This window comes from Cryptomeria japonica, chromosome 8 (assembly GCF_030272615.1).
Source record: "Cryptomeria japonica chromosome 8, Sugi_1.0, whole genome shotgun sequence".
In the NCBI taxonomy this organism is placed as follows: domain Eukaryota; kingdom Viridiplantae; phylum Streptophyta; class Pinopsida; order Cupressales; family Cupressaceae; genus Cryptomeria; species Cryptomeria japonica.
Genome location: NC_081412.1, coordinates 26,513,318 through 26,657,496, shown reverse-complemented (window position 1 = coordinate 26,657,496; position 144,179 = coordinate 26,513,318). Strand labels below are relative to the sequence as shown.

General features: G+C 36.6%; 2 protein-coding genes across 2 annotated transcripts; both read left to right on the top strand.

The window, feature by feature from the left end:
- The first annotated feature begins 29,743 nt into the window (after positions 1 to 29,743).
- LOC131078537 (LRR receptor-like serine/threonine-protein kinase FLS2) lies at positions 29,744 to 89,078 on the top strand. Its single transcript, XM_059210130.1, has 14 exons — positions 29,744 to 29,900; positions 34,160 to 34,343; positions 34,442 to 34,854; positions 34,962 to 35,105; positions 35,223 to 35,351; positions 35,438 to 35,581; positions 35,666 to 36,441; positions 40,586 to 40,744; positions 75,784 to 76,065; positions 81,263 to 81,398; positions 87,682 to 88,098; positions 88,169 to 88,387; positions 88,705 to 88,848; positions 88,939 to 89,078. The coding sequence occupies exons 1-14, from the start codon at positions 29,744 to 29,746 to the stop codon at positions 89,076 to 89,078; spliced, it is 3,444 nt and encodes a 1,147-aa protein (XP_059066113.1).
- Positions 89,079 to 89,909: 831 nt separating this feature from the next.
- On the top strand, positions 89,910 to 112,451 carry LOC131857482 (probable leucine-rich repeat receptor-like protein kinase At5g63930). Its single transcript, XM_059210129.1, has 3 exons — positions 89,910 to 90,336; positions 101,994 to 102,997; positions 111,828 to 112,451. The coding sequence occupies exons 1-3, from the start codon at positions 89,910 to 89,912 to the stop codon at positions 112,449 to 112,451; spliced, it is 2,055 nt and encodes a 684-aa protein (XP_059066112.1).
- Positions 112,452 to 144,179: the final 31,728 nt, after the last annotated feature.

The following is a 144,179-nucleotide window of genomic DNA, read 5'->3' as shown; positions in this document are numbered from 1 at the left end:
ATTTGCAAAGTTGGATGTAATTCACAAAATTTTTTGTACAACATTGTTTGGCTTAATTCCAAGAAATGTTTGGGATGCGATGTGCGGTCTTGGTTGCTGATTCTTAATTTCAAAACGTCCTTTACATTGGGTGAGACTATATAATTAGAGTGCCAAAATTGTTGAATCTCTTCCTTCACATTGTTAGTCAAATTTCTATCAACACGTGGAAGCCTCCCACCAAATGCCCATGTATCTTGTTGAAGTGGATTGTCAAGTCTTTGTCTTCGTGCAAGTGCTCTATCCAAAGATTTATGCTTTATGTTAAAATCAACACAAGTTTGTCTCATTTGACGAGCCTTCCTCAATTGATGGCTTACTAAGGAGGTTGTAATCACTCTTCGAGCGGATCTCTTATCTCTTTCTTTGGTATTCTTTCCAATAGAATTGAGAGCGTCAAATACATTTTTTGCAATAATAGAATTTCTCTCCGTCTTCTTGTTCATACGAATCTTCAATTTGTTTAGCAATGGTCTCATCTTTATCATCTTTAGCAATTAAACAAAGAGTTGGCATTGCTCGGTCAATGTCTTATTGCTAAAATTTTGGTTGAAAAGTTATGTAGCCCACAACCAAATGGTTCTTGTTGACCTCTTGCCTTCAAGATTCACAATAATGTTCTCATCGATTTCAAATAACCATTTTGGGGTTCTTGAAGGTCTTGGATTTGGAATTTGTCTTTCATCCATGAGAGGGTCTTAATTTCTCAAGTAATTAGGTGTTACATATGGTTCACTTAGTGAGGCAATTCCACCTTCAATGTTAAAGTTTTCCACATTTTCACCTCCTATGTCAAAATTTTCCACATGTTGAGCATTTTCATTATCACTTTCAACATTTTCAAAATTTTCAATATTTTCACTTTCAAAATTTACATTTTCATTTTCAATAACTTGTGCCACATTTTCAATTTCAATTTCCTCTTCAGTTGAAGTAACATTAGCAATATTTAACATACCTTGTCTTCTCCTCCTATGACATTCTCTATCTCTTTCTCTATACACTTCAACTTGGTCATTTGAAATTTTTCTTTTGCATTTAGACTTCCGGCGACTACTACTCCCCATTTCCCTCCACACATATGCTCCTTCATGATTGAAAATGTAAGTTTTCACTTTAAGAATCTCCCAAAAGCTCAAATTTGTCTCTAGTTGTCTGAAACCCCGTGATCCTCGACAAAAAACATAGGACCCATACTGTCGGCAATTGGAATCTACAGAATGGCCCACAAACCCTTTTTTTCTTGGTTTTTAGTACTAAAATCGAATATCGGATTTTATTCGATATCCGATTTTTGTACCAAAATATGTGGTCCCTAAAAAAAATTCCCGTTGTTGCCATTTATGAATTGTTGCCGCCATTTATGAACTAAATTGCCACATCGCAGAAATCCAATATCCAATTAAATCAGATTTTATTGGTCATATTTTAGAGAGAGAGAGGGATAGGAGAGGGAGAGAGGGAGAAAGAGAGAGAGAGAGAGAGAGAGAGAGAGAGAGAGAGAGAGAGAGAGAGAGAGAGAGATGAGGAGAGGGAGAGAGGGAGAAAGAGAGAGAGAGAGGGAGAGAGAGAGAGAGAGAGAGAGAGAGAGAGAGAGAGAGAGAGGGAGAAAGAGAAAGAGAGAGGAGGAGAGGGAGAGAGAGAGAGAGAGAGAGAAGGAGAGGGAGAGAGAGAGAGGAGGAGAGGGAGAGAGGGAGAGAGAGAGAAGGAGAGGGAGAGAGAGAGAGGGGGAGAGAGAGACACACACACAATATGACCCCTGATGTTATGATTTGGTGTCTTAAGGGGTCCTATGGTGTCGTTAGGGGTCATACGGTGTCTTGTGATACCATCAAACCCCTTAAGACACCAAATCATGTCATTAGGGGTCATATTGTGTCTTACGGGGTCGTAAGACACAATATGACCCCTAATGACATGATTTGGTGTCTTAAGGGGTCTAATGGTGTTGTTAGGGGTCATATGGTGTCCATAGGGGTCATATGGTGTCCCATGAAACCTTATGACCTCTTAGGACACCATATGACCCTTAATGACACCATATTGGGTCGCTTTGGGTCATATTGTGTCATAAGGGGTCATATTGTGTCTTAAGGGCTCCTATGGTGTCCCAAGACACCATATGACCCCTATGGAGACCATATGACCCCTAATGACACCATATAACCCCTTAAGACATCAAATCATGTCATTAGGGGTCATATTGCGTCTTACGGGGTTGTAGGACACAATATGACCCCTAACAACATGATTTGGTGTCTTAAGGGGTCCGATGGTGTTGTTAGGGGTCATATGGTGTCCCATGAACCCTTATGACCTCTTAGGACACCATATGACCCCTAATGACACCATATTGGGTCTCTTTGGGTCATATTGTGTCCTAATAGGTCATATTGTGTCTTAAGGGGTCCTTTGGTGTCCCAAGACACCATATGACCCCTATGGACACCATATGACCCCTAACAACACCATAGGATCCCTTAAGACACCAAATCATAACATTAGGGGTCATATTGTGTCTTACGGGGTCCTATGGTGTAAATATGACCCCTAACGACATGATTTGGTGCCTTAAGGGGTCATATGGTGTCACAAGACACCATATGACCCCTAACGACACCATAAAACCCCTTAAGACACTAAATCATGTCATTAGGGGTCATATTGTGTCTTACGGGGTCATAGGACACAATATGACCCCTAACGACATGATTTGGTGTCCTTAGGGGTCATATGGTGTACATAGGGGTCATATGGTGTCTTGGGACACCATAGGACCCCTTAAGACACAATATGACCCCTTAGGATACAATATGACCCAAAGTGACCCAATATGGTATCACTAGGAGTCATATGGTGTCCTAAGAGGTCATAAGGGTTCATGAGACACCATATGACACCATAGTACCCCTTAAGACACCAAATCATGTCGTTAGGGGTCATATTGTGTCTTATGGGGTCGTAGGACATGATATGACCCCTAATGACACAATTTGGTGTCTTAAGGCCTTAAGACACCAAATCATGTCGTTAGGGGTCATATTGTGTCTTACGGGGTCATAGGACACAATATGACCCCTAATGACACAATTTGGTGTCTTAAGGGGTCTTATGGTGTCACAAGACACCATATGACCCTTAACGACACCATAGGACCCCTTAAGACACCAAATCATAACATTAGTGGTCAGATTGTGCCTTACAGGGTCGTAGGACACAATATGACCCCTAACAACATGATTTGGTGTCTTAAGGGGTCCAATGGTGTCGTTAGGGGTCATATGGTGTCCCATGAACCCTTATGACCTCTTAGGACACCATATGACCCCTAATGACACCATATTGGGTCACTTTGGGTCATATTGTGTCCTAAGGGGTCATATTGTGTCTTAAGGGGTCCTATGGTGTAAATATGACCCCTAATGACATGATTTGGTGTCTTAAGGGCTCCTATGGTGTCACAAGACAACATATGATCCATAACAACACCATAGGACCCCTTAAAACACCAAATCATGTCATTAGGGGTCATATTGCATCTTAGGGGGTCGTAGGACACAATATGACCTCTAACGACATGATATGGTGTCGTTAGGGGTCATATGGTGTCTTAGGACACCATAGGACCCCTTAAGACACAATATGACCCCTTAGGACACAATATGACCCAAAGCGACCCAATATGGTGTCACTAGGGGTCATATGGTGTCCTAAGAGGTCATAAGGGTTCATGGGACACCATATGACACCATAGGACCCCTTAAGACACCAAATCATGTCGTTAGGGGTCATATTGTGTCTTACGGGCTCATAAGACACAATATGACCCCTAACGACACAAATTAGTGTCTTAAGGGGTCTTATGGTGTCACAAGACACCATATGACCCCTAACAACACCATAAGACCCCTTAAGACACCAAATCATAACATTAGGGGTCATATTGTGTCTTACAGGGTTGTAGGACACAATATGACCCTTAACGACATGATTTGGTGTCTTAAGGGGTCTGATGGTGTCGTTAGGGGTCCTATGGTGTCCATAGGGGTCATATGGTGTCCCATGAACCCTTATGACCTATTAGGACACCATATGACCCCTAATGACACTATATTGGGTTGCTTTGGGTCATATTGTGTCCTAAGGGGTCATATTGTGTCCTAAGGGATCCTATGGTGTCCCAAGACACCATATGACCCCTACAGACACCATATGACCCCTAACGACACCATAGGACCCCTTAAGACACCAAATCATGTCGTTAGGGGTCATATGGTGTCCTAAGGGGTCATAGACCACAATATGACCCCTTAGGACACAATATGACCCAAAGCGACCCAATATGGTGTCATTAGGGGTCATATGGTGTCCTGAGAGGTCATAAGGGTTCATGGGACACCATATCACATAACTATCATTAGGGGTCATAGTTATGGGTCGTAAGACACAATATGACCCCTAACGACATGATTTGGTGTCTTAAGGGGTCCTATGGTGTCCCAAGACACCATATGACCCCTAACAACACCATAGGACCCCTTAGGACACCAAATTGTGTCATCAGGGGTCATATGGTCTCTCTCTCTCTCCCTCTCCTTCCTTCTCTTTCTCTCTCTCCCTCCCTCTTTCTCTCTCTCTCTCTCCCTCTCCTTCCTTCTCTTTCTCTCTCTCTCCCTCCCTCTTTCTCTCTCTCCCTCCCTCTCTCTCTCTCTCTCCTTCCTTCTCTCTCTCTCTCTCCCTCTCTCCCTCTCCTCCTCTCTCTCCCTCTCTCCCTCTCCTCCTCCCCTCTCTCTCTCTTCATCTCTCTCTCTCTCTCCCTCTCTCCCTATCTCTTTATCTCTCCCCCTCTCTCTCTCTTTCTCCCTCTCTCCCTCTCCTCCCTCTACCTCTCTCCCTCCCTCTCTCTCTCTCTCTCCCTCTCTCCCTCTCCTCCTCCTCTCTCTCTCTCTCTCTCTCCTCCTCTCTCTCTCTCTCTCTCTCTCTCACCTTCTCTCTCTCTAAAATATGACCAATAAAATCCGATATCCGATTTAATCGGATATCAGATTTTTGCCATGTGGCAGTTTACTTATAAATGGCGACAAAAGGAAATTCTTTGGAGACCGCAAATTTTTGTACAAAAATCGGATATCGGATTTTATTGGATATCCGATTTTTGCACTCAAATTTTCAAGTTTCAAATTCTGGCTTGGGAATGCTTTGGTATTAGGAAGTGACAAACCTGGAAAGTCAACTAAAAAAACGTGTTTTTCAGTATTCCTTGATTTTCCAGACTTTACACTGGTGGCTGATGACTTTTTTTGTAGCCAAAATTGATAAAACGAAAAGGGTTTTTAAAGGACGTTCCCAACTTTCCAACAATATAAGGCTTGTCTTATTTCGACTTTAGTAAATAATTATTATTATTTATTTTCTAATTGAATTTTGACAATAGTCCTGATTGATATACTGATTGAAAAACACTCATAACTTTCAAACAGTATAACATTTTTTGAAACCAAAACATGCGTCACATCCTATGCTTCGTCTACTATAGGGAAATATTAAAAAAAAAAAAATTCATAAGGTTTTGACCAAGTTAAGGTGGTCAGACATAGGAGTTTCTAAATTTCTAAAAAGCTGTAGTAAAAAAATCATAAATAATTATTTAATTCATAAAACATTAAAAAAAAATGTGTCACATCCAGACATGAGTCTAATACTCATATTATAAATATTGTAAAAAAATATTAAGATTTGATTGTGATTAGGGTGGTCAGACATACGTCTACTTCTTATTTTTTTCCTGAAATTTTAGTACCACTGCATTGAAATTTGAAATTTTCATCAAATAGGATTTTTTTTTTCCAAAAAAAAACTAGTAGCTTAGAAACTGCATTCAATTTTCTATATATTCTCTTCTTACATATTTTAAAAATAATGTTCACAACTTATTCAAATTTTCATGTCAAGTTGCATAACTCTGATTTTTCTGAAATTTCATTGCCACTTAAGGGCCTATTTTGGCACACCATGATCCTACACATACCCTAAGGATGATAGGCCAAAACTCATTATTACAATCAAACCCTAGGGGTTTGAGGGTTTTAGGCTACCCGGTAGAGATTTTCTTGTAGAATGGGAGAGAGATTACTTCAAGGCTTCATACCAAATGCAAAACAAAGGTAAAAAAAACTAGTTCCATGATCTATGTGATGATCATTCTTGCCAACCCACCTTCAGTATGCAATCAACAAAAAATAGATGATTTCCTGTGTTTCTAATAGTTTTGATGCTTCAATTTTCCTTCTCAAAACAATCAAATCAACAAACACTTACATCTTTTAGGGTTTTGGGTCCTTAAAGGTGTCACCCCAAATGAACACAACCCCCTCTAACCATTTTTCAAACTGAATTGACCATTGGAGAATCACAACTTACAAAAAGTGCAAAATTTTCATGACAACAAACTGACAATATGAGCATTACTCATACAACTTTGACTCCAAACTATCATAGTCCCCCAAAATGATTGGGTTAATTTCAACATTTTGCTAAACCATGACCTTAAACACATTGAAATAGGTCCAAATAGACATGAAAGGATCGTTGGAACCACCTTTTATATTATTACATCAATTTGACACAATTTGACTTATTCGCACAATATTGGCCAAATCAGGACCTTCCTAGGACCATCTAGACAACTTGATTACATGAATGGTCAAATGACCTTATTACAATCCTCTTGGTCTCATTAGACCTTATTTGACACAAGAAACCATCTAGAACTCAAAATGTTCATATTTGACCCCATAAAGGTCATTAGAATTAGGAGGTACACTTGCTTCACTCGGTGCTCCTGCACCATACTCCCCTCGTTAAAAAAACCTCATGTCCCATGATGGAACATCAACTCCAGCCTTCTGAAAACCTACAAGAAATTGATAAAAACCATAATACAAAAACCAATTACTCCACAAAGGAACTCCAACCACCATAGGACTAGGTGGATACCAATAATCTTCAATGGGTGGTTGCCCTTGCACCTTCGTCTCCACTTCCTCAACCTCTGTTTACTGTACCTACTCCTTACCTACAACATCATATTTATCCTTCACCATGTCTTGTACAAAGGGACATAAAATTGAACCAATCATTATACCTTCACACAAATTATCATTTCCAACCCTTTTTATCCGTCACTTGGCTACCAACTCTTCATCCTCAAGCAATGTCTTCTTCCGAAACATGACTATTTGGTTCTTATCCTTGACATGATCATTCATTGGCCATAAAGTGTACTTAACCCCATCCTTTTCAATAGTATAAAATTTTCTCCTACCATCATAACTAGTATGGTTGTCATATTTCCAAGGTCTACAAAGTAAAATATGGCTACATTCCATGGGTAAAATGTCACATATAACACTATCCTTATATTGACTAATATAAAAATCAACGCTTGCTTGTTCCTTAACCAATAGACTAACATCATCATTGACCCAAGAAACTCTATAAGGATTATTATGAGGCAATCTTTCCAAATGTAACTTGTCAACCATTTCAATAGAAAACATGTTATCAGTGGAACCGGAATTAACAACAAGAGTACACACTTTACCTTTACATTGACACCTTGTTCTAAAGAGGTTCCTTCTTTGGATGGGTTCAGATTCCTACAAGGTCTTGAAGATATGATGCTTGATCATCAAACACTCACCAACTTCTGAATTGCATACAACCTCCCTTGGACTACTATCAAATTCCTCCTCCTCTTGAGAAAATGCAACCCTCTTGTCAACCTTAGATGATGATGATGTTGTCTTTTCAAGACACTTAAAAGAAGGATGACCAAATTAATTACAATTATAACATCTTCCTAAAAATTGATTAGAAGTAAATTTTCCTCTATTATTACCAAATCCACTTCTAAAATCAGAAAATGATTGTTCTTACCTTTGCTTGTATCACCTTGATCCTCATGGGTCTATTTCTGTGAAGGAAATGCATTTCCACCACTGTTATTGTTGCCGCCTCTTCCTCTTGTGGATTTCTCTTGCCTTCTTTTGACTTTCTCCTTAGTCCTAAGTGCCAATTGGAAACATTCTTCCACACTTTTGGGGTTAGAAATCACCAACTCATATTGAATATTGAATCTAAGACCACCAAGCTACCTGTCCACCTTTTCAACTTCATCTTCATCCCTTCCTACTCTTATACTCAACTTATAAAACTCATCAGTATATGCCTTCACATATAAATCCCTTTGTTTTAAACATTGCAATTTCTTAAACATTTGAACTTCATAGTGTCTAGGAATAGATTTACCTTTAAGTTTTACAACCATCCTCTCCCAAGATAGGATCTTGGCTTTTCCTTTCTTTCTTCTTTCTTCCTGTTCATAATCCGACCATAGGAGAGCATGTCATTTCAACTTTGTCTTTTCCACTTTGACGCTCTAATCCTTTGACACCTCTTCACTGTCAAAATAAGTATCCATTACTGCTACCCAATCAAGCAACTCTTATTCATTTAGATTACCACCATACATAGGTAGGTGAATTCTTTCCTTGTACTCATCACCTTTCACTTCCTTTAACAATCTGAGTGTATGCTACTCCTTAGGATCTAGTTGTTCCTCCTCCTGTGCTTCTTGGAACTCCTCTTCTTCTTCCTCTTCATCACTCACATCTCCTATATCAACATTCCTTCTTTGATTGGACTCTAAGGCTTCAAGCCTTGCCATCACCGCATTATAGAATTCTTGCAACCCCATTTTCTTCTCCTTCAACTCTTGTAACTCTCTAGCAGTACCCACACTCTTAGGAGGCATCTTGACTTCAACCTATTAATTACCCTTCTCTCAAAACTCAACTATCTTCTTTAGGGACCTACTTCCTTTCTTTGATACCAATATGATGAGGAGGCAACAAACTGGAAGGAAAACCTTGAACCAACCAACCTCTAAGGTTCGCAAACTCAACCAAAACCCTACTAGCAAAGGGTCCTCACACAACACCAAGTGAATTAATGGTTAAATGACACTAAAAAATTCATTGCGAGACTCAAGGGATCCAATATGTCCACTTACAAACAACTAACACTCTCAAGTCTTGTGTGACTACACACACCCTTGTGTACATGAGTGGGCTACTACTAGGCTTTAGGGGTTTGAATGAAAAACTTCACCAATTCAATACAACAACCCTTGGAGGGGTGTTCTCACAACACCTTAACATAAATGAAACAAGATTTCATGGTTTATACCCAATGGAACATCAATTTTGATTCTCTTGCCCACAAACAAAACCGGTTGCAATTAGGCCTCCATTTGAAGGAATTCGGTGATAACTTTTGACACCCTAAGGATCTAGGCAAACAAATTATATTTTTAGATACTCTTTTGGGAGCTCTCAACAATATCTTAGTTTCCAATACTCGACCAACTTGCAGATATCCCAACCAATATTGCACTGACAAACCTAATAGGGCTATTAGGCCTATTTGATTGAACACCTATCACAAATTTTCTTGGTCCTCCTAAAAGATGACTATCCCTAACTATGAAATGTTGTGTAAACCTCCAAAATACTTCTCTATCACATTCAAACCCCTTTCTAGTGCTCTACCACTTAATTCTCTCGCTTTGCACTCATCAAACCAGTCTGTCACATAGAGATGCCAGACCTAGGGTTAGTTCTCCAAAGTCTTCGCCCTACTGTGTCCTCTTAATGGCTCTTGGAATTGACATATGATACAGTGTCCTATCATTTCCTATAATGAAAAATTATTCAGTTAAGGATTGATAGGCCAAAACTCATTATTACAATCAAACCCTAGGGGTTTGAGGGTTTTAGGCTACCCAGTAGAGATTTTCTTGTAGAATGGGGCAGAGATTACTTCAAGGCTTCACACCAAATGAAAAACAAAGGTAAAAAAATATAGTTCCAAGATCTATGTGATGATCATTCTTGCCAACCCACCTTCAGTATGCAATCAACAAAAAATAGATGATTTCTTGTGTTTCCAACAGTTTTGATGCTTCAACTTTCCTTCTCAAAACAATCAAATCAACACACACTTACATCTTTTGGGGTTTTGGGTCCTTAAAGGTGTCACCCCAAATGAACACAACCCCGTCTAACCATTTTTCAAACTGAATTAACCATTGGAGAATCACAACTTACAAAAGGTGCAAAATTTTCATTACAACAAACTGACAATATGACAATTTTTGCATTACTTATCCAACTTTGACTCCAGACTATCATAGTCCCCCAAAATGATTGGGTTAATTTCAACATTTTGCTAAACCATGACCTTAAACACATTGAAATAGGTCCAAATAGACATGAAAGGACTGTTGGAACCAACTTTTACATTATTACATCAATTTGACCCATTTTGACTCATTTGCACAATATTGGCCAAATAAGGACCTTCCTAGGACCATCTAGACAACTTGATTACATGAATGGTCAAATGACCTTATTACAATCCTCTTGGTCTCATTAGACCTTATTTGACACAAGAAACCATCTAGAACTCAAAATGTTCATATTTGACCCCATAAAGGTCATTAGAATCAGGAGGTACACTTGGTTCACTCGGTGCTCCTGCACCATACTCGCCTCCTAGGCAAAACCTCATGTCCCATGATGGAACATCAACTCCAACATTATGAAAACCTGCAAGAAATTGATAAAAACCATAATACAAAAACCAATTACTCCACAAAGGAACTCCAACCACCATAGGACTTGGTGGATACCAAGAATCTTCAATGGGTGGTTGCCCTTGCACCTTCTTCTCCACTTCCTCAACCTCTATTTATTGTACTTGCTCCTTCTTACCTACAACATCAGATTTATCCTTCACCATATCCTATACAAAGGGACATAAAATTGAACCAATCATTATACCTTCACACAAATTATCATTTCCAACCCTTTTTATTCATGACTTGGCTACCGACTCTTCATCCTCAAGCAATGTTTTCTTCCCAAACATGACTATTTGGTTCTTACCCTTAACATGATCATTCATTGGCCATAAAGTGTACTTAACCCCATCCTTTTTAGTAGTATAAGTGTTTCTCCTACCATCATAACTAGTATGGTTGTCATATTTCCAAGGTCTACCAGATAAAATATGGCTACATTCCATGGGTAAAATGTCACATTTAACACTCTCCTTATATTGACTAATACAAAAATCAACCCTTGCTTGTTCCTTAACCAATAGACTAAAATCATAATTGACCCAAGAAACTCTATAAGGATTATTATGAGGCAATCTTTCCAAATGTAACTTGTCAACCATTTCAATAGAAACCATGTTATCAGTGGAACCGGAATTAACAACAAGAGTACACACTTTACCTTTACATTGACACCTTGTTCTAAAGAGGCTCCTTCTTTGGATGGGTTCAGATTACTGTGAGGTTTTCAAGATATGATGCTTGATCATCAAACACTCACCAACTTCTAAATTGCATACAACCTCCCTTGGACTACTATCAACTTTCTCCTCCTCTTGAGAAAATGCAACCCTCTTGTCAAACTTAGATGATGATGATGTTTTCTTTTCAAGACACTTAAAAGAAGGATGACCATATTCATTACAATTATAACATCTTCTTGAAAATTGATTAGAAGTAAATCTGCCTCTATTTTTACCAAATCCACTTCTAAAATCAGAAAATGATTGTTCTTACCTTTGCTTGTATCACCTTGATCCTCATGGGTCTATTTCTGTGAAGGAAATAGACTTCTACCTCTGTTATTGTTGCCACCTCTTCCTCTTGTGGATTTCTCTTGCCTTCTTTTGACTTTCTCCTCAGTCCTGAGTGCCAATTGGAAACATTCTTCCACACTTTTGGGGTTATCATCCACCAACTCATCTTGAATATTGAATCTAAGACCACCAAGGTACCTAGCCACCTTTTCAACTTTATCTTCATCCCTTCCTACTCTTATACTCAACTTATAAAACTCATCAGTATATGCCTTCACATATAAATCCCTTTGTTTTAAAGTTTGCAATTTCTTAAACATTTGAACTTCATAGTCTCTAGGAATAAATTTACCTTTAAGTTTTACAACCATCCTATCCCAAGATAGGATCTTGGATTTTCCTTTCTTTCTTCTTTTCGTCTGTTCATAATCCCACCATAGGAGAGCATATCCTTTCAACTTTGTCTTTTCCACTTTGACCCTCTGATCCTCTGACACCTCTTCACTCTCAAAATAAGTATCCATGATTGCTACCCAATCAAGCAACTCTTCCTCATTTAGATTCCCACCATACATAGGTAGGTGAACTCATACCTTGTACTCATCACCTTTCACTTCCTTTAACAATCTGAGTGTATGCTACTCCTTAGGATCTACTTGTTCCTTGTCATGTGCTTCTTGGAACTCCTCTTCTTCTTCCTCTTCATCACTCACATCTCCTATATCAACATTCCTTCTTTGATTGGACTCTAAGGCTTCAAGCCTTGCCATCACCGCATTATAGGATTCTTGCAACCCCACATTCTTCTTCTTCAGCTCTTGTAACTCTCTAGCAATACCCACACTCTTAGGAGGCATCTTGACTTCAACCTATTAATTACCCTTCTCTCAAAACTCAACTATCTTCTTCAAGGATCTACTTCCTTTCTTTGATACCAATATGAAGAGGAGGCAACAAACTAGAAGGATAACCTTGAACCAACCAACCTCTAAGGTTCGCAGACTCAACCAAAACCCTACTAGCAAAGGGTCCTCACACAACACCAATTGAAGTAATGGTTAAATGACACTAAAAAATTCCTTGGGAGACTCAAGGCATCCAATATGTCCACTTACAAACAACTAACACTCTCAAGTCTTGTGTGACTACACACACCCTTGTGTATATGAGTGAGCTACTACTAGGTTTTAGGGGTTTGAATGACCCACTTGACCAATTCAATACAACAACCCTTGGAGGGGTGTTCTCAAAACACCTTAACACAAATAAAATAGGATTTCATGGTTTAGACCCACCGGAACATCAACTTTGACTCTCTTGCCCACAAAGAGAACCAGATGCTATTAGGCCTCCATTTGAAGGAATCAAGTGATAGCGTTTGACACCCTGAGGATATAGGAAAACAAATTATATTTTTAGATACCCTTTTGGGAGTTCTCAACAATATCTCACTTTTCAGTACCAGACCAACTTGTAGATATCCCAACCAATACCGCACTAATAGACCTAATAGGGCTATTAGGCCTATTTAACTGAACACCTGCCACAAACTTGCTTGGTTCTCCTAAAAGATGACTATCGCTGACAATGAAATGTTGTTTCAACCTCAAAAATACTCCTCTATCACATTCAAACCCCTTTCCAGTGCACTACCACTCAATTCTCTGATACTACACTCATCAAACCGGTCTATCACATAGAGATGCCAGACCTAGGGTTTGTTGTCCATCCTCTTTGTCCTCTTATGTCCTTTTAATGGCTCTTGGAATTGACATATGATATAGTGGCCTATCATTTCCTATAATGACAAAGTGTTCAGTAAAGGATTGATAGGCCAAAACTTATTATTACAATAAAACCCTAGGGGTTTGAGGGTTTTAGGCTACCCAATAGAGATTTTCTTGTAGAATGGGGCAGCGATAACTTCAAGGCTTCACACCAAATGCAAAAAAAGGTAAAAAAATCTAGTTTCAGGATCTATGTGATGATCATTCTTTCCAATCCACTTTCAGTATGCAATCAACATAACTTAGATGATTTCCTGCATTTCCAACAGTTTTGATGCTTCAATTTCCTTCTCAAAACAATCAAATCAACACACACTTACATCTTTCAAGGTTTGGGGTCCTTAATGGTGTCACCCCAAATGAACACAACCTCCTCCAACCATTTTTCAAACTGAACTGGCTGTTGGAGAATCACAACTTACAAAATGTGCAAAATTGTCATGACAACAAATTGATAATATGGCAATTTTTGTATTACTCAACCAACTTAGACTCCAAACAATCATAGTCCCCCAAAATGATTGGGTTACTTTCAACATTTTGCTAAACCACGACCTTAAAAACATTGAAATAGGTCCAAATAGACATGAAAGAACCATTGGAACCAACTTTTACATTATTACATCAATTTGACCCATTTTGACCCATTTGCACAATATTGGCCAAATCAGGATCTTGCTAGGACCATCTACACATCTTGATTACATGAATGGTCAAATGACCTTATTACAATTCTATTGGTCTCATTAGACCTTATTTGACACAAGAAACCATCTATAACTCAAAATATTCATATTTGACCCCATATAGGTCATTGGAATCAAGACGTACACTTGGTTCACTCGGTGCTCCTTCACCACCATGACACTTTCCCTTCTCAAGAACAAGTGTCTCATTTTCATACCTCTTCTTCTCCCACCTTGGCCTATTTAATCCTCTCATTTTCCTACACAATCCATCCCCTTTCATTTTCATACCATTGTAATGCAGAATTCACTACTCATCTCACTTTGATTTGTAACCACATATCACATCCATTTGCACTCGTTTTAATCTATCATTCATACTCATAATCATGGAGCACATCTAGTACACTTCGAAGCATGAAATCAAGCACACATCAAATCAAAGGAGAAAAATGGAGTTTGCATTTCTATTTGATTTTATCAATTATGCTTGATTTATTCCCTTTTAGCGTCCTAATCTCGAGTGTTTGAATAATTTGTGTGTTAGGTTGTTATCTTTTTTATTCAAATCATCTTTATTTTGCACTCACATTTGTACTCATATAGGATGCAAGTGGGTAGTTAAGAAGATGTTAAGTGCAACATTCCTTTTGGTGACAATATGAAGTGATTTGCATGAACTTGCAATTAGCAATTGAAGTGACAATATGAACTTGATTTTCAAGAACTCTACTTGGCAATTTTGGGATTTTGAAAAGAAATGAAATTAGCAAATTATAATTTTACTAATATGAGATCTAAAGAAGAATTGCAACATACATTTTATACACAAAATATATGATGTAGTGCTTCAGTTCAACATAGAGATTAGGGGAGAGGATCTTCTAGTTGTGCATCTTAATTTTGAGATTTTGAAAATCATACCTATCAATGTTGAACTATTTAAAAACATTATAGCAGTTGTTCTAGTTTGTTGGTTGCTTAAATATAATATTTGATGTTATCATCACTAGTGTCCTCATAAAGATAAAGCACCACTTTTTGAACCTTCTTAGAGTAGTCAACTAGCAAACCTGATCCTTATTTCACGTGCATCAATAATTGAACATATTATCACAAAAATAATTCACCTAAACATTAAAATAGAAGCATCCAATAGTATTAAGCTAGTATACCTATATTTAGAAAAATCTTTGTAAAAGACTTTGAGATATATCAATATTAAGACACCTAAGATATATTTCTGAAATGAATGTCAAAACACATTCAAAATGTAACATAAAATTTAAAGAATATATAATTATGTACATTACGATAATTTTTTTATTTTTTGTTAAATTCATATGAAAGAATTTTTTTAATAAAACAAACAAAGAAAATTAAAATTAGAGATATAATTTGATGGGAAAGGATGATTTAAAATTAAAAAATTCTCATCTCATGAACAATTGGTCATAATCATAGAGATAGAAGCATTGCAAAATGTAAAACATTGAGATGGAAGATAGTTTTAAGATTTCAAAATAATGGTAAACTTTAATTCTAATTTTCCTAGATGAGAAGAATCTATAGCCTAAATTATTTGAATTCGAATAATTCAGAATTTCAAATGCAAAACCAGGGTTGAAGAGAAGTTCATAAATATTAGAACTACATATAGTCACTACGACGTACTTTTATCTTCATTCTACCTAAGGATGCTAAAAAATTATTCATTAACGAAGTCCAAATTTAGCCACATTATATATCATTAACACTACATATTGTAATACAACCTACTTTCATAAGAAAATTACTAAGGCGTGTCCTTATATTGAATATGAGGTAATTTCATGTTGGCTATGAGGCTAAACCAATCTTCAATAATTATACTACTGAAAATAGGTCACAGTTTCATATTATCAGACCTAAAATGACATTCTACAACTGCAAAATCAATGCATTTAGAAGCTCCTCTACCAAAACCTTCTATAGTAGAAAAGAGGGAAGAAATAATTGAAGAGGCAAAGGAAACACCTATTTTCTCTTCATCAAACTAATACATATCTTGTGCCCTCAGAAATTTTATTGTTCCTCATGGTGGAAAAATGTTGAAATCACGTCATGGTAGTTGGGATTAGTTTGTAATACTCTTCTTTAATCATTACTATTCTAATATGGTTAATGAAAGAAGAGAAGCGCAGGAGATAAAATATCACACGAGTAAAAAAGAAGATGAGATTGGGCCATTGGGAAGAGAGATTCTATGGAGGCCTAATAATGAGAGTAGTTGGGATTAACTTTTGTAACGTTGGTTACTATTAGAAGCATTATTACTTAATTATTCTGTAATTACACCTTTCTATGTAATAGCATAGCTTTGCATCGATTTCATTCATCAAATGTATAATGTTTTAATCAAACTATGAAGTTACATTTCAGCCATCAATATGTTCCATTAAATCCTTTCATGATTAAACACTTTCAAATTTAATTTGCCCTATCTATTTGATATAGATAAGATTTTTGTGTTAAATATTTCACATTAAATAGTTTCAATAGCTAAACAATATCCAAGGCCTATGATTAGCCATTGGAACAATTTTGGCTAGTTTTGACTATGAGGGTCCCTCAATTTTTCTCTTGTTTGTATATTTCAATATTTTTTTTTCATAAGGAAATTATCAAGGTGAGTGTTTGTTCTGAACAAGAGCTGCAAAAGAGTGAAGTTCCTGCCAAAGAATGCAAGGATTGTGTATGCAGAAGGATTTGCTAAAGCTTCCAGTAGTCTTGTTTTATTATTATAGAGAATGCAAGGATTGTGTATCTAGAAGGATCTCTAAGGCTTTCAACAGTCCTCTTTTATTGTTTTTCATAAGATAAGAACAGTTTTCAAATGACCGTGAATCCTTGTACAACAAAGGAATAAGCATTCAGCCCAGCAGATCAGAACACGGCACTCAGAACAAAAGGAGCACAAACCAAGGTAAACATAAGGCACCCAAAACTAACAAGGGTTTTAACAAGGATCCCAAAACCTTCGTGGGTTTCCAAAATGAACCCAAAACCATCACATTTAGAAGCTAACATCTGAAAAGACAAAACCAAGATGGCAACCAGGCCATCCAACACAAAAAGACCCAGGCCATCCAACACAAAAAGACCTAGGCAGTCAGGTGCGAACAAATGAGGGGTTTTACCAAGGATCCCAAAACTTGAACCAACCATCTACATCGAGCATGAAACACCCACCAATGAAGCAAATCCTCTCCACCTCCATAGGAGAGGAACCCACCTCTATAAGAGCTATAGAGAAGAAGAGCTATAGAGAAGAAGATCGATAGAAGGGTGAGCCAAATAGGCCTCAACCCTATTTTTGAGCAACCACAGTCGAGAAAATACCACATCAAGCAACCACAATCCTCTCTCCATAAGTAGATCCCCATCTTTATAGGAGATTCCCCCACCTCAATAAGGAGTAGGAAATAAAAAACAAGAAAACAATGTACCATCCCCACTACATAGTCACCAACATAAACCCCACTTCCATAGGGGCAGGCTTCACCTCCTCCCCCAAACAAAACGAAGCAGAGGAGTATGATGCAACCATAGAGAGTACCACTGGAAGAACAGTCTTCAAAGGTCCTAAAATAGAACATGACCCAGAGAGGATCATCCCCACTCAAGCTAAACGAACAAAGCCATAGTGTTTTTCAAGTAACTCAGTATAGGAAAATCAACACCACTCATAAACAAGCAACATCTACCCAGCAAAAGGGAGCACCGCCACATTGATAGGGCCTCAACAGTCCACAAACACCAACAATAAACTGGGCCCATCACCAAAAGGTACTCAAACTAGGGCCAAATGATGGATCCACAACACAAAGCGGCCCACTAGAATAGAGGTCTCATAGGGGAACAAAAGTCCCCAACAATGCCAAGAGTAGAGGAACCAGAAAGAGCAAAGCACAGGAAAGCTTGAACAAGAAGCATTACAACCAAACACAGCCAACAAGGACTCTCTAGCAAGAAATGTAGCAAACAGGAAAGCCTAACCTGGAATACTTCCTAAAATGGCCCTGCACTAGGCACCATAGAGAATGATGCCACCAAGTGGCCATGATCAAGGAATTGTAGTGGCAGCATCAAACAGTATCCACCTCCCATTCTCAATCATTGATATCCTCTTCCGCTTCCCCTGCATCCTCCACAACACATGAAACCCTAAAGACCACGATGCATCTGCTCCCGTGAGCACAACTTTGAGAAAAGGCACTGTCAAGGAAGGGGAAATGAACATAAATCTCGTCTCCATCCCACGAAGGTATACACTATATTACTATGGGGAGGGTTTTAACTATTATACACTATTAGGCACTTCCCATTGCTGACGTTCATTTCAATCAATAAAATCTGTTTCAGCTGTGTTTCTAAAGTTTCAAAGAATGAAGTCGTTAAAAGTTCCAGTCAGAGGCCTTTTTAAAGTTCATGTCACAGAGCTATCCAGTTTGTATGGAGAAGGTTTCTCGGGTAATTGTTTTTAACTAATCTGTGACAAAGATCACTTTACCTGCATACTAGTGGCAAATAAATGAATTTCTTTTGAAGGTTTCTCGGGTATTGAGAAAAGTAAATTAATTGTTTTTAACTAATCTGTGACAAAGATCACTTTACTAGTGGCAAATAAACTAATTGCTTTTTATTTCATCTTTCACTTTACCTGCAAACTAGTAAAGATTTTGAAAATGAATTAATTGACTATAATTTATCTCAACCAATAAAGATTGTGAAAGTAAATTAATTGATTATAACTTATCTTTCACTTTAATTCAGTGGAGATTCAGTGGAGATTGTGACGGTAAATTGATTGTTTTTTTTTTATCTTTTTTTTTTTTCAATAAAAATGAATTATTCCATTAAATTTTTTTATTAATATTTTTTTTTTTTTCTCTTGATTTTATTGTTTTGTATTTTAGAAATTTTATTTTCTTATATTTTTATTTAGGTGAAATAAATGTTTTAATGAAGCTATATATATATAGATAAAACTTGCATACTTTTTAATTTATGTAAAGTAAAATTTTATAATAGAAACCTATATATATCCCATCTCCATCCCCTTCGTCTCTGTCCTCCTCTCCTGCAGCCTTCTGTTGCCAGAAACCTGACGGGAGAAGCCCGTTTCGCATTTCAACGACAGAAACGGCGTTTCCCGTTGCCGACGTCCGTTTCAACTGCGTTTTTAAAGTTTCAAAGAATGAAGTCGTTTAAGTTCTAGTCAGGGGCCTTTTTAAAGTTCGTGTCATAGAGCTATCCACTTTGTGTAGAGAACGTTTCTCGAGTATTGAGCAAAGTAAGTTATTATTTTTTAATTGATCTTTGACAAAGATCACTTTACCTGCATACTAGTGGCAAATAAACTAATTGTTTTTTATTTCAACTCTTACCTGCATACTAGTGGTAAATAAACTAATTGTTTTTTATTTCAACTCTTACTTTACTTGCCAACCAGTAAAGATTTTGAAAATGAATTAACTATAACTTATCTCAACTATTAAAGATTGTGAAAGTAAATTAATTGATGTAAAACTTGCATACTTTATAATTTATTTAAAATAAAAATTTTATAATAGAAAAACATATATATGTGTATGTATATGTATATGTATATGAATATATATATGTGTATATGTATATACATATATATATTTATTCATAAATATATATGTGTATATATATATATATATATTTATGTATATATATATACACATACATGTTTCTTATACGCAACCTCTAAATATTTCATTTCTCGTTTCTCCTTTCTCCTTTCTCGTTTCTTGTAACATAGCTCCAGCCCAGTTCCTCCAGTCTTCCCCTCCCGCACTCCATTATATTATAGTCCTTTTTAATTGCAACAGGCTAAATACAATCGAGAATCACACCAAACTACAATTGCACAGAAAATTTACAGGAAAAAAGCATGAGCTTGTCAAAAAAATATATCAATAAAAGTTGCTGAAAAGATGACAGGTCGGGATTAATCGTATTATAATATATGTCTCTCAGTACAAGGGTTTGTACCCCTTAATAAATAAAAGTTGTGGAATGTCTTTAGCTTTGAGTGCAAAAGCCAAATCAATTTCTATCTTGACATCGACTTTCACGGTAATGGTATTTGCAAAAATAGAAATCAGCAGCTATTGATGCAAGGAGGAAATTTTATGGTGGAATGGGCAAGAGAAAAAAAAAACCATTGTGCACCCAACAAGATTAAGACATCAAAATTATTATTTCACACTATTATTTCACACAAGAAAAATACATCTAAATACAAGCGATTAGAATAACTTCCTGCTTCAGCAAAGTTCCTAATTATTATCTTCTTCTTTACAAATTGACTATGGTATCTGACATAAATGCCTTCTAAATATATTTTAGAATAAAATCCTCATTAGATATTATTCACAAAATTAATAAATAGTTTAACTTTTAAATCTCACCAATGTATGTGAATTGTTGCATCAAAAAGTCGAATGGCTGAAAGAGTGGCAAATTACATTATATAATGATTCAGATGTGCCACAGGACATACTTCAAGCCTATAATTATTATATAATGTAATTTGCCACTCTTTCAGCCATTGAAGAAAAGCTTGTAGCAAACAGCTGTAGGCGTGTTTCCATGAGGAACATGGGGAAGAAAGGAGTTAAATCTGACAATATCACTATGAGAGAGAAAATAAAAGAAAAGTTTGAAACAAGTTTAGCTGTCGGGAGATATATGCCTTCGGTAAGAGGAAAACTGATTGCATGGTAAAAAACTTTATGAGTTATTATTAATGATATACCTAGGACAGTTCCACTGATAGGCTGTAAGATATAGATTGATTTGTATTCAGTTCTTAGGATAGATATTCTATTCCTAATTCACTAAAAAAATTAACATATTCTAAGTTTGATATGCATGGAGTCTGAGCTGATTTATGTTGCTATTCCTTTGTTTGTTTTGAAACATTGAGTAGAAATAGAATTGTGAAGCAATCTAAGTGCTGAAGTTTATGACAACAAATGTGTAGATGAAATTAAGCAGTAAAAAGATTAAACCAATTAGATTGAGGAAGAAAAATCACAAGACTTTACCTTGAAGAAACCTAATGTGAGCAAATTCCAGCGATTTGGAGCTGGTCCTGCTTATCTTAACCACAACCAGCAAGAATCACAAGTCAATTGTTCTCTTGGAGACCTAAAGAAAACTGTAGGAGTTTTGCAACATTGACAAGAAACAAAAATGATCCAATTTCTATTCAGGCGCATGCTATTAGGCTTTTTGGGTGAACAAGTTTTTAAAAATCAAGAAAAGTGGCGATAATCAGCAGAAACGCTCAACATAATCTGATGCCCTAAAAACTGAAAGATAAAAATTAAAAATCCAGAAAGAGGTCTGGCACACACCGTGACTTTCTATTCCAAAGAGTTTGTCATGGCAATTTAACATTTTTCTTTATGTTTCTAGCTTGGAGGAAGTGCACTGGCTGTCTACTCGAGGAATGTTGCCATTCCTTTGGATGATAAGGATAATTTCAAGGAGTAACTGCAGTTTTCGATTGATTTTTTTCTTAAATTTTTTATTTTGAATTGATGTTACTTGAACTTCTGTCGTCATCTCTTCTATTGGACCGTAAACCTTTTGAATAGTACCAGTCAATAGCAGTTTAGTTCAACCGAGAAATCTTCTGTCATTAAGTTATAAATATCTTGATGAAGTGCATCAATTCTTCAGAAGTTTTTCAGCCTAAAAATGGGCCACACATGATGTGAACTGATATTGTGATTCAGAGTTATTGCTCTAATTCAACATTCTACTCAGGGAAATCTTCTAAGTGAACTGGATTTAGCAACAGGAAATAAAAATTCATAGAACATGATGGTTGATATTTTTATTTAGGAACCTCGTCATCAAATTGCATTGGATCGAAATGTAATAGAAGTAGACAGGTTTTATCTAGAAACTGACCTATGTTAATATGATATACCAACTTCAATCCATTAACTTGACAATTAAAGTTTTCACTTAAGAAAGCTGCAAGTGCTATTTTCCTTGTACTCATCCGTATCTTTGAAGTATGTCAATGTCTCTAGAGCTAATACAGGGATAACAATGGCAGGCTTTTAGTGTTTTCTCTTGAAATCAAAATTAAAAGCAGCTTGTGTCCCATAATGAAGTGGAACATGATACGCATTGTAACCTTTCAACTTTCGCTTAGTTTCTGGAAGTCACAATGAGCTACAAGTTTTTTAGTCCAGCTGGATTAATATTGACATCAGAAGCCAGTTTTGATGGCAAACATTAACATATTCTGCATTAATGTTAATTGGACTCTAGCATAAAAATTAATTGGTCCTTCTTTGTAGCACTTTGCCTAAAGACTTGTTAGCGGTTGAGATATTGTAACTGTAATTAAGACTACTGCATTCACAATCTAGCATTTCAATACCATCTAATATTCAATTTTTGTGTTCAGTATGCATGGAATAGTGATGACACAAATTTTCTTTATTATATGCATGAGAGTTACTTTTGTTCCAAAAAAAATTGGGTAACATGACCTACCAAGAAGACGAGCTCTGATATCACAGTTAATAGAAATCAAGATTTTAATTTCTTCTTTAGAAGGCATTGGTGATCTATTCTATTAGGCTCAGGAAAAATCTTATTTGATGTCAATGGCATGATGTTTTAGCCTAGAGAATTCTATTATACTGATAAGCTAGCCACATTCAATACACCTAACTTTGTCCAGACGGTTATTTGGTATAATTTTGTCATAAAAAGGTTTATGAATTATCTAGAACTTTTTGATGCAATTGTCAATTTTTAGTGTTGTTTTTATGGACTGAAGAGTCTGAGCAAGCATTAATGGTGTTGTCTCTTCTAATCTAATATATATATATATAACAGATATAAAGATATTGAATGGAACTTAAACCCAGGCCATCATTGTGACAATATTTGTTATTTTATGGTGCAGGTGGTCCTTAATTGCAGGGAAACTGCCAAAAAAAAATTGAGAATGAGATAAAGAACTACTGGTACCATTCTCAGAGGACTGCAATTCATATATATCTTTGTTAGGTTCGTATTTATCTTGTGTTAAATTTTGGGTCTCTCTAGGGTTTACCATTGTGTTACCTTGGAGTTAAATGATATGATTCTTGGGTTGATTTATTAATTAGGTTAATACAAGGATCTTAATGTGGAAAAACCAAAGGTGATTTTTTTTGACTAAGAGATTAATTTCATCCTATAGGGCGAACTCGACTGTGGTAGAATTTTGTGACTTTTGACTATATCCTAATATCTGTAAATTTTCTCTAGCTAGTAGAACAAGTTGCTTTTACCATGTGTTTATGACAGACCTGTGTTTCCTTGGTAATTGAGTGCATATCAAAAAAATCTGATTGTCAAATCCATCCATATTTATTTATTTGCTTTGTTTGTTGTAAATAATTTTTCTTTCTTCACTTCTATAATCAAATATCATAATAGCTGTTTTTCCATATTCTGTTAATCTTTTACCAAAATTAAAATCAAAATCAAAATCAAAATCAAACCCTTCTATAGGTCAAGGCTTACAAAATCACAAAAAAATCAAATGACCCCAACAAAAACAGAAAACCTCACAAGAAAATACTCACCAAATATTTTATCATATAAAGAAATGTAAGAATGTAGCATCATGTATTGTTATGCATCATATATTCACATGGTTTTTAGTAGTCATTTTGGCCCTTATGATTGATCGTATAAAAATATTCATATCTTTGGACTAGATTGGCAAACTTGATGACATCCTATAGTTCCTAGCCCTTTGAATTGTCAAATTGGGCTAGACATTAGAGCTAGGCACTTGTGCCCACTCAATTTTGTACCCTTGAACTACCAAAAAAGGCTAGGATAGTGCCAAACACTAGCGTCCTCCCTATTTGGCCCAAAATTCAAAATTTTAGATGTTAAATTTGAGCCCTTAATAGATATAATCTTTGGGTTGGTCTCTCTCAAAATGATGATTGTGAAAAGGTGTTAGTTACATATAAAAGAAAATCCCTTTCATATTTGCATCTCTCTCTCTCTCTCTCTCTCTCTCTCTCTCTCTCTCTCTCTCTCCAACATTAGCAATTTAATATCAATCAAGTGAAGAAGTATAAGTTAACTATCAAGCATACATCAATCTCCTATTAAGTATCATTCATTGTTTATGATTCATAATTATTATCATGTTTTTAATTAAGCTAAGTTGGGAAGGACCCCCCATTAGAAATAAAAAACTAACCATCAAAAGATAGGCTTGTGAAGCAAGCCAACAACTACTAAGGATGAACAATAAAAATAGAGTTTTGAAATGGCCCAGAACCTTATACAAAAGAACATTAAGCATAGCAAGATATCAAGGAACATATCAAAGAAGAGACAACAAAAGTGCACCAAATAGAAGAAAAACTTTGCACACAACAATGAGATTACAAAAAATAGAGCATAAACAAAATATACAAATAGGTAGCCACCCATTAGCGGGGCTTAAAAAGTGATTCAAAATAGTTTATTCTTTTAAGTACCAAAACTAGGATCCCCTAAGCTAACTTTCTTAAGACCAAGGGAGATCATAATGGTATTTACATCTTTTTGCCTTACAAAATTGGATGAGACATCCATCTTCACGCACTCGATAGAGTACTTCTTACTATTTCCTTGTTCACACCTTTTTTTCTTGAAACAAGAGGAGCTACTGGTAGCACCATCATCAAACCTCCTAGTATTGAGTGAGACATCCATTTTTTAGTCATCATTAGTGGAATTAATATTTTCATTGTTCCAAATCTTTTTAATGGACAAGGAAGAGGGAACCTTTGGGGTAGACTCTTTTCCCTTCCAAATTTTCTAAATTTTCATACTTCTCCAACAAGTAGTAGATTTATGCCCTAATTTTCCACCAAAAATGACAAATTATTGTAGAGTCTTTGTAGCTAATCTACTATATCCAAACTCCAAATTTAGAGGCTAAGGAAATATTGGTAAGGAGCACTTTCCCATTTTTAACAAACACACAAATTATAGCATAAGCCAACCATTTCTTGGATTTAGTAATTTTATCTTATATAAAACCAAAATATCCTAACAAGTTGGTTGTAACCACTAGGATCTTTTCACTCCAAAATTCCAAGGATAGGCTAGGTAGATGAACCCAAAATAGAATATTGCAAGGGACATACTTAGGGATAACTTTAAGAAACACTACGTAAAAAAAGATATAAAATCCTGGAAAATCTTTCATTTTTTGGAAAAAAATAATAATTTCTATTGGTAAAACTTTCCCTTTTTTCAAAATAAATATTGGTTTTATTGAAAAAAAAATTATGACAATTCTTTCAAAAAAAGTCTTGGTTAATCTTAGAAATAATTGAAAAATTCCTTAATTGCCATGGTGAATCCTTCCTTTAAAATAAATTATTATAAAAGATTAGAGGCCTCAAAGTGGAAATGATTAATGGATTTAAAGGATTGACTTTATGATATTTATTTGCTACAATTAAATTAAAATATAATATAACAACCCTCATTGTATTTTGTGAGATAAAATGTACCAATTTGTAATACTCGTGGGCCCCGAAATTGCTTGTAGACCATTGATTTCTATTGATATAAACAATCCAAAATAAATTTTATCCCCCATGAGCACTACAAGTTATAGGTACAATTTACCTCATGGAATACAATGAGGGTTGTTAGTTAACATTTTAAATCAATGGTGGCAACTAAAGATTGGTGATATGATTGTAAAGTAACTTAGAAGTATGATATATTATTGGTGAAAATTTAGATTTCTACAATAACTCATAAAATTTAGGCGAATATGATCTAATCCTGTATTGAATATTGTGGGATTTTTTTGAGTTAAGAAGTTTAATAAAATAAATGCACTCATGATTTAAATAAAAATAAAATAAAATCTTGTTAAAATATGGTGATTTAGGTCACCTTAAATTATAGCGATTTAGGTTACCATAGAATCTTCCAAAAAGAGACTTTAAAAACGAGCAGGAACATCTTCATAAACAAAATCAAGGATGCCAACTGCTTTTAGGATTTTAGACCTATCAACTTATGTAACTCTATCTACAAAATCTTCATTAAAATTCTTGTTTATAGAGTGAAAAAAGTTCTTCCACTTTTGATCTCGAAGCATCAGAATGGTTTTGTTACAAGGAGACAAATTCTAGATTCTATCATTGTGGTCCATGAGAACATTCACTCACTCTCGGTCAATAAGAGACTTAGTTTTTTGCTAAAGTTGGACTTGCTTAAAGCTTATGACATGATTAACTAGGATTTTCTGATCAAAATTCTTTAGGATTTTGGTTTTTGTAATCATTTTCTTCAATTGGTGAATCAACGCATCTCCACGCTGAAGTTCTCAATTTTAATCAATGGATCTCCTTCAGGTTTCTTCTCAACATCTAGAGGTATCAGACAGGGTGATCCCCTCTCTCCATTTATTTTCATATTGATGGTTGAAGCTCTTAGTAAAATTATTTAGAGAGAGGCCAATTTTGGAAGATTCAAAGGGCTCCGCTCTCCTTCTCAATCACAATTGGTGGATGATACTCCGTTGATGGGGGAAAGTTCTGTGGCGGAACCTAAAAGTTTGAAGTCTATTCTTAATCTTTATGAAAGAGGATCTGGGAAGAGGATTAGCTTGCCAAAGAGTTATGTTTTCTTCCTCAATACGCTTGCGCATAGACAAACCAAGATAGCTGATATTTTGAGGTGTAAATTAGCTTCTTTACTAGATATCTACTTGGGATTACCACTATGTTTGGGGCCTTCTCCTAATTACTTTTGGTCTAGTTCTGATTGAACGTTTCCAGAATAAGATGGCTGGTTGGAAAGGTTCCCTTTTGAGCCTAGGTAGTAAGCTCTAGTTAATTAAGGCCTCCTTGCAAAATATTCCAGTCTATGCCATGAGTTTGTTTAAAGTTCCTTCAAAATTTGTTGAGCGGATGGAAAAAATCCAAAAGAATTTTCTATGGATAGGTGCTGATTCTAAAAACTACATTCATCTTGTGTCCTAGGATCAAGTGTGTCTCTCAAAGAGACTTGGAGGCCTTTCCATTAGGCACATTCTTGATTTCAACAAATCCATCATGGCCAAGCAATTGGGAGAACATAGCATGTTAATGGTATCTCTACCCAAAGTATCTTAGAAGATTACAATCTGCCTATGGTGGCCTCTGATCTTTGGACTAATTTCCACAATTCCAAAGATATTATTCTTAAAGGATCAAGATGGGTCCTTGGTAATGTGAGAAAAATTCATTTTTGGGATGACTGGTGGGTTGGTGATGGGCCTTTGATAGACTTTCATTGGGTTGCTCGGCTTAAAGAGAGATGTGTGGGACGGTTTGGCTATTGGGTCATTGATTATATCAGAGAGGTTAAATGGATCAATCTTATCATTGTGGATCCCATCTTGAAGCCTCTTCAATTATGGCTAACAAATATTCACATTCCCTCTTTTCATGCTAAAGACTCTTTGGTGTGGAGTGGTTGCTCCTCATGAGGTTTTTTCTATTTCCCATGCTTTCAACCTGTTGACAAGATCTTTTGTTTCAGCCCCTTTTTGGGCTATTACTTGGAATAAGTTGTTGATTCCTAAAATTAATATCTTCTTTTGGTTCTTTATGCAAAATAAGATCCTCTTCATTGATAACTTGTGCAAAAGGGATATGGCTATCCCTAATAGATATTTTTTGTGCAAAGAATATGTTGAAGATGTTTCACATTTTCTTCTCCACTGCTCCTTCTCTAGATAGGTTTGGGCCCATTTTTTGATCTCTCAAGAATTGTGTGGTGCCTTCTTGGGAGCCTATTGGGCTGTTGGCTCCAGCGGTGTTGCCCTTTGGATAGTCCTTCTCTCAGAGTGCTTTGCTACCTTATGTTACCCCATTTGGCTTGGGGGATTTGGAAAGAAAGAAAAAACTGAACCTTCAGGGACAAAGAGTCATCTGCTCTTTTTGTTGCTCGGAGAATCCATAATTCCATTAAGGAGAACTTCATCTCTTCTTGCCTTTCTCACAAGCTTGATCCCCTTATTCCTACTTCACCTCAGGACTGAGATTTTATCAATAGATGGCATATCAGCTGGGATATTTCTAAACCTACTGTCAAGTTAAAGCACATGAGAAATAATATTATTTGGGTTCCTCCCACAAGTGGGTGGATCAAAATCAATGTTGACAGGGTGGTTAAAGGTAATCGTGGGTCGGCTAGCTGTGGGGATGTTTCTCGTGACCACAATGGTAAGCTTGTTTCGGTGGTGGCACTCCCATTGGGAACCCAGACAAACTACTATTCCGAAGTGAAAGATTCTTAAATTGGGTTACATATGGAGATCAGAGAAGGGTTCAAAAAATTCTAGCTCGAGAGTGATTCTCTAAATGTCATCAGGTGTGTGAGTAAGAAAACTGAGCCTTGCTGGACCATCAAACATTTAATTCAGGAGTGCCATATCATGATTACTAAAGTGGATGATTTCAGGATCTCCCATGTTTATCAGAAAGGTAATACGCCAGCGGCCCACCTGGCAAACATAGGTGTGAATTATGTGGACATACGACAATGGACGAGAAAGGAAACTTTCCTGATACAATTGTGCAAACTGATGATAAAGGATGTTGAATGCATTGGCCATTCGTATCACATTAATGATGATAGACTGCCAAATGAATTATAATATTTCATGGGATTTTTGTTTGAATTCCAAAACCAAGTTTTCAAAAGCCTTTTTTTGTATTTGGTTTGGTTTTCATTGTTGCAGAGGTAAATTTCTCATGGGAGGTGACAAGCAAAAAATGGAACCTACCTCCTATGAGAAATGGGAAAATAATAGAGATCTATGGACAAAGATTACTGATGGGGGCCTTGTGTTGTATCTTGAGAGGCTTCATGGCAATGATCTGAAACTGACAAAGGATTTTGTGAATGGTTGGGAGAAAGGAATCCTCACAGTGTTTGGAGTGGAGTTTAGAATTGATGAAACCTTCATTGTAAAGATATTTGGTTTGCAGATGGAGGGCAAGAAGTTTTTACAGAGAAAGGAAGGCAGCAGAAGAAGCCATTGGGGCTTTCTTCAACAAAGATATCGAGAGGAAAAGGGTGCGAAAGATGAAGGACGATGGATATAACAGGAAGGACTTGCAATCACTTGGGGCAGAGATGGCCGAAGTGATTATGAGGTACATTACTCTTGATGGACGCTATGATATTAAACCATTTTAGGCACAACAAAAGAATTTCTCTTCCGTTTTATCTATTATCTTCTCTTGAAAATAGCCTGGCAAATAATGCCAATAATAGTGATAGCCTTGTTCTATATGAGGGGTTAATCATGCTAATCATGGAATATGCTAAGGATCATGGGTTAAACCCCCCAACTCTCTGACCAACACTGATCCTCATTATGTGTCAGATATAGAGATGGACAAAGAAGAGTTTGGTAGGGCTATGGACTGGCGGTACCTCAATGTTTCAAATGATTCAAAATACCATCCCTCTCAGGAGGAGGGCCAACAAAAAAATATTACACCAGGCACTGGAAGAAGCAGAAGAAACAAACACCCAAGATGGCCTGCCAGTAAGTATAAAACCCCCAACCCCAAATTATAGGATTTGGGGCCATCGAATACAAAGAAGTCTAAAATTGGGAAAAATGGGGAAACTAAGGAAAAGGAGAAGGAAATAAAGCAGGAAATCCCCATTAACGTTGAATAGGGGAAAACACTGTCAAAACTCAAGTGAATTGCTTTTATTGGTTCAGTAAGGAGATTAATTTGTTAAAGGATGGAATTAAAGATGTAATTAATACTTTCACTGAGATGCCCATGCCAAGAAAGATGGCTAAACTTCTCCAAATGAGATAGGAACTAACAGAAGATGTAAAGACCATGAAAATAGATCATGAATCAAGGATTGACGAGTTGGAGATTAACTTGGAAGAAATTAAAGGTAATTTGAAGAACATGGTGGATATCAGTAGGGAAACCATGAATAACAACACTCAGGGTCTCAAAAAGGTAAATGCGATGATAGCAGATCAAAGAGCTCACTCCACCACCAGTATTCCCTCCTCTAACATCAAACATAAGACAAAAATCTAGGAATTAAGCTTGCAGGGTACGAGACGTCAAACCACCATAGGCTCCTATACGAGGACTAGAAGAAGGAACCAAGAGAAGAATACCTCCAGGTTCTTCATGGATGAGTTTGAGGACATCAACAAGAGGGTGATTCAAAAGAATTCAGAGATGATGCAATCTCTAGTCTAGTGAGTTTTAGGTTTTTTCTTGTTCTGTTTTGTTTTTTGCTACATGGGCTTGGCCCCTGTTTCTATGGCTATTATGTCGTTGGTTATGGATTGGTTTACGACTGCTGATTTTTGTTGTGCTCTTTAAATTTGGGTTTCGGGTCCTTGTAAAACCCGTTTGTCTAAATAAAAAACAAAATCAAGGATGTGAACTTTGATATTACCTTCCAGCACTTTCTTAGAGGGAACTCTACGAATATCCATATGTATAGTAGGAAGAGAAGGGGAAACTACCTCTTCCACCAACATAGACCCTAACAAATTTATATTGAATTCCTCTTTACCTCCAAAACTAAATCAAGTTTTCTTTATTTCTCCAGCCATGACCTATGCATTTAATCCCTTTTGATTCTTCAATCTCATCAATCTATGTGCCAATTTAATGTTCTACCTTATTTCTAATTTTCTCATCCATCGATCTTTCTAGTTATTTTCTACCATTGATGAAATGTTAAGTGGAGTATACAAATAAAATCCCCTATTTCACACTATCCCTTAGAAGACATATCTGATATGATTATCAAGAGCATGTCATTGCGATAATTATCAAGTGACCATAATTATTATCATGAGAATCATTATGTAGAGATCTAGCATCAAGCTATCTTCAGATCTATTATCTATAAGAAAGAGTATTATTATTATTATCAAGCTATCTATCTACAAAAGCAATAAAGTTGTCCCATCTAAAATATATCAAGTATCATGCTATCATCTTATCTTTGTGCTATCATCGTTATACTACTTTGAAGAGAAAACTACACATTAAAGAATTCAATCAAATATCAGAGAAATAGTGGAGTAATCTACCATATTTTCTATGACATCATTATTTATCATTTAATTTTATACATAGATCTTTAGCTTTATTAAAAGAGTGTGGATATGCATTTCGTACTTTCATTGTGTTATTCCACTTTGTGTGATTTACATTTTCAATCCTTCAAATTACTTAACATTTTCAATATTATTATTTAATATGTAAGATTTTTGGGAAGCCAGAAAGCCAACCTTAAGGCTTAAGCTAAATACAATTTACTTACAACCACAGAAATACTTAACCTTTCTCTTCTTAGTTATAGTCTATCATTGAAGACGAGATATTCAACATGTCTAGTAGCCTATTGATATTTTTCCTTCTTGTTCATCCAGGTATTTCTATAAAAAATAAATCATATTGGATTAGTTTAAATTATTATTATTTTATTTATTCACGACTAGTGATCTACTTGTTTCTTTCTAGTTTTATTTTTGTACAAACAAGTCACATTCTCTATGGTAAATTTAGACTTCATTACTTTCTAACATATAAGACTAGAGCATGTTGAACATATATTTTAATACTCTTATAAAATACAACAGTGATGGAAGAGAAAAACACTAGTGTATTACTTATTCTTAATATTAAAGTTAAACATTGCTATCATGGAAGAGAGAAAGCTAGAGTATTGCTTGGGATAAAGAATTGAAGTGCAATGACATCTGATTTTCATTGTCACTTCAAACTCTTCCTTAAATAGCATGGTTGTTACAAAGGATACTATAAAAATGAGCATGCTAAGTAACATGGTCCTTTGTCTTGGCCATTACTATTGTAGTTCACATAGTCATCTAACTACACCATAACCCTGAGCAAATTATTATTATGTGCATTTAATAATTAATTAATAATAAATTATCAAATTTAACACACTTTCCAAACACATAAATACCTTGAATTGTTGTTGCTCTCTTTAAAGAAAAATACTTTTCTACTTTTATCATTTAGAGAACAACATCATACCTTATATAATTTAATTGTTTTGATTTATACTTTTGATTATACATGAGCATGGCATCTTGTTATTACAAATACAATATTGAGCTAGTATGAACTAATTCAAAGTCTAAATATGATGGTATGAGCAGATTTATATATTTTTATTATAGAATATAATTAAATTTTATAAAAGATCATATCATGTGAAAGGGAATATTTAAAATAGACTTTCAAATTTTGAATAAATTTATATATATATATATATATATATATATATATATATATATATATATGATAAAAGTGGATGACCCACTAAAAATTATGTTAATATTTTATTTTTTACATGGTGTCTAGTTCAATGAGCACTGAGGGGAAAGAACTAGTAAGAAAACCCCTCAGTATTGCTAAAAAACATAAGCCTATCTACCCATTACAATTGCCCATAGGCAATCCAAAATACCCCGATTACATTATCAATTACATTAGATAGAAAGGAAGTTTTAAAAAGCTTGTATGAACTAGTGATTCGGTAGAGAAGGTATCAACCCAAAAATGCACCCACCATATTTGAAAAAAGAATAGTGCCAACAATAAAACATCAATCAAACTTATGCACCTCATGAGTCTAAGGTCCTGCAGAGAACAAAAAACACAGCCAAAAGGGAACCCAGGAAGAGTAAACCTGACAACATGAAAATGGTTAGCATACATAGGCCTATCCATATAAGAAGAAGAGAAATAAAATTATAATTATGTATATTTGATTTTATTATTATTTGTCTCATTTTGAAAAAAATAAATAAAGTATTAAAATATTATAGTTTAAAAAATTTAATATTGATAATCTCATTATTGAACAAATTAAAAATTATCATAAGTAAGAATATAATTAGACAATTAATTTTTTTAATGATTTTCCTTTCAAACTTTCCTCCAAATATATTTATAATATTGTTCTAATTTGTTCTATTTTCCAGTAAGTTTGACCAACAACACTAGAATGTGTTAGTGACCTTCTTTCATTCTATCATAAATAAGAATATGATTAGAAAATATTGTTTTAAATGATTTTTCTTTCAAACTTTCTTCCAAATATATTTATAATAATGTTCGAATTTGCTCTATTTTTCAGTAACTTTTGACAAAAAACATTACGAATTTGTTAGTGGCCTTCTTTCATTCTATCATAAATAAAAATATGAATAGATAATTATTTTTTAAATGATTTTTCTTTCTAACTTTCTTCTAATTATATTTATAATAATGTTCTAATTTGCTCTAACTTTTAATAATGCTTGACCAACAACACTACAGAATGTGTTAGTGGCCTTCATTCATTCTATAATAAATAAGAATATGATTAGAAAATTATTTTTTAAAAGATTTTTCTTTCCAACTTTCCTCCAAATATATTTATAATAATGTTCTTCTAGAAATCTTTGTTAGTGGCCTTCTTTCATTCGTCACCGACAATCTAGCCGAATGTATCATCATAGAAATTTCCAAACGAGAAGGATTCCATACGGTAAATTGACGTCCCTTGTTTTGAGTGTCTCAGACAACAATATGAAATTGGGATGAAATTTCCCAAGGCAATAAGAACATGGCTCATTAATTTTTTTTTGCGATACCCGGGACTTTTTTCTTCAATTTTTCTGTCTGGTAATGACCTTTCATTTATATGACACTGCCTCCAATACCTCCATTACTTGTGTTAGAAGGTTTGTTTTAGAAATGAAAGGAGGTAAGATTATCGCAATGTTGTGATTAGGCTTGGCTCTGGCATTCACATTAACCACCGCCACTGCAATACAGAATGCGAACACTTCCTCCTCTCCTTATGATATCTTTGCCTTACATCACCCCAACATACAAGGAAGGTTTTCTGTTATGAAAGATCGTATGTTGCGAGAGAAAGTTGATGATGAGAAGAGGGATGTTGAGGTTCTGCTATCGTTCAGACGTGGCATTACAACCGACCCCATGGATCACTCTCCAACTGGACTTCCACTACTTCACAACATGTCTGCTTCTGGAGTGGTGTTTGGTGCAGAAAAGATACAAAGAGAGTGTTGGCCATAATTCTCCCTCAATTGGGATTGAAAGGTATCATTTCTCCATCTATAGGAGATCTCTCCTTCTTACGCACTTTGAATCTCTCCAACAATTCTTTCAGCGGAAGAATTCCACCTCAGCTTGGCCAGCTGAAAGCGTTGAGAATACTTGACCTTACATATAATCGACTAGTGGGTTCCATCCCCAAATCTCTAGCCAATTGCTCGCAGCTTCAGTGGATTAGAGTATCGTACAATAACTTGACTGGGAGCATACCAGGGGAATTCGGTGGTTTGGGGAAGTTAGAGCATCTCCCCTTGCCCCACAATAGTCTGAGTGGAGGCATTCCAAATTCTCTGCGAAACTGCACGTCTCTACTTGATTTGAGCCTTAGCTTTAACCATCTCACAGGTGCGCTACTCTTATAATGTCTTTACCTTGAAAGCAACATGCTACCTAACTGCTTCAATCCATCCTCTTAATAATTGCTCCGAATTATACCTCATTGAATTTGGCAGGGACAATTCCAAAAGCCATAGGAGAGCTTAAATCTTTGGAAGGCTTGTATCTGAATGAAAACAATTTAATTGGATCTATACCACCTGAGCTAGGAAACTGCACGTCTCTCCTTGAGTTAAACCTTGGCGCAGCCTATCTCACAGGTGCACTTCTATCATGCCTTTAGTTTGCAGGCAACATACTAACTATTGCTTCCATCCGTCGTGCTATTTAATACTTTTGAATTATGCTTTATCGAATGTGACGGGCAATTCCGAAAGCCATAGGAGAACTCAAAGATTTGATATATTTGTTTCTGGAACAAAGCAATTTAACTGGACATATACCACCTGAAATAGGAAACTGCACGTTTCTCAATTTTTTGGATCTTAAATATAACCTTCTCACAGGTGCGCAACACTCGTGTCTTTTATTTCAGGGCAACTTACTAACTACTACTTTCATCCGTCTATAGTAATGGTTTTGAATTTGACAGGAACAATTCCAAAGACCATAGGAAAGCTCAAAAAGATGGAAATTTTGCATCTGAGTGCAAACAATTTAACTGGACCTATACCACCTGAACTAGGAGATTGCACTTCGCTCATTCACCTGGTCCTTGGCAATAACTCTCTATCAGGTGCGCTACTCTCATACTATTCACTGCTTACATCCGTCATCCTCTCAGTAAGAGATCTGAATTGTATTTTATTGAATTTGGCAGGGACAATTCCAAAGGCCATAGGACAGCTCAAATCTCTGGAAGTTTTGTATCTATATACAAACAATTTAACTGGATCGATACCACATGGTATTGGTGAACTCAAGAGTCTTTCTGAGCTTATCATCTACAACAATAATCTTGCAGAGGGTATTCCTGAAAGCTTTGGCGGGTTAATTTCTCTAGAAAAATTAGATGCATCTAATAATCGGCTAACAGGAAAGATTCCGCCATCCATAGGGAAGTGCAAGCGTTTAACTGATTTAGTATTGGCAGACAACTTTTTGTCTGGAAGAATTCCAGCAACATTGAGTAACTGTACAACCTTAAAGCGGCTAAAGCTGTCCAACAACTTATTTAATGGAGATCCAGAAATCCATTTTCCTTCTTCTATTGAAATTTTTTCTGCTTATTCTAATAATTTTTCTGGGACCCTGCCTGCATCATTGGTCAATTGTTCACAGCTGACGCTTCTTGATTTCAGTAAGAATAGATTGACAGGCGAGCTTTCTACACACCCTCTTTCAAAATGCCTACAGTTGAGGGTTGTAAGTCTTAGCTCTAATAAGCTTAAGGGTGATATTCCTCTATGGATTAGAAATCTCACTAGATTGCAGGTGTTAGATTTATCAAATAATAACTTTGGCGGAAGAATTGCCTCTGCTCTTGAAGGACTGGAAGGATTAAAAAATCCCAGAGTTTCGCAATTGAGTAGCAATACACTCTATGAAGATATACCAGCTATTAATATAAAAGGAAATAAGTTTAGACTAGAATGTGTATTGTGAAGGATGAGGTAGAGGACATGAAAAGAAAAAACAGAGCAGTAAAAGGAAACTTAAACACAGAATTTGCCCATGTATGCGGGAAAAGTGGGCGAATAAAACTGAATATGTGAAAATATTGTAAATACTAGTCGACACACACACAGGACTTCTTGATGCAAGCTATGGAGTAACGTAGTGTTACTCAGCTTCCCAAGGAGGGTCCCATGGTTCTCTATCTCACAATGTCCCTCAAACCAATGTTTTTGCTCTCAGATTACTGAGCAAAATGGTTTAGGGATGGCAAATATGAGAACGAGAGATGCTTTTGATTGATTTTAGTATGAGATGTATTGTAAGCTATGTATGATGCTAAAATGCAATAAACTAAATGATAAGATGACGATATTAGTATGAATACTATCCTAGCATACTATATTTCTTCTATGATTGAACTTAAGATGATAAATAAATTACTCTAGCATGCATATTCATGATTAATTCTGATCTAAAGAGAGGCTAAATGATGAGCATAAAATGATATGAAAGCTTGAAACAATTTGAGCATAAGTGTGATGCTTCAAATTTGAAAGATGATTGTTTTTGAATGGAGGAATGAGAGCTCTATTTATAGCACAAACAGGGCAATGGATGGTCAAGATTGAAAGGTTTAATCAAGGGCCAGGTTTGAAAGTTGGGGATCCATGTGCACAATTTGTACCAATGAAATGGTGACAAGTGTCAACATAGGATTGGGTTGAGAGAAGAGGTTGGAGGCATTAAAGGCCTGAGAAGACCTCATGGTTATCTAAGGGCTAAGGGTCAAGTCTAGATTAGGTTTACCCACTGGATTAAGAGTTAATCCAAGGATAAACCTTTGTGCAAATGATTAAGAGATAATCATGGTCAAAGCATTAATGGCCTGATGAGACCCTTGGGTTGGATAGAGGTTGAGTCAAAACAAATGTTTTAACCATGTGGGAAGGTTTGAATTAACCATTAATGGTTATTGGAGACTTTGGGGATTAAGTGGTTGAAGATTGGAAGCCTTTAATGGTTTTCAAAGACTTTAAGGGTTTTAGTGGTTGAAGGTTGAAAACCTTCAATGGTTATCAAAGACTTTAAGGTTTTTGAGAAGTGACTTCCCTTTGCTTAGGGATGTGACAAAATTTAGAGGAGGGTTAGGTTAATTAGAAGCGATTAGAAGATTCTAGAAGGGATTAGGAAGGGGTTTGGGATTTTGCAAGTGGATGGAGGGATAATAGGATTTAATTGAAATAAAGTAACTTTCATTCAATTTGGTTGCAATTTGGAGAAATTAAATAAATTAGATTTATTCAATTTGGGATAACTTATTTAATTAAATTTGAATTTAATTAAAAGTGGCTAGGGGGATTTAATTGAATAAAATGATTTATTCATTAAATGGTATAGTGAATTTTATTTAAATAAATTGAATAATTTATTTAATAAAATAGAAGAATGTGGATAATTTAATTAAATTAGATTTAATCAAATAGAAAAATGAACATAAAATATTCATTTAGGAATGTGGTCATTTTTATACGTCTACATTTTGCCCCTCTTTGAAGTGACGTGTGTGCACATGTTATTTTAAAGAAAAATGATTTTTTTGTGTTTTTATGATCAAATGCAATTTTTGTGTCGTTCTCTTAATTTGCCAGTGATGCCCCAGATTTGATGTGATGCCCCAGATTCGATATTTGATGTGATGCCCCCTCGGGAGATGAATCAATATTTTTTGGAAAATTTTTTATTTAAATTGATGAAGTTGGTATGATGTATAGGATTCCATGCTTGTAGAAAGTGTGTAAATTGATTCATCTCCCGATAAATTACAAATGTTTTGGTATAGGGGAGACCGCGACCATATTACAGGTCCAGTTGGGTAACCCTAATCTCATTTTCCTCCTATAAAAGAGGAAAAGAGCTTGATTTAAAGTCATTTGTGCTTGTTGACTTTGAAAGAAAAGAGAATTTGCTCTAGAGAGAAAATGCCTATTCCCTATCACAAACACCGTTTTGAGCACGTTCGGAGGTACCGGAGACTAGTAGCGCGTGGTCCACCAGTAAGTCAACATCTTTGACCCCTTTTGGATTTTTTGTTTTGTCATTTTTAGCTATTTTTTTATTTTTAAAGTTCGAACAAATCATTTTAGCGCGTCTAAGCTCTAATGTAGCGCATACGAAGTATAGAGTAGCGCATAGATGTCAATTTTAGGGGTTGCGTCCGAAATTGTTTTGCTAGCGCATAGGTCATTTAGGTTAGCGCGTGCACGTGGAATAGCGTAGGTGTTGTGTCTAGTAGCACGTAGGACTAACAGGGTAGCGCATAGGACTAACAAGGTAGCGCGTAGGACTAACCTAGCGCATAGGAGTCGCAGAAGTTCGCATGGAGCAAGGGGTTTAGCGCGTAGGTATAACCTAGCGCATAGGGCTGAAAGGGTAGCGCTTAGGAAGAGTAGATTAGCGCGTAGGACTAACCTAGCGCATAGGATGAAAAGGGGAGCGCTTAGGGAGGGTAGATTAGCACGTAGACAGAGTCTAGCGCATAGATTAGATTGGGTAGCGCAATGGAAGAAAAGAGTAGCGCGTAGACATAATCTAGCGCATAGGGCAAATTAGATAGCGTAGAGGAAGAAAAGAATAGCGCTTAGATATAATCTAGCGCATAGGGCAGATAAGCTAGCGCGTAGGACAAGCAGTCTAGCGCGTGGGATTGTTTTGGCGTTTTGGAAGTCTGTTTTAGCGCATCCATGAAAAATTTGTAGTTTTGGCCGATTTTGAAAAGTTGTGTTTTCGCGTACCTGTCGTGTTTTTGATGCATTTATCCAAGATGAGTATTTGTATAACTTGTTTTGATGTGCAATTTTCCAAGTGATGTATAGATATCAAGCTGTTTGTGTTGATCAGAACATGATTATTTGCATTATCTGTTTCGAGTTCAATGTGTGTAAAAGCCTGAGTTGTTTTACAAGCCGATATGGGTTGGAAACTTGAGTTGTTTTACAAGTTTTGATATGGGTGGGAAACTTGAGTTGTTTTACAAGTTTATGTGATTGTGGTACTTGAGTTGTTTTACAAGTTTTGATATGGTTTTTGAGAACTTGAGTTGTTTTACAAGTTGATATGAAATGATAGGATTTTGAACTTTGATTGTAGATGAGCAAATTTGTTTCATGTTTTTGATGTAAGTTTGATTTTGATATCTTTGTGTTGATATGAAAACTGATATTGGATATGTTTTATTTGTTGACAGGAGCGTTTGGGTATTGTGCAGTCGAGGGAGAGATTCCCGAGACCATGGACGTTGATACCACGTCTGTTACAGGCAGACTTGGATATTATTGAGAGATGCGGATTGACCTCGCTTCTGGATATGCCTCGGTTCACTGTGAACCGGGGACTGTTGACAGCATTGGCAGAGAGGTGGCATAGCGACACGAACACCTTCCATTTTGCCACTGGAGAGATGACCGTGACACCAGAGGACTGCTATCGCATTTTGCGCATTCCTGTGGTAGGGGCACTGCTACCCTACGAGCAGATAGAGGAGGGCGGCACAGAGGCACTGCACCGTATATTTCATGATGAGAGTGTCTCTGGCTATGAGATCCCTTGGCAGGAGTTTTTGGATTTAGACTATGCACCACTGCCATCAGTACTGGCAGGATTTATTGGGGGATTCCTTTGTCCTGATCGCAGGTCAAAGGGATTTTTAGTAGGATGGGGGCTGGTTCTGGAGCAGATGGTCACACAGGGCCGGAGATTTGCATGGGGGTCAGCGATGTTGGCCCACCTTTACAGGAGCCTGCATGAGGTAGTATACCTCGGTTATGGGAGTTTATCAGCAGGTGTTACCCTATTACAGGTATGGTGCTGGGAGCACATCCCAGTAGCGAGGCCATTGGCAGACAGAGATAGGCCCGTAGGCGCAGCATACGCCTATGGATATAGAGGCCTAGTTGTCCAGCGTAAGCTGGGCAAACTAGAGCACTGGAGGAGAGTTTTTGATGACATAGATACGGTCATTTGGAGACCGTATACAGGTTGTGAGGTGTGGGTAGAGGATGGGATAGAGATGCCATTCATTTTTATGATGAGGTATCTGATTGGGAGGACTCCGTTCGTTATTGAGCGGTTTGTGGTTACCCGAGTTTTACGGCAATTCGGGAGGCAGCAGGGGATTCCACAGGGGGCATGCTTGTATGCACGGTGGCAGCAGGATGTGGCCGATTGGGGGCCGACTATTGACAGTGTCGTGGCCATAGAGGAGTTTACAAGGTTAGCTGGACAGGTCTGGGACTATGCCCCAGAGATACAGGATGCCAGGATGACAGAGGAGTTCGCTCGTTTGTTTACTGCACGGGCAGTGGCGAGGATCTCAGATCCCGAGGAGATGAGGCCAGCATTTGATTCGGATGGAGAGGAGGGGGGAGATGATGGAGACGATGGAGATGATGGAGGAGGTAGAGGAGCCAGGGGGAGGCAGGGTGGCAGAGGTGTGCAGCGGGCGGTACAGCAGGGTAGGATTGAGAGGGGGAGAGGAGGTTTGGCCATTGGAGCCGGGAGAGAGGGGAGAGTGACAGAGGTTTTGGCGGCGGTGGGGGGTGAGGAGGAGATGTTGAGACCAGCTCAGAGGAGGAGGATAGATATACTCCCACCTCCAGTACCGAGGACAGGGCAAGTGGGAGGGGTTCCTCCAGCACAGGGACCATTGCGGGTTCGAGTGTCGGGTCATGTAGAGGACGCACAGATTTGGACCCTACAGATTACTGTGCAGCAGCTGCAGGCACAGATTTTGACCTATCAGCGGCAGATTTCGTAGTTGACCGTTTGAGAGAGATACGGAGATAGAGCGGCGGGGTCAAGCGGAGGAGGCCTTGGCGAGTGTACAGAGAGCAGCGGCGGGTGGTCCATTGAGAGACACCCTGAGAGAGCTGACATGGAGAGTACAGGAGGTCGAGTATTATAGGCGGCATTATGAGGATGCAATACCTAGAGAGCGACTTGTAGCGAGTTTTGCATAGTCGAGATCGAATCGATCTCGAACTGTTGGGACACGATCTGAGAGCCGAGGAGTGAGAGGGCCAGCGAGACAGGACCCTCCTGCAGATCCAGGGGCGAGTGTATCTGGAGCTAGGCAGGATCCTCCTGGAGATCCAGGGGCAGGTGCATCCAGAGCTAGACCATCTCCATCAGGGGATAGTCACACTTGAGAGACATAGTCTCTATTGTATTTTGAGCAGTGTATTCTTTGTACTGGACACAGTTTTGACACATTTTGTAGATTTTGATCATTTTTTGAGAGATATATATACAGAGCACCATTTTTTATCGATGTGATGTGTTTTATGGATGAATTTTTATGTGTACCACTTCCTTTTATATGATGATGTAATGTTTTCATATATGATGCAATGTGTGATGCAGGATGTATGTTTTTATATGCTGTGAGATGTATCTTGAAAATGAGATGTATGATTTAATAAGCTGCTATATGTAAAATGATGTAAAAATGATATGATGTGCGACTAATTTATAAAATGATATGCAACTAATGGTAAAATGATATGCAACTACATGTAAAATGATATGCAACTACATGTAAAATGATATGCAACTAATTATTTTTTGGAGTATCTCTCATTCTGTATTTGCCATCCGATATAACCATTTATTTGCTTTCTTTGTAAATATCATCATGGAGCATTTATTGATTTTTGGATATGTTGAAAATTTATACAAGCATAATGGTATAATTAAACCATAATGACCTGAGTAAAATTTACATGATAGTTAATTTTGCAAGATAGCACAAGCGTCAAGGTATAATTGAACCAGGACGACCTGAGTGCGTATTGCGTAAACATACAAGATTAAATCATTTATATGCGTGAACTGGAATCAGGCCTTCAATGATATGGATCACGTCTCGAGGCAAATATTCACACAGTACAAGTGATCGCCTCCCAAACAGAAGACTAAGAAAATTTTGGAAGTTCCTTATGATCTCTGGCTTTTGAAGCTTTTGATGAGATAAGGAGAAGATTCCAATTTATTTAAAAAGTTCAAAATGCAAAATAATCAAGACTTTAATGTGATAATGCAACATTGAGTACTTCAGAAAATCATCCATCCTTGAGATTTTTGTGTATTGTTTGTGTTTTGGTTGTTTGTGATGAAGCGTAGTTGTGTTTGTTGGATGTCCTGTGTCTGAGTTTTGCAATAGTTGGAATATCTTGAATGTTTGCAAGTGTTTGAACAGTTTAATGCCCCTAGATGAGTGTTCTTCTGGATATGATTATGTACAGTGATTTCCAAGCCATGGTGGAATGTGGTAGATGAATAACTCAGGATAGTAACTACGCTAAGTATGTCATGGATAGATATATGCTAAGTGTCGGGCGATGGCCGAGAGTGTTTTGACGGATAAAATGGCATGGATATAGATAAAGGAGCCGGTCTTTCACAAGGGCGCCTATTTACCAGGTTTTCACCATTTGTTTTTATTGTACATTGTATTTTTGCTTTTTCTAGATTTTTTTGATTTTTTTGTTTGTTTTTGGCTTTTTCCGTGCACTAGGCTACCTTAAGTATAGTACTTCTTCAGATGAATGTTGTTAGTTGGATCATCGAGCACATCTCCTTCAGAATTTGTTAGCTGATAGGCACCTGATCCATAGACTGAAATGATGACATAGGGACCCAACCAGTTAGGTTCAAATTTCCCTTTCTTTTCTCTATCTTGCTGGTTTCTTGGATTTTCTTTTAGGACTAGATCACCAACCTTGAAGTTACGAGGAATGACCTTATGATTGTAGCTCCTGCACATGCGTTGCTGATATGCTTTGAGATGAGTATAAGCATGTTGGCGTCTTTCATCTAATAGTTCCAGTTCTTGCAGTCGGTTAACTCGATACTCCTCACCTGGGATCAAACCTTTCAAAGAGACTCTAAGAGATGGAATTTCTACCTTCAAGGGTAAAATAGTCTCTGATCCATATACCAATGAATATGGTGTTGCCCCTATAGGTGTGCGAATGCTGGTCCTATAGGCCCAAAGTGCTGGATTGAGTTGTACGTGCCAATCTTTGCCTGCATCATTCACTATTTTCTTGAGGATTTTTAGGATTGTTTTGTTAGATGCTTCTGCTTGACCATTTCCTTGTGGATAGTATGGTGTAGAAAACCGATGTTGGATTTTGAATTTTTCACATAGTTCCTGTACATCTTGGTTTTTGAAAGGTCGTCCATTATCTGTGACGATTGAACTTGGAATACCATATCTGCAGATCATATAATTTAGGATAAAAGAGGCAATTTGTTTCCCAGTCACTGTGGTCATGGGAACTGCTTCAATCCATTTGGTAAAGTATTCTGTTGCAGTTATAATGAACTTGTGTCCATTTGAAGATGAAGGATGTATTTTGCCTACCAGGTCCAATCCCCACTGACAAAAGGGCCATGATGTTGTAAAGGGCTGCAGTTCCTATGCTGGTGCATGTATCAGATTGCCATGGATCTGGCATTTAGGACATTTCTTGGCAAAGTGATATGAATCTTTCTCCATTGTAGGCTAGTAGTATCCCATCCGTAGAATCTTTTTAGCAAGAGTAGTGCCACTTGAATGTGTGCCACAAATACCTTCGTGAAGCTCGTGTAAAGCGGAATCGGAATCATTACGATCAAGGCAACGAAGAAGAGTACCATCGAGACCTCGACGATATAGAGTATCAGCGGTAAGGGTGTAACGGGCAGCTTGTCGAATAAAGTTATGTTTTTGGTTACCGGATTGGTCAATGGGTAAGATATTATGCTTGAGATAGTCGTATATCGGTCCATATAGTGGAGAATCGGAACTAGTCAAGGCATAGATAACATGGGATTCAGAGTGGTCATAGGCGGGGGAGAACAGTTGCTCTACCAGAAACTCGTAACGACTCTGTTGCTCAGGAATTTGTAGTAGCGAAGCGATTGTAGCCATTGCATTGGCTGCTTTGTTGTTCAACCTTGGTATTTTCTCAAAGGTGATGTGCACAAAATACTGTTTGAAGTCATCCACCATTCGTTTGTAAGGTAGTAGCTTGTCGTCCTTTGTCTGATAGTTGTTATTAATTTGATTAATGACCAGTTGTGAGTCTCCATAGACTTTTAACTCTGTGATTTTCCATTTGACAGCCATTTTGATGCCGATGACCAGTGCTTCATATTCAGCCACATTATTTGTGCATGGAAACATAAGTCTGTATGATTTTGGCATAGTGTGTCCTTCAGAAGTGATGAACAGAATGCCGACACCTGAACCATGTTGAGTATAGGATCCGTCAAAGTATAGGGTCCATTGTTTAGTAGAAAGAGCGAGTACATCCCTGTCTGGAAATTCAACCTCCATGGTTTGTTTGCCTGGTAGCGGTGCTTCAGCCAATTGATCTGCAATTGCTTGTCCTTTGATGGCTCGTCTTTCTGTGTATTGGATGTCGAATTCACTGAGAATCATGACCCATTTAGCCAATCGGCCTGTAAGAGTGGCTTTGCTGAGTAGATATTTGAGAGGATCAATTTTTGCAACTAGCTTTATGGTGTGTGCTAGCATGTAATGTCGGAATTTCTGAGATGCAAAGACTACTGTTAGGCAAGCCTTTTCAATAAATGTATAGTTAAGCTCATAGCCATTCAATGTTCTACTGATGTAGTATATGGCATGTTCCTTTCCTTGTTGGTCTTCTTGTGCCAATAGTGCCCCCAGTGAAATATCTGTTGTTGAGATATATAGAATAAGTGGCTTTCTAGCAACTGGTGGTACTAGAACTGGTGGATTCATCAGATACTGTTTAATTTGGTAAAAAGATTCTTCACACTTAGCCTCCCATTTGAAGGGTACATTTTTGTGTAGCAAATGGTTAAATGGTAGACTTTTATCTGCTAGCTGAGCACTGAATCGCCTAATTGATTGAAGCCGTCCTTGGAGAGATCAAAGTTGACTGATATTCTTTGGTGGTGGCATATCCATGATGGCTTGTACCTTTGCTGGATCAACTTCAATACCTTTAGCTGAGACGATATAACCTAGTAGCTTGCCTGATGTAACCCCGAAGACACACTTCTTAGGGTTGAGTCGGACTTGGAATTTTTGCAACCGATCAAAGATCTTTGTTAGGATGCCAAGATGTTCAGCTCTTTTGAAAGATTTTGCTAGTAAATCATCTACATAGTCTTCCATAAATGTGTGCATCATATCATGGAATATGGTTGTCATTGCTCTTTGATAAGTGGCCCCTGCATTCTTTAAGCCAAAAGGCATGACATTCCAACAGTACGTCCCCCAAGGACAGGTGAATGCTGTTTTGTCTTGATCTTCAGGAGCTATTTTGATTTGATTATAGCCTGAGAAACCGTCCATTAAGGAGAGCATTGCATGGCCTGCTGTGAGATCTACAATTATATCAATACTTGGCAGAGGAAAGTCATCCTTTGGGCAAGCTTTATTGACATCTCTGAAGTCAGTACATATTCTGATACTACCATCTAGTTTTGATACTGGAACAATGTTAGAAATCCATTCTGCATAGTCAATAGGTCGGATGAATCCGACATCTAATAATTTCTTTAATTCCGTTTTGACCATAAGTGCGACCTGCGGATTCATCTTTCGTAGCTTTTGCTTGACTGGCTTGACTCCTGCAGAGATGGACAAGTGATGCATGATTAGGTGTGGATCTACTCCGAGCATGTCAGCATATGACCAGGCAAAGTTAATTTGCTGTCCTTTAAAGAAGATGATGAATGCCGATCTTTCCTCCTCTGTCAAAGATTCTGCAAGGTGAATGTGTCTGGCTGCTTCTATGGTACCAATGTTGATTGATTGAGTGGGCTCAATCAATATGGGTGATTGCTCATGAAAATGCTCAGGAAGAGTGTCAAGTCTCCCATCGTTAGGTGCCTTAAAAAGGTTTTCACCCTCAGATGCGTCCTTTATTTTTACTTTTTTGTGATCTATAGCTGCCATTGACTGGTTTTCAGCATTAGATTCATTATTTGATTTATTTTTGCGACTGAGAGACTTGGCATTCCCTGATTGATAGATATCATTATTCCGTTCACTGGTAGAGCCTGTTTCCGGATTTACGGTACATAGGTAATGGACAATAGATGCATCATCTGGGAAAATAGGTATATCACTTGTTTCAGGTTCGTCCCAGTCGATTAGGTCAGGAAAGACAAGTGGTAAAGAATCGTTGGGTGGATCAAGTTTGGCTACTGTAAGTGTTAGGATAGAGTTTTCATCGTGTTGGGTTTTTGGTTTAAAGAAATTTAGGATTGCGTCGAGGTCCTCGATGGTATCATCTTCCACATAGATTTGTTCATAATGTTTCTGTTCACTTTTCGGAGCGTCATAGATATGTTGTGGTCCAAATTCAAGAGGTCTATCCTCTGCGTTATGTTCTTCCTGAGAAAGGGATATAGAATCAGTATCATCCAGGATATCAGTAGTAGCATTGGAGTAGGTACCCCATTCATATTCATTGGAATCTGTTTCATAGGCATCATCCCAGATTCTATCTGTGCTGTAAACAGGGGTGTTGTACGGTGAAAACAAATCTTTGATGATGGATACTATTTTGATATTTTGTGTTGATTCTGTATCGGATCCATCTTCTACTTGCTGGATTTGTTCATAGACTGTGCTTCTTCGGGGAGTAATAACAGTATTTGAAGATGTCCTGATTTGTTCTTGAGATATTGGTGTTTGAATATGAGCTACTGCTGCAGATAGGGCCTTCTTATGACTTAGAAGTTTTTCCTGATGTAACTTCTGATCTTGACGTTCTCGTGCCTTACGAATTGTTTCTGCTGATTCAAAGAGAGCTTCCTGCCAGGATTCTTCCTTGTATTTCTTCTTTTCCTTCCATTGAGGTTTTGCATTTGTGTGTGGTGGCCTTTTCAATAGGAAAGTGAATTTAGAACCTAATCCTACTTTATTTCTATTAGGTTGTGAAGGAAGATCTATAGGTTCAGTGACTCCTTCTTGGCGTTTCCCAATAGGTCCTTTACCGTCATATCCCATTTGTTTCATGATCAAGTAGCCTTTTCCATACATGTGTGTTGGTAGCACAATGTCTAGAGCGGCCACTCTATTAGCTTCTTCTTCATCTTTGTATAGCCAGTTAAGAACATCCTTATCTTCTGATTCATGTGCTAGAGTCCCTAATTGGATGAAGGTACCATCAAATTTAGTTATGGGTTGAGTTGCCAGATGTGTTGATACAGTAGGTAAACCATGCGATCTAGGTGACGTTGGCAATCTGGTCAAACATAAAGGCTCCATAGAGTATTCGCCCATGCCTTGGTCTTTGATTTGCATTTTCTGTTTGAAGTCTCCCCATAAGGAGTTGGATTTTGCTGTTGGTGGATCAGATGTTGAAGACCGTTGCTTTTCTCTGTTATAAGGAACCAAACTGTCTTGGGCTGCCCCCATTGCATTGCAATGTTGAAATGGATTGTGATCAGCTGACATGGAGATTTCCTGTCCATCATAAGGAAACTTGACACACTGGTGGTATGTAGAAGGTACTGCTTGCATTTCATGTATCCAGGGTCGGCCTAATAAGATATTGTAGGTGAGATCAATATCTAAAACTTGACATATAGTATCTTTTTGCACTGGTCCTACTTGAATAGGCAATATCACTGTTCCTTTAGAGGACCTTTCCTCATCATCATATGCTTTTATGGTAATCTTTTTACAAGGATCAATAGATTCTTCTGAGAAGCCTAGTGCACGGATAAGCTTTAAAGTACATATATTAAGTCCGGCTCCTCCATCTATTAAGACTCTTTTGACACGGTGTTTGCAAACAATGACTTCAATATGTAGAGGAGTATTATGCGGATGACTCAATGAAGTATTATCATGCTCTGAGAAGGTGAGGTTATGAGATTCTGTCATGTGGGCAACCATAGCTTGGAATCTGTCTGTATCCAGATTTTGAGGTACATTTGTTTCTAATAGTGCTTGCTCCAATATGTCTTTGTGTTTTGGAGATAGTTTCAACAATTCCAAGATAGATATCTGAGCCGGAGTCTTGCGTAATTGGTTAACCAAGTCGTATTGGATCTTTGGTGTGGTAGTTGGAGGTGCAGTGTGTCCCTTCAAGACATATTTCTGAGTCCGAGTTGTTACATTGACAGATTCATGATCACGTTTATCTCGAATAGTTATAACATTGATTTGATGGTCTTCGGCTGATATGTGATTGATTGTGTTGTTGTAGATGTGATTAATACGAGCTCCGCGTGTATCATTTGAAGTTGATGCTCCATCTTTGTTGTAATTTGGGAGAGGATCTTTGAAGGCTTTGTGATCATGATTTGTTTTGAGACCGTCCACCGTTAAGTCACCTCGATCAATCATGTCTTGGATTATGTGTTTCAATCTCATGCACTCGTTTGTTTTATGACCTTTGTTGCGATGAAAATCACACTAGTGTGAATCATTTCACCAAGGTGGTTTGATTGGGGGTTCATAATTGTTGATTGGAGGCAAAGAAAGAATCTTGTTTGCCAATAGTTCTCTGAATGCGGACTCTAATGATTGGCCCAATGGTGTGAAGATACGTTTCTGGAAATTGTGGGTGTTGGTGCGTGAATTGTTGTTAGGCTCTGGATTCAGGTTTTTGTTTTGATTATCGTTAGCGTTATTGGTATTGAGTTGTCCTTGAGCATTGTTTGGTGCATATGTGTTAGCACTAGGAGTAGCATTTTTAGGATTTTGAGTATTTTGAGTATTTCCTGATAAGGCAAGCACTGGCTGTTTAGATTTGGGATCATATGATTCATTGTTGCCCTTGTTTTTGTTTCATGTCCAAAATCGAGTTTTGTCTAGATTGGTGTTGTTTTGGTTATTGTAGTTTGATGAGTTTGTGCCTTCTTTGTAGAACTTGAGTGTTCCCCTTTTGACACAAGCTTCCTCTACTTGGATGCCATTTTCAATCAATTTGTGAAAGGATGGGATGCATTGGAGTTTGAGTCTATAACTCATTTCACCATTCAAGTTATCAATGAAGATTTCCATTTTCTCTTTTTCAGGAATATCTCGAGGATATCTTGATACCATGCGTTGCCAACGTTGAAGGAATAACATGAATGTTTCATTGTTCTTTTGTTTGGTGTTGCAAATATCTAGCATGGTTATGGCATGTTGGATGTTGTAAGAATAATGGGTGATAAATTTGTTAACCAATTCGTCAAATGATCTAATAGGTGGTGTAATCTTGGATAACCATTCCATTGTTTGTCCTCCCAGGCTTCTTGGGAACAACCTCATTAGATAGGTGTCATCATGAGCAAATTCAAGACTCATGGTGCAAAATTCCCGAACATGATCCCGAGGATCACCTTTCCCATCATATTTATCAAATTTGGGAATGTCTGAGTTTGGAGGAAAAGGTATCATGTTTAAGCTTCGGTCAAATGGATAAGGACAGATTTCATTTATAGAGTACCGCACTGTTGTCCCTTGTTGCATATCGTGCATTTGTCTTTGCAACATTTGCATTTGTTGAGTAAGAGCAACCAAGGGCGCATTATCTTGCCGAGGGAAGAGTTCTTCCCTCGTATTTGTTCTTAACTGAAAAGGTGTAGTAAATGGTATGTGTTGTTCTGGGGTTTCGAACGCGGGTACTCACATTTCTGGTATATGTTGCTTTGGAATATGTTGTTCAGGTATGCGAGTTTCTTCTTCTCGTTGTCATTCTTGATATGTATATTGTTGAGACCCAGTTTGAAAGACATTTGCGTTGAAATCTTCAGGAAGTTTGACGCCTTTGCTTGTAAGCATGAGTAGATATTTTTCTTTGTCATTTTCCATGAGCTTTTCGACAAGTTTTTGGAAGGAAGGATTTTCTTGACATTCCCGGAGAAGTGCGTCAGTAATTTCAGGTTCTTCTACGGGTGGAATTTCAAAAGGATTTGATAATCTGCGATTCATACTTGATTCTGCGGGTGTCTCGCTTTGTTTGTTTCGTTAAGAGCGAGTGATAGGCATTTCAATAGAAGCTTTCAATGACGAAAGGTACAAAGTCCTCGTTGATGTTTTGGTCTGGCGTTGGTGGTTCTGGTCGAGATGTGTTATATGTGATGCACTCGTCGGGTAGGAATGCTGGATTGATCTTTCCTCCGCGGTTTATCTTTTGATTAAAAGCAGACTTTTGACAGTATGCTCTTGTTTTCAGGGGTTCTTTGTCAAATTCACTGGATTTGTTTTGGATATAACGTTTGATGTGATGAAGAAATACCCGATGAGATTTGAAGAGTTGACGATTGATGTATAAAAACTTGTTTCGCTTTGATGAATTTGGAAAAGCTAGGTTGTTGTTTCTTCAACGTGATGTTACGATAGAGGTTCTTTCTTCTCTGAATAATGGGATTAGTCATGTGATCAATGATTTCCTTTTATTTGTTTGGATTTAATTGATTCTTGTTTTTGAAAATTTCAAATCTTACTTTATCAGAATGAAGGTTTAGATATCCCTTCACGATAAAGCGTGTCAAATGATATGGATAAAAGTTTCCCTATTTGGAAACTGGATTTGACAATTTGGAAATTTTTAGACAAGTGTTTTTTTTGGAGATAAAATCCGTAAGATGTTTCAAGGATTTGATTGATACTTAATGATGAAAATGTTCCGGATTATGATAGGAAAAACGTCCTATATTGCTCGATTCGTTTTCGGATGCTGACAATTTTGCTTGACACAAATTTGACTTTGAGAAATAGTTTTAATGACTTGTTTTTGTCACTCTGGTTTGATAAAAGATGTGTTTTGATGAAAAACTATTTTTAAAATATTTTTGAAATTTTCAAAATTTTCGGTTTTTCCAACTCTCTGTTTTTTTTTTCCTTTTTTCACGCGCTAAAACAGATGTTTAATGCGCTACTGAATTTTTCTGATGCGCTAAAATGATTTCCACACGCGCTAATCTGCCCTCGGTTACGCGCTAACAGATTGATTTCTGGAAAATTTTGTTTTGTGACTGTGAAAGATGTACGCGCTAGACTGGGCTTCACACGCGCTGACTGCTTTGGCTAATGCGCTAAAATAGGATTTCTACGCACTAAGCTGATTGTTTCACGCGCTAAAACAGGCTGTTTGAAATTTGCTGTGAAGTTTTTTGGGAAAACGACGCGCTACACTGTGCCTTCTAAGCGCTATCTGTTTCTGTTAATGCGCTAACTTTGGATACCTACGCGCTAATATTTTCCTGAGACGCGCTAGAGTATGTTTTGCACGCGCTAAAAGATTGCTCTCTGTTTTGCTTTGCAGTTGAAACGCTACTGTCTTTGTTGTACGCGCTATTTTGTTCTGTGGATGCGCTAAAATAACTGTTTTACGTGCTAAGATGTTGCTCTTACGCGCTAAACTGCCCTGATTTTTCCTTTTTGGTGTTTTTGTGAGGATTTTGATTTTTGTTGAGAGAATTTTTAAGTGTGATGGATGATTTTCTGAAATACAAAATGTAAGCACGGCACACAAAGTACAATCATTTCACTTAATCTAACATAAAGTGTATGTTCTGTCGAGGATGTGTTCAAATCCTCAATGTTTTAACAGATTGGATACAAGATAAACACTTCAGAAAGACTCTTTATTCAAGGGTCATAAGTAACATCATAGCCCACTAGTCTTGATACTCCGTCAGCTCAAATAGCCGTGTCACCCTCTAGAGGGCGCCCGTTTTTTTGCCTTTTGTCAGAAGTTAACCCAAAGTGAATTGCTTCACAGTTGAGCAGTTATCTTGGGAGATATATGGTGAGTAATCTTGGGGGCGGATTCTTCCCCACCCTTGCACTATGATGTTACAAATGTTTGGATACTGACTCAGCTCAAAGTTTCTAATGCTAAGGTTCTTAATCAGGCTTCCCGTTCGGCTGTCAGTGATAAACTCCCTCAAGAGGCTTCCCAACCTTTAGAACAAAGGCTTTACGTATCTCGAGGATACTGGGGGAAGGCTAATCACTGCGCGCAACCGTTGAAAAGGACTTTTGTCATTTTCCACATTTGATTATAGTGGGTTGGAATTCTTGGCGTCAAAGTCATTCCCTTCACACCGGCCATAAACGACTTTAAGAGTTGATTGCAACTCCTCGGGAAGGCAGGTCTGCTAAAGATTTTAACTGCTTGAAGTACTGAAAGCATAAGAGTGGTTTGGCTTTTTGATCACCCAATTAAGGGGAGAGCATATACCTTCCACTTTCGAGACAAGGCAGATAAGTTTGTTCTTTTTAACCTCCAAGACAATAATTTGCTAATTTCTATTTGGAGATGTTGCTCCAACAAGCATGATGTTCTTTTCAATCCTTCATAGCAATAATTATCTAATCTATGGAAAATAGATCGTCAACAAAGCAAATTCGATTTTTTTTTTTTTTTTTTTTTTGGAGGTCAACAAAAGAAAAAAAACGTTTTTGCTGTAAAAGTAAACTTCCTCGCGTTTCCTGCAAGAAACTGTTAAAAACCCTGCAAATAGACAGAACGAAAAGATGGTTAGTTTGTTTCGGGGGACTTCCACAAGTCTAAAATTTTGAATTTGGTTACAAAAATCTTCTTGTTTGTTTTGTTTTGTGATGCGCTACAGAACAAACTGTACGTGCTACAATACTCAGCGGATGCGCTACAGTTTCTTTTCCATGTGCTATTCTGTTGGCCTGTTGCGCTACTCTGTCTGTTGTACGCGCTAATCTGTGTTTTTTATGTTTCCCGCGATCCGTTATGCAGGAAAAATTTGAATCTTATGCGCTAACTGTTAGTTTCAACGCGCTGTAATATGTTTTACAAGCGCTAAAAGGTTAAGTGGATGCGCTAATCTGTTAGGTAGATGCGCTAATCTGTGTTTCGCCGGCGTCGACACCTACAGGAAAATTTGTCAAATAGTGTTATGCGCTGAGGAACAAGGTTCACGCGCTAAGACAGAAAGCACACACGCTAAACAGTAGGCTAGAAGAGCTAAACTGTTGGGCGGATGCGCTAAAATGTCTTTTCGACGCGCTAGTTCTGGTTTCCCGCGTACCTGCAAAAGTCCTCAAAATTAAAAAAATGATGTGTTATTGGGGTTCGCGCCCCACGGTGGGCGCCAGAGATGTATGCGGGAAAAGTGGGTCAATAAAACTGAATATGTGAAAATATTGTAAATACTAGTCCACACACACACACAAGACTTCTTGATGCAAGCTATGGAGTAACGTAGTGTTACTCAGCTTCCCAAGGAGGGTCCCATGGTTCTCTATCTCACAATGTCCCTCAAACCAACGTTTTTGCTCTCAGATTACTGAGCAAAATGGTTTAGGGATGGCAAATATGAGAACGAGAGATGCTTTTGATTGATTTTAGTATGAGATGTATTGTAAGCTATGTATGATGCTAAAATGCAATAAACTAAATGATAAGATGACGATATTAGTATGAATACTATCCTAGCATACTATATTTCTTCTATGATTGAACTTAAGATGATAAATAAATTACTCTAGCATGCATATTCATGATTAATTCTGATCTAAAGAGAGGCTAAATGATGAGCATAAAATGATATGAAAGCTTGAAACAATTTGAGCATAAGTGTGATGCTTCAAATTTGAAAGATGATTGTTTTTGAATGGAGGAATGAGAGCTCTATTTATAGCACAAACAGGGCAATGGATGGTCAAGATTGAAAGGTTTAATCAAGGGCCAGGTTTGAAAGTTGGGGATCCATGTGCACAATTTATACCAATGAAATGGTGACAAGTGTCAACATAGGATTGGGTTGAGAGAAGAGGTTGGAGGCATTAAAGGCCTGAGAAGACCTCATGGTTATCTAAGGGCTAAGGGTCAAGTCTAGATTAGGTTTACCCACTGGATTAAGAGTTAATCCAAGGATAAACCTTTGTGCAAATGATTAAGAGATAATCATGGTCAAAGCATTAATGGCCTGATGAGACCCTTGGGTTGGATAGAGGTTGAGTCAAAACAAATGTTTTAACCATGTGGGAAGGTTTGAATTAACCATTAATGGTTATTGGAGACTTTGGGGATTAAGTGGTTGAAGATTGGAAGCCTTTAGTGGTTTTCAAAGACTTTAAGGGTTTTAGTGGTTGAAGGTTGAAAACCTTCAATGGTTATCAAAGACTTTAAGGTTTTTGAGAAGTGACTTCCCTTTGCTTAGGGATGTGACAAAATTTAGAGGAGGGTTAGGTTAATTAGAAGCGATTAGAAGATTCTAGAAGGGATTAAGAAGGGGTTTGGGATTTTGCAAGTGGATGGAGGGATAATAGGATTTAACTGAAATAAAGTAACTTTCATTCAATTTGGTTGCAATTTAGAGAAATTAAATAAATTAGATTTATTCAATTTGGGATAACTTATTTAACTAAATTTGAATTTAATTAAAAGTGGCTAGGGGGATTTAATTGAATAAAATGATTTATTCATTAAATGGTATAGTGAATTTTATTTAAATAAATTGAATAATTTATTTAATAAAATAGAAGAATGTGGATAATTTAATTAAATTGGATTTAATCAAATAGAAAAATGAACATAAAATATTCATTTAGGAATGTGGTCATTTTTATACGTCTACAGCCCAAATTCCTTTTCTATTTATATTCATAAACTAATGTTTACAAGATCTACACCAAATACAAAATTACAAAGCTGTTGCTTTCAAATTTGTTCTAAAAAATAAAACAGTTTAAACTCCCCTGTGTCTGACTGGCTGTTGCTACAGCACTAGATGTCTCTTTCAGTTGCTGTTATAGAAAATGCGTGGCTGTTCTTCTCTGCACTCTTTTCTTCTCATTATCTCCAATAAAACTAACTACAAAATGACAACCAAACTTCTATTAAAAAACAAAGATATTTCTAGAAGTTTCGTATGATCCAACCAAGGAGAAAAGTAAATGCATTTTAATTTTGCTAGCTGGGAAGTCTTGCCTAAGAAGATATAGATTTACATTTTTACCAAAACCTGTCCTCTCTTGCAAATTTCAAAATATTGATTAAATGATATTAGCTGGAGAATAAAATCTCACACATGTGAGAATATTTGCAAAATTTGTTGGGGGGCCAAAAATAAGGATTTACAGTGGCAGAAATAAATGAGGCAGTTGGGATTAGTTTTCCAACACTCCCCCTTAATCACAACTGCTGCCATCCATGATGCCCAAGTTGTCTCTTTGATGAACAAAACTATCTCTTGCCAATGCCTTTGTAAAAATATCAGCATATTGTTCTTCAGACCTGCAATGCTCCAAAATAACTTCACCATCATTGATTAGTTCCCTTATAAAATGATACCTTGTATCAATATGTTTGCTTCTTTTATGGAAAACTGTGTTCTTGGATAGTGCAATTGCTGAATTGTTATCACAAAATATTGTAGTTGCCCCCTTTTGTTCATGTCTTAAATCTTTTAATATCCTTCTCATCCATATGGCTTAGCATGCTGCCCCTATTTCTGCTATCTACTCAGATTCAGTTGTAGAAAGTGAAACAATTGGTTGTTTCTTGGAAGCCCAAGAAACGACTCCTGAACCCAAATGAAATGCATAACCTGATGTGCTTTTTCTATCATCTAAATTGCCTGCCCAATCACTGTCCGTGTAGCCAACTAACTTGAAATGATTTGTTGCACCATACAAGATTCCATATGCCTTTGTTCCATTAACATATGTCAGTATTCTTTTGGCTGCCAACCAGTGTGTCTCCTTTAGGGTCTCCATAAACCTTGAAATTAAACTCACTGCATACATTATATCAGGTCTTGTTGCAGTTAAATACATTAAACTTCCAACCATGCTTTTGTAAAGGTTTGGATTGACATTATTGCTGCAATCATCCTTACTCAATTTAAGACTTGTGGTTGTTGGTGTTGGAGCAAACTTGCTATTTTGCATTTTAAACCTCTTCAAGATCTGATCTGCATACTTTGATTGACAAATAAAAATACCATTCTTCTTTTGATGCACTTCTATTCCTAGAAAGTATCTTAACAACCCTAGATCAATCATCTCAAATTCACTTTTCATTATTTCTTTGAAAGCAGCAATGAGATTATCATCATTTCTTGTTAATATTAAGTCATCTACATACAAAACAACAATTAAGATCTTACCATCACCTTCCTTGATGTAGAGAGTGGGCTCACCATCACTTTTGTTAAAACTATTGCTAAAGAAGTATGTGTCAATTCTGCTATACCATGCCCGTGGTGCTTGCTTCAAACCATAAAGTGCCTTTTCCAACTTATACACTTTGTCTTCTTGTCCTTGAACCTCAAAACCAGGTGGTTGTTTTATATACACCTCCTCTTTTAATACTCCATTTAAAAATGCCGACTTTACATCCATTTGATATACCTTCCATTTATGTTGAGCTGCTATAGCCAAGACTGCCCTTATTGTTTCCATCCTTGCAACAGGCGCATAAGTTTCATCATAGTCTCTACCCGGTTGTTGTTTGTATCCCTTGACAACCAATCTTGCTTTATGCCTTTCAATCCTTCCTTCTACATTGCATTTTGTCTTATACACCCACTTTACACCTATAACTTCTTTTCCTTTTGGAATACTCACTAACTCCCAAGTTTCATTATTTTCTATTGCATTTATTTCTTCATCCATTGCTTTTATCCACTTGTCATCCTTAATTGCATCTTCAAAATGAATGGGATCATCAAGATGTGAATATAATGCAAAAAGAGAATTCAGACCTGTGTTATTCTCACCTTCATTTTGCTCATAAATGTCTCTTAAACTTCTGAATTTTTGTCTTCTCATGCTTGCCAATATTGGATTTGACGTGTCACTTGAATTTGAACTTATAGAATGTGGAATTGATGGGCCTACACTATGATTTCCTATTGTTGTTGGTGTTTATTGTCTACTTGAAGGAGTATTTGCTTGAATATGTGAGGCTGTCCTTGTGCTTGATGATGGTGTCATTTGAGGACCACTTTGCTGACTTTGAATGGGAGTGGGAGGAGTCACATTTGGAGGAATACCTGCTGGTATAATTTCTTCTCCATTTTCTTGTTGTATGCTTGTTGTTACATTAACTGTTTTCTCTAAGGTGCCATCCCATGCTTCCTCTTCAATAAGTTGCACATCTCTGCTGATTATTACCCTTTTGATTATTGGATTGTATAGTTTATATGCCTTTGATTCTTCGCTATATCCCACGAATATACATCTTTCTCCCTTGCTATCCAACTTCTTTCTTAATTCATTTGGGACATGCACATATGCCACGCATCCAAACACTCTCATGTGAGCAACATTTTGTTTTCCTCCACTCCATGCTTCTTCCGGAATCATATTCTTTAGATTCTTGGTTGGACGTATATTTATTATATAGACTACACATGAGACAGCGTCAGTCCAATACTCATTTGACAAATGTTTTGCTTTTAGCATGCTCCTTGCCATTTCCATAATTGTTCTATTTTTCGTTTCAGCTACACCGTTTTGTTGAGGTGTGTACCTTGTAGTAAATTTTTTGTGAATACCATTATTCTTGCAAAATCTTTGGAATTCATTTGAGATATACTCACCAACTCTATCTGTTCTTAATGCTTTGATATAATATCCACTTTGCTTCTCCACAAGGGCCTTGAATTGGCGAAAGTAATCAAATGCTTCATCCTTATGTTTCAAGAAAAAAACCCAAGTTTTGCCTGTATAGTCATCAATGAAAGTCATGAAATAATATCTTCCACCAATTGATGATGTTTGCATAGGACTGCATAAGTCTGAGTGGACAATCTCTAATGGGGCTATTGCCCTCATTGACTTTCCTATTGTGAATGATTCCCTATGCTGTTTGCCTAGAATGCAACCTTCACATAACCTTGTTGGTTTCTCTATGAGTGGCAATCCCGTTACCATGTTCTTTCTATGCAATAGATCTAAGCCTCCAAAGTTTAAGTGTCCAAATCTCAAATGCCATAACCAATTTTCATCCTTAATTTCAGCTTGAAATATTGTTTGGGTGACTGTTGCACATTTCCCTTTGTTTGCTAGTTGTTGTGTTTCAGAAAATTCTGCCTTCAAATCTGGTTGTAGCCTAAGGGGAAACATTCTATTATTTGTCATTTTTACTTTTGCAATAAGTTGATTGTTGGGGTACTTATCTAAGATTGTGCATTCTTCATTTTTGAAAAATACTCTATATACCTTTTGAATAAGCCACCCAATGCTCATCAAATTGTGTTTTAATCCAGGGACAAAATATACATCTGAAATGAACCTTTTTTTCACTTCCTTAGTTAGAATATTAATTTTTCATTTCACCATTACTGAAACATTGTTATCATTGCCTAATGTGACGTCTGATTTTATATTCTTATCCAAACTAGAAATAGTTCTGCGTTTCCAATCATATGATTGCTGCATCTTGAATCTAAAAACCATACATCCTTTTGTGGTTCCTGTGCAACATTACAAGCTAAAAACATACTGCCCTGATTTTCATTTTCTTTTGTAAAATTTGCATTTTGCTGCCTATTGTCATATTGTTTCTTTCTACATTCATTCAAATAATGTCCATATTTTTTGCAATAATGACATTGGACTTGTGACTTATCATACCTTTGACCTTGGGGTTGATTATGATTGAAATTTTGGTTGCTGCCTCTTCTACTCGAAGCTGATGGGTTACTTCTTCCACCTAAGTCTTATGGGCTACTTCTTCCACCTCTATTTGAATTTCTTCCTCTTCCTCTTGAGTTTGACCTTCCTCTACCTTTACCATGGCTAATTGTAGCTTTTGTTTTGAAGGCATGCTCCAATGATGAATTTGTTGTTCTACTAAGCCTGTGCTCATGTGAAATGAGTGATGCCTATAATTCATCCACTGAAAATTGAGAGAGATTCTTAGTCTCTTCAATGGCTACAACAATTGGCATAAACCTTGCAGGTAGGCTTCTCAGTATCTTCTCAACTACTCTACTTTCTTCAAGTGCCTCACCATGAGATTTGATTTGATTAACCAGTCCAATAATTTGTGTAAAAAATGAGCCTATTGATTCATTCTCCTTCATTAGTATGGTCTCAAAGTCTCTTCTCAACATTTGTAGTTTTGCTGTCTTTACTTTGTCCATTCCCTGGTATGCTATTTGCAGAATATCCCAAGCTTGTTTGGATTTTGCTGCACTTTGAATCCTTGGAAAAATGCTTTCATTGACTCCTTGGAAGATTAAGAAGAGGGCTTTTGAATCTTTCTTTCTATTTTCCTTCAATAAGTCATTATCTACTTGAGACAATGCATTATATGCTGCTGTATCTACTAGTTCTGGATAGCCATTCTCAACAAATTCCCACAAATCTTGAGCACAAAACAATGTCTTCATTGTGACTGCCCAGTAGTCATAGTTCTTGCCATTAAATTGTGGAATTTGTGGGTTTGTAAAGCTTGTGCTTGTGCTTGCCATCGTTGGCTGTGTAAATCTTCAAACTCCTTGAAATTTTAAAAGAAACTTCAACTCAAACAACCTTCAGCTTACTGACCTTTGGCTCTGATACCACGTGAACGATGAGGCAGAGGACATAAAAAGAAAAAACAGACCAGTAAAAGGAAACTGTGCAGTGAAATTTAAACACAGAATTTGCCCAAATTCCTTTTCTATTTATATTCATAAACCAATGTTTACAAGATCTACACCAAATACAAAATTGCAAAGCTGTTGGTTTCAAATTTGTTCTAAAAAAAAAAATAGTTTAAACTCCCCTATGTCTGACTGGCTGTTGCTACAGCACTAGATGTCTCTTTCAGTTGTTGTTATAGAAAATGCATGGCTGTTCTGCTCTGCACTCTTTTCTTCTCATTATCTCCAGTAAAACTAACTACAAAATGACCACCAAACTTCTATTAAAAAACAAAGACATTTCTAGAGGTTTCGTATGATCCAACGAAGGAGAAAAGTAAATGCATTTTAGTTTTGCTAGCTGGGAAGTCTTGTCTAAGAAGATATAGATTTACATTTTTACCAAAACCTGTCCTCTCTTGCAAATTTCAAAATATTGATTAAAAGATATCAGCTGGAGAATAAAATCTCACACGTGTGAGAATATTTGCAAAATTTGTTGGGGGGCCAAAAATAAGGATTTACGGTGGTAGAAATAAATGAGGCAGTTGGGATTAGTTTTCCAACACTCCCCCTTAATCAGAACTGCTGCCATCCATGATGCCCAAGTTGTCTCTTTGATGAACAAAACTATCTCTTGCTAATGCCTTTATAAAAATATCAGCATATTGTTCTTCAGACCTGCAATGCTCCAAAATAACTTCACTATAATTGATTAGTTCCCTTATAAAATGATACCTTGTATCAATATGTTTGCTTCTTTTATGGAAAACTGTGTTCTTGGATAGTGCAATTGCTGAATTGTCATCACAAAATATTGTAGTTGCCCCCTTTTGTTCATGTCTTAAATCTTTTAATATCCTTCTCATCCATATGGCTTGGCATGCTGCCCCTGTTGCTACTATATACTCAGATTCACTTGTAGAAAGTGAAACAATTGGTTGTTTCTTGGAAGCCCAAGAAACGACTCCCGAACCCAAATGAAATGCATAACCTGATGTGCTTTTTCTATCATCTAAACTGCCTGCCCAATCGCTGTTCGTGTAGCCAACTAACTTGAAATGATTTGTTGCACCATACAAGATTCCATATGCCTTTGCTCCATTAACATATCTAAGTATTCTTTTGGCTACCAACCAGTGTGTCTCCTTTAGGGTCTCCATAAACCTTGAAATTAAACTCATTGCATACATTATATCAGGTCTTGTTGCAGTTAAATACATTAAACTTCCAACCATGCTTTTGTAAAGGTTTGGATTGACATTATTGCTGCAATCATCCTTACTCAATTTAAGACCTGTAGTTGTTGGTGTTGAAGCAAACTTGCTATTTTGCATTTTAAACCTCTTCAAGATCTGATCTGCATACATTGATTGACAAATAAAAATAGCATTCTTCTTCTGATGCACTTCTATTCCTAGAAAGTATCTTAACAACCCTAGATCATTCATCTCAAATTCACTTTTCATTGTTTCTTTGAAATCAGCAATGAGATTATCATCATTTCTTGTGAATATTAAGTCATCTACATACAAAACAACAATTAAGATCTTACCATCACCTTCCTTGATGTAGAGAGTGGGCTCAACATCACTTTTGTTAAAATTATTGCTCAAGAAGTATGTGTCAATTCTGCTATACCATGCCCGTGGTGCTTGCTTCAAACCATAAAGTGCCTTTTTCAGCTTATACACTTTGTCTTCTTGTCCTTGAACCTCAAAACCAAGTGGTTGTTTTATATACACCTCCTCTTTTAATACTCCATTTAAAAATGCCGACTTTACGTCCATTTGATATTCCTTCCATTTATGTTGAGCTTCTATAGCCAAGACTACCCTTATTGTTTCCATCCTTTCAACAGGACTATAAGTTTCATCATAGTCTCTACCTGGTTGTTGTTTGTATCCCTTGACAACCAATCTTGCTTTATGCCTTTCAATCCTTCCTTCTACATTGCAATTTGTCTTATACACCCACTTTACACCTATAACTTCTTTTCCTTTTGGAATACTCACTAACTCCCAAGTTTCATTATTTTCTATTGCATTTATTTCTTCATCCATTGCTTTTATCCACTTGTCATCCTTAATTGCATCTTCAAAATGAATGGGATCATTAAGATGTGAATATAATGCAAAAAGTGAATTCAGACTTGTGTTATTCTCACCTTCATTTTGCTGATAAATGTCTCTTAAACTTCTGAATTTTTGTCTTCTCATGCTTCCCAATATTGGATATGATGTGTCACTTGAATTTGAACTTATAGAATGTGGACTTGATGGGCCTACAATATGAGTTCCTATTGTTGTTTGTGTTTGTTGTCTACTTGAAGGAGTATTTTCTTGAAAATGTGAAGCTGTCCTTGTGCTTGATGATGGTGTCATTTGAGGACCACTTTGCTGACTTTGAATGGGAGTGGGAGGAGTCACATTTGGAGGAATACCTACTGGTATAATTTCTTCTCCATTTTCTTGTTGTATGCTTGTTGTTACGATAACAATTTTCTCTAAGATGCCATCCCATGCTTCCTCTTCAATAAATTACATATCTATACTGATTATTACCCTTTTGGTTAATGGATTGTATAGTTTATATGCCTTTGATTCTTCGCTATATCCCACGAATATACTTCTTTCTCCCTTGCTATCCAACTTCTTTCTTAATTCATTTGGGACATGCGCATATGCCACACATCCAAACACTCTCATGTGAGCAACATTTTGTTTTCTTCCACTCCATACTTCTTCCAAAATCATATTCTTTAGACTCTTGGTTGGACATCTATTTATTATATAGACTGTATATGAGACAGCTTCAACCCACTACTCATTTGACAAATGTTTTGCTTTTAGCATGCTCCTTGCCATTTCCATAATTGTTCTATTTTTCCTATCAGCTACACTGTTTTGTTGAGGTGTGTACCTTGTAGTAAATTGTTTGTGAATACCATTATCCTTGCAAAATCTTTGGAATAAATTTGAGATATACCCACCACCTCTATTTGTTCTTAATGCTCTGATATAATATCCACTTTGCTTCTCCACAAGGGCCTTGAATTGGGGAAAGTAATCAAATGCTTCATCCTTATGTTTCAAGAAAAAGACCCAAGTTTTACTTGTATAGTCATCAATGAAAATCATGAAATAATATCTTCCACCAATTGATGATGTTTGCATAGGACCGCATAAGTCTGAGAGGACAATTTCTAATGGGGCTATTGCCCTCATTGACTTTCCTTTTGGGAATGATTCCCTATGCTATTTGCCTAGAATGCAACCTTCACATAATCTTGTTGGTTTCTCTATGAGTGGCAATCCCCTTACCATGTTCTTTCTATGCAATAGATTTAAGCCTCCATTGTTTAAATGTCCAAATCTCAAATGCCATAACCAATTTTCATCCTTAATTTCAGCTTGAAGTATTGTTTGGGTGACTGGTGCACATTTCCCTTTGTTTGTTGGTTGTTGTGAGAAAATCCTGCCTTCAAATCTGGTTGTATCGTAAGGGGAAACATTCTATTATTTGCCATTTTTACTTTTGCAATAAGTTTATTGTTGGGGTACTTATCTAAGATTGTGCATTCTTCATTTTTGAAAAATACTCTATATCCCTTTTGAATAAGCTGCCCAATGCTCATCAAATTGTGTTTTAATCCAGGGACAAAATATACATCTGAAATGAACCTTTTTTTCCCTTCCTTAGTTAGAATATTAATTTTTCCTTTCCCCATTACTGAAACTTTGTTATCATTGCCTAATGTGACGTCTGATTTTATATTCTTATCCAAACTAGAAAATAGTTCTGCTTTTCCAGCCATATGATTGCTGCATCCTCAATCTAAAAACCATACATCCTTTTGTGGTTCCTATGCAACATTACAAGCTAAAAACATACTGCCTTGATTTTCATTTTCTTTTGTAAAATTTGCATTTTGCTGCCTATTGTCATATTGTTTCTTTCTACATTCATTCAAATAATGTCCATATTTTTTTCAATAATGACATTGGACTTGTGACTTATCATACCTTTGACCTTGGGGTTGATTATGATTGAAATTTTGGTTGCTGCCTCTTCCACTTGAAGCTGATGGGTTACTTCTTCCACCTAAGTCTTATGGGCTACTTCTTCCACCTCTATATGAATTTCTTCCTCTTCCTCTTGAGTTTGACCTTCCTCTGCCTCTACCATGGCTAATTGTAGCTTGTGTTTTGAAGGCATGCTCCAATGATGAATTTGTTGTTCTACTAAGCCTATGCTCATGTGAAATGAGTGATGCCTATAATTCATCCACTGAAAATTGAGAGAGATTCTTAGTCTCTTCAATGGCTACAACAATTGGCATAAACCTTGCAGGTAGGCTTCTCAGTGTCTTCTCAACTACTCTTCTTTCTTCAAGAGCCTCACCATGAGATCTGATTTGATTAACCAGTCCAATAATTTGTGTAAAAAATGAGCCTATTGATTCATTCTCCTTCATTATTATGGTCTCAAAGTCTCGTCTCAACATTTGTAGTTTTGCTGTCTTTACTTTGTCCATTCCCTGGTATGCTATTTGCAGAATATCCCAAGCTTGTTTGGATTTTGTTGCGCTTTGAATCCTTGGAAAAATGCTATCATTGACTCCTTGGAAGATTAAGAAGAGGGCTTTTGAATCTTTCTTTCTATTTTCCTTCAGAAAGTCTTTATCTGCTTGAGACAATGCATTATATGTTGCTGTATCTGCTGGTTCTAGGTAGCCATTCTCAACAGATTCCCACAAATCTTGAGCACAAAACAATGTCTTCATTGTGACTGCCCAGTAGTCATAGTTCTTGCCATTAAATTGTGGAATTTGTGGGTTTGTAAAGCTTGTGCTTGTGCTTGCCATTGTTGGCTGTGTAAATCTTCAAACTCCTTGAAATTTTAAAAGAAACTTCAACTCAAATAACCTTCAGCTTACTGACCTTTGGCTCTGATACCACATGAAGGATGAGGCAGAGGACATGAAAAGAAAAATCAGAGCAGTAAAAGGAAACCGTACAGTGAAATTTAAACACAGAATCGCCCAAATTCCTTTTCTATTTATATTCATAAACCAATTTTTACAAGATCTACAACAAATAGAAAATTACAAAGCTACTGCTTTAAAATTTGTTCGAAAAAATAAAACAGTTTAAACTCCCCTATGTCTGACTGGCTGTTTCTATAGCACAAGATGTCTCTTTCAGTTGTTGTTATAGAAAATGCGTGGTTGTTCTGCTCTGCACTCTTTTCTTCTCATTATCTCCAATCAAAATAACTACCAAATGACCACCAAACTTCTATTAAAAACCAAAGACATTTCTAGATCTTTCGTATGATCCAACCAAGGAGAAAAGTAAATGCATTTTAATTTTGCTAGCTGGGAAGTCTTGTCTAAGAAGATATAGATTTACATTTTTACCAAAACCTGTCCTCTCTTGCAAATTTCAAAATATTGATTAAATGATATTAGCTGGAGAATAAAATCTCACACATGTGAGAATATTTGCAAAATTTGTTGGGGGGCCAAAAATAAGGATTTACGGTGGTAGAAATAAATGAGGCAGTTGGTATTAGTTTTCCAACACTCCCCCTTAATCACAACTGCTGCCATCCATGATGCCCAAGTTGTCTCTTTGATGAACAAAACTATCTCTTGCCAATGCCTTTGTAACAATATCAGCATATTGTTCTTCAGACCTGCAATGCTCCAAAATAACTTCACCATCATTGATTAGTTCCCTTATAAAATGATACCTTGTATCAATATGTTTGCTTCTTTTATAAAAAATTGTGTTCTTGGATAGTGCAATTGCTGAATAGTTATCACAAAATATTGCAGTTGCCCCCTTTTGTTCATGTCTTAAATCTTTTAATATCCTTCTCATCCATATGGCTTGGCATGCTACCCCTGTTGCTGCTATATACTCAGATTCAGTTGTAGAAAGTGAAACAATTGGTTGTTTCTTGGAAGCCCAAGAAACGACTCCCGAACCCAAATGAAATGCATAACCTGATGTGCTTTTTCTATCATCTAAACTGCCTGCCCAATCATAGTCTGTGTAGCCAACTAACTTGAAATGATTTGTTGCACCATACAATATTCCATATGCCTTTGTTCCAATAACATATCTTAGTATTCTTTTGGTTGCCAACCAGTGTGTCTCCTTTGGGGTCTCCATAAACCTTGAAATTAAACTCACTGCATACATTATATCAGGTCTTGTTGTAGTTAGATACATTAAACTTCCAACCATGCTTTTGTAAAGGTTTGGATTGACATTATTGCTGCAATCATCCTTACTCAATTTAAGACCTGTGGTTGTTGGTGTTGGAGCAAACTTGCTATTTTGCATTTTAAACCTCTTCAAGATCTGATTTGCATACTTTGATTGACAAACAAAAATACCATTCTTCTTTTGATGCACTTCTATTCCTAGCAAGTATCTTAACAACCCTAGATCAGTCATCTCAAATTCACTTTTCATTGTTTCTTTGAAATCAGCAATGAGATTATCATCATTTCCTGTGAATATTAAGTCATCTACATACAAAACAACAATTAAGATGTTACCATCACCTTCCTTGATGTAGAGAGTGGGCTCAGCATCACTTTTGTTAAAATTATTGCTGAAGAAGTATGTGTCAATTCTGCTATACCATGCCCGTGGTGCTTGCTTCAAACCATAAAGTGCCTTTTTTAGCTTATACACTTTGTCTTCTTGTCCTTGAACCTCAAAACCAGGTGGTTTTTCTATATACACCTCCTCTTTTAATACTCCATTTAAAAATACAGACTTTACATCCATTTGATATTCCTTCCATTTATGTTGAGCTGCTATAGCCAAGACTGCCCTTATTGTTTCCATCCTTGCAACAGGAGCATAAGTTTCATCATAGTCTCTACCTAGTTTTTGTTTGTATCCCTTGACAACCAATCTTTCTTTATGCCTTTCAATCCTTCCTTCTACATTGCATTTTGTCTTATACACCCACTTTACACCTATAATTTCTTTTCCTTTTGGAATACTCACTAACTCCCAAGTTTCATTATTTTCTATTGCTTTTATTTCTTCATCCATTGCTTTTATCCACTTGTCATCCTTAATTGCATCTTCAAAATGAATGGGATCATCAAGATGTGAATATAATGCAAAAAGAGAATTCAGACCTGTGTTATTCTCACCTTCATTTTGCTCATAAATGTCTCTTAAACTTCTGAATTTTTGTCTTCTCATGCTTGCCAATATTGGATTTGACGTGTCACTTGAATTTGAACTTATAGAATGTGGAATTGATGGGCCTGCACTATGAGTTCCTATTGTTGTTGGTGTTTGTTGTCTACTTGAAGGAGTATTTGCTTGAATATGTGAGGCTGTCCTTGTGCTTGATGATGGTGTCATTTGAGGACCACTTTGCTGACTTTGAATGGGAGTGGGAGGAGTCACATTTGGAGGAATACCTGCTGGTATAATTTCTTCTCCATTTTCTTGTTGTATGCTTGTTGTTACATTAACTATTTTCTCTAAGGTGCCATCCCATGCTACCTCTTCAATAAATTGCACATCTCTGTTTATTATTACCCTTTTGGTTATTGGATTGTATAGTTTATATGCCTTTGATTCTTCGCTATATCCCACGAATATACATCTTTCTCCCTTGCTATCCAACTTCTTTCTTAATTCATTTGGGACATGCACATATGCCACACATCCAAACACTCTCATGTGAGAAACATTTTGTTTTCTTCCACTCCATGCTTCTTCTAGAATCATATTCTTTAGACTCTTTGTTGGACATCTATTTATTATATAGACTGCACATGAGACAGCTTCAGCCCAATACTCATTTGACAAATGTTTTGCTTTTAGCATGCTCCTTCCCATTTCCATAATTGTTCTATTTTTCCTTTCAGCTACACCGTTTTGTTGAGGTGTGTACCTTGTAGTAAATTGTTTGTGAATACCTTTATCCTTGCAAAATCTTTGGAATTCATTTGAGATATACTCACCACCTCTATCTGTTCCTAATGCTTTGATATAATATCCACTTTGCTTCTCCACAAGGGCCTTGAATTGGCGAAACTAATCAAATGCTTCATCCTTATGTTTCAAGAAAAAGACCCAAGTTTTACTTGTATAGTCATCAATGAAAGTCATGAAATAATATCTTCCACCAATTGATGATGTTTGCATAGGACTGCATAAGTCTGAGTGGAAAATCTCTAATGGGGCTACTGCCCTCATTGACTTTCCTATTGGGATTGATTCCCTATGCTCTTTGCCTAGAATGCAACCTTCACATAATCTTGTTGGTTTCTCTATGAGTGGCAATCCCCTTACCATGTTCTTTCTATGCAATAGATTTAAGCCTCCAAAGTTTAAGTGTCCAGATATCAAATGCCATAACCAATTTTCATCCTTAATTTCAGCTTGAAGTATTGTTTGGGTGACTGTTGCACATTTCGCTTTGTTTGCTAGTTGTTGTGTTTGAGAAAATTCTGCCTTCAAATCTGGTTGTATCCTATGGGGAAACATTCTATTATTTGTCATTCTTACTTTTGCAATAAGTTGATTGTTGGGGTACTTATCTAAGATTGTGCATTCTTCATTTTTGAAAAATACTCTATATCCCTTTTGAATAAGCTGCCCAATGCTCATCAAATTGTGTTTTAATCCAGGGACAAAATATACATCTGAAATGAACCTTTTTTTCCCTTCCTTAGTTAGAATATTAATTTTTCCTTTCCCCAATACTGAAACTTTGTTATCATTGCCTAATGTGACGAATGATTTTATATTCTTATCTAAACTAGAAAATAGTTCTACGTTTCCAGTCATATGATTGCTGCATCCTAAATCTAAAAACCATACATCCTTTTGTGGTTCATGTGCAACATTACAAGCTAAAAACATACTACCCTAATTTTCATTTTCTTTTGTAAAATTTGCATTTTGCTGCCTATTGTCATATTGTTTCTTTCTACATTCATTCAAATAATGTCCATATTTTTTGCAATAATGACATTGGACTTGTGACTTATCATACCTTTGACCTTGGGGTTGATTATGATTGAAATTTTGGTTGCTGCCTCTTCCACTTGAAGCTGATGGGTTACTTCTTCCACCTAAGTCTTATAGGCTACTTCTTCCACCTCTATATGAATTTCTTCCTCTTCCTCTTGTGTTTGACCTTCCTCTTCCTCTACCATGGCTAATTGTAGCTTGTGTTTTGAAGGCATGCTCCAATGATGAATTTGTTGTTCTACTAAGCCTGTGCTCATGTGAAATGAGTGATGCCTGTAATTCATCCACTAAAAATTGAGAGAGATTCTTAGTCTCTTCAATGGCTACAACAATTGGCATAAACCTTGCAGGTAGGCTTCTCAGTGTCTTCTCAACTACTCTTCTTTCTTCAAGAGCCTCACCATGAGATCTGATTTGATTAACCAGTCCAATAATTTGTGTAAAAAATGAGCCTATTGATTCATTCTCCTTCATTAGTATGCTCTCAAAGTCTCTTCTCAACATTTGTAGTTTTGTTGTCTTTACTTTGTCCATTCCCTGGTATGCTATTTGCAGAATATCCCAAGCTTGTTTGGATTTTGTTGCACTTTGAATCCTTGGAAAAATGCTTTCATTGACTCTTTGGAAGATTAAGAAGACGGCTTTTGAATCTTTGTTTCTATTTTCCTTCAATAAGTCTTTATCTGCCTGAGACAATGCATTATATGCTGCTGTATCTACTGGTTCTGGGTAGCCATTCTCAACAAATTCCCACAAATCTTGAGCAAAAAACAATGTCTTCATTGTGACTACCCAGTAGTCATAGTTCTTGCCATTAAATTGTGGAATTTGTGGGTTTGTAAAGCTTGTGCTTGTGCTTGCCATTGTTGGCTGTGTAAATCTTCAAACTCCTTGAAATTTTAAAAGAAACTTCAACTCAAACAACCTTTAGCTTACTGACCTTTGCCTCTGATACCACGTGAAGGATGAGGCAGAGGACATAAAAAGAAAAATCAGAGTAGTAAAAGGAAACCGTGCAGTGAAATTTAAACACAAAATTTGCCCAAATTCCTTTTCTATTTATATTCATAAACCAATGTTTACAAGATCTACACCAAATAGAAAATCGCAAAGCTGCTGGTTTCAAATTTTTTCTAAAAAATAAAACAGTTTAAACTCCCCTATTTCTGACTGGCTGTTGCCACAACAGTAGATGTCTCTTTCAGTTGCTGTTATAGAAAATGCGTGGCTTTTCTGCTCTGCACTCTTTTCTTCTCATTATCTCCAATAAAACTAACTACAAAATGACCACCAAACTTCTATTAAAAAACAAAGACATTTCTAGAAGTTTCGTATGATCCAACCAAGGAGAAAAGTAAATGGATTTTAATTTTGCTAGTTGGGAAGTCTTGTCTAAGAAGATATAGATTTACATTTTTTCCAAAACCTGTCCTCTCTTGCAAATTTCAAAATATTGATTAAATGATATTAGCTGGAGAATAAAATCTCACACATGTGAGAATATTTGCAAAATTTGTTGGGGGGCCAAAAATAATGATTTACGGTGGCAAAAATAAATGAGGCAGTTGGGATTAGTTTTCCAACACTTCCCCTTAATCACAACTGCTGCCATCCATGGTGGCCAAGTTGTCTCTTTGATGAACAAAACTATCTCTTGCTAATGCCTTTGTAAAAATATCAGCATGCTGTTCTTCAGACCTGTAATGCTCCAAAATAACTTGACCATCATTGATTAGTTCCCTTATAAAATGATACCTTGTATCAATATATTTGCTTCTTTTATGGAAAACTGTGTTCTTGGATAGTGGAATTGCTGAATTGTTATCACAAAATATTGTAGTTGCCCCCTTTTGTTCATGTCTTAAATCTTTTAATATCCTTCTCATCCATATGGCTTGGCATGCTGCCCCTGTTGCTGCTATAAACTCAGATTCAGTTGTAGAAAGTGAAACAATTGGTTGTTTCTTGGAAGCCCAAGAAACGACTCCTGAACCCAAATGAAATGCATAACCTAATGTGCTTTTTCTATCATCTAAACTACCTGCCCAATCGTAGTTCGTATAGCCAACTAACTTGAAATGATTTGTTGCACCATACAATATTCCATATGCCTTTGTTCCATTAACATATCTTAGTAATCTTTTGGCTGCCAACCGGTGTGTCTCCTTTGGGGTCTCCATAAACCTTGAAATTAAACTCACTGCATACATTATATCAAGTCTTGTTGCAGTTAAATACATTAAACTTCCAACCATGCTTTTGTAAAGGTTTGGATTGACATTATTGCTGCAATCATCCTTAATCAATTTAAGACTTGTGGTTGTTCGTGTTGGAGCAAACTTGCTATTTTGTATTTTAAACCTCTTCAAGATTTGATCTGCATACTTTGATTGACAAACAAAAATACCATTCTTCTTTTGATGCACTTCTATTCCGAGGAAGTATCTTAACAACCCTATATCAGTCATCTCAAATTCACTTTTCATTGTTTCTTTGAAATCAGCAATGAGATTATCATCATTTCTTGTGAATATTAAGTCATCTACATACAAAATAACAATTCAGATCTTACCATCACCTTCCTTGATGTAGAGAGTGGGCTTAGCATCACTTTTGTTAAAATTATTGCTCAAGAAGTATGTGTCAATTCTGCTATACCATGCTCGTGGTGCTTGCTTCAAACCATAAAGTGCCTTTTTTAGCTTATACACTTTGTCTTCTTGTCCTTGAACCTCAAAACTAGGTGGTTGTTCTATATACACCTCCTCTTTTAATACTCCATTTAAAAATGCCGACTTTACGTCCATTTGATATTCCTTCCATTTATGTTGAGCTGCTATAGCCAAGACTGCCCTTATTGTTTCCATCCTTGCAACAAGAGCATAAGTTTCATCATAGTCTCTACTTGGTTGTTTTTTGTATCCCTTTACAACCAATCTTGCTTTATGCCTTTCAATCCTTCCTTCTACATTGCATTTTGTCTTATACACCCACTTTACACCTATAACTTCTTTTCCTTTTGGAATACTCACTAACTCCCAAGTTTCATTATTTTCTATTGCATTTATTTCTTCATTAATTGCTTTTATCCAGTTGTCATCCTTAATTGCATCTTCAAAATGAATGGGATCATCAATATGTGAATATAATGCAAAAAGAGAATTCAGACCTGTGTTATTCTCACCTTCATTTTGCTCATAAATGTCTCTTAGACTTCTGAATTTTTGTCTTCTCATGCTTGCCAATATTGGATTTGATGTGTCACTTGAATTTGAACTTATAGAATGTGGACTTGATGGGCCTGCACTATGAGTTCCTATTGTTGTTTGTGTTTGTTGTCTACTTTAAGGAGTATTTGCTTGAATATGTGAGGTTGTCCTTGTGCTTGATGATGGTGTCATTTGAGGACCACTTTGCTAACTTTGAATGGGAGTGGGAGGAGTCACATTTGGAGGAATACCTTAATTTCTTCTCCATTTTCTTGTTGTATGCTTGTTGTTACAATAACAATTTTCTCTAAGATGCCATCCCATGCTTCCTCTTCAATAAATTGCACATCTCTACTGATTATTACCTTTTTGGTTATTGGATTGTATAGTTTATATGCCTTTGATTCTTCGCTATATCCCATGAATATACATCTTTCTCCCTTGCTATCCAGCTTGTTTCTTAATTCATTTGGGACATGCGCATATGCCACGCTTCGAAACACTCTCATGTGAGCAACTTTTTGTTTTCTTCCACTCCATGCTTCTTCCGGAATCATATTCTTTAGACTCTTGGTTGGACATCTATTTATTATATAGACTGCACATGAGACAGCTTCAACCCAATACTCATTTGACAAATGTTTTGCTTTTAGCATGCTCCTTGCCATTTCCATAATTGTTCTATTTTTCCTTTCAGATACACCGTTTTGTTGAGGTGTGTACCTTGTAGTAGATTGTTTGTGTATACCATTATCCTTGCAAAATCTTTGGAATTCATTTGAGATATACTCACCATCTCTATCTATTCTTAATGCTTTGATATAATATCCACTTTGCTTCTCCACAAGGGCCTTGAATTGGTGAAAGTAATCAAATGCTTCATCCTTATGTTTCAAGAAAAAGACCCAAGTTTTACTTGTATAGTCATCAATGAAAGTCATGAAATAATATCTTCCACCAATTGATGATGTTTGCATAGGACCACATAAGTGTGAGTGGACAATCTCTAATGGGGCTACTGCCCTCATTGACTTTCCTATTGGGAATGATTCCCTATGCTGTTTGCCTAGAATGCAACCTTCACATAATCTTGTTGGTTTCTCTATGAGTGGCAATCCCCTTAGCATGTTCTTTCTATGCAATAGGTTTAAGCCTCCAAAGTTTAAGTGTCCAAATCTCAAATGCCATAACCAATTTTCATCCTTAATTTCAACTTGAAATATTGGTTGGATGACTGCTGCACATTTTCCTTTGTTTGTTGGTTGTTGTGTTTGAGAAAATTCTGCCTTCAAATCTAGTTGTATCCTAAGGGGAAACATTCTATTATTTGTCATTTTTACTTTTGCAATAAGTTGATTGTTGGGGTACTTATCTAAGATTGTGCATTCTTCATTTTTGAAAAATACTCTATATCCCTTTCGAATAAGTTGCCCATTGCTCATCAAATTGTGTTTTAATCCAGGGACAAAATATACATCTGAAATGAACCTTTTTTTCCCTTCCTTAGTTAGAATATTAATTTTTCCTTTCCCCATTACTGAAACTTTATTATCATTGCCTAATGTGACGTCTGATTTTATATTCTTATCCAAACTAGAAAATAGTTCTGCGTTTCCAGTCATATGATTGCTGCATCCTAAATCTAAAAACCATACATCCTTTTGTGGTTCTTGTGCAACATTATCAGCTAAAAACATACAACCCTGATTTTCATTTTCTTTTGTAAAATTTGCATTTTGCTGCCTATTGTCATATTGTTTCTTTCTACATTCATTCAAATAATGTCCATATTTTTTGCAATAATGACATTGGACTTGTGACTTATCATACCTTTGACCTTGGGGTTGATTATTATTGAAATTTTGGTTGCTGCCTCTTCCACTTGAAGCTGATGGGTTACTTCTTCCACCTAAGTCTGATGGGCTACTTCTTCCACCTCTATATGAATTTCTTCCTCTTCCTCTTGAGTTTGACCTTCCTCTACCTCTACCATGGCTAATTGTAGCTTGTGTTTTGAAGGCATGCTCCAATGATGAATTTGTTGTTCTACTAAGCCTGTGCTCATGTGAAATGAGTGATGCCTATAATTCATCCACTGAAAATTGAGAGAGATTCTTAGTCTCTTCAATGGCTACAACAATTGGCATAAACCTTGCAGGTAGGCTTCTCAGTATCTTCTCAACTACTCTTCTTTCTTCAAGTGCCTCACCATGAGATCTGATTTGATTAACCAGTCCAATAATTTGTGTAAAAAATGAGCCTATTGATTCATTCTCCTTCATTAGAATGGTCTCAAAGTCTCTTCTCAACATTTGTAGTTTTGCTATCTTTACTTTGTCCATTCCCTGGTATGCTATTTGTAGAATATCCCAAGCTTGTTTGGATTTTGTTGCACTTTGAATCCTTGGAAAAATGCTTTCATTGACTCCTTGGAAGATTAAGAAGAGGGCTTTTGAATCTTTCTTTCTATTTTCCTTCAGAAAGTCTTTATCTGCTTGAGACAATGCATTATATGCTGCTGTATCTATTGGTTCTGGGTAGCCATTCTCAACAAATTCCCACAAATCTTGAGCACAAAACAATGTCTTCATTGTGACTGCCCAGTAGTCATAGTTCTTGCCATTAAATTGTGGAATCTGTGGGTTTGTAAAGCTTGTGCTTGTGCTGGTGCTTCCCATTGTTGGCTGTGTAAATCTTCAAACTCCTTGAAATTTTAAAAGAAACTTCAACTCAAACAACCTTCAGCTTACTGACCTTTGGCTCTGATACCACGTGAAGGATGAGGCAGAGGACATGGAAAGAAAAAACAGAGCAGTAAAAGGAAATGCAGTGAAATTTAAACACAGAATTTGCCCAAATTCCTTTTCTATTTATATTCATAAACCAATGTTTACAAGATCTACACTAAATAGAAAATTACAAAGCTGCTGCTTTCAAATTTGTTCTAAAAAATAAAACAATTTAAACTCCCCTATGCCTGATTGGCTGTTGCTACAGCACTAGATGTCTCTTTCAGTTGCTGTTATAGAAAATGTGTGGCTGTTCTGCTCTGCACTCTTTTCTTCTCATTATCTCCAATAAAACTAACTACAAAATGACCACCAAACTTCTATTAAAAAACAAAGACATTTCTAGAAGTTTCGTATGATCCAACCAAGGAGAAAAGTAAATGCATTTTAATTTTGCTAGCTGGGAAGTCTTGTCTAAGAAGATATAGATTTACATTTCTACCAAAACCTGTCCTCTCTTGCAAATTTCAAAATATTGATTAAATGATATTAGCCGGAGAATAAAATCTCACACATGTGAGAATATTTGCAAAATTTGTTAGGGGGCCAAAAATAAGGATTTACAGTGGCAGAAATAAATGAGGCAGTTGGGATTAGTTTTCCAACATGTTGGCCGCCAACACTATACTAGATCTTTCACACAATAATTTAAGAGGGTAAATACCGAAGAACATTGGGAATCTATCTCAGCTGAGGCTGCTAAATTTGAGTGGAAACCAATTGGAAGGTGTTATACCAGCATCTCTGGGGCAAATAGAACCATTGGAGCAGCTGGACTTGTCTAAAAATAGTTTGAATGGGGAAATACCTGAGGATCTGTCTAAGTTGTCCAAGTTATACTATTGGGATGTATCCTTCAACCATCTCTGTGGGCCAATACCTGGAGGAACGCAGTTTATGACTTTTGATGATAGATCTTACCAGGGAAACCCACAAAATAAAAGTTCAGCAGTGCCTGCACCTTCAGAAAAGGTGAGTAAATCAGTGTGGAGTAAAGTGAATGTACAAGTTTCAATGATTGGTGTGGGCTTGGGATTTGGGATTGGACTTGGTGGAACAATATCATTGATAGTATGGTGGGACAGGCTTGTGTGTTACATGAGGAGTCCAAAAATTAGTGGCTTAATGCGGAGTTGCAGATTTTACCAAAGTAGTTAGAGTTTTATTTACAATCCCCAGTTTCTCCTTCCACTCATCCACTAATTAGATTCTCTACGTATCACTCAAATCTAAAATAGTTTTGTTTCATCTATTCAATAAAAATAATTCTCAAAACTTCTAATAGTGAGATGATGTGTTCCAATATAAGAATTTGTTTTTAAACTATCCGTATAAGAATGTTCACGTCAATAATGTCAGTGTTAGTAATGTGGGATGTTGAAGCATTTATGGGCGTAAATCGTCTTTCCCATCAGTGGATGGAGATTTTTTTTAAAATACAATCAGAATTTTTGGTAGACTTATCATATGAAAGAGAATTTTTTTTATCTAAAATCTATTTTTTAAGTAAAGCTTGTCTTAACATTTAAAAGGATATAGAACGAATAATCGGCTCAAAAAAATTGCAGGACAGCCAGCGTTGACCGCGAAATTCAAGGGTTAACCTAATGATGCAAGCGAATGACAGAGACAATAAAAATGTGATTCATGAGTAAGTATTTTGACACAGGCCATATGTATTGTGACATATATTTTTCAATTTTATTTAATGGCGAAGATTATTTTGATATTTTTAGCTTTTATTTTAAAATCGTATCATATCTTTGGGTTTGATAATTTGAATAAATATTGTGAAATTAAATAATTATAGATATCTTTAGTTTTAAATATAACAATGAAAAATTAATACTGATGTTGTATAAAATTTAGTTGACAAAATTTACAAATTAGTTTTCATAATATAATGAATGTTTTATGTTTCATATAATTTTTTTTTTTTTGTTGAATCCAAGTCACATAATTAATTTAGATTTAAAAAATTTATGTTCACAATCTTATCACTTGGATCAATTTCTATGGGGTCAACCCTCATTGGATTAGTTTTATGACTTGAAAAAAGAATGCAAATAACATGCACAAACCTGTATATGGCATATTATGTTTCTACTGCAAACTAAGATTATCTATCTCATAGAAAAAAAAATGTGTTGTAATGATTTTCTCCTAGATCCAAATTCTCCTTAAGTGTATAATAATTACAAAAAATAATCTTTAAATACAAGAAATAACAATAATTCACAAAAATAGTCAAATTAACTCACAACCACTAGTGAAAAGGGGGCAAAAACTCTATAATTTGAATCAATATTTCAGCTTTGGGATCAATCTTACATCTCATAAGTTAGGTACCAGGATATTTGGGATTGACCATGGACCCAAAGGTGTTGGGTTCAAGGTAAGAATCATAATTATGGATACAAGTGTGAATGTAGGTTAATTAATTATGCTTAAATAGAAAATTTACAAAATATATGTAATTAAAGATGAGATAAGGTTAGTACATGGGAAAAGTGTAGCACCAAGTTGTGAACCAAACTAAGCACAAGAGTGTGCCAATTATCAACATGTAATTATATTAATGCATTCCATTAAAATGTACACAACATCAAATGGGAATTAGCATGGTTATTAAAATTTTGCTTTTTAATTTTTTGATGTATCTAGGGATGATTATAAAATACATTTAGGTGGGATGGAGATGTTATATTGTGGCTCATATCCCTTTAGTTAGTTATATTGGATCACATGGATAATTTGTGTAATTCATTAAATTAAGTAATGAGTAGGTCTTCATTAGGATTATACCCTTCATTATGTTATTAGGTGTGATGTATAGGTGGTGAATATAATTGAAGAATATGTGTTGATTATGATATTATAGTTAGAATCTCCTAGAAATATGGTGAAAAGTGGTTGCTTCCATTTGAAATATTATATGGTGTTACTGTATACCAAGGGCTTATTCTATTTCTACATAGTGTAGATATTAGGGCATCTCAAGGACCACAAACATCACTCGTATTGTGTGAGATCTATTCTATATGTTGCATCATTACCATTATTAAATGTGTGGATCGTATCACATCTTATCCCCTACTTTGAGGTGCATGCAAATCTAATTTGACCATAATTTTCAAAATATATGATCATTTTTATCCATGCATAAAAGTAAATATTTAGATATTTTGAAAGGATTTTGTTCCATGTAAATTAATGAACCATTCTCTAATTCTTCTTGTGTTCTTATTCTTGGCATAGCTATTCCCTAGGAAATTTAAAATAGAAGAAAGATATGTAAGATTATCATCTATCACACAAGTGAATTAGACACTATAACTAATAAGTTGCTTCAAATATTTGTGAAAAGAAAAAAAAGTAGAGAAAGAGACACCAATTGAAGCATTATGCCTCTATAGAAAGGATAAAAAATATACTTTGCTAAATTGTGGCAATGTGATATGGTACAATTAGAGTGATAAGATAATGTAAATGTACTTGATTACATAAAGATGTGATTTTATTAATTATAGTAACGTGATAGTACTCTAAACGAGAGTAGTTGTGGTGTGCAACCAATATTCCTCTAGGTATAATGATAATTTTATGTGTAGAATTGTTAGGAAAGTGATGTTTCAACCTTGCAATTACAAATGGTTACTATTAATAGTTCAACATGGGGGTGCAAGGGGTATCCGCATGTATGGTATTGCAAGAAAATCCCCTGATAGGGGTTCACGGGAAATTCCATGAAAAGCCATAAATCTAACCATAAAGTTATGTTAGATTTGTTTGCACTAGACAAAAACACTATTTTCTAAGGGAATTGTATTGCAACTAGGTATTGTGATGTATTATAAGAGTATAGTATTTGTTGTATTTCCTCTAGATAATTGGTTGGTTATACTCTTGTGAAAGCTTGCTTTGCAAGTGCATTACTATCTTGTGATTTCTTAACAATATATAGTGTGGATTTTGGAGTATGGGTTTATTTTTATTTACTTCTATAATTTTTGTACAGATATTTTTTTTTTTGCATAAGCTTCCTCTCAAGATTAGTGTTGAAGTTTTTGTGAGAGCATAAATTCCTTAGAAGTGGTATTAATTCAATTGTGGGTTTTTTTTTTAACTAATCTAATTTGAGTGGGAGCTTGTACAAAAGATACTTTGTGATCTTGTTATACAAATATCTTCATGGCTAGTTCATCAAGGAGTATAAAGGTGGATATATACATTTTTAAGAAATAATCTTGAGATGTGGAAGCTAAAGATTGAGGATATGTTGATAAATCAAGATCGATGGCATGTTGTTGATGAGAAATTTGTAAGGCCTATAGATCCTTTTTTAGCTTCCTGATATGATATTATGGATAGTAAATATGAGACTTTAATCATATTGTTCATGAAAAAAATTATTTTAATCAAATTTCATGAAGAGGCCTCTTCACAAAAACTATGTAAGAAACTTGGTGAGATGTAATCAAGCCAAATATTTCGTGAATGACATTTTATTGAGGGAGAAATTATATTCCTTAAGAATAAAGAAGGGTGAATGTATTATAGACCGATTGGAAGAATTCAATGTGTTGGTAGTTTAATTGACTTTAGTTGATATTAAAATGGATGAGGAGAAGTATCATTTCATTCTTTATTCTTTTCTTGATTTGTGGGATTCTCTTGTTATGGCTATTGGGAGTACTTATATTATTTTCAAGAGTGAATATGTGGTGGTTTATTTACTTCCTAAAGAGATGAAGAGGAGGGTATCAATTAGTGTCAAGGAGGCCCTAAATGTTCAAGACCTAAGGAAAAAGGTAAGAAGGATGAAAAGCATGACAAATCTAAGTCCACTTAGGTAGATCCGAATCTACTAGAAAGTCGAAAAGATAATGGGATAGAACTTTTACTAATTAGTTGAAGTGGGCAAGGTACAATGGAATAACACTTTTACTAATCTCAATGAGATACCTAAAGTATTTCTTCCAAGTAGCAAGGGTATACTTGTCTTGAGGGCAAGGCAAAATTTTGGAAGGGGGGGTGATGTTAGTAGGGGATTGGCTAAGATACAAAATAGTGACAAAGTGCTACCATAAACCTTTGTAAAGAGGTTGTAAAGATTGTAGCTAAAGGCTACCCTCCAAAATAGTAGTAGAATGTAAGGGAAACATCTCACTAGCTACATACTTGTACATCAAAGGATATAATGTGATAGAGATAAGGAATAAAGAGATATATAAGAATGGTGGATAGGAATATATAAGGATATAAAGAAAATAGATAAATATTGTAGGAAGGATAGATCCCTAAGAATATGCACATGATGGATAAACAATATTACATACATATATAGAGATATATATTATGCATTATAGATTATGGAAATTAGTTTTCTATTTATTTTATTTTGCTAACTAGTTAATACAAAGGTGAGACTAACTCCTTATCCCTCTCGTATGACTAAGTCTAGGATATAGATACAACATTTAGAAATCATTTTGATCTTAGTACTTTGGTTGAATCAACTGGCTATGTTGGTGATCCTATTAATAGGAAATCTACCTCAAGACATGCCTTCTGGACATGGTGAAAATAGGTAACATATATGGAATGTACTTAAACAACTACCTTCTATAGCTCTTTAATTGAATGCTAACCACAAAAGAATCGATGTGTCTTAGGATATTATTGGAAGAGTTTTATCTAGGTGATATTAAAAGCCTATTATAATATGACAACAAAAACTATTTTTAATGTCCATAAAAAAATAAAAAACACACTATAGCTTATGCTCACTTCATTCAAGGGAAGATTTTATATCATGCAATCAGTATTGTATTTTGATAGACTAATTATTAGATTGAAAATATAGAATGATAAAAAAAAACTAAGCTAGAATCAAAGTAGTCACACATGAAACCTCCAGATACTAAAAATTCTCCAAACTCAGATCAATTATTATCCTTAAGGACTTTCTCATCATGCTTCCCCTTTTAATGTAGTTGTAGGTGATAGAATTTCTTTGACTATGGTTAATTGATGGAGGAAAGGTCTTTCTTCCACTTCCAATGTGACTTGCTCAACCAAAGTTGTGGTCATGCCCACTAGGCAATGTTGCACACGAGAGTAAAACCCTGAAACAGCCAATTAGATGAGCCAACAAGCTTTCAAATAGAGTGAGGAAATGAGAGTTGTGTTTGCAAGAATGATCCGATTTACTGCGAACACAAAGAACCCCAGTGCAAACCACTGCGCACGCCAATCAACACAGGTTGGTATAACCAAAAAAGACAAATGTTGTGGAAAGCCAGGTAAGTTATGCCCTTGCCAACCAAACCACTCACGGGTACAGGCCAAAACAAGTATGAGGCCGATATTGGAATAAGCACACCAAAGACAAATCCGCCTTTCACAAATGTGAGCCACAAGATAAAAACATGGGCATACCAGAAATGGGCTCTTTCTAATTGGCAAAGAAGTTGCCTAGCTATGATCACAACAAAACTAAAGCAAACCGTAAATTTATATTTATAAGCCTGCTAAAAGATCAGTCGACTAGGGCAGCTAAAACTGAAGAAGAAAAATAATTGGCCAAGAAATTACTCAAGGGTAGAAAACAACAACGCTTCTAAGAGGAATATACTCTGGTTTCGAAGATATAAACACCGGCAAATGGAATGTAGAAAACCGCAATTAAAATAGATGCTCACAAAGTGCCCTTGAATGCTCCACCCAAAAGGTATATGAACCTCCAACGACAATCAAATTTCGAGCCAATAATAAGATCCGATGGGATCGACTACTCGTCAATACACACAGACCGTATTCACCTTACAAAAAGTTAATCAATCAACCAATGAAGTGGATTGACCATTCTTAAATTACACATTAAGTAACATATTAAGTCTAGAGAATGTCAGTCAAGTCTACAAATATATATCTGCATGCGCACGCGTGCGCACACACAAACATACATATACATATGCATAAATATATATATATATATATATATATATACATAAGGAGACTCCTGAGGAACAGGTTGAAAGACTATTTCAGAAAGGGGAGGATAAGGAGAAAATGACAGTGATTAAGATTTTCGGACCATATTTCTTGTCAAATGGGTACATGCATGATGGGCAATTGTATGAGAGTTTGTTTGATCCCATAGTTTAAATTATGGGATATGCTCTCTACGCATATGGCATTGTCGACTGTATGGTTAGATAGGAAAATGTTGAGATTGTCAAGATGATCTTGGAGACTTTGGAAACTGTCCTTAAATCAGGTGTAATGGTATGATATTTTGATCTTAATGTCGAAGGGAAAAAAACAAAAATGGCAAAGGCTTGGAAGCTATTAAAAGATGGAGTGGGAAAAAAGTAAAGGCTAGATGAGTTTGATGGTTTTATGGATGCAAACAAGGATTTGTACTCCCTAAAGAAATGGTAGATAGGCTAAAAGAAACATGGGAGGGTATTAAATACCTCTATCACTAAAATCCCCATATGTTCAAGTTAATCGTATGTTATCTATGAACTTTGAACTTTGAAGTGTATGGCTTTTTAAACTGTTAAACTATATGGTAGTTATATGTTTATCCTTAGAATATTAATAGTTTATGTACGCCCTTAAAACCTTACTACATGGCTGAATACATTGTCATTGGATCCATTAATCTTTGTGTACTTGATTTTCTAATCATTTAAACAAAATAACTTGTCAATGGTTACCTTTAAACTTCCAAGAATGGGAAAACAAATGCCGAAGACACTTTCCATTCCCATCGTTGGACATGCAAGGAGAGTGTTAGCCAATGTTGAGGTTGAAAGTAGAGCTATAGCCAAGGCGAGCATGTTTTGAGATTTTGGGTGAACACGTTATGGTATGTAATGTGTCGAAGACTCAAGAAGAAGCAGGAGAAAACTAAAAGAAAGTTGGCATCAAAATGCATCAAAACATGTGCATTCAATGACTTTGTGATCGAAAAAGTTGAGCTATGCGATGGTAGTAAGCAGAAGTGATGCAGAGTTAATGCGAGTGGACAAGGAATGTAGGGTGACAACGGGTAGTAAAAGCACACAAGTTGGTGAATAAGGTGGCCATGCATTCGGATGCCATGTGGCCACCTTGTTAGCTACAAGAGATTTTAGGGCAAGTTATCAAGGTGTGGCCTTCGATGTTTTGGTCAGCGCACAATTTTGAGGATTTTTGACAAGTTGGATGAATCGACTAGGAACACGTGGCAAATGCATCCGATTTTGAAAAACAATGACCTTTTTTGTTCTTCCACTAAAATATCAAAATAGACGACAAATTCTTTTTTATTTAAGATCCACATAACATATGTCAAATTAAGATACACACATATTGACACCTCTCCCCTATATAGTTTGCTTCATCATACTCTTGGTAATTACGCCGAAGGCGTTCCATATATGAGATGAACACCCTGATCTTTAAAATCTATGGCTGAAAGTTAGCCAAAACGAATGCAAGAACATTGGAAATGTTTCCGCCGTTGATTGTTCTTTTCCCTATTCTGTCGTTTGCGTACGGTGTCGGTGCGTGAAAGGACTGCCTTCCTTTCACACCTTTCACCGCTATTTAACCGTTAGATATGATTTCCGCCGGTCGTTTTTCCCTTCCATTTTGACTGTTTTCTCTCGTCTCCATTTTCCTATTGCCATTTCCCGTCTACCATAATGCTTTTTGTAAATTGTTTCTGCTCTTTTTTCTGCGGCTTCATACTTTATCTACTAATACGTTGCCGTAGTACCACTAGGTGCAGGAAATTAAATGCAAAAAAATTAAAGTTTTTAGGACACGTTCCCATGCAGACTCTACCCCCAAGAACCTCTTGCGATTATTTCCTTGCAGAAATTAATAACCATTTTACAAAGCTTACATAATAAAATAGAGTTTTTAAAAAAAAAAACCATTAGAATATGAAGATGATTAGATGTATTTTAATAATAATAATGTTAGATCATTTTTATTATAAAATTATTAATTTTTTTATATGATTTGATTTTTTTATTAAACTAATTCATTTAAAAATAAAAGATTTATAAAATATTTCATTCTAACATTAAAAAATATTCTTATTTTGATTTTTTTTAAAATAATTATTAAATTTACATTCATTTTTTATTATATTTATTAATTTTTTTATATAATTTGGAAAAAAATATTTTACTAATTTATTTTAAAAAATATTAAAATAAAGTATTTAATTTTAAAATTGAAACATATTCTTTTTTTTAATTTTTTTTATTATCATTTTTATTAATATTTTGATTTTGATACATTTTGACTTTACGTTTAATTTTTCTCTATTTTATTATTTAATTTAGATTCAAGTTTGAAAATAAAACACATTCTTTTAAATATTATACAAAACTTATTATTTTTATTTTCTTAAAATAAATAGTTGAAAATAAATTAAGATAAATAATTAACAAAAAATTTGAAACATGTTTTGAAATCTCTTTTTCTTATTTATCTATTTATCTCTATCTCCCCTCTCTCCTTATTGCTCCCTCTTTTTATATTGCGCTACTTCTCTTCTATACTTTATGTATTTCTCTCCCACTCTCTCTCCCTCCCTCTCTATCTTCCCATCTCTCCCTCTCCCTTCCAAACCATATCTTATTATCTCTATCTCTCTCTCTTATTCATTCCATGTCTCCTACTCTCTCTACAGCCCTCTCTTTACCTCTGATATTGTCCACAAGGAAAAATAAATTAGTGGAGGGTTAAAAAATTGATAAAAATTTCATGGAGAATAATAGTTATAAAAAATTGAAATTTTAAAAATTTATATATATCTAAACCGTCGTTGAGAGAGCCCATTGGATTATTAGACAATTCTTATATGGCAATAAATATTTTATAAATTTGAAATTTATGTATAAATAATTTAGTTCTTCGATTTATTGACAACATGAATTCATGTTTTACGCTTATCATTTAAAGTTATAATAACAATAATAAGTACATGGCCTTAAACACAACTGGCTTCCTATACATCTTGGTAAATATTTACGGACAAATCCACTCATCCTTTAATGCGATTGAAATTTGTTGAACAAGTTTAATAATTCATCATATAGAGATAATTCATTTATGACCAATAGAATGTCATTGAAATGAAGAGTATGAAGATTCATATGTTGTAATTTGTACTATATATAAATCTGAAAAAGGATCAATGGTTAATGGTGTTTCAAACAAGTATGTAGAATATGTACAATATAATAACAAACACTATGGAATTGACCACATGGTTTACATTATCTTTTTTTGAATATAAGAATTTGAAATGTTCTTGGAACCTCTCAACCCAATACAAAATCAACATGTATAGACAAGATCCTAATTTTTTTTGCATATCTTTCCCATTAGGTTTTGCTTCAATTGATTTTTGATCCTTGTAAGAGGATACATAATTGCATAGTTGATTTCTAACTATAAAGAAGAACAGTGGTCAAAACAATAATTGATAAAGTGACATAATGCAAAATTTATTTTTTTGAGAAGTTTAACAAGTTTAATAATTTAACCTATATAGATCATTCATTAATCACCAATATCAAGTCCTTGAAATCAAGGATAGGAAGATTCATATGATAGAATTTGTAGTATGTAAAATATGTATCTTATCAATTGTGTAAATGATCTAATTGTAAAAAAATTAAATGAAATAAATTAAAGAAAATTAAATTTTAAAAAAATAGGAAACATCAATTTATTTGATCAATTAAAAAAATTCATACCCAATTTCTTGGTTATTTTTTAATAGGTTGAACAAGTTTATGACCAATAGTATGTCATTGAAATGAAGGATATGAAAATTCATATGTTAGAATTTGTACTATATAAAAATCTAAAAAAGGATCAATGGTTAATGGTGTTTCAAACAAGTATGTACAATATGTACAATATAATAACAAACAATATGGAATTGACCACATGGTTTACATTATCTGTGTTTGAATATAAGAATTTGAAATGTTCTTGGAACCTCTCAACCCAATACAAAATCAACATGTATAGACAAGATCCTAATTTTTTTTGCATATCTTCCCCATTAGGTTTTGCTTCAATTGATTTTTTATCCTTATAAGAGGATACATAATTGCATAGTTGATTTCTAACTATAAAGAGGAATAGTCGTTAAAACAATAATTGATAAAGTGACATAATGCAAAATTTAATTTTTTGATAAATTTAACAAGTTTAATAATTAAATCTATAGAAATCATTCATTAATCACCAAAATCTAGTCCTTGAAATCAAGGATAGGAACCTACCAATCATTATGAAACTCCATTGCCCTGCCACGTAGTAAATTTCCTAGTACCCATTTAATCTTTTAAGCATGTTCAGAAGGAAATAAAAATTTATATGGCCTCTACTCCAAAATTCCTGCAAGCATCTTACACCTTTTTAATTAAAATAAAATAAATTTCCTAAAATAAAAATTGATGGTAGATTTTAGACTACTTTATTTTTTGGTAATATTGGGAAAAGTCTATGAGATTCTTAATAAATGAGAGTTGTGGTCAAAAAATTATCACAAAGAATTATGTCATAGTCATTCCTATTGCAAATATCTGTCAAAACAATGCTCAACCAGTTGGTCCTCCTTTTGTTGCAAATTTTATGATGGCAAATAAGCAAATATTCCTTAGGATGATAAATATATATTTTTACTTGTTTTGTGTATTTTGTCTATACATGTTGATATGAAAAAAAATTAGGATCTTGTCTATACATGTTGATTTCGTATTGGGTTGAGAGGTTCCAAGAACATTTCAAATTCTTATATTCAAACAAAGATAATTTAAACCATGTGGTCAATTCCATAGTTTTTGTTATTATATTGTACATATTCTACATACTTGTTTGAAACACCATTAACCATTGATCCTTTTTCAGATTTATATATAGTACAAATTCTAACATATGAATCTTCATATCCTTCATTTCAATGATATTCTATTGATCGTAAATTAATTATCTCTATATGATAAATTATTAAACTTGTTCAACCTATTAAAAAAAAATGATTTACAATGTCACTTTATCAATTCTTTTTTTTACAAATATTCTTCTATTTCTAATATTTATTGTTTTGGTCAATAATCTTGTTTTCGACGTACCCATTGCACACCAAGATGCAATTGCTAATAATACTGCTATAATTTGCTCTGTTATGGTGTTGTAATGAGAGCACCGACACCAAGAAAGTGTTAGTGACCTGTCATTGGCCACCGACAATCCATCCGAATCGATATCCCAATCATTAAAAAGGTCCACGCGGGTAAATTCACGTCCCTTCTTTTGCGCGTATCAAACAACAATCTACCTACTACCACTCGAAGGCAGTTAGAATATTTCTGATTATTTTGGCAATACCCCAGACTTTTTTCTATAATTTCTTGTCCATCTAATCGATGACTATTTTCGAATATATTAATGTTACACGTCTCCTTATTTTATTAATATCCCCGACTTTTTTCCTACAATTTCCCCGTTCCCACCGATGATGACTATTTTTAAATATTTACATTATTACGACACACGCAGTGGCTGCTAGCTTCATGATTCGTGCTCGAAGGTTTGTTTTAGAGATGAAAGGAGGTGTGATGATCGCAATGCTGTTCTTAGTCTTGGCTATGGCATTCACATTAACTGCCGCCAACGCAATACAGAATGCTAACACTTCTTCCTCTCCTTATGATGTCTTTGCTTTACATCACCCCTACACAGAAGGGAGGCTTTCTGTTACGAAAGATCGTATGCTGCTACACAAAGTTTATGATGAGAATAAGGATGTTGAGGCTCTGCTATCATTCAGGCATGGCATTACAGCCGACCCTATGAGATCGCTCTTCAATTGGACTTCTACCAATTCAGAAAACTTGTGCTCCTGGACCGGTGTTTGGTGCACCAAACATACCAACAGAGTGGTGGCCATAATTCTCCTTCATTTTGGATTGAAAGGTACTATTTCTCCATCTATAGGAGGTCTCTCCTTGTTACGCACTTTAAATCTTTCCAACAATTCCTTCAGCGGAAGCATTCCATATCAACTTGGCCAATTGCTCACAGCTTCAGTGGATTAGACAATCCTACAACAACTTGACGGGGGGCATACCTGTAGAATTCGGTGGTTTGGGAAAATCACAGCATCTCCGCTTCCCCTACAATAGTCTGAGTGGAGGCATTCCAAATTCTCTGCGAAACTGCACATCTCTACTTGATTTGAGCCTTAGCTTTAACTATCTCACAGGTGCGCTACTCTCATGTTTACTTTAACAGCAATAATTGTTCTGAATTATACTTCGTTGAATTTGGCAGTGACAATTCCGAAAGCCATAGGAGAGCTCAAATCTTTGTAATTATTGTATCTGAATGAAAACAATTTAACTGGACACATACCACCTGAGCTAGGAAACTGCACGTCTCTCCTTGAGCTAAACCTTGGCGCAACCTTTCTCACAGGCGCGCTACAATCATGTCTTTACTTTCAGGTAATATAATATTTATTATTTCCATCTGTCGCGCTCTTTTTAATAGTTTTGAATTATACTTAATCGAAATTGGCAGGGACAATTCCAAAACCCATAGGAGAACTCAAATCTTTGAGATATTTGTTTCTGGAACAAAGCATATTAACTGGACCTATACCATCTGAATTAGGAGATTGCACGTCTCTCACTTTTTTGGATCTTAGATATAACCTTCTTACAGGTGAGCAAATCTCGTGTTTTTACTTTGAAGGCAATATAGTAACTACTGCTTCCATCCGTCGTCCTATAATAGTTGTTTTAAATTGGACAGGAACAATTCCAAAGGCCATAACAGAGCTCAATTCTTTGGAAATATTGTATTTGAATAGCAACATTTTAACTGGAACTATACCACTTGAAATAGGAAAGCTCAAGAAGTTGAAATATTTGCTTCTGAATGAAAACAATTGAAATGGACCAATAACATATGGTATTGGTGAACTCATTAATCTTGCTGAGCTTGTCATCTACAACAATAATCTTTCAGAGGGTATTCCTGAAAGCCTTGGTGAGTTGATTTCACTCGAGATATTACATGTATCTCACAATCGGCTGTCCGGAAAGATTCCACCATCCATAGGGAAGTGCAAGCATTTAACCGCTTTGGTACTGTCAGACAACCTTCTGTCTGGAGGAATTCCAGCAACATTGACTAATTGCATAGCCTTAACGAGGCTAAAGCTGTCCAACAACTTATTTAATGGTGATCTACAAATCCAATTTTCTTCTTCTATTGAAGTTCTGTCTGCTCATTCTAATAATTTTTGTGGGACCCTGCCTACATCATTGGCCAATTGTACACAGCTTAAGCTTCTTGATTTCAGTAGGAACAGATTGGTGGGTGAGCTTTCTTCACACGCCCTTGCAAATTGTCTACAGTTGAGGGTTGTCAGCCTTGGCTCAATTGACCTTAAGGGAGATATTCCTCTGTGGCTCAGAGATCTCAACAGATTCCAGGTGTTGGATTTATCCAATAATAAATTTGGGGGAAGAATTCCTTCTATTCTAGAGGACCTGGAGGGATTTCAAAACCCTAGAGATTCGCAATTGACTGGCAATACACTCTATGAAGATATACCAGCTATCAATATAAAAGGGTATGAGTTTAGACTAGAATATGTGTTGGCATCTAACACTATACTAGATCTGTCGCACAATAATTTAAGAGGAGAAATACCAAAAAACATTGGCAGTCTATCTCAGCTAAGGTTGCTAAATTTGAGTGGAAACCAATTGGAAGGTATGATACCAGCATCTCTTGGGCAAATAGAACCATTGGAGCAACTGGACTTGTCTCAAAATAGTTTGAGTGGCAAATTACCTGTGGAACTGTCCAATTTGTCCAAGTTAAGCTATTGGGATGTATCCTTCAACCATCTATGTGGGCCAATACCTGGAGGAACTCAACTTATGACTTTTGATGAGAGATCTTATCAGGGAAACCCACCATGTTTGTGTGGGTACCCATTCGAAAGATGCAAACAGAATAAAAGTCCAATAGTGCTTTCACCTTCGGAAAGGGTGGGTAAATCAGTGTGGAGTAAGGTGAATGAACATGTCTCAGTCATTGGTCTGGGGTTGGGATTTGAGATTGGCCTTGGTGGAACGATATCATTGCTTGTATGGTGGGACAGGCTTGTGTGCTACGTGAGGAGCCCCAGAATAAGAGGTGTGTGGGGTTACAAATGCCTAAAGTTGTAATTGAAGTTAGAATTACAAACCCCATTTTCTCCTTTCACTGCTCCACTAGTTAGCTAATCCATCTATTGTAAAATTTAAAATGTTTCTGTTTCATCTATTCAGCGAAAAATAGTCATTCAAAGATTTAATATTGAGATGTTGTTTTCCAATTAAAAATGTGTCTCTGTTTACTGCGTTTAAATTATCAGTCAAGAATGGTTCTAGGAAAAGAGCAATTAGTAAAAAATGTCTGTTAACAGTGTGGGGGAGAATAAGACACGTGAAGATGTGTACTTGGATGTTGAATCTGGGGCCTAAATTTTATGGCCGTAGGGCTGTATTTGAGGATTTGTTTAAAATGTTATCAGAAGTTTGTGCAGATCTAAGAGGAGATTTTAAATAGATTACATTTAAAATATATTTTTATAAATAACCTGCACAAAAAAATTGCATGAAAACCAGGGTTGACCATCAAATGTTGACCATCAAATCTAGAGCTCAACCTAATTATCCCGGGGAGTGACAGAGACACATAAGCCATATGTGCTGTGGAATATATTTTTCACTTTTATTTAATAGTGAAGATTATTGGATATTCTTTCAGCTTTTATTGTATGGTTAAGAGAATTATGATACATTTTTAAGGTTTTTTTTTTCTTAAATAGGTTAATAATTAATATATGTTTAATTAGTAAAGTTAGATTTCATAATTTTAAAAAATATAAATTAAATAAAGATAGTTTAATTTTGTTTTAAATATGTTGACAAAGAATTATTGTTGATGTTGTATAAATTTAGATTTTAAAAAGAAAAAAATTATAGTTAAATAAATGTTTTGAATTTTATAAAGATTCTAAAATGTAAGGGTAGAATTCAAATTAAATAATTAATTTAAATTTTATGATTAATCATGATCTGATAATTTGAATAAGATATTATAGTTAAAAATTAATAGATTACTTATTTTTAAATATATCAATGAAAAATTATGATTTTTAACAATTCAACCACTTAAGAAGTAAAAATAGATCTCTTGAGAAACAAAAAGAGATCTCCAAGTTATTAGACAACTCTTGATACACATATTGACATTGTTTTTATGGATTTCAAGAGGTGAACAATCAGCCTAACTTCTGAATTAGATGTCTATCTTCAATAGCTACTTAATACCTAGTATTATAGGCACGAGCATGAAACATATAATGCATTAGAATTTATCATATGGTTTATGTTGTGTGGTTGACTAGGTAATTTTTTATTCCTCCATCTTTAGTGATTTGCCTCAAGTGGTGGCATATGATATGAGAGAAACAAAGTACAAAACTCTTGTGTAAGTTCTCCAATTATAATAAGCTACCAAGTTTATGATATTTTTCAATGTGGAGCATTCTTTAATGGTGAATATTTTATCCATATCCAATTTTTTGATCTTTCATCCCTAATTTATTTGCTAGATGATATATCTCTTACATGGGAAATGAACTTTCTTTGGATTGACATAGAGTTTTATTTTAATTTAAAGTTTGAAATACATATTGGATACGGCATAGGTGTTCATATCATTTTTCTCAATACCAAGATGCCATTAAGGTAAATAAAAATAAACTAGTTGATCAAAGGACTAATACTATCCTTTGTCATGTAATGAATGTCATTAGTTCCTTGGGAAACATAAAGGTTATAACCAACAACTCAAATAGAACCTTATTTTTAGATGAACCTCTTCAAAATGTATGTAATTTCAACAAGAATTAAATGATATCTAACATGGGATTGATTTTGGTGAAAAAAATGGCATCATAAAGCTTTTCCACAAGTGCCTCAATTTATGGTAGATAATAGTGATTCTTTATTGTGATCTTGTTGAGTGATATTTATACTTAATGCATAGATGGCATTTATTATCCTTATTTTATAGAAGCATAATTGTACTACCTTAATACAGATAGTTGGAATTAATGTGTTTCTCATCCACAACTTATTTGATCTTTTTTTGGATCTCTTCATGCTTAAAAATTTAGTTTTGATATAAATATACATTAGGTAGACATAGTCCACATATCAATTTGACAATGACAATGATAAAGCATTTGCTAGAGATAACGAGATTCTTAGATGTTTGACATTACGAAAAAATAACGTAGAGACTACTTTTGATACTATTTATTCTCACAACATCTATGCCAAAATTTCTAGAGTTTGTCTCATAGCTTGCATATCAATAATCTTAAAATTTTCCTTAATATTAAAATATCCACACTAGTCCTAAATTATTTGATTTTTAAAAAATTGCAAAATAGAGAAAGGGGAATTTTTTTTTTTTTTTAAATGAGAAAATAGAAGGAATATGTCTTGAAAAATAAAAATGAGTAGAATGCTAAGATGAAATTCTATGAGCCCTACCAAATTATCTATTAAAAAAACTAATGTCTACATAAACTACTAACATGACAATTATAATATTTGAAAGGGATACAACTAAAAATATTTCTCATATTTACTTCACCATGAACTTGTGCATAAATAAATTGTGAAATTTGAATTAAAATTATACTTAACAAAAGATGTATTCACTATACTCAACTTGATTATTGACACTAAAATATTAATTCATAATGAAAAGCATTTAAAAAATTATCATCAAGCTATTAATTTCTCCTCAGTAGATTGAATATTAAGGTGAGAATTTAATTGATGCTAAAATGTTGGAGAGTAACCGTTTTTCCTTTTCTTTTTTCTTTTTAATTTCTACTCATTATTTATAAACTTAAAAATTAGTAGTCATCGTGTTTATGCTTAAAAGTTGATAAGAGTAACTATTTTCGTGAGTTGCATCAATAATATACATAAACAAAGTGAAGTATTTCCAAAGATCTTTGCAATCAAAACCTTCACATATGTCAATAAAGAAAGTGAAGCATTTCCAAACATCATTGTGATCAAAAAATTCATAGATATCAATAGAGAAAGTGAAACATTTTCAAAGATATTTGCAATCAAAACCTTCACAAATATCAATAGAAAAATTGAAGCATTTTCAAAGGTCTTTGCAATCAAATAATTTAACAATCTCTATGGTCAATTTCAATAAAAATGTTTATGATCAAATCTTTCACAGCTATAGTTACAATCTCTACAACAAACTCACAATTTCAACAATCTTTGTAATCAAAGTTATAGTATTTCAACAATAATCTTTGAGATCAACATTGCAACCATTCATCATGATCTTTGTGTCCAATACTAAAGCTTCTTAGGTTCAACAATGATCTTTGCAATTAATGTTACTTATTCTTGTGTGATTGTTTTTTATTAAAGTATAAAATAGGTTTTACAGGGACCTGAAACCCATACAAAAAGAAATAGTCTTTAAAGACAAACTAGAAGTTAAGCCATAGTGGGCCAGCAGCAAAAAAAAAATTAAAAAAATAAGTTCTAAAAATCCAGAGATTAAACAATTTCATTTATCACTAGCTTTGACCTAATTACCTTTATCCCTGCTTCGAGTGTGAGCTGAAGGTCCCTAATTAGTTTGGGTCTCACCATCTTGGATGGGCTCTTTCACCTTGCCTTTGCCACAAACCGAAATTGAGGGGGAGGGATGAGTGACCAAAGGGGAAACATAAAAAGATTGAGCCTTTTCATTTAGCCTCCGAAGAACCTCCATGCTATTGGTCATGGTAATTCTACTCACTGCAATGATAGCTCTCAGCTTCTCATTGACCTTACCCATAGCCACCTCCAGGTTCATTACTTTTTCTTCATGATCATTCTTCATGGCTTTGACATTTGTCACCAATTTCTGACTAAGCTCAAGTAGGTTGTTTGTATTGTCCAAGGAGGGGGAGTTCAAGTTATTCTATCATTTTATAAGGTAATTGATCCTTCTTTTCAAACCAAAAATCTTTACAACCACCCAATTGAAAAAACTAGTTTTTCCTTCCATAGCCGCCTTCACCACAACTTATCTAGCCCTAGAATCCACTGTAGAGGAGCCTATATCATTACCCATAGGGGTAGCCTTATCTAACACAACTAGAATTTCAATATAAAAGTCCAAATTCTGTTGATCCCCAACAATCCCAGTGGGGTTTCCAATCATTTTTTTCTTGGGGACTTTAATTCCTTGAGAATTCTTTGAGGGAGGGGTTTTTATTTTCATGCAAGAGGTAAAGCCCAACTCAAAAATCCTATTATTTCCATTTCATGATGGAAGCATAGGGGCTTTACACTTTTTGGTAGAGCTTGGGCTGTAGGAATCAGGAACAAACTCATCTGAGGGGGCATAGTCAAAATCATCCTTATCAAACATATCCTTTTCAGGAACAAAACCTTTACCCTTAGAAGAGGATTTATTTTTACGAGTTCTCAAGTGGAAGGCATCTTCATCAAAGGTTTCAGACTTGGATGACACATCAGTGTAGTGCCAATGAACATTTTGGGCATAGTGAATATATTTCTTTCTAGAGGCTGATGGATGGGATTTAATATCAATGGATTTGGCATGTTCAACAATCAGGAGAATCAAACCCTGATGGAGAATAGGGGGGCTCCAATTTTTGAGGTGAGAATTAATACAATTACACATAAATGATATCAAATAAAACAAAATCAAAATGCACCTATCATGCCTAAAATGGTTGAGAATGGTGAAATGATAGGTAAAAATACTTTTGTAGCGAACATTAAGAGTAATATACCTCATAATAACTTTGTCCACATCCGTCCATAGGATTGTTAGGTCCTCACAATTATAATTACCATCAATCTTGTGATGGAATTTTGTCCTCTTGTTCTTCTTAAAAAAGATATCAAGGGCTTTCTCCAAAGTTGTCTGGTCTCTATAAAATTTTCTTCCTTCCATAAGCATCACTATAATCTCAAAAATGAGGCTCTCATTCACCACAAATTTACCCCCGAATATTCAAAGGGTTCCATTATTCCAGCATTAGATGAAAAGCCAAGTAGCCCTAGGGCTGTGGCCATGGAGATTCTCAATATATGGCATAATTCCTCCCCTCGATCCTTCATCCCAAACCTCTGCCTTGTTCCTTCATTTTTCATATGATGTGGGCTCCAATTTGTTTCTATCACCACCCATTATGTACCTACAATTTTATCTACAACTTCCTAGTTGCAAGCCACTAGACTCGAGGAAACATCATAGAACAACCACGAAGATTCTTGAATTGGCTAGAAAACAAACCCTACCTTTTCTAAGAATATAATGAAAAAGACATACCAACCCAATTCTCCAAATAAGTGAGAAGTACATCATAATAATCCAAATGACATCCCTTAAATCAACACAATCTATAATCATCATAAATAGATTTTTTTAATATCCACAGGGATGATATCCTTGGGCCCCCAACATTTAATATTATTAATATTAACTCTAAAATTGGCCAGGTTATCATCCACTTTGTTTCCTTATTGAAACACATGAGTGATGGTGAAATTATCATAGATCCTAGCATTACTAGAGTATCTTTAATTAAATTTTTAAAAGTCCAACTAGGGGTTTGCAGGCCTAATAGGCAATTAACAATAATAAGGGAATCACTTTCCAGCCAAATTTTCCTATTCTTTCCCTTTAAATCAAAATTTACTCCAATGTAGGATACCATAGCCTCATCATAGTATTATTATGTCTAACATGAGAATATTTATGCTTGTGTAAAATTTTGAACATAGTTGTGAACTTTTTCCAATCATATACTCCAATCCATCCATGATCCACCTGTGTATTTTCTTTCAAAGGTTCTTTCTTTCACTTTCTTATCCAACACAATTTATTAAAATGATTATTTAATACACAATTGTACACAGTTGGAGATCCCAAAATGTTTTCATTTTCTATCCAAGTCTAAGACAATGAGAAAATTGTATATATTAAATTCTTTGAGTTGATTTGTTTGAACTTGAATTACTTACAACATCATTTTTTATTCAGATTACAAGTGCTAACATATCCAAGGTATTCATTATTTGTCCTCATGCATGGTTCGATTGGCTCAATAATTCCTTGTCCATGTTTTCCCAAATATTTTCCTTTGTATCCCATTCTTTCCATTATCATAAAATAAATATTTTTTGAAAATATCCTTTTTCATTATCCTTACAAACTACCGTCACAACTAATAGGATTTGTAAATTCAAATGTATTATCTCCAACTATACACTTTTTATTCAAATAACCTTTAACAAAATTATTTGTATCGCATGAGACATTGGATAGTGTAGGCTTAGACTTCAGACACTGATTTTATATTACATATGCTTCAAACAATTGATTGAAAAAGATAGTCATTCTCTCAATTTTAATATTTCTTTGTTTTGAATACCTTTTTTTTAATGTTTTTTCACTCTTCCTACAATTTTTTTTGCACGCCTTCACTCGCCCTTGATCTCCTTTGTTATGACTTACTTATCTTGTACAACTTAGAACTATTGTGACCTCTCCTTTCAATAAAGTGGTTCCACACATATAAAAAAAGAACTATTATTTATTTATAAGTTCATGTGATTTCAAATATGCATTTTATGCTATGATTTAACTTTTGACTTTGTATCTCTTTAACTTCAACTATAATCAATATTATTCACATTTTCTTGACATTGGATGAGTTTTCCTTTCAAGACCTTTATCTCTTTATCAGTGATGAACCATTCCTTCCTTTAATTAAATGCTAAGCTTCATTGGTAGTTACCTACTAAATTTTATTTTCTTTGGTGGTGGATGTACTTTTCACTCTTAAAACTCTCTTAAATACTACGATCTAATCTTATTCTACCTAGAGCAATAGGGATTGATAGATCCTTTGACCGACTACTTTCTAGCATCAAACAACCCTTTCCTACAAATATTATTTTGGGTACATTTTGTCTTATACAATTAGTTTGATAAATCTCCTCTCCAAGTTGATGACTTCCTTATAATCTACAAAAGATGTCTTCTTCTAATAGTGACAACAAGATTTCTTCACGCTCAAGAATGCTTATATGGCAACATATCAACTACTAAGATTTGAAAAGTGATTCAATGAAATTTTACCTCTATTTTCTAGCTCATAGTTATAATTTCAAACCGATTCCAACAAAAGTTTGGGTCTATAATAAAACAAAAAAATAAATCACTCATCTCTAAACATTTGTGCAATCCCAAAGTTTAAGAACAGTGAAATGCTAAAAAAATTGGCAATACTTTAATTCATCATCTATTTGCATGTTCTCGACATTCTTTTCTTTGAGGTTAAATAAATATATTGTATTACAAATGTCCAAGGAAAGTATTAGAGTCGTAATAGGTATAACAATCTAAACTCCTTCCATTTGCATTACATAAAGTGAATTATCTAAATCCATTTATATTCTATAGGGATTTTATTTGGCCCACAAATCCTTGCTTTAGTCTTTTATGAGTAGTATTTTTTAATTTAGATGGCTTGAGAAACAATTATTTTTAAAGGACTTATAACTCCCCGCTCTCTTATTTCAAATTCTTATCTCCCTCCCATGACTGCAAGGGTTAATGGCTCTTCATCTTACAACCTAGTGGTTAACATCTCCAACACGGACTTTGTTTCCTCTTTTGCAAAAACTTTACCAATGTGTTGTTAGTGCTCTAGTTATTCTTGAGGCCTTGGTGAATTCCCCACTCAAGAATTCCATTGTTGATTTACTCTAGAAACAGTCAAAGTGCTCTATTACATTATGACTCTCAAATGCCTCTCCCATGCCTCTTCTATTCTGAAGGTGGTATTTGGCCAGGAGCTGCTAGACAACATTCCTTAATTTGTAAGGAAGGGTCTCATTTGTAGGTTCAACCGCTTATGGCCCTAGATTTTGGAGCTACATTCTAAGTTTTTAGACCACAAGAACCTGGTGGTATCTAGTAAGGTCAATATTTACTCCTGTGCTCATGGCTTCTTTGTCATTTGTTTGAACTCTACTAAGGACTAGGATGTTGTTTTGTCTATGGATGTTTGAAATTAGGGTCTCATACCCTTTCCTTATGCCCCTAGATACACTCTTTCAACTCTCTTGTTGAACCTACTACATTCTCTCCTACTTGTGTAAGACTACCTTGCATCCCCCTCCACTTCTAGTGCAACTCTACCTATGAAAATATTGGTAATGCGCTAGGTCAATTTCTTCTCCCATACCTCATACACTAGGACTATGATGGATTTGGACATTTCCAAACCACTTTCTACTGAGATCTCCCTAGGGGTGGGTGAGTTGCCATGAAAAAATATTTTGGGGGATTCCTTTCTATTGTAGCCATTGTTTTACTATGGGGCATTTGTACTTTTCATGTCCTCGTGGTTTGAGTATCAACATTCTTCTCCAACTTGGTGGAAAGATGTTGACTGCTACCATCTCACAAATTTTTTAGCTGCTTTTGAGTCTAGGTTGGATTCCTAGATAGATTTAGCACCTCCTTCTCTTCCAGGTTTGTCTATATCTCAATGGCCAAGGCTCCTGCTCCTCCTTTGGTGGCTCAATCAACTAGTCTCTCTAGCTTTGGACTCATCCCATCTATGGTTATTGATTCTATTTCTCTGGATTGTCAAATTCCTTCTCCAAACTTGGTGGCTCATCTTGGTGACTCGTCTACTCTCTCAAATGGTTCCTCTAACACTACTCTATTAGCTTCTCTCGACAATGACGCCTCCCATGGACTGTTGTCCATTGCAAGAAGAAGAGTTAGTCTCTTGCCATTCATAACAATCAGGTGGTTCTATTGGGACCACTATTGGGACCCAACTTAGATTTTCAATAAACTTGTTGTTTCTTTATGTCTAATTGTTTGGTTTATAATTGTCTCTCTCTTCATAGTTGTACTCTAAGCAATGCCAACATTGTTGTTTCTTGGCTAGTTATCTTGTTCTTGTTGTTTCGATGTTTGGTTTGTTGGATTGCGCTCCAAACCTCTTGTTTTGATCTATAATGGGTTGGGCCCTTCCCCACTTTGATAAAAAACAATGATTTTCAAAAAAATAGTTTTCCATATTCATCGCTCCATTGTTGGCAATTACACATTTAGCGGATTAGTCTTTGTAATTTTCTTTTCAATGGTAGTGGCTAACCTTGGCAGCATCAACATTGTTATTCATCCTTTCTCAAGCTATGGTCTCCACTTCTCCTTGGTATGGCGACTTCAACCCTTTTTGCACAAAGTGACAACGAGTTTGGTATTTACTCAAAGATGACTTAGCAACTACTCAATAAGCTCTACAAATTTATTTTCACTTTGATAGTAGATCATATGATGTTATATAGTGTCTTTTCAAACTATAAACACCTTCTTTTTATGCAGGATGTAAACTATATTATTCATTTCCACGAACTAACTATCAATGCTGAAATCCTTACATAGAGATGGTTCACACTACTTTGGTGGCTTCTTAACTTCTCCAATCTGCAATTTTTCTCAACCCTTTTCATTGCTTTGTTTGAAGTCCGTGATCTCCTCTACACAGTAATACTAACAACCATCTTTGCTAGTTCATAGTGATAACTTCTTCAATGGCAACATCTTAGACAAATCTAAAAACCTTTGAGTGAAGCTTCTCGAGTGATTGACTTTGAGACCATGTTGAAAAATTGGAGAACCCAGACTAATATTTTTCTTATACCAAATAGATGGATCTATAGATCCTCAAATAAGTACATATATGAGAGATGTCTCTTCTAACAGACATGTCTATTGATAAAATACAATTTATATTTTAACAATTGTGACACATAAGATATTTGATAATGCATGTCTAATATACATATTTGAATTTAAATTCTCTCAATATTGAACAACTTATCAAAAATATAATTAATATAATAATAACATAAAAACTCAAACTGTGACTTGTTATTTTGATAAGTCACATCCAAAACGACATTTTTAAGTTTTTCTGTGGAGCTAAGAACTAGTCAAATAGACTCGAACCCAAGACCTCCCATATAAGAAACTTGCAGCTAACCACTACATTGTGGGATCATCCCCTCGAACTGTAACTTTTAACTTATTTGATTTTTTTAAATTTATTTTAAAATCCAAAAATAAAAATAAAAACACATACCCTCTGTACTATCAATATCTAGTATCCACACAACCATCTACTTACACTTATACCAATAACACATAACATCCACGAGTTGAGTGTATATTGTAACCTTTTCTAGAATCGGCTTGATTTAAGAAATGGTTTTGCAGATTCATTGATGCATTGTTAATATATATTGGCGATTTTGTCGCTTACATGCTGACGAAGAAACCATTAATATGTTGAATACGAAATAAAATTAGGGTGCATGTCCCCTCTACTCGCTAAGTATTTGCACTTTTATTAACGCGTTTCATTTAACTGACTATTTATACTTTGACTGACCGCACTTGGTGCGTATTGTATTACACAATTACATAGCGGTCATGATACGAAGTGATTATGGAAACTTTTTCTAGAACCGACTGATCTAAGAAATAGTTTTGTCGTTTACATGCTGACGAAGAAACCATTAAATTTTTGCAATCATCTTTTGCTTTGTGGTCTTCAAATGCCTAAAATATGTTCAAATTTTCATGAAAACTGAATATAATTAGGGTGCGTGGCCCCTCTATTTGCTAAGTATTTGCACTTTTATTAACGTCATTTACGTAATTATTTATACTTTGACTGACCAAACATGTTTTTATTGAAAAAAAATTATTTTGCCGAGAGGATCATTGTTGTCCGTAAACAAATATGTTTTTTGAAAAAAAATTGACATGCGGACTTGGCAGTACAGTGATGCTGGCGGAAGAGTGGGTAGAAACGTTACACATTCCTAGCGGAACAACCACATGGTAGTGGAAGAAATGTCTACTGTTAAAATGACATAATCTATTTACCGTCTTGAAGCTAAATATAGCCAGTGTAGAAGAAAAAAAAATCACGTCTTTACCGTAGATGGAAAAAAATCGCACATTCTTTACGAACATCCAATATATTCACATTGATCGCAATATTGTATTTTGAATTTCAAATCTGCAAATATCACGTAAAAATTTGTCCTCGAATTCTCAGATTTATAGTGCTCCACTCTGCATTTAATTGGCACTTATAATTTCAACATTTGAATAAGCGGAGGGAGGAATTTGAAAGATTTAAAAATCAGAATATTGATGATCGCATCCATGCACTACACGACTCTTAGTTGGCATTAATTTTCTGAATTAATTTCTTATGCGTCGGTTATAAGTAACAAATATTGACTACGCTTGTCTACCAATAAAGCAGAGGTGATAGCAGTGAATTGGCAGAGTAATGTCTGTCTAACAATAAATGAAATACGCAAGGTGAGTAATGCATGAGGTGACTAAGGCATAAGCTGAGTTGGCAGAGTACAATGGTGTTAGCACAATTAACATTTCGTCTTGCACCATAATTTGTGGATCAGTGATGGTGCATATGTGTTTGTGCATGTAAGCCTAACCAAGGAGTTTTCTCTCCGTCTCTTTAGTTTCATTTCAGAAATTTCATGCATCTCGTGCATAATTTCTGCTCCTGTGATCTAATAATCAGTTGACAGGGAAAATTCTGCCATCCATAAGGAAGCTCAAGAATTTAACTGATTTGGTATTGACTCATTTGGTATTGTCAGACAACTTTTTGTCTGGAAGAATTCCAGCAACACTGACGAATTGTACAGCGTTAAAGAGGCTAAAGCTGTCCAATAACTTCTTTAATGGAGATCTAGAAATCCAATATTCTTCTTCTATTGAAGTTATCTCTTCTCATTCTAATAATTTTTCTGGGACCCTGCCTGCGTCTTTCGCCAATTGTACACGGCTTAAACTTCTAGATTTCAGCAAGAATAGATTGGCGGGTGAGCTTTCTTCACACCCTCTTGCAAATTGCCTACAGTTGAGGGTTTTAATCCTTAGTTCTAATGAGCTTAAGGGTGATATTGCTCTATGGATTAGAAATCTCACTAGATTGCAGATGTTGGATTTATCCAAAAATAAATTTGGCGGAAGAATTCCCTCTGCTCTTGAAGGACTCGAAGGATTTAAAAACCATACAGCTCTGCAATTGGGTGGCAATACACTCTATGAAGATATACCGGCTATCAGTATAAAAGGAACTTATCTTAGACTAGAATATGTGCTGGCAGCCAACACCATACTAGATCTGTCACACAATAATTTAAGAGGGGAAATACCATCAAACATTGGGAATCTATCTCACTTGAGGTTGCTAAATTTATGTGGGAACCAATTGGAAGGTAAGATACCAGCATCTTTAGGGCAAATCGAACCTCTGGAGCAGTTGGACTTGTCTAAAAATAGTCTGACTGGGGAAATACCTTGGGAGTTGACCAGATTATCCAAGTTAAGCTACTGGAATGTATCCTTCAACCGTCTCTGTGGGCCAATACCTCAGGGAAAACAGCTTATGACTTTTGATGAGAGATCTTACCAGGGAAACTCGGCGTGTTTATGCGGGTTCCCTCTACAAAGTTGCAAGCAGAATAAAAGTTCAAGAGTGCCTTCACCTCCAGAAATGGTGGGTAAATCAGTATGGAGTAAAGTGAATGAACACGTCTCAGTGATTGCTGTGGGGTTGGGATTTGGCGTTGCACTTGGTGGAACAATATCAGTAATAGTATGGTGGGGCAGGCTTGTGTGTTACATGAGGAGCTCCAAAATAAGAGGTTTGTTTGCAGTTACAAATTCCCAAAGTTGTAGTTGCAGTTTGAACTACAACCCTCGCTTCTCCTTTCAATCATTCACTAGTTAGTTGATCCAGTTAGTACTTCAATTTCAGCAAAAATAGTCGTAAAATATTTTAGCTGTAAGGTTTTAAATGTTCCAGTAAGTATTGTCTCTGTTTAAACTGTCTAAAATACAAGTCCAAGAATGTTTCCGTCAATAATGGTTGAAGCAGAAGAGCAGTTAGTACGGTCGTCACTGTGAGAGAATGAGACGTGTGTGTAGATGTGTATCTGTGATTCGTAACTGAGTATTTTGACTTAGCCATATGTACTCTTATGTATATTTTTCACTCGGGAATATTTTTACTCTTATTTTATAGTCAATAGAATTGTAATATATTTGAAAGGGAAAAAATATAATTTGGTAAATAAATATTTTGAAATTAGATAGTGATAGATGTATTGAAGTTTAAATGTATTAATGGAAAAATAATATTGATGTTATAAAAATTAGTCATTAAAGTAAAAAAATTAATGTTCACAATCTAATAAATAGTTTGAGTTTCATATATTCTCATAAAAAAATATCAACTTTAACTTGGTAAATAAATATTTTGAAATTAGATAGTGATAGATGTATTGAAGTTTAAATGTATTAATGGAAAAATAATATTGATGTTATAAAAATTAGTCATTAAAGTAAAAAAATTAATGTTCACAATCTAATAAATAGTTTGAGTTTCATATATTCTCATAAAAAAATATCAACTTTAACTTGAACAATTAAGTTAGATTTAGTTAGTATTTTTTAATTTATTTTTTACAACTCTCTGGTATACCTCGCTGCTATGACAAGCATTGGCATCATGGGACTCAGCTCAGCAACCCAACAGCCCATGCCTTGGTCTTAAATTTATACTAAGTTTTGGGTTGCTGAAGAGGCAAGTTGAGTTGAGACTAGTCCATAGAAGGTAGTTGGGTAGGCCCAAACAACCCAACAACCCAACAGCCATTAAATTGAGATCCAATTAGTAAATATAATTTGATAATTATAGTGATAGATATATTTAGTATTAAATATATTAACGAAGAATTAATGTTGATATTGCATAAAATGTAATCATCAAAGAATAAAAAATAATGTTCACAATATTATTTATATTTTGGATTTCATACATTCGAAAAAATTAAAATAAATACAAATTGAAGTCAAGTTAGGAACATATGTATATAGATTGTCTATACCAATATAAATTTCAAAATGGGGCACCTTTAAGTTATGAGTAAGTAATACAATGGTAGTAAGGTGGAATGAGGGGTTGAGAGTAAGATGTGGATAGGGAAGTGAGCTAGCCTTGTAGATGACTTACATTCTACATAAGTTGGTTAATTATAGGGTCTATGGTGTGTATTGAAGTGGGATAATAATAGATATAGCTACACCAAAATAAGTTACAACTTGTGAGGGGAATTTTTTTAACAAAACACGGTGGATATTTTGGCGTGCTTACTACGAAATGTATATTGCATGGCTTATGAAGGTGAAAGAAATCCAAAAGGTGAAGCATGTGTTACTCCAAACTATGCAGATATGGTGGTAATATTTGTATTGAGTGACATATGAATAGCAACAATTGGCATTAACATGGAAACTTATTTGCCAATCACATTGGACTAGAGTCATGACTTCCTTTAGAGAAACAAGTTAAGGATCGAATAGCACTATTAATGACATGTGCAGGCTAAAGAACATTTGAATGATTAATAAGAATAATATAAAGGGCCCCAACAAGAAGCATAGTGAGCCTCCACCTTCCTCTCATATTCTTAAGAAGATACGGTCATATTAAGAAAATTAAATTGACTTTTAAAATTTTCATAATATTAAACTACTATTTTTATCAAATTAGGTAGCCAAAGGGGACAACGCCATTCATATTAAAATTAAAAAAAGATATGCATATCAAATATTATGTTTACTCATCCTTATCATTGCTAAAGCCATGTCTGGCAATATATTTACCAGTAGAAGCTAAAATACACCCTTATGAACAAAATTGTGTATTAAGAACCCCTAATACTCTAATACACTATCTACAAAGAGTGACCTACTCCACATTATCAAGAGTGGAGGTTAGTATATTAAATTTTTATCTATACTTAGTCACTACCGTTATCAAAATTGGGGCTATAATTGCATTAGAAACATACAAAAAACTCTTGACCCCATAATATTAATGTGCTTGCCAAGCTTGTTCCTACAAATTCCTCTTAGTCATCTTGGCTTTTCATGGTAGACTAGTTCACAAGCACTATTGTCTACACCTCCCGAGCCTCTAATCCATCATTTATCATCGCCCACATCTTCACCCAATTATACTAAATTCTCCTCCTTAATGTATTCCTATAACCACCCCAGTATTTCTCTCAACACGAAATTTAGCATTATTGTCAAGAATAGGATGCTCTTATCCATCACTCCATGGAATTTTGTAAGCATAATTTGGTATTTTATGAAGATATGGGGGAATTTATCCACCTCTATTCCTTGCTTGTGAATAATATAAAAAGCCATTGGAAATTGTATCCCCAACCCCTCCACCACATTATTTAGTACATCACCTAATTCCCCCAATCATATTTTTCATATTAACTTTCTACAAAGAGCCTCTGCCATTTCTTTTGATTCCTTAATATTAAGCAAAGAATCCAAAAACATGGAAGAAATATAATAATCACTCTATATCTATGATCTATTTTCATACTCCTTTCCTAACACTATTTTAGCAGCATGGATAATAAGTTTGTAGCTATTTTTGAAGACACACCTCAGCATATTTTCTAAAACCTTGCCTAGAAATGCTATTTTCCTTTGTTGGCTGCAATCCTAATTGGGGTGGCATGTCTCCTCTATTCCATTTCTTAATGCATTTCAATAGAAACCACCTAGGATTTCATATAGATACTTCATATCCCTTCACACACTTCCCTCTCAAAAATTGTTGAACTCCTCATCCTTTCATCATTACTTTCTTGTCAATTGCTAAGCTTGTCTTGTTGATCGATGATGTCATTTTATACTCTTTGTTGGTGTAATTAAGATATTTTACCTTTCTTATTTCTCACCTAGGTCCTAATTACACTTTATTTAAGATTACTTAGAGAATTACATAGTAGTTGTTGGAGCATCTCCACTTAAGGTGACATTATCATGTTATCGTTTTCACTTTATGTGGTGTCTCCATTTTTAGTTCCTTTATCACAACAACTGTTAAATTGAGATCCAATTAGTAAATATAATTTGATAATTATAGTGATAGATATATTTAGTATTATATATTAATAAAGAATTAATATTGATATTGCATAAAATTTAATCATCAAAGAATAAAAAATAATGTTCACAATATTATTAACATTTGGATTTAATACATTCTAAAAATTAAAATAACTACAAATTGAAGTCAAGTTAGGAACATATGTTTATAGATTGTCTATTCCACTATAAATTTCAAAATGGGGCACCTTTAAGCTAGGAGTAAGTAATACAATGGTAGTAAGGTGGAATGAGGGGTTGAAAGTAAGATGTGGATAGGGAAGTGAGTTAGTCTTGTAGATGACTTACATTCCACATGAGTTGGTTAATTATAGGGTCTATGGTGTGCATTGGAGTGGGATAACAATAGATATAGCTACACCAAAATAAGTTAAAACTTGTGAGGGGAATATTTTTTAACAAAACGGGGTGGATATTTTGGCGTGATTACTATGAAATGTATATTGCATGGCTTATGAAGGTGAAATAAATCCAAAAGGTGAAGCATGTGTTACTCCAAACTATGTAGATATGGTGGTAATATTTATTTGCATGATTGGCATAACTGATGCATATGAGTTGATGACTATATCGGTAGAAGAATGATGATGACATGATCAATTATTTGTGTTGTCATTGATGGCAACCTATGTCAATTAATGTTTGATCATGATTACAAATGAAATTTGATGTCTGAATTTTTGGATAAGCAATTTGGTCTACTAGATTTAGAATTTGTAAGTATGACAGGGTTTACTGGCAGGACTGAGAATTAGGACTTCAACTGGTTAAAGAAAATATTTTGATGGAATCGGTAAATTGGTCATGGTTGGAGACTTGTGGTTTGAGACATAAGATTTTATGATGCATTTGTGTATGTGACCAAAACCGCATCCTATGTTCATTATCGGAAGGCATGTTTTGAATTTTTTATGGAGTTGTGCTAAGGTTTTAGGATCGATGATGAATTCACTCAACCAGTAATGATTTATGTTATGATGGTGATTGACGGAGAGTCTAAATGAAGTTGGTAACATGGCAAAACCCGTGTGAAAGATTTAATTATTGTTTTGGTGTGATTCAAGGAAGATTTTCTTGGGAATCAACAAAATGCTTAGTAGAGTGTTTTGAGGATACAGATAGAATTTTCGTGATGGGTTAAGATCAACCAATGGTTGATATTGCATTATAATTTGTTGTAATGATCTGTATAGCGATCTATGATGATCTCTTGTGATCTAATTTTAATTTTATGATGTAACTAGATTTTGTGGCCAACCTGGTTGAAATGGCTATTTAGGTTGACACAATTGATGTTTATTGTGTCAGTGGCATTAGGAGAATGAGTTAAGTTATCCTAGAGAAGATAGAGATGTGCTTGAGTGTTTCCGACTGTGAAGCATAACTGGATCTGAATTAGCAAGTTGAAAGTGCAAAGTAACAAATCATTTTTCATTGTTGTTCCCTAACAATTACAATAGCATAAATCCCTTAGCCGGGTAGGTCCTAACACACCTTTTGCCATCTAAGTCCCCTAATAGGGTAGCTCACAAAAGAGTATTTAAATCCTCTAACTAGGTTGATCCTAATAGATCATTAAGCTCTTATCTGGAGTGATAGGCAAATCCCTTAACCGGGTGACTCCTAACAGGGTCTTCTCTTAACCAGGTGCATTGTAAGCTCCTAACCGGGCTAAGCTCTTAACAAGGCATACTTTGAAAGAGTATAAATTATTGTGGGTACCAATCCCCACCATGGTTTTTCCCATTTGGGTTTCCATGTCAAAAAATCTTGGTGTTCATGTGTGGAATGTCAATTCATAGTGTTTATGTTTTCATGCATTATTTCTGATTACCGGTTATGATAAGTTTACTACTATTTATCAAAGATCTGTAAGTGGTTACTGGTAACGTTAATGAATTGATAGATGAAGTATTCTGATCTGATAATAAGTCAGTATGAGTATGTGTTGATCAGATATCTCATTGGTGAATATTTTGATTATTAATTTTGCATAAGTGGGTAACAAGTGTATGAGATCTCCTAAAGGGATAGATTCATGTATTAATGATTTCAGATCTTTTATAAATGGTATTTTGATTTGAAGTTATAAATTGTGTTAATATTGATTCACCTCCCCCCCCTCTTAGTATTAATTGGATCCTCGTAGGATTAACAATTGGTATCAGAGTGGTGGTCCTTTGTGTGTAGAAAAGCTCAACCACTTGAGGAAAAGATTCTGAGGAAGACAAGATGATGAAGAAAGAGGGTCCAAAATTCAAAAAGGATAACTATAAGATCTGGAAAGACAGAATGAAGATATATCTCAAAGGTCTTGGTGCGAGCAATATTGGGAACATGTTGAAACAACATATGTGGCTCCTACTACTACTCCCTTGACACTGGATGAACTTAAAGATCAACAGGAGAAAATGCAAGCCCTTGAAGCTCTTGTAAGTACTTTATCTGATTCTGAATATATTGATGTTCAAGGATTGGAAACTGCACATGAGGTTTGGGAAAAATTAGAAACAATTCATGGAGGAGATAAGCATGTACAAAGAGAAAAAGAGGAAAGCTTGAGAGGAAAATTTGATGATATGAAAATGCAAGAAGGAGAAAACATTGCGCAGTATGGTCAAAGAATTAAAGAAGTTATTGGCAGTATAAAAGGTGTTGGTGGTAAAATTTATGATAATGTGGTGGTAAGTAAAATGCTCAGAACTCTTCAACCTCAGTATGTTATTAGAGTATCGGCAATCCAAGAACTGAGATCCATTTCAAAGGATAAGGTAACTGTTGACCCTTTGATTGGTAAGTTTACAACCTTTGAGTTAAATAGTTTTGACAATAGTGTGGCAAAATCTACTGAATCTTCTTTTAAAGCTTTTGTTACTAGTTCATCTGCTAGAAAAGGAAAGAATATATGTTAAATTCATGAGTGTGGATCTAGTCATGGAGGTAACCGAGAAAGTGAAGATAATGAAGATCAAGTAAGGGAACTTGAAGCACTACTAGCCAAGAGATTTCCAAGAGGCACTGGTAAGTGTAAAGGAAAGCTACCTTTAAAGTGTTTCTCTTGTAGTAAGATTGGTCATAATGTTGCTAACTGCCCTAACACTGATAAGAAAGATAAGTTCAAGAAATTCAAAGGGAAAAGCAAAAAACACTATTATGTTGCAGTGGATGAAGGTGTGACTGATGAAGAATCTAAAGATGAAGATGGCAATGAAGAGTGAAGAGGGGAAAAGAGTGGAAGGTGGATTTGGATGGTTAGTATGCAAATCAAAACACAAAAACATATGAAATCATAAAAGCATAAATCAACTCACATGAAAACATGAAGATTAATACTTTTTACCTCGCAAACATTTACCTTCTTCCTTGGATGGAGCTTGGATGAAGTCGAAGTATGCCCAAATGTCTCCAATGTGATGTCGATTCGCTCCTAGATTGTTTGATTTGGTTGGCTCTCCAACATTGTGCACAAATGGATAAAATGGATTTGAGGGATGAGATGGATAATATGACTAAGTATGGATGAAGGATAATTTTGGCATGGTGAGGATGGAAATATGGTTTTCTAGGCACAAACTAACAACATGAACTTGCTAAAATTGGAGATGAAATGTGAGGGGATGGAGTCCTCAATTTATAGAGAGAGAAGAGGACAAATGAATGGATACGATTGACCCAAGATGGAGGGTTGGGATTTCTTGTGAGCCCACACAAGACCCAAGAGGAGGTGTGGAGACCAAGAGATATAACTTAAAGGAATTTCTTGTCTCCACACTCCTCAAGGTACATTGGGAAGACTTCCCAATGTGCCTTGAGAAGAGCAAGGGATGGGACATTTCTTGAGGGATGCAGAGGAAGAATTAAAGATTCTTCAAAAAAGGATATTCATGGGGATTGGAGGAATAAGAAGGAATTAAAAAATCCTTGGCAGATGAGATGTCTAGAGGAATGTGAGATTTTGAAAATCTCACATTCACCTAGGAAAAGGGCATTTAAGGAGAGTGGTTGGATGGAAGGAACAAGGAGTTGACTTTGTGGCTAATCATGATGATTAGCTACTAGCAACTCATTAGGAGGGGGAATAGAGGAAAGGTTAGGTGGGATTAGGATAGATAAGATTTGTAGGAGGATTTGACTAGGAGAGAGAATGAGTGGAGGGAATTAAAAATTAGAAGAATAATACTAAGTAAGTTTAGGGAGTTTCTAGAAGAATTTATTAGGTTAATGATGGATTAGGAAAAGATGATTTGTAGGAATCACTTAGGTTAACTAATTAATTGAAATTAATCAGTTAAGAGGACTTTGAGGAGATTTAATATTGAAGATTTTTAGAAGAATAAAAGGGGGTTGATTTATTAAATAAATCAATCATAGACTATAGTGACAATATTAATTATAATTAATTAATATTGAGGAGAATTAAAATTGGCATGATTAATAAATTAATTATGTCAGGAATTAAAAATAATTAAAATGATTATTTTTAGATGTCTACATTTTGCCCCTCTTTTACACAGCGGCAAATTTGGCGATGGGTAGAAGATAGAAGAAGAAGAAACATATGCCCCAGCGTAAAGTGTGGGAGGTGTATGCCCCCTCGAGAATTTTGTCAAAAGAAAATTGATAAAAAAATTCTCAAAAATAAAGAAAGAAGAATTTTAGTGGAAGAGATAAGTGAGGAAGAAATATGAAGTAGATGCAAAAAATCTAGAAGAAAGAATAGTAGATGCGAGACCGCATAGGGAAGGGGCCCTTGCGAGGGCCCATATAAGCCACAAAGGTCCCATTGAGGAGTCATTGTTACACACAAGCCTTGGAGCCACTCAAAGCATAGAAGAAGAGGAGAGATGGACCACATTCCTACCCGTGATCATTACGTTGAGAGGATCTGACGGTTCGATAGACCCACTAGCTATGGACCACCGGTATGTAGGACCATCCCCTCTTTTGGAATTTTTAGGTTAGGGGTAGAACTGGGGCTAAGTTTAGGGCATAGACTTGGCGAGGCACATGCGCTGATCATTGTTTCAGCGTGCACGTCCCTGGGTTAGAGCGAGCACTAGTGAATAGCGTGGACGCTCGCTGGGAGGGGGTAGGCAGAACAGGATTTTTGGGGGATGGGGGTTGATGAGCGCGGTTGCTCGCACTTTGGAGCAAGCACTCATGTTTCGACGTGGGCGCTCAAGGGTTTACGCGGGCACTCGCACTAGTGCGCAGGTGCTCGCATTGACGGAGGTTGGAAGGAGGTCTAGGGAGGTGAGCTTTATCTGTTAGCGCAAGTGCCACAGTTTTGGCCCGAGCGCTAGACAAATCAGCACGTGCACCCAAAAGGGGGTAGTTTAGGCTTAGGTTTAGAATTTTTGGGATAGGGTGAGGGTATGGTTGGTTCCGAAGGGTAGAAAAGGACTTGTGGACATGGAAGTAATGATTTGATTTGTTGGATGCAGGTGAAGATGGGGTCGTTGGCTTCGAGGGAGCATTGGCTTGCTACAATGATCTTATATCGGGAGTTGGGCCATGATGAGTTGGAGGTGCTAGCCACTCTTGGATTACATTATATGGGCAAGTGGCCAAGGATACGGGTGCATACTATGATGATGACAACCTTAGTGGAGAGGTGGGACAACAGGTATAACACCTTGCATCATCCTACTGGGGAGGCGACAGTTGCCCTTTTGGATGTATGGAGGATCTTGAAGATCCCCATTCGTGGCGTCATCCCAGAGTATCAGTTGGATGTAGCAGATTTTTACCTTCAGGAGGTTTGTGAGTATGAGACCCCACCGATGTTGGACAGGAGTAGGATGCATTTGGGCAGGGTGATGGGTATTCAGTGGATTTCTCGGTTGGTACTAGTGATTTGTGGATTTTTGAGTGGGCGGATTATACCTGATTTAGGCGGGCATGGATTTCCTGTTGGATGGAGCAGGGGCCTTTATTTCATGATCCATGATGGTGTGCAGTATGCGTGGGGAGCAGCGATGCTAGCTCAGTTGTACCATGATATGCATCTAGTGGTTTATAGGGAGTATGCCAGTTTATCTGCAGGAGTGACACTTCTTCACATCTAGGCTTGGGAGCACATTGCAATTATTCAACCACTAGGTGTACAGGACAAGCGGGCTCAACAACCATATGTAGATAAATACAGGGGGTTGTTGCATTATACGCAGATAGGGTCTATATGGTTTTGGTGCAGGATTCTGAATGAGCTTACGCGGTTTACATGGCGACCATTTTTGGGTTGTGAGAGATGGAGGGGTGACTGGCAGCTACACTGGGTTGGGGTAGAAATGTGGATTTTTGGGAGGTCAATGTATATTATGGATTATTATGCACCATTCAGAGTGGCCAGATAGCTTGGGCAGGTAGAGGATATAGTGGGGGACATTCCAATGTATCCTTGGATTACACGGGAGGTGATATATTGGGGCCTGATGACGAGTCCCTTGGAGGGTAGGATCTATTTTCAGACGTCTCATTTGGTATGGGATGAGCAGATGGGAGTAGGTGAGGTTCAGGTACTACAGAAGGATACAAGAGTTGGTGGGAGGGGCACTTGCCAGTATGCCTTACCATTCCTGGGGTTTTGGAGGAGGAGAAGTTGCAACCAGCAGTAGATCAGGTGGTCGGTGGTGAGGATGATGGCCCAGGGCAGAGAGTTGTGATTGGTGCAGGGTGTGGTGCTGGCGAACAACATAGGAGAGTCAGGGTGGTATGGAGGAGGGAGAGGGAGAGGATGCAACAGTAGGAGAGGTCGCAGAGGTTGTGGTTGGCGGGGGAGAGGGTGTTGTACCAATGGATTCTCCTAAGGCATAGGTGGAGGAGAGGGGAGGGGTATCATAGGCTGACTTTGACAGAGTACAGTAGGAGCGGGATAATACTCGGGCGAGGCTTCATTCTCTTGAGAATGAGCTACAGATAGAGAGGGCTAGGAGGGAGATTCTGGGGGCAGAGGTGGAGTGGCTGATGCGAGAGATATCAGATTTCATGGAGAGCCTCCATACAGCGAGGACAAAGGTAGATGCCTTGAGGCAGGAGAGGGAGGAGTCAGAGAGGATGCTAGAGGAGGCCCGGACAAGGATAGCTATAGTGGGCCTTCAGGATGTTATTCATCGATAGGATGTCGAGCTAGCAAGGCTCCAAGATAGAGTACAGAGGGTAGAGGTGGATGTGACATGACTGCGGGGGGAGAGGGATGCATCCCACCAGGTGTTGGTTCCCGCAGGGCTTGGGCAGATATATGTTGATATTATGCAGCAGTGGGATAGGGCAAAGAGGGAAGCTCGAGAGGCAGAGTATTACAGGGGATTATATTCTGGAGTAGTACCTACACCACAACGAGCGGCCTTGTACACTGAGAGTGTGCGATCTCACAGGACACAAAGTCAGTGGCCGACACAGAGCTAGCATAGAGGTGGATCGGTGGGTTTTAGGCTACCAAGAGGAGGGGAGGTAGGAGGCTCAGGTGGAGGAGGTACAGCGGAGGGGGGTGGGGAGATAGGAGGGGAGAGCTAACTCCATTTTTGGCTTGTGTATCATATTTTGACCCTTCGGTGTGATCATTGTATTATGACAAACATATTTATCTCTTTATATATATATATATATGATTTTGTGATGATAGATGATGTGTATACTTTTTATTATGATGGATTCTCTTTATTTTTCTTGTGATGTGATGTATGGATGCAATTATGGATATGTTGCGCTAACCTATTTGTGATGTAGTGTGGATGCTTATATATGTATGCCTATGATATGCTAGTGGCACATTTTTGGATGTAGGATGAGTGATCATGCTTTTTGATGTGTATATATGCAAATGTATGATGGATATGTAGATGTAAAATGATTTATGATGCAATCTGTATGATGAATGAATGTAATGTTACGTGGGTGAATTAATGTCATTTATTTATAAATGATGTGTGTGATGTGCATGTGATGAAATCTAGGTTCAACCTATGTGATAAATTTTTGTGAAAGAATGCCAATCTAAATGAGTAGTGTAATGAAATGAATAAGTAATGCAATCTATATGAATAATATGACTTGAATGAATAATGCAAAGAGGGAATAAGCCAATAATAACACAATGATCTTAGATAGAAAATAGAATAATATGGAATAGATGGGGAATGGAGGAAATTGAGGACTCCAAGGGGTTATTAGATTAGGACTTTATGGAATGGTGGTGAAAGTTGTGCACAAAAAATACGGAGAGCCAACCTAGTTTGATATTGCCTCGGGTGACTTGCACGACTGATTATAGGAATCAGGATGCCATGAGAAATCCAAGGCGTGGACTGACTCACAGTCAAATGGGAATTCCTTACACAACTATGTAAGTGTTGAGAAACACTAATACAAAGTTGTGGATACATGCAAGGAAACCCTCAAACACACTAATACCTCTTGTACACGAGAGGGTAAGAGTTGATAAACACTAGTACCAAGTCGCGGGTTTATACAAGAGAGATCAAAAATATACCATGCTATGAAAATATGCCCTAGTATGCAACTATTGTAAACATACCTGGATATGGAAAATCCGGGCAGTCGTGAATAGATACAGTCATAGGGTAAAAGATGGAAGTCTAAAATGTGAAATCCAAGAAATTAAAACAAGTCATTCACTCATGACCAACTAACACCTCTTGCCAAGAGTAGGGTTAGGATGGAGGATTAAGTTGCCAGGAGAGGAAAGGATTCATCCCTAGGGCAAAGGATAAATCAAGTGAAGTTTTGGATTGGGCAAGTGATCATATGGCCTTGAAGATCAACCTATGGACTTAGGATTATTCTAAAGACTTTATGAAGTTCACACAGAGCCATAAAAGCTCAGTTGATGGGATATTCCTTATTCATGATTTAGGTGAAGACTCGTCATCATACGTGTGATTTATTCGAAGGTGATGGGTGGACTAGATGGGAGGGTGATTGCAGTACAGACCTGATAGACAACGGATCTAGTTTTATTTACCTTGGCGCCTACATGGAGGTTTTCACCAAGGTACTTGTCCATAGCGTCACAAAGTGGTTTTCACTGATGGACGAATTTTATTTTATTTTTTATTTTATTTTGGGTGTCATAGGGTGCCTGTTTGCTAGGTTTTCACCAAAGTGATAATTTTTTCAAGATCTTTTTCTCATTTTTTTATGTATTTTTCATGATTTTTTGATTTTTTGAGTTTTTTTTTTTTTGACAATTTAAGACCTTCTAAGGACTAGGCATAAAATCTTTTGAGGTGCATGATATTCATTGGATCATCCAAAGGGTAACCTTCAGGAGCACCCAACTGATAAGCTTTTGATCCATATTTTGTTGTGATTACATATGGTCCAAGCCAATTAGGCTCGAACTTGCCTTTATTTTCTCTTTCTTGAAGGTTTTTTTGCTCGAACTTGCCTTTATTTTCTCTTTCTTGAAGGTTTTTTTGATTGTCCATGAGGACAAGATCACCAATTTGGAATTCCCAGGTTCTGACTTTCTTGTGATAACTCATGCGCAAACGGTTCTGATATACCTAGAGATGGTTCAAGGCCTTGAGTCGCCTTTTATCTAACAATTCTAGCTCTTGTAGGCGGGCAATTTTGTATTCTTCATCTGGTAGGATATTTTGCAGCGATACCCATAGAGAGGGGATTGTGATCTCAAGGGAAAGGATGGCTTCAAAGCCAAAGATGAGGGAATAAGGGGTGGTGCCTGTGCAGGTGCGGTGGGCCTACAAAGCAAGATGGAGTTGGAGGTGCCAATCACGGCCAGCTTCATTGACTGTCTTTTTGACGATTTTGATTAGGGTTTTATTAGAAGCCTCAGCTTGACCATTTCCTTTGGGGTAGTATGAGTTGGAGAAGCGATGTTGGATGTTGAATCTTTGGTAGATTTCTTTGACATCCTAGTTTTTAGATTGTCTACCATTATCTGTGATGATAACTTTTGGAATGCCATATTGACAGATCAGGTAGTTCAGGATGAATTTGGATATCTGCTTACCAGTGGTAAAAGTAAGAGGGATAGCCTCTACCCACTTGGTGAAATACTCGGTGCCGGTGATAATGAATTTATGTTCGTTGGAGGATGAAGAGTGGATTTTCCCAATGAGATCGAGCCCCCACTATGAGAAGGGCCAGGTTGTAATGAATGGCTACAATTCTTGTGATGGTGCATGAATCTTGTCGCCATGTTGTTGGCAAGGGATGTGTTTCTTCACATAGTTATATCCATCTACTTCCATTTTAGGCCAATAATATCTCGTTCTCAAAAGCTTTTCAGCCAAGGTGAGCCCACTTGAGTGTGCCCCACATATGCCCTCGTGTACTTTGCATAATGCCCATTTCACCTCTTGTTTATCTAAACACCCTAGGAGGGAACCATAAAAATGTCTTCTGAATAGGGTGTCTCCAAGGATGGTGTAATGATCACATCAGCAAATGAAGGTTTGTTGTTGAGTTTTGGTGAGGTGTGGGAGAATGGCGTTGTCTTTTAGGAAAGCAAAGGTTTCTTGGTACTAGGGGGACTTGGGACCAATGAGTACACACACCATTTCAGACTCTGGTAGGTTGTATGTCAGTATAAATAGTTGCTCAACCAAGAACTAACACTTCTGACTATGTGCTGGCATCTGAAGGAGGGAGTCGATGGTGGTCATTGCATCTGCATCCCTATTGCTTGTTCATGGGACTTGATCAAACTTTATTGTCGTGAAGTGTTTCTTAAGTCTTCAACCATGCTATGGTAGGGAAGGAGTTTGTCATCTTTTATTTGGTATTCATCATTGACTTGTTTTATGACAAGTTGGAAATCACCATGGACTTGTAATTCCCTTATTTTCCAGTGGATAGCCAAGCACAATCCTATAATGAGTGTCTCATATTCTGCGATGTTGTTGGTACATGCAAAAGCTATCTTGTATGACTTCGGGATGTCATCTCCTTAAGGTGTGATCAGTAATATTCCTACCCCCAATCCATTTTGGGTGCAAGAGATATCAAAGTATAATTGTTATGTGGAGGACGTGGTAACAGTCATAATGAATTCATCTGGTAATTCTATGAGACTAGGATGGTCACCTGGAAGTGGAGCGTCCGCCAACTAGTCTATGATGACTTGTCCCTTGATTGCCTTTTTGTCTACATATTCAATGTCAAACTCGCTTAATAGCATGACTCATTTAGCGGTTCTGCTAGTGAGGGAAGCTTTTGACAAGAGATATTTAAGCGGGTCAATCTTAGCAATTAGTTTTGTTTTGTTGTTCAGCATATAGTGTCAGAGTTTTTATGTGTTGAACACCAATGCCAGACATGCTCTCTCAATGGGGGTATAATTGAGTTCATACCCTACTAGTGTCCGACTGATGTAGTAAATGGCATGTTCCTTCCCTTGATCATCTGTTTGTGCCAACAATGCCCCCAATGCCACTGCAGTAGCACATATATACAAAATAAGAGGTTTTCCAGGAGTAGGAGGCATAAGCACTGGAGGTGATGCCATATATTCTTTTATTTCAAAGGCCTTTTGACACAAGCAGTCTCATTTGAATTTTGTGTCTTTGCGCAATAGGTGTGCAATGGATGGCACTTATCTGCCAGTTGTGAAATAAAATGTCTAACAGATTGGAGTTTTCTTTGGAGGTTGCGTAGTTGTTTGAGAGTTTTCGGTGGAGGCATTTCCATGATGGCTTTTACCTTTGTAGGATCGACCTCGATGCCTCTACGAGAAACAATGAAACCTAATAGTTTTCCTGATGTGAGCCCAAAAACACACTTCTTAAGATTTAGGTGCAATTTGTATTTTTCCAATCTTTCAAAGATCTCCTTTAAGATAGGAATGTGTTCATGTCTTGGCTTTGATTTGCCTAGCAGATTATCCACATAGTCCTCCATAATTTTATGCAAGAGCTTATGAAAAATTGTTGTCATGGCACGCTAATATGTAGCTCTAGCATTTTTTAGGCCAAAAAGCATTTTTGAGGCCAAAACGCATTACCCGGTAATAGAAAGTCCCCCATGGTGTCGTGAATGCATTTTTGTTAATCTTCATTTGCAATCCTAATTTGATTATATCCAGAAAATCCATCCATAAGTGACAACATCTCATGTCCTGTTGTAAGATCCACAATCATATCTATGTTGGGGAGTGGGAAATCATCTTTAGGACAAGCCCTATTTAGATCTTGAAAATCAGTATAGATACGGATGCCCCCGACGGGTTTGCCAACAAGTACAATGTTAGAGACCCATCCAGCATAGTCTATTGGTTTGATGAATTTTGTGTCCAACATCTTTGGGAGTTTTGCCTTGACCAGGAGTGAAATATGCAGGTGCATTTTGCGCAATTTTTGTTTTATAGGTTTTGCATCTGGGCGGACAACAAGATTATGAACCACCAAGGCAGGATCTAAACCTGGCATATTGGCATAGGACCATGCGAAATTGATTTGTACCTCTGTAAGGAAGTTGATGAAGTCTTGTTTCTCTTTTTCTGTGAGGAATTTGGCAATGAGTACATTTTTTGGAATGACTTCAATGCCCATGTTGATATTGTCTGTTTCTTCTATCAACAAATTTGATCTGTCCTGTGGAAGGTAACCAATGGTAGGGAGGTCAAGTCCCTCATTGTCAAATGTCTTTTCCAAGTTTTCACTTTCGGATACACCCTTTGTTTTTATTTTTTGCTCATCCAAAGGTGCCTCGGAGAGGTTTTCACCTAAGGAATCATGTTTTTTGCTTTGATTATCTTTTTTACGACTAAGGGCATTGACCTGACTACCAAAGTATCCCTTTTTGTGTAGTTGAATACCATCTACTCTGTTACAATCTTCCAGATTTTGCATAGTCGGGAGAGTAATGAGAGCATTATGATCGGCGCAGATATCTAAAGTGGGTTTGTCTCATTGGCCCCAGTCTATGAGTTCAGGATGGACAAGATGTAGCTCGTGTGCAGTGGGAGAGGTTATGGGGGTGATGGCATTGACATGAGTGTCAAAGAAGATATCATTTTCGTATTCATAAAGCATTTCATGGAACTCATCTTTGTCAGAGCTTTTGAGATCCAAAGAAGGACTTGAAGGGGCATCAGCGATAGTAATCTTAGGCACCGGGGTGTACCCCAAGCCTCTATTGTACTTGTAGGAGATAGGATTTATGGGTGCTTTTCTTCCTTTTTCCTTTGGTCCTAAGTTGTGTCCTTTGTAACCCATTTTTTTTACTATAGCTGATGCTTTTGGGTACATTTTTTTGGATATTTTTGTTGGATCTTCATCTTCTTCCTGGTACAACCATGAAGGGACATCTGTGTCGAGGCTCTCCTCATCAAGTGGGCCCCATTGCTAGAAGATGGTGTCTTGGCATTGTATGACCGATTTCTGATCTTTTTTGAGCTCTTTTGGTTTGCTAAATGACTTAGGAGATAGGGGGCGGTTTCCTATTAATAAGACATCCTCCAATATGTATTCTCCACAACCATTATCCAAGATCTTGATTTTTGTGTCTGGCTGGGATGAGGTGGAGGCAACATTTGATGTGACAGGTAGAGGAGTTGGCAAGGGTCTATTTAGTGGGCAATGATATGGATGTTTCCTCTCTAAGAGTTTTCAATATTAAAAAGGTTGTTGATCACCTTTGATAGTGATCTCTCTTCCATTGAATGGGAATTTGATGCATTGGTGATAAGTGGAGGGTACGGCTTGCAAGGAGTGAATCCATGGCCAACCAAGGAGAATGTTGTAAGGGAGATCAAGATCTAGTACTTGGCAAGGGGTTTCAATTGTGATAGGGCCCACTTGAAGAGCTAAGGTGATCATGCCCTTTGAAACTCTTTCCGCATTATCATTTTCTTTTATTGTGATCTTTTCTGATGTGTCTACTAGGTCCTCAGAAAGTCCCAATTGTTTTATTAACTTGTATGTACACATATTGAGTCTGGATCCACCGTCTATCAAGATACATTTGGCCTTGTGCTTCTAGATAAGGGCTTCGATGTGCAAAGATTTATTGTGGTCTTCATTTGTAGGAGCATCATTGGAGGTGAATACAAGGTACTACTGGGCAGCAAGGTTTCCAATGAGAGCTTCGAATTGGGTAGCATTGATATTATAGGGAATGCAAGACTCAAGGAAGGCTTGTTCCAAAATTTCTTTATGGATAGGGGAAGTCTTGAGAAGTTCTAGAATAGAGATCTGTGTGGGGGTCTTCCCAAGTTGGTCAAGGAGGTCATATCGGTGGGTGGAAAACATGGGTGGGGGGTTTGGTGGTGGAGGAGCTCCTTCGACGGTGACTTTACCTCGACACGTGGTTACATTGTAGTCATTCTAGGGGTAGGGGGTGGAAGGCGTAGTGCCTTGAATCTATCCTAGCAGGATTAGGTCTGCTTTGAGAAGGGGGGGGGGATTAACTCCTTTGATAATTATGACATTGACATGATTGTCTGCAGGCTCAATGTGACCTACTAAAGAGTCAAAGTCGGTTATGTGATTAGTGTAGTCATAATTCACTGCATTAAATGATGATACTTTTCCCTTATCATGTTTCGGGAAGGGTTCCTGATACATTTTGAGTTTGTAATTGTTATTACCTGGTTATGCAATTGCTACTTCAATTTCACCCCTATCAATGAGATCTTGTATGTAAATTTTAAGCTTCATGCATTTTCATGTATCATGTACCTTGATAAAATGATACTCACAATATTCATTCTCATTATACCACCTAGGTTTGTTTTGATTGGGATCAAATGGGCGAGTGATCAGAAAAACCACTACGCCTGCTTGGACAAGTTTTTGAAACACCACTTCAATAGGCTCAGCAAGAGGAGTGAAGTCTCTTGGAGTCCTGTTAGTGGATCGAGGTGGTCGTCCCTGAACTGAGACATTATTGTGAGGCTTTTGGGATTGATTTTGATTGTTTTGATTGTTGAATTGATGATTAGTGGTGGTGGGTTTTGGGGGAGTGGCCATGATCTAGACCTGTTTTGCATCAGTTACACCGTCATTGACTACGTTTTTGTTCTTGGACCAGAATTTTGGTTTATCATTATGATAAGAGGAAGAAATTTGAGTTAATCTTTGGTAATGTTTCAAGACTCCTTCCTCGAGCAAGAAACGTTCAAGGGCGAGGCCCTTATCAATCAATTTTTGGAAGGATTTAATACATTGAGATGTCAGAGGCCTTGAAAGTTCGGGCACCGGGTTCTTTTAAAATAATTCAATTTCATGTTGTTCTAGCATGTCCCATTGGAATTTCTTGATGAGATGTCGCCATATTTGCAAGAAGTTGGCGAAAGTATCTCCGAGCCTTTGCTTTGTGTTAGACAGGTCCATCATGGAAACGTCATTAGCCATGTTGTAGGCATAGTGAGCCACAAACTTTTCTGCCAAGTCTGGAAAGGAGACAATGGAGCCTCGTGGTAGAGATGAGAACCATGCCAGGGCATCTCCTGTGAGACTCTTGGGGAAGAGCCTTCAAAGGTATAGGTCACTATAGGAGACTTCTTGGCATAAGATGTGAAATTCCTGGACATGGTCGCAAGGGTCTCCTTTGCCTTCATACTTGGTGAATTTAAGGATCTCAAACCCTGGGGGGTAGGGTGTAACTGATATAGATGGGTCATAAGGACAAGGAAAAAATTCCTCAAATGAGTAGGGTTTCCTCTTATTAGTCCCTTCTTTCATATCCTTGATTATATTTTTCATGTCTTGAATTTCTTTAATGAGGTCTTGTTGTGGATTTGGAAACAATGGATTGTATTTGCCCCTAGAATCGGATGAGACATGGGAGGTGCACAACCACTAATGTATTGATATAATGAGGAAGCGAGAATGTGATATGTGATGACTGATGTCACAGGGACTTGAGTGATAGTTGGTTGTGACCCATAAACTGTTGTGATGGGATTGAGTGCGGCCCAGATAAAATTAGCGACATTGTTGACAGGAAGTGAAGCTTGCGGAATAGAAATATGTGGTTGAGTGGAAGAAGATGGTATAGAGGCATGTTGGAGAATAGATGAGATCGTATTTGATAATGGTATAGATGGTAAGAAGGAAGAAGTTGGGATGGAGACCACAAGCGGAGGTGCCGCGGGTGGCATTGATTGAGTTTGGATGATTGGCAGGGTTGTAATTGATTGAGTTTGAATAACAGGTGCAACATTCCGTGTGGGAGTGAGATCTCCTTGTGGTTGTTGGCCAATAGTGGATTTATCAAAATCAGGTGGAAATTGAGCTTCATTTTCAAGGAGGGTCTTTAGAAGTGCAGTAGGATTGTGTTGGATAAATTTTTCAATCATCTCTTGGTTATAAGAGTCTGCTAGGAAAGTTTGCACTTCCGGAGAGAGTTCATCTTGGTTAACCATATTAGGATTTTGGGTTTGATCTTGATTGCTAGGTTGCACACTTTACAAAGGATCTTGCATAGGATCTTCATATAGGACACTAATGTCTGACATACTATATTTTTTTTCAACCATCTTTTTCTTTTGAGATCAAGTTGTGACCATACAAGAATAACCTTAGAAAAGATTGGAGGAAGAAATTTTTGATGAGAGGACTTAGCAAGATTTTTGGATTATTTGGATTTTGTCTTTGATGACAAGGGACTTTTCTAATTGGTGGGGTACTTGGATTAGAACCCGGATTTGATTAGGATTGACACCTTAGTCCTTAGATGAGGATCTTAGGTGGTAGACGAAACCACAAGCGAGGTAATGACCAAGTTGGGTAGAATTTAGACCTTGGAATGATGATTAAGAAGCCTCTTTTCCACCAAGGGTTGACTAATGACCCTTAGCAAAGCAAAGGTGTAAGTTAAGAGTCTTGATTGACTCAAAGCGTGAGGCAAAAGGTACTTGGAGAGGATTATTCTTCAAGCACAAAAGCCAAGTGATTAATGATGAGGTCTAAATGGAACTTCACAAGGCATGCAACCTTAATGTGAGGTTAAATTGGATTAAAGAATGATTTTATTTGGATTTTAAGAATGTACTTGATAATGGAGGGTGATTGATTTCGTGATTGATTGATGTGCTAAGTTATTAGGAAAATATTGAGGATGATTGATTGAGGAGGGATGATAGTGATGATTAGAAGAAATTTGGTGACTAGGTTATTCTTGGCATTAACATGACTCAATAGATGATTGGTTCGGATGGCAAGTTGTATGAAGGGACACGACCACCCTAATTTTGATGATAGTTGGTGTTGAAAGACAAACCTGAACCTTGATGGAGGGCACGGACTCTTAGTTCATCACTAGCATCAAACTCATTGCTATGACCATGGACATAATCGTTGTAGTGATGCAAGAATGTCCTATATTTAAGCAAGAGTTTGTTGTTGGTATACCAAAATTTAAGACGCCTAATGAGTTGTGCTTGTGTGAGCTTCTTCTTCTTGATAGGTCAGTGAATTGACTTCTTAGGATGTTTATACAACTTAGGTTTATGAAACATGAGACAGATGAAGTTTTGATGAAATTTGGACTTTGTATGGATAATGACTTGGATGATTGTTTGCTTTTGGACAAATGTTTTTGCAAAGTGTTTGAGGATAATGATGTGTTTTTAGTCTACTCTTGCAAAGCAAGTATCAAGCAAAGAAAACATAATGATGAAATGAATTTTAGCTCAAAGACACTCATGCTCATGTATAACATTCTTAAGACTGGCAAGGACAATAGTCATTGGATCCCAATTGGTTTCCCAGCTACGCTTACCCAAAGCAGATACTTAGATGCTTGACCCCACTAGCTCCCATCCACGACACTCACTTCTCTAGGGCAGCCAAGCATCAATTCCCATGAAAAATCCTCATGGCAAAATTTGTGTCTCTACTAAGGGTAGTAAAAATATGGGCGGCTTCAAAGGTCCGACCTCCTACACTAATGACTAGAGGGTTTTTGGCCACTATGCACAAGGTGTTTAATATGTCTTCCCGTTAGGAGCTACCCTTCACAGTTGCGCAAGAGCAATTGAGCCCTATAGCCCAATGAAGCACCAAGAACTTAGTAGTCACGCAAGCGTGATTGAGATCTCTAGGATTCTACCAAGCATCCAATGTGAGAGTAAACTCTCATATAGCCCCAACCATTGACCCTTTCATCATCAATGGCCTATTTATTATAGTGAGTTGGGAACCCTAGGTCCAAGTGTACTCACTTGGGTCGTTTCCCTCTTATCTTCTCAAAGAGCAAGTTGGGAGGGCAGGTCTACTAAAGGTAAGCATGCAACAAACGTGAAAAACTTGGAGGGTCTGGATTTCTGATCATCTAGCTAGACGAGAGCAAACTCTCCTATCTTTACGCTTTTCACAAAACACATAAGACAATGGTTCATATATCCTTTAATTAAATCTAGGTGCCTAGTTAAAAAAAGACATAATATTTGGTTGGAACTCCTAGGCAACCTGCAAAATAGTTCAGATTAATAGTTTTTTTTTTCTATTTTCTAGGTCTTGGACGATTGAGAAAAGTTGCAACACTAAAAAAAAAAAAAAATCGGTACTCACTGGCCCGCACATACAGCGCACGCGCTGAAATGCATTCAGTCATGTTGAAGCATCGGCGCAGGCACCAAAACGCCTACGTATGTGCTGCAAATATCAGAAACAAAAAAAATAATAAGAAATTCATGCAAACCGAATTGTGATTTTATACCTGTTTGGCGTGCTGGTCTAGATCGATCACGCTGAAACGCCTATGCCCGCATTAAAATCCTGAAAACAAAGAAACAAAAGTTAGCAGTTTAAATTTTGAAATTCAAATTTTAAAAACCAAATTTTTGCTGAGGGCGGGAATTTTTTAAAATGGTCACACTGGTTAATATTGGCTCGCGCCGAAACACGTTCACCCACGCTGATGCGCCTACACATGCATCAAACAGACAAACAGAGAGTAATTTTTTTAAAATTAAAATAGAGCGGGATAATTTTTTAAATTTTGTAAACGGTCGCACTGATGCGTTTGTGCTCATGCTGGTGCATCGAAAAGGTATGTATGTTGCATCGAACCCGAGTCGCTCACGCTGATTTGTAGTCTCTTGCATTGTTCTGATCCCTGAGACTTGCAAACTCACAAAAACTCATAAAATGTTAGTTTTTAGGGATGTGGGTCCCACCAGGCGTGCTAGAATGAAGAGGGGAAAAGAGTGGAAGGTGGATTTGGATGGTTAGTATGCAAATCAAAACACAAAAACATATAAAATCATAAAAGCATAAATCAACTCACATGAAAACATGAAGATTAATACTTTTTACCTTGCAAACCTTTACCTTCTTCCTTGGATGGAGCTTGGATGAAGTCGAAGTGTGCCCAAATGTCTCCAATATGATGTCGATTTGCTCCTAGATTACTTGATATGGTTGGCTCTCCAACATTGTGCACAAATGGATAAAATGGATTTGAGGGATGAGATGGATAATATGACTAAGTATGGATGAAGGATAATTTTGGCATGGTGAGGATGCAAATATGGTTTTCTAGGCACAAACTAATAGCATGAACTTGCTAAAATTGGAGATGAAATGTGAAGGGATGGAGTCCTCAATTTATAGAGAGAGAAGAGGAAAAATGAAGGGCTAGGATTGACCCAAGATGGAGGGTCAGGATTTTTTGTGAGCCCACACAAGACCCAAGAGGAGGTGTGGAGACCAAGAGATTAGGTCTGCTCTGAAGCGTGGTTACATTGTAGTCATTCTGGGGGTAGGGGGTGGAAGGCATAGCACCTTGAACAAGAATCCTAGTAGGATTAGGTCTGCTTTGAGAAGGGGGGGATTAACTCCTTTGATAGTTATGACATTAACATGATTGTCTATGGGCTCAATGTGACCTACTAAAGAGTCAAAGTCAGTTATGTGATTAATGTAGTCATAGTTCACTGCATTAAATGATGAAACTTTTCCCTTATCATGTTTCAAGAAGGGTTCCCGATATATTTTGTGTTTGTCATAATTATTACTAGGTTTTGCAATTGCTACTTCAATTTCACCCCTATCAATGAGATCTTGTATGTAAATTTTAAGCTTCATGCATTTTCATGTATCATGTACCTTGATACAATGATACTCACAATATTCATTCTCATTATACCACCTAGGTTTGGGTTGATTGGGATCAAACGGGCGAGTGATTGGAAAAACCATTGTGCCTGCTTGGACAAGTTTTTGAGACACCACTTCAATAGGCTCAGAAAGAGGAGTGAAGTCTCTTGGAGTCCTGTTATTGGATCGGGGTGGTTGTCCCTGAACTGAGACATTGTTGTGAGGCTTTTAGGATTGATTTTGATTGTTTTGATTGTTGAATTGATGATTACTGGTGGTGGATTTTGGGGGAGCGGAGATAATCTGGACCTGTTTTGCATCAATTACACCGTCATTGACTACGTTTTTGTTCTTGGACCAGAATTTTGGTTTATCATTATGATAAGAGGAAGAACTTTTAGTTGATCTTTGGTAGTGTTTCAAGGCTCCTTCCTCGAGCAAGACACGTTCAAGGGCAAGGCCCTTATCAGTCAATTTTTTGAAGGATTTAATACATTGAGATGTAAAAGGCCTTGAAAGTTTAGGCATCGGGTTCTTTTAAAATAATTCAATTTGATGTTGTTTCAGCATGTCCCATTGGAATTTCTTGATGAGATGTCGCCATCTTTGCAAGAAGTTGGCAAAATTCTCTTCGGGCCTTTGCTTTGTGTTACACAGTTCCATCATGGAAACATCATTAGCCATGTTGTAGGCATAGTGAGCCACAAACGTTTCTGCTAAGTCTGGAAATGAAACAATGGAACCTCATGGTAGAGATGAGAACCATGCCAGGGCATCTCCTATGAGACTCTTGGGGAAGAGCCTTCGAAGGTATAGGTCGTTATAGGAGACTTCTTGGCATAAGATGTGAAATTCCCAGAGATGGTCGTGAGGGTCTCTTTTGCCTTCATACTTGGTGAATTTACGGATCTCAAACCTTGGGGGGTAGGGTGCAACTGATATAGATGATTCATAAGGACAAGGACAAAATTCCTCAAATGAGTAGGGTTTCCTCTTATTAGTTGTTTCTTTCATATCCTTGATTATATTTTTCATCTTGAATTTCTTTAATGAGGTCTTGTTGTAGATTTTGGAAATGATGGATTGTATTTGCCCCTAGAATCGAATGAGACATGGGAGGTGCACCACCACTAATGTATTGATATGATGAGGAAGCGGGAATGTGAGATGTGATGACGGATGTCAAAGTGACCTGAGTGATAGTTGGTTGCGGCCCACAAACTATTGTGATGGGATTGAGTGCGACCTAGATAAAATTAGCGACATTGTTGACAGGAAATGAAGCTTGCACAATAGAAATATGTGGTTGAGTGGAAGAAGATGTTATAGAGGCATGTTGGAGAATAGATGAGATCATATTTGATAATGGTATAGATGGTAAGAAGGAAGAAGGTGGGATGGAGACCACAGGGAGAGGTGACGTGGGTGGCAGTGATTGAGTTTGGATGATTGGTGGGGTTGTAATTGAATGAGTTTGAATAACAGGTGCAGCATTCTGTGTGGGAGTGAGATCTCCTTGTGATTGTTGGCCAATAGTGGATTTATCAAAATAAGGTGGAAGTTGAGCTCCATTTTCAAGGAGGGTCTTTAGAAGTGCAGTAGGATTGTGTTGGATAAATTTTTCAATCATCTCTTAGTTATAAGAGTCTGCTAGGAAAGTTTGCACTTCCAGATAGAGTTCATCTTGGTTAACCATATTAGGATTTTGGGTTTGATCTTGATTGGTAGTATGCACACTTTACGTAGGATCTTGCATAGGATCTTCATATAGGACACCAATGTTCGACATACCATATTTTTGTTCAACCATCTTTTTCTTTTGAGATCGAGTTGTGACCATACAAGAATAACCTTAGAAAAGATTGGAGGAAGAAATTATTGATGAGAGGACTTAGCAAGACTTTTGGATTCTTTGGATTTTGTCTTTGATGACAAGGGACTTTGCTGATTGGTGGGGTCCTTGGATTAGAACCCGGATTTGATTAGGATTGACATCTTAGTCCTTGGATGAGGATCTTAGGTGGTAGACAAAACCGCAAGCGAGGTAATGACCAAGTTGGGTAGAATTTAGACCTTGGAATGATGATTAAGAAGCCTCTTTTCCACCAAGGGTTGACTAATGACCCTTAGCAAAGCAAAGGTGTAAGTTAAGAGTCTTGATTGACTTAAAGGATGAGGCAAAAGGTACTTGGAGAGGATTCTTCTTCAAGCACAAAAGCCAAGTGATTAATGATGAGGTCTAAATGGAACTTCACAAGGCATACAACCTTAATGTGAGGCTAAATTGGATTAAAGGATGATTTAATTTGGATTTTAAGAATGTACTTGATAATGGAGGGTGATTGATTTTGTGATTGATTGATGTGCTAAGTTATTAGGAAAATATTGAGGATGATTGATTGAGGAGGGATGATAGTGATGATTAGAAGAAATTTGGTGACTAGGTTATCCTTGGCATGAACATGACTCAATAGATGATTGGTTCGGATGGCAAGTTGTATGAAGGGACATGACCACCCTAATTTTGATGATAGTTGGTGTTGAAAGACAAACCTGAACCTTGATGGAGGGCACGGACTCTTAGTTCATCACTAGCATAAAACTCATTGCTATGACTATGGACGTAATCGTGGTAGTGATGCAAGAATGTCCTATGTTTAAGCAAGAGTTTACGATAGGTATACCAAAATTTCTGATGCCTAATTAATTGTGCTTGTGTGAGCTTATTCTTCTTGATAGGTCAGTGAATTGACTTCTTAGGATGTTTATACAACTTAGGTTTATGAAACATGAGATGGACGGAGTTTTGATGAAATTTGGACTTTGTGTGGATAATGACTTGGATGATTGTTTGCTTTTGGACAAATGTTTTTGTAGAGTGTTTGAGGATAATGTTGTGTTTTTAGTCTACTCTTGGCAAGCAAGTATCAAGCAAAGCAAACATAATGATGAAATGAATTTTAGCTCAAAGACACTCATGCTCATGTACAACATTCTTAAGGCTGGCAAGGACAATAGTCATTAGATCCCAATTGGTTTCCCAACTACGCTTACCTAGAGTAGACACTTAGATACTTGACCCCACTAGCTCCCATCCACGACACTCACTTCTCTGGGGCAGCGAAGCATCAATTCCCATGAAAACTCCTCATGGCAAAATTTGTGTCTCTACTAAGGGCAGTAAAAATATGGGCGGCTTTGAAGGTCCGACCTCCTGCACCAATGACTAGAAGGTTTTTGGCCACTATGTACAAGGTGTTTAATATGTCTTCCCGTTAGGAGCTACCCTTCACAGTTGCGCAAGTGCAATTGAGCCCTTTATCCCAATGAAGCACCAAGAACTTAGTAGTCATGCAAGCGTGATTGAGATCTCTAAGATCCTACCAAGCACCCAATGTGAGAGTAAACTCTCATATAGCCCCAACCATTGACCCTTTCATCATCAATGGCCTATTTATTATAGTGAGTTGGGAACCCCAGGTCCGAGTGTACTCACTTGGGTCGTTCCCCTCTTATCTTCTCAAAGAGCAAGTTGGGAGGGTAGGTCCGCTAAAGGTAAGCATGCAACAAACGTGAAAAACTTGGAGGATCTAGATTTCTGATCATCTAGCTAGATGAGAGCATACTCTCCTATCTTTACGCTTTTCACAAAGCACATAAGACAATGGTTCATTTATCCTTTAATTAAATCTAGGTGCCTAGTTAAAAAAAGACATAATATTTGGTTGGAACTCCTAGGCAACCTGCAAAATAGTTCAGAATAATAGTTTTTTCCTGTTTTCTAGGTCTTGGACGATCGAGAAAAGCTGCAACACTAAAAAAAAAAGAAATCGGTACTCACTAGCCTGCACATACAGCGCATGCGCTGAAATGCATTCAGTCATGCTAAAGCGCCTGCGCATGCACCAAAATGCCTGCGTGCGTGCTGCAGCTATCAAAAACAAAAAAAAATAATAAGAAATTCACGCAAACCGAATTGGGATTTTATACCTGTCTGGCGTGCTGGTCTAGATCGGTCACACTAAAATGCCTGCGACCGCATTAAAATCCTGAAAACAAAAAAACAAAAGTTAGCAGTTTAAATTTTTAAATTCAAATTTTAAAAACCAAATTTTTGCTGAGGGTGGGAATTTTTGAAAACGCTCGTGCTAGTTAATATTCGCTCCTGCTGAAATGCATCTACCCACGTTGATGCGCCTACGCATGCGTCAAACAGACAAACAAAGAGTAATTTTTTTTAAATTAAAACAGAGCGGGATAATTTTTAAAATTGTGTAAATGGTCACATTGATGCATTTGCGCTCGTGCTGGTGCGCCGAAAAGGTATGTATGTCGCGTCGAACCCGAGTCACTCATGCTGATTTGTAGTCTCTCGCGATGTTCCGATACCTGAGACTTGCAAACTCACAAAAACTCATAAAACATTAGTTTTTAGGGATGTGGGTCCCACCAGGTGTGCTAGAATGAAGAGGGGAAAATAGTGGAAGGTGGATTTGGATGGTTAGTATGCAAATCAAAACACAAAAACATATAAAATCATAAAAGCGTAAATCAACTCACATGAAAACATGAAGATTAATACTTTTTACCTTGCAAACCTTTACCTTCTTCCTTGGATGGAGCTTGGATTAAGTCAAAGTGTGCCCAAATGTCTCCAATGTGATGTCGATTTGCTCCTAGATTACTTGATACGGTTGGCTCTCCAACATTGTGCACAAATGGATAAAATGGATTTGAGGGATGAGATGGATAATATGACTAAGTATGGATGAAGGATAATTTTGGCATGGTGAGGATGCAAATATGGTTTTCTAGGCACAAACTAACAGCATGAACTTGCTAAAATTGGAGGTGAAATGTGAGGGGATGGAGTCCTCAATTTATAGAGAGAGAAGAGGAAAAATGAAGGGCTAGGATTGACCCAAGATGGAGGGTCAGGATTTCTTGTGAGCCCACACAAGACCCAAGAGGAGGTGTGGAGACCAAGAGATATGCCTTAAAGGCATTTCTTGTCTCCACACTCCTCAAGGTACATTGGGAAAACTTCCCAATGTGTCTGGAGAAGAGAAAGGGATGGGATATTTCTTGAGGGATGGAGAGGGAGAGGAAGAATTAAAAATTCTTCAAAAAGGGATATTCATGGGGATTGGAGGAATAAGAAGGAATTAAAAATTCCTTGGAAGATGAGATGTCTAGAGGAATATATGATTTTAAAAATCTCACATTCTCCGAGGAAAAGGGAATTTAAGGAGAGTGGTTGGGTGGAAAGGACAAGGAGTTGAATTTGTGGCTAATTATGATGATTAGCCACTAGAAACTCATTAGGAGGGGGATTAGAGGAAAGGTTAGGTGGGATTAGGATAGATAAGATTGGTAGGATGATTTGACTAGGAGAGAGAATGAGTGGAGGGAATTAAAAATTAGAAGAATAATACTAAGTAAGTTTAGGGAGTTTCTAGAAGAATTCATTAGGTTAATGATGGATTGGGAAAAGATGATTTGTAGGAATCACTTAGGTTAACTAATTAATTGAAATTATTTAGTTAAGAGGAGGACTTTGAGAAGATTTAATATTGAAGATTTTTAGAAGAATAAAAAGGGGTTGATTTATTAAATAAATCAATCACACTATAGTGACAATATTAATTATAATTAATTAATATTGAGGAGAATTAAAATTGGCATGATTAATAAAATAATTATGTCAGGAATTAAAAATAATTAGAATAATTATTTTTAGGTGTCTACAAAGAGATTGTGTTTTTAGTTGTAAAGGAGGAATTGTCTGATGAGAAGGCACTAGTTTCTCATGTAGAAAACAATAATGAATGGATTATAAACAGTGGTTGATCACACCATATGACCGGAGATAAGAGTAAGTTCTTAACTCTTAATGAATTTGATTGAGGTGTTGTTAGATTTGGAAATGACTCTCCCTACATGGTGAAAGGTAAATGTTCTATTTATTTGAATGGGAAGAATAATACTGATGATGTATTTTAGGTTGCTGGTCTAAAACATAATCTGTTAAGTGTTGGACAACTCAATGATAAATGCTATTTTCTTGAGTTTAATGATGGAATCTGCAGAATTCTTGGAGGAAATGGTGAACTGATTGCTACCGAAAAACAAACAAGAGCTAACTTATTTCATTTAAATGCTAATATCAATAGTTGTCTAGTTGCAAAGATGGAATCTACAGCTGGTTATGGCACAAGAGATGTTGTCATATGAATTTTAATAACTTGGTGAAGGTAAGAAAGTCTAGTATTGTGAGAGGATTACCACAAATTGTTAAATCGGATAATGTGATGTGTAAAGACTGTCAAATTGGTAAGATGACCTTGATTTCATTTAAGAGAAATAAGTGTACATCTGAAAATATTTTGGATTTGGTTCATACTGATCTTTGTGGTCCTATGAGAACAAAAATCTATTTTGGTGATAGATATTTCTTGCTTTTTACTGATGACTATTCTAAGATGATGTGGGTTACATTCCTAAAGGAGAAATCTGAAGCCTTTAGTAAATTTAAAGCATTTAAATCTCTAGTTGAGAATGAGACCAGTAAAAACTTGAAATGCTTAAGATCTGATCGAGGAGGAGAATTCACATCTGATGAGTTTGTCAAGTATTGTGATGAACAGGGTATCAAGAGACAGATGTCTGCTCCAAGGACACCACAACAAAATGGTGTAGCAGAAAGGATGAATAGAACAATTGTTGATCTTGCTAGAACAATGTTATTACAAGGTAATATGCCTAAGATGTTTTGGAGAGAAGCGATAAGTACTACAGTCTACACATTAAACCAGATACTTGTAAAGAAAGACAACAATAAGACACCTTATGAGCTATGGTATGGTAAAACTCCTTGTGTGAGTTATTTCAAAATCTTTGGAAGCCAATATTTTATTAAAAAGGATAACTACACTAGAAAGTTTGATGCGAAATCCGATGAAGGAATATTTCTTGGTTATTCTTCTAAAAGCAAAGCATATAAATGCTATAATAAGAGAACTAAGAAAATAGTTGAAAGTGTTAATGTGAAGGTGGATGATTTGTCAAATAAATCTAAAGGATCAAGTGGGTCTAAACCTGAAAAAGATGATAATGAAGAAACATTGGTGATCTTTAAACCGGAAGCACAGAATAATGATCAACCGACAAATGTAGTTGTAGTCACATAAACCTGTCCAGCTTAATTAAATAAATATTTCGTATTTATTTGATTAAAAATCCACTAGCCATCAAATTAATTAAATTAATATTTAATTAATTCATCCCCAAACATTCTTCTATTAATTAAATAAATTATTCAATTTATTTTAATTAATTCATTAAATCAAATTCACAATCAATTAAATAAATAAAATCTATTTATTTAATTAAAATCCCCTTTTCCTCTTTTAAATAAATTAAATAAAACATTTATTTAAATCATTATCCCCCCCCACTTGCATTTTCCTACAAATGCAACTTGCACACATTTATTGAAATAAATGAATTTTTATTTTAATAAAATCCTATTTTCCCTCACCCACCAAATCCACTTGCAAAATCTAATCCCCTTCTAGATTCTTCTAAAAACTTCCTAATTAGCCTAATCCATCCTCTAAACTTTGTCACATCCCTAAGCAAAGGGAAGTCACTTCTCAAAACCTCAAAGTCTTTGATAACCATTAAAGGCTTCAAGTCTTCAACCACTAAATGGCTCAAAGTCTTTGATAACCTTTAAAGGCTTTCAACCTTCAACCTCTATCCAACCCAAAGGTCTCATCAGGCCATTAATGCTTTGACCATGATTATCTCTTAAACATTTGCACAAAGGTTTATCCTTGGATTAACTCTTAATCCAGTGGGTAAGCTTAATTTAGACTTGACCCTTAGCCTTTAGATAACCATGAGGTCTTCTCAGGCCTTTAATGCCTCCAACTCCTTTTCTCAACCCAACCCTATGTTGACACTTGTCACCATTTCATTGGTGCCAATTGTGCACATGGATCCCCAACTTTCAAACTCAACCCTTGATTGAATCTTTCAATCCTGACCATCCATTGCTCCATTTTTCCTATAAATAGAGCCTATTCCTTCATAATCCGGATCCTGAAAACTTGTATGCATCTAAGCTATAGACATTTCAGAGAGCATTTTTAGCATAATCATCTAATACCTTGTTATTTTGGTTAAAATACATCATTTTAGCATCAATAGCATAGCATTAGCTTCTCATTTCATATTCAAAGCTCAATATTACAATCTCAATCCTCCATAAGCATCCATAGTGCAAAAAGCTGCTGAGAGCTACACTATTTTGGAACTTGGAGAGGAGAGGAACAAGGGAGAAAGGAACTAAAACCATGCTAAGAGGCATTTGGAGATGCCTCGTTATCTTTGCTTCTTTAGTTAGATATATTAGCTTGTTTTTAGCATCTCTCTTGGTATGCCTTTTTAGATTAGTTTTTGATTGACTAACACTGACAATCTAACATTTTTGTGTCTTTTTGTGTTGTTGATCATTCACTAACCTTGTGCCATTTAGGAGGGCATCATTTGGTGAACCCGACGTGAATCGAACCACCAAAAACATCTCATTTTTTTTTTCTAACTAACATGTTTGATTGTTGAATGTGTCACACAGGTTGCGCTTTAGCGCTATTGAACACGTTCTAGCGCTATTGTCACTTTTTTCTTTTAGCGCTATTGCCTTTACAATAGCGCTATTGTAAAAGTTTCAGCGCTTTTGCCATTTTTCTAGCGCTTTTGTTCTTCTTCTAGCACTACTGATTATATTTTAGCGCTTTTGACCCTCTGGCAATTTTGTTATTTCAGCGCTTCTGTGTGAAATAGCGCTTCTGTTAAAACGCAAACTAGCGCTATTGCAACAGAATGTCGTCTGAATCGCCTTGTAACCACAAACATAGAAATTTTTAGGCTTGTGGAAGCCCCCCTTGAACATCGATTTTACTAACATGTTTTTGTTCATGTAGGTTAAAAACTCACCATAAAAATCACAAATTTGTCCTTTGGTGCTTAAAAACTTGAAAAACACAAAATTGTCTTGCTTTCTAGCTAGGATTCATCCTTATTTTGGTGCTTAAAATCAACACACAAAGTTTCTTTTCTTGCATCAAAACTAAAGAATTTACAAGCCACACTTCAAATTTTGGTGCAAAATTAAAAACTTACAATCCACTTGTTCCAATTCTTGCAAGCGATTTACTTCAAGCAAAACGTGTTTTTCATTAAGTTGACCAGGATTTTCGAATTCTAGATTACAAAACACATTGCTTTTTGAAGTTAAAACGAACACCATGGCTGTTGGAGCAACATCTCCAAATAGTTAGATCACATTTGCAAATGATGGATTAAAAAGAACAAGTGAATTTCGTGTTTGGCACGCTTGTGCAAAGAGTTGGTCGAGTGGTCCTACTTCTAACACACACTATCCTCTCCCTTGGCTCTCGTGGTCCTAGGTGCAAGAGAAAAGTGTTAGTAACACTCAAAATTTTATCTTTTTAAGAGAGGCCTGCCAAGAGACACATCACTCTTGGGAACAACCTCGCGCGGTAAATCTTTCGAGCCGCTATAGAAATCAGGTGAGAGCGAAAGCTGTAGCCTTGGGTATAGCTGTTCCTATAGTGTAACTGGCCGAAAGGACAAATGGGCCCCACCACCAGTTACAAGGCTCTTAAGTGAGTCATTGCAGAATGAACTTATGTCCAAAAACATCGAACATGACTAAACACCTTTAAGTAGTAGCCCACCCGTTCTATTGATTGAGGATATTTGCGATATAATTTAGTGCAAGAGCATAGATGGTTTTGCTCCCAAGATACTCACCATACATATTTCCTTGAGTAGAAACATAGCTTTTTGAAAAGTCACTTGTGGCTTCATGAAAGTGGTGACTCCCCCATCATAGGGATTATCTATTTGTTATGCTCGTGCAAGACTTAGTATATCACATCCTTACCTGCCACGACGGGATTCATAAGGTATGTAGTACCAAAGTCGAAGAAATATCAAGATGTGGGCTAAATTTATCACAACTGGCCATTTGACCTTAGGGATAAAAAGTGTTTGAAGTGTGTTCATTTTAAAGACCTAGTGCAAATTGAGCCGACTTCAGGCTTTTGGAAATTCACCTTAAAATACATCTAAAAGGAAGGGTCATATACAAGTCTAAGGATTGGGTTAATCTAGACCCATACTCATTTGTGCCTTTTAGGCAACATTCTTGTGTTTGTGTGCTTGCTTTGTTTTTCTTGTCAAAGAAAAATTAGAAAATTAATCCCAAAAACAAAGTATTCATCCAACCAAACATCTGTCAACACAACCAAAAACATTGAAAACAAGGTACAAACAACAAAGAGTCAAAATTTTATGACCATTCTTCACGTCTTGCGAAAGAAGAAGTGTCATCAGAATATCAACTTGAAAAGAAGACCATTAAGCTCAAAGGCTTTAATCAAAAGAAGGAAGTTCTTCTATATCAATCGACAAATCTTTGTCTCACATAGAGTCTTTCTACATCGTATGCGTCTCTACCTTCGAGGCAAAACAAACGAATTTGATTCAGAATCATTGAATCGAAGAGCTTTTATGCAATATAGAGCTCTAAGTTATCACAAAAATCAAGGAGGAAAGATTAATCCAAACTTCTTCCCAAACATCTGTATTACATACAACACAGCTCGAGAAGTACCACCAACACCCGAAAGGGAAGAGATAGAGTTTGTCCCATTTGTAACACAGAGTTTTTATTGAAGTTGAAAACATTTTCATCCATCATCTCACTCATACATCATCATTTCATCATCAATCCATCCTCAACTCTCAAAACATTAAGAGGTTCTTGTCCCAAAATTCTCTTTTAGATATTGCTTGAAATCAAACACTTCACATCACTTTTTAGATTGTTTCTACATCTAGGATAAGCTCATCCTAAGAGACACATCTACGCAGGTTAAAACTAGTTCATGAGTGAATCCTCTCATTACTAGGTAGTTAAATCTGTAACACATCTCAGATTTCTCTACACCTTATCACATCAAATCTTATCAAACAAGCAAGAAATTCAAAGAAGAAATTTTGGTTACATCCACCTTAAAAAGTGCTAGAGATCCACATGCAACACAATCCACTAATCATCAAATTCTCATTTCATCACAAACTCATCACCATTTTCACTCAATTTCAACAAAAAACTCATACACAAAATGGCCCAAACCCGATCACAGTCCAGGCAACGAGAAATAGAAAGGGAAGAAGAAGAAGAGGAAAATCTCAATGAATTTCAAGAAGCACTTGGAGGAAATGCCGACGACGAAAACCCAAGTACTCCCACTCCTGCAATGATAGAAAGGGCTCAGCATAACCCTCTCTATAACAGATTGTTTGATGAAATACTCAGGAGCAATGCGGATGCTCACTTCTTAAGACTCGCTCAAGAAGGAGCAAAACTCCCATCTGACTTTGATCTTGCCCAATTAAGACAAGCATCAGAAAGACAAAGTCGCCATGAAGAGGAAAGAGATAGAGATCCCATCAGATATAACATTCCTCGAGGTAACCCACCACCTCCTCCTCCAAATGAAATGGAGATGTTGCGGCAACAAGTCGAGAATCTCGCCCAACAGCTTCATAGTGGTGTCAAGACTAATCAGTTCTCACTCAATGACATCTGTGCCTATCCTTTTGATAGGAATCTTTACATGCCACCATTTCCTCGAGGGTTCGAAACACCCAAATTTGAAAAATATAGAGGAAATGGGGATCCCCGCGATCATGTCCGAGAATTTCATTCCGCTTGTCTTGAAGTGGCATATGAAGACACCTACCTAATGCGCCTTTTTCCCCAAAGCTTGGGAGGAACAACCACATCATGGTTTTCCCGACTACCAGGTGGCATTAGAACATTTGAGGAACTTATCCAAAAATTCCTCACTCATTACTCTCATAACATTGAACGCGACATCACCATGGCTGATCTGTGCAACACCAAACAAAAACCAGGTGAACAATTCTCAGTATTCCTGCAATGATGGCGCCAAATGTCTAGCATACGTTCTCTTCAGTTACTTGAACGAGAACTAGTGGAAATATTCATTTCCAACTTAAACGAAGAAATGGAATTTCACCTGGATATCAAAGACACAGACTCTTTTAATGATATGATCACCAAGGGTTTGAAATGTGAAAGGGCACTCATCAAGAAAGGACTCATCAAAATCTTTAATGAACCAAAAGATGGTCCTCGCTTTTGCTTCAACAGCGATAAACCAAGCTTCTGGAATAAAAACAAGAATGTTGTCAATGATGGGGTTGTGGATGCTAGGACTATACAAAATGCACAACCTGTGGTTCGGTTTGCAGGACAAAATCCTCCACCTCAGAATAACACAAACATTCCTTCCAATCAAGGTCGCATCACATCTCACGATGAACCAAGACCTCGTTAGCAAAAACAGAAACGAACATACACTCCCTTAGGGGAACCCATTGAAACAGTGTTGCGACAACTTATTTCCCAAAATTTGGTCACTCTACCTAAGCTATCAAACTATGAGCCTCAAGTCAAACCGGCATGGTGGAGAGATACTGAACACTGTGAATTCCATCAAGGAAGAGGACACAAGACAAGTAATTATCACCGATTGAAAGATCTCATTCAAGATCTTATTGATCGAGGAGAAATTGAAATTGAAGGACATGACCCAAAAACCACAAATAATGATCATCTGATGTTCAAAAATCCACTTCCATCCCAAGATCAAAGGGGTCCTTCCACTTCCAGACGAGGTCCTGATACCACTGATTATACACAGGCTGCGTATAATTACCCTGTAAATCATCTGTATGATGCCAGTGAACAAGTTGCAACCATAACCTTCAAAAATCCCAACTCAAATTGCAATGTTGTTACACATCGCGGCAAAGTTACCATCAAGGCAGCTCCACAAGGCACCACCTCCATCCCAAAGCAGTACAATCTTGTGGAACAATTAGACAAAACCCCTGCACTTATATCCATTTTAGAGCTTTTGCGCCTATCACCCTCTCATAAAACTATCTTGGATCAAGCACTCCAAGAGGCGTCAGTCCCTGCAAATCTGAATACGGACCAATTTCAAGCCATGGTTGGAAGTTTAAAGTCATCACCTTGTCTCACTTTTTCTGAAAGTGACAACTCTTCCTTCCAACAACCACATAATGCCTCACTCCACATCGAAGGATTCATTAACCAGCATAGGATCAAGCGAGTCTTGATCGATAATGGAGCCGGCCTCAATATTTGCACACTACAGTTGGTCACAGCATTGGGATATGCGGTCGAATCAGTGGATCCTCGTCAGAAGATCACAATCAAAGCCTATGACGATGCGGAGCGTTCATCCAAAGGAGCTGTGGTACTACCAATCTAAGTGGGCCCTATGGTAAAGCACATCATTTGTCAGGTTCTGGACCTTCCTCTGCCATATAATCTATTGTTAGGAAGACCTTAGATACATGCCATGCAAGCCGTTCCATCTACCTACCATCAATGTATCAAGTTCCCACATAACGGTGTAGAGATCACAATCTTGGGCGATGCAAATCCCTTTGCATACTGTCATAATATCAACCATCAACCAGAGATTACCGTTCCTAATAATAGAGAAGCCATTTCCTCCACATCATATATAAGTCCCGCCTCTCTTGCCAGTTCAAACACTACTATACCCAAGCAAGAAAAGCTTAAGATGAAGATAGCAGAGGAAGGTCCTGGGGAATACAACTTGAGTCAACTCTTTTGTGTAGGACAAATGCCCACTTCTCCCAGAACACATGGTAAACCACAGCAGGTGCTCCAACAACCACTAAACATACCAGCATGTGCTTTGACACCCTTCGTTCTTGGAAAGAGTCAAGAGGAAGAAACACAAGATGAGGACCTAGCGGAATGGATCTATAAAGATCCCATCACCACTAATATACCACGAGTTACACTTCCTATGGAACAGTATGGCAAAGGTCTCCTCATTATGCAACGAATGGGGTATGATGGTCATAGTGCTTTGGGATATTGCAAACAAGGACGACATGAACCCCTGCTGCTAGAATTCAAGCCCAAAGGTAATACAGGCCTAGGCTTTGAAAAAGAGATCTTTCCTAAACTCAAGTTCAAAGGAAAACCCAGCAAACAATTTTGTCCACCTACGGCAAAAAAGATGCCTTTTATCATCAAAGCGGCATCAAGCACCATCCCAACTGCCCCACTGAGGCTCAAAACCCCAACACAACCATCACCAATGCCACTCATCCCACCAAACGAACCAGTAATCCCATTAGCAACACCATTAGCAGCAACAACTGTATCAGAACCTGCAGCAGCATCTATGGCACCAGTAGTTCTAGCAGAAGCCACTGAGTCAACATTACCAATACTCCCCGTACCAGATCCTTTAATCCCCATCGACCTTCCTACAGCACCGATCATTACAAAGGTACATCAACCAATCACACCTGCAGTATTTAACTCAAAGGACGTCCCAGTATGGTATAGTAATCGGATGCTGGAAAGTGATTCAGAGACCGACTCACATGAATGGGAATTTGATTCGGTATAGCTTAACACTTCAGATGAGGAAGACACATCACCACCTCCACCACACAAAGATATCCCTGTTTACGGAGAAGCACAGATAAAGACCACTTGGGTTCCTGAATTGGAAACATCTTCCACAGACCCGACGTCTCATCCTACACTTGATTCTGACAAGGAAAGTACCATCAACGACCTTCACCATAACGTCTTAACCCTCACTGATACGTCCACCGCACTTAACCTAATCGATGAAGTAATGCCCATTATCCACCCTGAACTCATCGAATGGAACCAACCAAATCCCCCATGTCTTGACTTCTTCCAAAACGATGAGGCTATCATTGACTTTTTGGAAATAAGGGATAACCTACCAAGCGGGGATCACAAAGCTGGATTCGCCATCAAACTTAATAGCGCAGCATACTTCGGGGTGGATGCCAAACCTTTTAGCTGCAAAAATATAACAATAAAACATGGATCTTCCAGTGAAAACCACACTGTGACACTGTTTGATCTGACAAAAGTAAAAAGAAAGAGCATATCCAATGATGAAAACCTCTCTGAGGCACCTGAGGATGAAGGGTTTGACATTCTCCCTAATAGCACACAACAGGAATGATCAATGATTCTCATCGAGGAAACCAAAGAATACAATGTGGGGACCCCTGAAAATCCCCATATCATACATCTGGCATCTCTTCTCACTCTAGAGGAATAGCCTAAATTTATAGAGTTCTTCCAGAAGCGTCAGATCAACTTCGCATGGTCATATGCAGACATGCCTGGGCTTGATCCTGATTTAGTCATGCATCACCTCACTGTAGTAGAAGGAGCCAAACCTGTCAAGCAAAAACTTCGTAAAATGCATCCTCAGATTGCAGTGCTAGTCAAAACAGAACTCAAGAAACTCCTAGACGTTGGTTTCATTAGACCAATTGATTATGCAGAGTGGATCTCCAACATTGTTCCTGTTGGCAAACCAAAAGGGGGCATCCGTATTTGTACTGACTTCAAAGATCTAAATAAGGCCTGTCCTAAGGATGACTTCCCCCTTCCCAATATTGATATTATAGTGGATCTGACAGCAGGACATGCCATGCTTTCACTCATGGATGGCTTTTCAGGATACAATCAGATAAAGATCGCACCAGAAGATCAACATAAGACAGCCTTCACCTGTTCATGGGGCACATATTGCTGGAATGTAATGCCTTTCGGTCTCAAGAATGCAAGAGCAACCTATCAGAGAGCAATGACCACCATCTTCCATGACATGATGCATACCATGATGGAAGATTATGTGGATGACTTACTAGCAAAATCACTCACCAGAGAAGGACATCTCCACATCTTAGATAAAATCTTTGATAGACTGGAACAAAACCGTGTTCGACTCAACCCAAAGAAATGTGTCTTTGGAGTAACCTCCGGGAAGCTTCTAGGACACATTGTCTCAAGCAAAGGCATTGAGGTTGATCCAGCAAAAGTTAAGGCAATCAAGGACATGCCACCACCCAAGAATATCAGTCAGCTAAGGACATTACAAGGCCGACTTCAATCCATCTGAAGATTCATTGCGCAATTGGCTGATAAGTGTCACCCATTCACACATCTGCTACACGAGAACATCCGCTTTCAGTGGGATGCTCGATGCCAGCAAGCATTTCAGACGCTTAAAGACTATCTCATGAATCCACCATTGTTGATGCCACCAGATCCAAGTAGACCATTGTTACTTTATATCTCAACAACAAGTACAGCATTGGGTGTATTACTGGTACAACATAATGCAGAAGGCAAAGAGTGTGTTGTATACTACATCTCTCGCACACTGGTTGGCTATGAACTCAATTACACACCTATTGAGCGAGCTTGCTTAGCAGTAATCTTAGCAGCCACTAAACTGAGGCACTATCTGTTAACACACAAAGTACAACTCATTGCAAAGATTGATCCACTCAAGTATTTACTCAGCAAAGCAGCATTGACAGGCTGCTTGGCCAAATGGGTGATGATTCTAAGTGAATTTGACATTGAGTATGTGGACCATAAAGCTATCAAAGGTCAAGTTATTGCAGATCAGTTGGCCGATGCACCTCTCATAGGCGATCATCCTCTTATTTCCAATTTTCCAGACAAAGAGATATTCATGATCACAACAACACAACCATGGAGACTCTACTTTGATGGCTCATACACTAGGCATGGCTCGAGGGCAGGCATTCTGTTTATCACACCTCAGGGTGATATCATCTCGAAGTCTTACAGGCTCACATTTCCATGCACAAACAATATAGCCGAGTATGAGGCCTTGATCACAGGACTCAGGTGAGCCATACAATGGAAATTACAGGAACTGCAAGTATATGGCGATTCCCAACTAGTCATTCGACAAGCAACAGATGAATATCAGACCAAAGATGATAAACTCATGCCATATAAGTAAATGGTGGACACTCTAAAGACATCATTTACTACTATCACTTTTGAGCAAATACCAAGAGATCAGAATCGAGCTGCTGACGCTATGGCTACCATCACATCTCTCTTAGATCTTCCACAGAATTCAACACGCTACGAGTTCTTGGTAGAACAGGTTTGGATTCCCGCTTATGATATCCCCAAATCTGAAATGATATGTCGCCTTGTCGGTTCTGAATCCCCATGGTACGGTGAGTTCTACACCTATCTTCACAATCATACCCTTCCCCCCAACCAATCGAATAACCAACGTAAAACCTTCATTCGCCAAACTGCTCGATATACCATTATTGTCGAAACCCTATACCGACGCGATCTTGATGGTACTCTCCTTCGATGTCTGGAACAAGATGAGATAACAAAGGCTTTGGAAGAAGTACATGAAGGAATTTGCGGGACTCATTCAAGTGGTCCGTCACTAGCCAAGAAACTCCTACGCAATGGATACTATTGGCCATCTATGGAAAAAGATTCCTACTACTTTGTCAGAAAATGCAAGAAATGTCAAGTTCACGGTGACCTGATACATGCACCAGCCCAGGAACTACAACCAATCACAACACCATTGCCTTTTTGTCAATGGGACCTTGACCTTGTGGGTAAGATTCATCCATCTTCATCCAATGGCCATAAATTCATTATTACCGCCACCGAATATTTCACAAAGTGGATCGAAGCTGTTCCACTTACCC

What these genes read in the sequence shown, in the direction of transcription:
- LOC131078537 (XM_059210130.1), top strand. Translation starts at nt 29,744, where the DNA reads ATGGACAAAGAAGAGTTTGGTAGGGCTATGGACTGGCGGTACCTCAAT. An exon ending in ATAAGTTTAGACTAGAATGT is followed by an intron (nt 36,442 to 40,585) that starts GTATTGTGAAGG and finishes TTCGTTATTGAG; the next exon opens with CGGTTTGTGGTTACCCGAGT. An exon ending in TGCCTGCACCTTCAGAAAAG is followed by an intron (nt 76,066 to 81,262) that starts GTGAGTAAATCA and finishes GCTTTCAAATAG; the next exon opens with AGTGAGGAAATGAGAGTTGT.
- LOC131857482 (XM_059210129.1), top strand. Translation starts at nt 89,910, where the DNA reads ATGATACCAGCATCTCTTGGGCAAATAGAACCATTGGAGCAACTGGAC. An exon ending in GAGGAGCCCCAGAATAAGAG is followed by an intron (nt 90,337 to 101,993) that starts GTGTGTGGGGTT and finishes TGGTATTGTCAG; the next exon opens with ACAACTTTTTGTCTGGAAGA. An exon ending in GTGGAACAATATCAGTAATA is followed by an intron (nt 102,998 to 111,827) that starts GTATGGTGGGGC and finishes TGTTGGATGCAG; the next exon opens with GTGAAGATGGGGTCGTTGGC.